This window comes from Chanos chanos, chromosome 1 (assembly GCF_902362185.1).
Source record: "Chanos chanos chromosome 1, fChaCha1.1, whole genome shotgun sequence".
NCBI lineage: Eukaryota > Metazoa > Chordata > Actinopteri > Gonorynchiformes > Chanidae > Chanos > Chanos chanos.
Window position 1 is genome coordinate 39,762,191 of NC_044495.1, and position 110,878 is coordinate 39,873,068.

The window sequence follows — 110,878 nt, forward strand, 5'->3', positions numbered from 1 at the left end:
TAATTTGCTCGAAATAAGTTCACGAGTTACGTAGGAGATTTCCTCCTCTCAAGGCAAGACAGCACTCAACACGGGTGGTCACACAGCCCAGTGATATTGCTTTTACAGCGCCACTGAAACAGATAAATAAACACAGCGAGGCCAATAAATAGATAAACACCGAGACAAAAGGACAGATGACGATCCAAAGATTTGCCATTACTTAGCGATAAGATGCCGCTATAACTGAATGAATGACAGCCAAACAGAGACCGATAACGATACTGTAACCGATTACGACTGACAACTTTTGTAGTTGTTCAGACAGATCAAAAGGCGCGTGATGCTGGTGGCGTTACAAATAACTACAATTTAGTTACTAATGCCTCTACTCAATTATTACATGATAACTAATATATTATCTTTCAGCTAAGCTGTAAACCTATGTAGATTTACATTTCCTAACATTTGTCGATTCAGAACAGAACAACGCAGTTTCTGGGGAATTTTGCTTTAGTAAAGCCAAAGTGGAAATCAACCCTCACCCACACTTGTAGACGGAGCATTACGTTAAAGATATGTAATATTGTTGTATTCCCGCGTCAAAATAATTTTTACAGTGGTCGAAAGTCCAGACGTGTGTGAGGAATTGATCCTACCAGGTCCCTTCAGTGCTGAAGTCCAAGCACACAGAGGGGTATACAGTATATTGTCAGCGCATACATCTGTCAGTGTCCAGTGATTCTACATGCAAACAAGTAGACATTCGTCTGGGCAAAGGCTCTCTGTAAGCTATCTACACTACACTATCTACACTAACATCAGTACTTTAACGCACAAAAAAAAGAAAAAAATGGGCCCAATTTGAAATAAAAATACTCTTTGATGGCGAATCTTTAATAACTATGGGACAAACAGTCATTTATAAGATGATGGCCAGCTCAAATGCAGCCCCAAGGAGGGCCAGGTTTGGGGAGCAAGTTCAAGGCCTCAGATCGGGTGCATAAACAGCTCCTGTCAAACGCAGTTGTTAGATAGGAGCGGCTCAGATGCTATGACGTCAAGGCTGCCGGCAGCAAAAGAGCGAAGGCACGGATGGACGTGGGGCGCTACTGCTGAGTCGGCACCTCGGTTCCCCCGGCCTCTGGGAACCCGAGCTGAAAGTCTGCCGCAGGCGATACGAGGAATGCGAGACATTTGGTGACACATTTCCTTCCCCCTTTCGTGAGTTCCCATGACTGTTGTGCTGAATAAACAGTGCCAGAGAACTGGAGACAGAATGAGAGGAAAAGCATCGCACCCCGGGAGCCAAATTTACAGTATTACGCTTTTAACGCACTAATACAGATTTACCAATGCTTCAGTACACTTTGCATTTGTTGTTTTCGTCTTTCACAAATTTTCACCTTTACTGATAGTAATAAAGTGGTGCAATATTTAGCCTGTTCTATTCTGTGATCTTTATTTTCTGTGTCCTTTTTGACATCTTAAATCCTGTTCGGGAGAAAAAAGTGAAAATACGCTTGTTGCGACTAAGATGTTTCTCACAAACTTTCAGTGCGCCTGAGTCATAGTTTATTTGAATACCGGAAACATGTGGGAGGTGTGGGAGAGTACTCTAAAGGAACAGATTTTACTTATCAGACCATTCTTGTTTTGGAAACCAGTTCTCTCTCTCTCTCTCTCTCTCTCTCTCTCTCTCTCTCTCTCTCTCTCGCTCAGACACTCGGGAAAGAATCATTAGGGAATGATGTAATCCAAAGGAGCCACGGCACTGTGGACAGACATTTTAATTAAAATGCCATTTTAGAATCCTCTAGAGACGTTATGAGTACAAGAGGTTCGTAACCTTCTAATGACGGTTAGGAACAGCTGTAGCAAGCGGAGTCGTTTCTGCTCCTTTAGGAAAGACAGCTAATCAAAACATAATCTGACCGTCAATCAATTTCATGTCATTTTAATGGTTTTTGGGATTAAAAGTGTGACCTAGCAAATGCACTGGGAGCGCAAATTTAAAAGGTTTGCTCAAGTTTTTTTTTTTTTTTTGATTGGTGATTAAACAGCACTGTGATCTAAACTAGTGCATATGTCCATTTCTAAATAAACTGCGTTTTAATTTTTCCATTTCAACATGACACATGATGTATGTCTATGATGCCAAAGGAAAGATGCAGGGTTTAACCCCATGGGCTGTATCTTCAAGTTGACACCAACAGTGAGTGAAATAAGAAACTGAGTCAGTTCAGTTGTTGATATGCGGTATATTTAAGCATTTAATGCAAACACATTTACATCCCCAGAAACTCTCATGCTACATTTTTTAACATGTTAGTCATTACAGATGATATTATTCCATAACAAACACACAATAAATCCCATTACAATTCAAAGATGTGTAAAATTAGATATTAGTAATATTTAGATTAGATTGGATTTGTTTTACATCATATTAGCAACCAAAATTCAAGTTGTCTTTCAAATTATTTTTCAAAGGTGAATAAACTTCCAGCTGAGCAGGTTAGCAACATTTTGCTGAGGTAATGTCTATTGCATATAAACACTGCTGAGGTAAACAACAAAATGCCAAATTCAGGAACTGAAAAAAAAAAGAGAAGAAAAGGGGCTCAGAATCTGTGCAGGCATTTGTAATAAATCCACACGTAACAGTGGATATTACAGTCAGACCAATTACAGTGCAGTTTTCCTGGAATTACTGACCAAGCTGTAAATCTTCACCCAGTATAAAAACACATGGTAAAATACTTATGCAAGTCAGAGGGTTGGCTGCATTTGCCATCCACAGCTCTGGATGCACCTGATTTTACCCTCAGTGGTGACACTGTCTTGGAACACTGCCATCTGGTGGTGGGAAGGCGGAGGGCCGTGTACAGCTGGCAGTGGTGATTGACTGCAATGCAGCAGTCACTCAGATCACCTCATATGTCATTAGCAAAAAGCAAAGAGCAGAGTGGTCAAATTCACAGTGACCGTTCACAGAATTAGTATGAGATGGACTCTGTCCCAAACTCACAAATTTGGGATATAACTAATCTTCCCTTTGTCAGTTACAAATTAAACCCAAATATTTCCCTTATTGTAACTTAGTAATAATCCATGTCCCTTCTGTTACTTTACTGCAACTGCCCAAAGCCTTGGCCCAGCACTATGAAATTAAGAACTTAATTACGGCAACAGGTGGAAGTGTTTTCCATTGTGTAGCAAGGTGGAATGTGATGAAGACTTGCGTAGAGGTTCGAGGAGGTGAGACACAGGTGGATGGGTCCGGTCCTTCAGCCTGCTGGTGGTGCTTGGGGGGGGGGGGGCATCACCGTTTGGATGTGAGGGTGAGCGTGGACGAGACGCGGAAGATCTGAGGCAGCATGTTGCTCAGCTGATAAAACATCTCCCCCGAGATACTCTGTCAATTAAACCCAACCAAAGACACACAGTGAGCTTTCCTCTTTTTTTTAACAGGTATGAATACTCTTTACGTCAACAATTATAAACACACACACAATGTACCTTACTGGCTGGCAGAAACAAATCCATTTTCTATTACCCCAGATCCTGCTGTGTGTGCCATATATCCTGTCTGGTTTGTTAGACTTAAACTAAGCACTCCTATGACTACACTAAGAGGATAAATATTTATATCACACGTGTATTTAACTGTAGCACCCTGGCTGGCATTAAGAGAATGCCATGTTTAGTGCTATTTTGAAAGGTGATGGAGTGTAAACCCGGCAGCTGGGAAGGCAAATACTTCTACCGTGTTTGTTTTATACCCTGTGCCTCTTAGTGTGTGTAATGGTGTGACACGTTAAGCCTGTGTGTAGGGAAAGACCAGCGCAAAGTTCCTGCCAAACGTATTACAGACATACAGATATCGGCTATAATACTGTGAAAGAAATGAATGAATTGTCTTTTTTTTTCATAAAGCTCTATGTTTAAGGCTAATTTTAATTCTAAAAATATCCCTTCCCTAACGTGATGTATGGGTTTAAGCGTTACATGGGATAGAGGTTTCTTTTCAGGGTGCTTTTACTGAGGATTTTCGATGTCAGAAAATAAAAACAAAAAAAAAATGAAAAAACAAAAAAACCATACAGAAAAACTCACTATGGGATATTTTCATATTCGGACTGAACAACCTTTCTTGAAAAGAGCAGAGGCTTTTTAAAGTCTATAGTGTTTTTATGGAATCACACATTTACAGATTTGGGGAGTGTGCTTTCAGAACCGCACGGTGACTTGCATCTTCGTCAGAGCGAGCCATTGTGAACTTCAGAATTCTGTGGCGGGCATTTGTTACTCGAGAGGTTCGTGTTTGAGTGACTTGGCATATTATGACAGCGGAGCTGGAAGGATTCGGCCAGCTTTGGCCTGCAGCGGGCCTTCATCGCTATAGCAACAATCTTCACATCTTTCAACAGAGCTACGCTTACTGCAATCATTCTCCACACAGTGTGTGGCTGTCCAACACACGAATCTTTGACACTTCAGCACTCACTCGTAACAGTACCAAAGAGATTACACTGAGAGATTCCTGGGATTACATATATACACAAATACATAGCATAAAAACTGCACCAATGCCGTGGTGGATCACATGGGAGCTGGTGAAACATGACCCTTCGATTTTACTGTTTTTAAAGTGGTGGAGAAGAGGTGGAACCTCTTACCTGTGATTTTACTGTTTTTAAAGTGGTGGAGAAGGGGTGGAACCTCTTACCTGTGGAACAAGGAACTGGACGGTCCTTGAAATTCCCCCATCCCACGAGGCCATTTCCATCATAAACCCTGCCAAGGATACAAACACACCAGGACATCACGTACAGCCCACAAGCACTGTTTTTCCTCAAAATACCACACGACATTCAGATTCTGTTTTTCATTTTTCACATTCTCTTCCAACCCGCCCGAATCGTTCACAGAAATCGTTCACAGAAAGGTTAGTGTTACTGTGATGGGCCATGGGCCTCAGAACATTCGAAACAGTTCCAAAGTTCTACAAACCCGATTCTTACGACAGAACAAAAGAAACACTGCTACTTTAAAGTCAGCGTTTTTCACATCGATTTTCAGGCTTGATTTCGGCCACTCACCTTTGACGCACTTAAAGACCAGCTCAGCACGCTTCAGACACCAGGGAATGGTCATCTCCTGCAGGGACACGTGTTTGACAGAATGTACTGTGTGATCGCTTCTTGAAAATTTAGAACAATAAGTGTGTTTAGAGGCAAAAAGTGAAGAGAATGAAAAGCTATTCCTCTGGAGAAAAGCAATTCCTGAAACCTAAGCCTTTTTGAACTCGAAGCATTCCAAAACACATTTTGTGGTCACAGAGGTTGAGACGAAAGGGTTTCAATTATCCCAGACCACTGCTGGTCCGTCGGCTGTCCCTGTGTCACGTCTAAATTAGAGGCCAAGCTCACAGAACATTCCAGAACAGATGTGGCACAAACGCAGTGTAAACTACACAGAGAGATGTTATGTAACAGTTAAAGACAAAATATGAACGCCAGTCAGACCTTTCAAAGAAATATTCCAGCGGTTTAAGAAAAAGAAACTCAAATAATATTTAAATAAAAAAACTGACTGGAGTATTCATTAGTTGAGCCAAAACACCATGAAAATGTACAGTATTTATTTAAGATATTGTTAATCTTAGTAGACAGACAGACAGATGGAGAAACAAACAAGAAAGATGGAGAGACAGATGGACAGAAAGACAGACGGACAGGCAGACTGACAGGCAGATAGATAGATAGATAGATAGACAGACAGACAGATAGACAGACTGACAGACAGACAGACAGGCTGGCAGGCAGATAGATAGATAGATAGATAGATAGATAGATAGATAGATAGATAGATAGATAGATAGATAGACAGACAGACAGACAGACAGACAGATAGACAGACTGACAGACAGACAGGCTGGCAGGCAGATAGGCAAATAGATGGATAGATGATTCTTCTATTCTGTTGCTATTCTGTCACTGTGATTCAGGTTAGGCACTGGTTTGTTTATGAACAGCAGGCCTCTGAGTGCTATCCACCCCTGAACGCAAGTGTCAGCGCTGTCCTGGCGTCTGCCCACTGTGCAATGTACACACAGAAAAACAAACACAGCTCGGCACATTCGACGCACCACCACTTGCACTTTCTGACATTTGCGATTCCCGCAAACCTGGATATGAGGGGAAAAAAAATACCTCACTCAGTAATGTGTGTGCATGTGTGTGTGTGTGTGTGTGTACGAAAGGGAGAGAATGGGACCCAGTCTGGAGGGTGAAAAAGAGAGAGTAACAGAGAGAGAGAGAGAGAGAGAGAGAGACAGACAGAGGGAGAGACAGACAGAGAGCAAGTAATAGAGAGAGAGAGAGAGAGAGAGAGGGAGGGAGAGACAGAGAGAGAGAGTAATAAAGAGAAAGAGAGAGAGACAGACAGACAGAGAGAGAGAGAGCTATAGAGAGAGAGAGTAATGGAGATAGAGAGAGAGATAGAGAGAGAGAGAGAGAGAGAGAGAGAGAGAGACAGACAGACAGTGTGAAAGTGTGGCAGGTTTGCGGAGGTCACAGTGACATCAGAAGCAGCAGGCACCGATGTTAATTCACCTGAACTGTTTCTTCTATCGTAAAGCAGTTATTTCGGTTTGTGTTCTGATACGTTCTTTGTTCTTACGCCCATTAATTACCCAAGCACAGAGGCGGAGGAGTGCTGGTCAGTGAGGTCATAAGAGTGTGAGGGAATAAATGGAACACCATGAGATTAAATATAACTGTGGATGATTGAACAATGCCCAGTCACAATGACACAGCAGTAATAACACAGCAGGTTTAACTGGGAAACACTGCATGGACCAATCAGAGAACAGGATGAAACATCAACCAAAGGATGGAGATATGAGTGGTATCGGCTGGTTTTACTCTGTTTCAGAGGGGTGTGTGTAAACTTATTAACCGACTGATTCCACCTGAATGATTCATTCATCCAGCTCAATTAGCTCTCCTCTAAAACTGGGGTTCTGAATGTTTTTTGCCAGCTGAACCGCTTCAACCCAAATAACTTTCCTCAGGTATCCCCTTGAGATTTTAATTCAGTGAATTCGATTTGACATTGACGTTTTCGTCACAATCCCACTAACCCTCCACAGTACTTCATGAATTCCTAGGAGTTCACAAACTCCCGATTGAATAACCCTTGCTCTAATACATCCAAGAACCCCCATTCAACCACTAAACCCACCAAAAATTCTCAGTCCATCCATCCATCCATCCCTCTCTTACCTCAGACATGTCGTGGACGAGCAGGAGTGGGATGGTGATGGTGGTGATGTCATGGCTACAGCAGACTTTCAGTATGTTCCTCAGTCCCATGATGGCCGGGTCCCGCGCCGTGATGTTTCCTGACCGCACGTTATCGTCCACACACAAGTGAAACACGACGTGCACCTCAGACAGGTTTGAATGGCGAGAGATGTAAAACTCACCTGCCACGGAGAGAGAGAGAGAGAGAGAAAGAATCAGAAGGAATCAGTACTCTAAGTGACGTTTGGGAAATGAGAGCAGAGACCATACCAGGTATGATGTTTGCTGGATTTCGCTCAAGGTTTTTATTCTTGTCCTCACTTCCTCCATTTCTGGTCATTTCTGCAGAAAGAAAATCAAAAACCTTAAATGGTAACAGAAGACTTCGATTTTATCTGGAAACCTTCACCCCAATTATGAAAAAAAAAAAACAGAAAAAACACAGAGGTAACATGGAGATGGAGAGACAAACACTTTCACACCGGTGTAAATGCCACTCAAACTGCTTCTGATACAGATCCTGGTCACAGACAGCAGGTTGCAGCGCTAAAAAGAGTCTTTTTTGTAAATCCAGATACCTGTTTACAAATATGTATTGACAGTGGACTCACTGTAAGTACCTTATTTGCCTTTTTGGAGTTACTCTCGATTCTGACCTCATAAAGGTTTGTCTAATTGCTTTTGGGGCACACCGTGTGCCTGAATGCTAGCCCTGTTTGTATAGTCACAAACCTCAGAAGGACACAGTGTACTTTCCTCTGTGGTGGGAAAATGCCTCTCTACATCACCAAAGGACTAGTGCAAAGCTATGGACACATTAAAGGAAATGATGCAATTTCTCATCGGCCCATTTACTCATAGAAACACCTGCACCGGAATTAATCCGAGATATATACGCTTTACTTTTAAGGGGGAAAAAAGTCTATTTAGATTCAACAAAGTCCATAGGATTTCTGGTCATGTCAGGGGGGTAGAGGAGAGCGGCATCCCATTTCATAGGCGCTAAGTTCTGCCAGCAAAACAGAGACACTTCTCTTTCAGCGGGGATGGGTGGGTGTCTGTTTCTCTCTGTGTGTATGTGTGTGTGTGTGTGTGTCTGTGTGTGTGAGAGAGTGAGCGTGTGTGTGTGTCTGTATTTGTCTGTCTGTTTGTGTGTGTGAGAGAGTGAGCGTGTGAGTGTGTGTGTGTGTGCGTGTGTGTGTGTGAGAGAGTGAGTGTGTGTGTGTGTGTGTGTGTCTGTATTTGTCTGTCTGTCTGTGTGTGTGAGAGAGTGAGCATGTGAGTGTGTGTGTGTGTGTGTGTGTCTGTGTGTGTGAGAGAGTGAGCGTGTGTGTGTGTGAGAGAGTGTGTGTGTGTGTGTGTGTTGGGGAGGCAGAGTCAGGAGGCAATGCAGAAATGTGGTTTTCTGGGAAGCAGCTTACATTGGAGATGGTTACGCTGAGGTGGGGGCTGCGTCTGTCACTCACCGTGTTGCTGTTGCTGCTGCTGTTCTCTCTGTTTACTGCTCCGCTGAGCCCGCGCATACAGCACCACCTGCTGCACCAGCTCCAACTGCTCATCCAACCGTGGGAAGTGGAAGTCCGTACACTCCTGACACACCGTGGCAAAGTCTGAGGGACAAAAAAAAAACAAAAAAAACAGACGGATAAGAATTATGGTATGTTTGATTTCCTGGAGCCTTTTCATTCCCAGCTGAGAAAACGTTGTGAAAGAATTCAAAGAGCAAATGCTCCAAATATTTCAAGCCCTGCTGATCAATCAAGCAGAGATTAAACAAACTCACATTTTGAAAAAATTATGTTTGCTATAGCTAATGATTATAAGAGCTTATAAATGGTCTACCTATCTTAAGATTCTTTCACATACAAAAACCCTTTCACAGTCGCAGTATTTACTGTAGTAAATAAACAGAGTAGGAAGGTACTACAGATAACTCTGAAACATCTACATTTCTGTGTTTAAATAGCTCCTGGCCTGAGTTCTCCTGTTCAGAAGCCGTTTTAGGCGCAGCACTGCAAACTGAAAAGTTTGAAGTCCGTTGTTTGACCTCGTTTGATGCCGCTGTAGGAGTTGACTCTGTTGTCCACGAGCAGAACCAGGCCGCACAGTGAGACGGAGTACAGGGAGAGGGCCGTCTGCAGCCTACGCAGCTTCACTCCGCTGCTGCCATGCCGACGGTGCTTACACAAGTCCAGCACGTTCGCCCGCACCAGCCGAAGGTTGTGCATGGTCTTCAGCTGTGCACCTGGGTTTGTTAAAACAAAAAAAGGGAAATGACCAAACTTTTGTTTCTATGCCTCAGTTACGGGACAACAGGACGGCGACATAAAATAAAACCTAAAAACGAGACGCTTTGACAGAAATGGAGGACAAGAGGATTTGGTGTTGAATGTGAAGTAAATGTGGCCATCTCAAAAGAAAAAAAATGGAAAACAACACAAACAAACAGAGAAACACATTGAAAATGCACTGGGGGGGGGGGGATGTTAATCAAGGCGACGGTAAGTATAAATCCATTTGGCGTGCGGTGTGTATTTTTATATGGAGCTTGTGAAAGTGTTGAGCGTTTCCTTGGAGACGCCATACCTAAGTGGATGGTGAAGCTCTCCTCCAGCTGTCGCTGCTCCTCGAAAAGTCTTTCCCCCGCCTCCACGGACTCCGTCAACTGACTGGACTGCACCTTAATCTCCTCACTGCCGTATTACAAAAACAAAAAAACCCACGCTGGCCTGGTTAAGAAAACAAGGCCACTTTCTACAGCCAAAGGTTTTAAAAACGCAGTGAATGCTCTCATAGTGATGAAAAGGTTATACCAATGGTGGCCACTAGATGGAGTAAAATATCTCAATGCTGAGTCAGGGGCTTATTCTCCTCATTTAAACACAGAGGTCGGACAGTGCCGAGTCATTGCATCAATATACAAACCACTCAGCATCAATATAGCATTTCTCAACTCTCAAATGAAAAGAACAGAACTTTGTTTTTGTAACTCTTGCAAAAGAGTTTTGTAACTCTCCAATTAATCTAACAAATCAGGCATTTTTTTTATTTTTACAATAGATATAGGTTTAAGGGAGAATCATCATGTGAGGAGCATGTGATAAGTCCACTGCATGAGGCCCGAATCCATCTCCAAGCAACCGCTCAAAGAATCCTTCCCGCATTTTCACTGCGTGCCAATCTAATCACATCGCAATGACAGCTTCCTCAATTAGATTTTTTTTTTTTGTCCCTTTCAGCACACACCCTACTGCTGTGTCTGCTGATTCATTTCTCTGCATCTGCAGCCTTCACTCTCTATCTGAGCTTTCAACCATCACACTCAATCAGTCTTTATCTTAATTAAAAGCAACTTCTTTTTCTTCCCTCAAAGTGTTTTTGGTGCCGTGAAAAAAAGAGGAAACGGCTGCTGAATCGCACACAATCTGCCTACATCCACACACAAAGACACACACACACTTACTTGATGGTACTATTGTTGGGATTCTTTAGGTCCTGGTGAAGTTTGATCACCCACTCCTGATATTCTTGTTTCTGGATCCCTGTTACCTGCTTTAGTTCACTGGCCCATTTGTTTTCCAGTACCTGAAAATACAGGCCAGAGACTTAGCATTAACAGACACTTCACAGAACATTTCACATTCTCTCACATCTGCTCTCTATTCAGGAGGATGAGCTGATTGTTACCGGTCCTCTATGAAACCAAAGCACAAGGGCCTTTGGGTATATGACGTAATAGAGACATCAGCAATGCACTGCGGACAGACACAGGTTTGTCTGGCTTTGAGCAGGGGAGTGTGGACAGTCAGAATAAATAGGTGTGAGACCAATTCAAAAAGAACCAGGGCGCATCTTCTCACCTGCTGAGCGTCGAAATGTTGTGCAGCCACCGTGTTTACATCCTGGTCACTCATCGTCTTTCCCAGCTCCTGCATGACCTTGTCCATTTCCACAGCCTGTCTGCACAAGACAAGCAGCTATATTAACAGAGGAGTACCCAGCACCAGACACAAACACAGATGTTCTCCTTTGAAGACATAAGGAAATGATAAGGCTCATTTTTCATAACAATATATGAGCAACAAATCATACTTATGCCCACTTTACTACTCACTGAGATAATGCTTTTACATATGGAGTTGATCACTACGGAACATTTTCCTGGAACATTACTTAAACCTGATCATAACTTACATTTCTGAGGCATGATGATGCAGTGTAATTTATCAACTGATTATTTATAATAATTAAAATGATCATTTGTTAACTGAGCTGTTTGAATCGAATTGCTCGAGGTGTCACTCATGCATTAGATGAATAAAAGATTTAAAGCTGAAGAGATGGAGAGATGTTGGAAGCTGACGGTCACCTCTCCTGCAGTTTCTTCAGCTCCATGTCTCTCTCGCTGATGAGTTCAGAGACACTGACGTAGTAACTGTGCTCCAGGTTGAGCAGCGTGTCTGAGGCAGGAGAGTGGATCAGCTCGTGGTACACGTCTGCAAAGTCCTCATCCCAACTGGGCTCCTCTGGTCTGGCATGTTCCAGTGTGGTCTGCTCACACACACACAGGCACATACATACGCGCACATGCACATGCACACGCGCGCACATGCACATGCACACGCGCGCACACGCACACGCACAAGGAGATAATGAAGTATGGGACAGGAAGTAACACTTCTGCTACACAGTGTTTAGAGAGATGAAAATGTAGAGCAAAAGACATGGTGAAAGAGTAAAAGGTGTGCGGTTTACACGTCAAAGACACGACAGCGTTTAACACTGAAGTATGACAGGCGGCAGGCCTTCCTCTATGCATTACGGTAAACCTCAAGCCATATGCTCTCAGAGTAAAAATCTGTCAGTCTAATTATACCTCTTAAAGCGAGTCCTAAAAAATTTGAATGGGACCCGACGGGACATTAAAAGATCTCCTTGACAGCCTTGAAACGAGCTGGAGATCATCCATGTGTATTTGTGTACGAGAGCAATTAAATGTTAATGATTATCCTGCGCGACCCTCCACCTCCCACTCCCCACTCCCCACAGCTGTGGGCCCAGATCACTTTATGGGAACAGGAAGGGGAGGGGGGGGGCTGACCGACTCCGCTTTCTTTTTATATAAGCGGCGAGGCAAGTGGCAGCAGAATTTAACCACCGATACTTCGAAGAGCAAAAGCAGCTGATCTGGATGACCTTCTTAAACATGGAAACAGGGAGGAGATTCTGTTTCAAAGGCATTTCTGACACGGGAACCGTCGGCTTTGATCGATTCGGAGATGGACGCTGCGACCGTCTCCACACAGCGTTTCTCTCAGATAAGCTCTCCTTACCCGTCTCTTAATTTGAGATTGATGGGCTATGACCTGAAAGGAACAGTAAAAGTCTCTGGCATGCATTGGTGGAGGGTACCCAAGTATTTTACCAAATGAAATGCTTAAAAGTGGAATGGCAAAAATACATAGCTTACATTTCTGACATTCATAAACAGACACAATATCTCTGCATTAGTTCCACAGATGTAGATTTATCGAAGAGCAAAACAGAAGGAGACACACACACACATTAGTGTCTGTCTCTGGAACCTGAATTAAAATCCCACTACATTCAACCTATTCCAGATAATGACAAAATGAATATCATTTCAATGTCAAATTAAACATGTGGACTAAATGTCTCAAGGTAAAAAAAAAACTGCCCTCACATACAATAAATAATTGTGTATGGTTAACCTGAAGAAGACCTTGAGCGTCCAACAAATTATCAAAGAAGTACTACAGCAAAGGAGTAACAAATGAGACCACAACCTGGTGAAAAAGATACCAACAACTCCAGTTTTTGGAATCTCTAAAGGGTTTGATTTATGACGTGTTACACATAATAACATGTTGTAAATGTAAATATATTATGAACATTTTCATCTGCCATAGAAACATATATATATATACACACACACCATATCTCAGCATGACATTTCACTGATATGTCAGGTCAGGTCAGCAGATGTTAAAACGCTATGTTGCTGCTGGTTTTCAGCTTAGTGTGCAAATCCGTTATTGCCGCTATTAACAAAGTTTGCGATCAAAAAGTTCATGAGGGTAATTAATTAAACAAAAGTGATCAAATATAAGAACCCAGTATAAGCTTTAGTTTCTACAATAGATGTACTACTTTAATTAACGTTTCCTCCTTTTATATTACACAATATAGGAAACCAATTTTGAAACATGTGCCATCCCATAAAATATCACCTATCGATGCGGACTGAAATACTGTATGAGCAGGCACTGAAATGTACTGTGGTCAAACCTCTGCCGGTTTTAGGGGATGCGCTCTTACCTCTGCGTACGCCTTTGCCCAGCAGTTTGTCAGTTTGTTTATATCCACTTCACCGCTTGTCAGCCTCTGCAAGGCAACCTCGGCATCGTTGTCATAATCTCGTATGGTTTCGCTCTCGATGAACGTGACAAGACTGTTTTTCAGATCTGAAATAAATCAGTTACCCTTTTTAGAATGGGCCCTTACATTTTATTGCACCACATGTCATTTAATCCGCAGATCAAACGGTTACTCACCGTTCTCAACAAAACAAGGGATATTATGAAGGAGCATCAGTCTCCCGTGTAGATCGCTAACATTTTCTTGAACAGGGAATTGTAAGGGCACTTTTAAAACACAGTGCTTTCTCCCTGCTTTGAATTCAAATACGAATTCCTTTTCTGTGGCATTGATTTTCCCTTTAGTTTTCCTCATTTTCCGTCCTGAAAGAAGCAAGAGTGACACAGAGTGAACGATCTTTATCAACATCATCCACAAGTTGTCATGAAGATGACTGACAGACTGATGTCAATCAAATCTCTCATTCACATACTCCCTGAGGCATCCGACTTTTGAGGTATCCAAGTGCTACTGTCGCTCCGACAATTTATTAATGCTATTGCTACTGATACTACTATTGCTACTGCTACTACAAATAATACTACTAATAATAATGACGAGCACCTTTACTTATTAAGCCATCCTACTCATACAGTTACGTGAACATGTATAGCTAGCCTACTTTGTCGCCACCGCGTTCTGCTACTGACTGTTTTTTGATTAGGTAAGGGTGTACTTTTCAGGAGAGATTCATTCTTTTCACTATTTAATGTTTCCAACCATAATGATTAGCATTTACTTACCACTTTAAAATTTAAGTGAAATTAGCCATCAAACGCTAAACGTTCTGCTCGATCAGGTGACTGAACGGAAGTACTATGACAATCTACAGCAGTTTCGACAAAAGTAGGTTATTTTACAAAAAATATTGTCACCTACCCAAGTAATAAAGTCTCGCTTAAACGTTTCAGTTTTTATTCCTTTTTATCTCAGAGTTTGCAAAATATATAAATATCTGACGCAGTGAGCTGAATCATAAGTTGTATATCTCGCCGCGAATATAAAGACGTCCCTTAACAAGATGCTCAACTATGAGGAAATAGAGTCACTCCTTATATCCGACGCAAAGCATTCTAGTTGCAAGAACACCCACAAATTTAGTAGCAGATAACATTTTCTCTACTTCCTTGGTCTTTAACTATGTAATATAACGAATATACAATTAAGGTGAATTATCCTCCTTTGCATGAACCTTATTCATAATGGAGCACTGAACCGTGTTGTAAATTTTTTAATCAATTTATTAATTTGTACCAATTCTTTTGTTCTGTTTTCCAAAGAGCTGTGATGTGAGTTGTCACTATATTGTAACAAGAGAAGCAAAGGAATGGTGAAAGCATTGTAACCATTTGGTTTTCCCCCATACCAGAAGGAACCTGAAAAACAGATGACTTTTATATTTACATGAATAAGTGGATTTAGGGGGAAATGGGAAAAAATCACTGATTCTTAACTTGCCTAAAAAGATTTCTCTCTCTCTCTCTCTCCCTCTCATAATGATTAGAATTGTGCACTAATCTATTACACAGTTACCTAAATTAAACCTGAAGTAGGGCTACACTGTAGTCTAGTGGAAGCAGTGTTAACACTGTAGCCTATTTGATTGCACCATTAAATGGAAGCCCCTCATTAAAGATGTATCACGTTATCAGTTACAGGGTTGTCCAACTTATTTGTTTTCTTTGTCCCCTGGTTGACCGATTCTTGGCTGAAACCCAGCTCACCAAGTGTTTCAGCACAACAAATCATTTCATTGAACAAGGTGAGATATGGTCTTTCGCTTTTGGGCAACACTGAGGCTACAGAGAAAAAAGGCAAACAACTTTTTGAAAACGAGGTTTCTAATCAGGGTCGCATTTTTGGCATCTGATAACGGTACTGATATCTTGTGAGTAAATATGTAATTTGATTGGTCCTGACACTCCCATAAGTACCCCAGCACACTGAGGCGCACCCAGGTTCTTGATACCAGAGGATTCAGCAAGGCATAATCCAACCTGAAAAACAAAAATATCCTACAGAAACGTATCCACATCTAAGCACCTATTCACCCGATGGGTTTGAACAGCAGATTGGTGGAACCGTCAACTACTGAATTTCATGGATAATAATTCAGACTTGAGTTGATTATAGTTTAAAATATGCCCATAAAACCTTGTGCATAATGCATGCATGCATGCATGCATCCATACATAAATACATACCTACATATATACATATACACATATGCACATACATACATACATATATACGTACATACAGTACATACATACATACATGCATGCATGCAAACAGACACACATCTGGCATACAAATGCATGCATACATACATTCATTAATTTGCATATCTATATATGCATGTGTTCTATATCAGAAAGTAGCTTGTAAAAAAAATGTTATTCGCAGAAACTGCGGTACGTGAAGTGTTGCACATATTGTGAGTCTGGAAATGTGAGTTGACGTATTATCAGGGGAAGGAGGGGAAAAGTTTGCATCACCCGAGGAACTTTTAGAGTTTACGGTGACAGAACAAATATATCGAAAGAATCGCGTTACTCTGACGTCATTTTGGTTGTTTGCGAAGTTCTAGTTATTTCCATGGTTACCTTGACCACTTAACTTGCTGGCTTGGAGCGTGGGAGGCTAGCCCGTCCTCACCGGTCTGCATCACTTGAGAGCATAGAACTGTTACCATGCTACCACTCTCAGCTCCACTTTAACGTGTTTCCATGCAAAAGACGAAGAAGCATGACTTCAGCTTGACTGCAATAACTGGGAAAATGAATCGGTCCATAGAGAAGAAGTGAGTAGGTTTATTAGAAATTATTCTGTGATTAAACCTCGTATGAAATTCTACCTGTAATTTTGTAGGTTGTTTCTTAAGAGACTGTCGTTCCGTTGTGTGTTGCTCATAAGTATATTCTTCTTTTGGATCATGTTCATAAACTTTGGTAAATTCAACTTGTTCATATTCTCAAGATTGCTTAAGACTATGACCATTGTGACGTATGTCTTTTATTCGACTGCTTTCTGAATTTATTCTGAGAGCTGTAATTTCGTGTCTTTTTCCTGCAGGGGTCACTAGTTGCCTGCAATTTCAGATCTATTCGTGTTGTAGCGCATGCACAGGCTATCTATGTTGGATGAGCGTCATTTTAAAGTATCGGCCCGAACCTAAACGCGAAATATGCTCAAGAAATATTGAAAACAGTACTTGGAACTGACACACATTTTAAAATGTAAATGTAAATGTAAATTCAAGGGAAAACAGAAATTCTTCCAAATATTAAAATATTAATATTAGATACAGTTTCATACTGTCCTGTCTCGATCTTGAACAGAAGAGCAATGAAGAAAAAACTGGAGAAATTTATGAAAGAGAAGAACGGTTCTCTTCCACTGCTGAAAAAGGTAGGGGACATTCAGACACACTCTCAATATGTTTATTTTGTATTATGGAGAGGACCAGTACTTGGAAGAGTAAATGACCATGCAGCATCCCTTCATTTGACAGTGCTTGTATAGTCCCACTTCTTAGTGTTACTCAGTATTATTACATTATATGTGATTCATGATGAATTCCTAACAGCTTAAGGTTAAACCAATAGTTAATGAAATGGTGTAAGTATTTCATGTGTAAAGAGATTCACTACACGACTTAAGCAACCTTTGAGGATAGTGTTAAATATGACGATGCGTGTTTGTGTTTTTTGAGGAGATTTTGATTGTGACAGAGAAATATATTGGGCACTGGTTGTTTTTTTTATTCTTTCTATTCTATTCTTTTTTTTTTTTTCGAGCAGCCTCTCAGGCATGCGTGGATTCAAGAGCGATTAATCAAAGGTTAAGAGCCATTGTGTGTGTGTTCAGCAGGGCTGATTTACAAAGGAACACATTCTTCCTCTGTCCCTTTGGATTCATGCCTCTTGTACCAGTCCTCTCTGAATCCTCTGTCAAAACGACCCTCTTACCACTCATTTAACAAGGAGCCCTGGCCTGGTTGGTTCTCATTATTTTAAGGTGGCATATTGGGGGTACGAATGTTCCTCCAAGGGCACAATGACCTGAACCAGGCCAGACTGACTGAGTCCAACGTAAAATTGGTCCCTTGCACCAGCTGTAACCTTAACGGTTAACCAACAGGTTCTACAGATATGTACCAGTTCTCAGTGGGCCTAATTATCCACAACTACATTCTGCTCAAGATGTTTCCTTATTACTGTACATTTCTTAATAGGTTTTTGCACACTGCACACCCCTACTTACTGCACCTCTGCCTTGCAGGGATGTGAAACAGATAGATGCAGAGTCCTATGAAATCAAGTGTTTGATGCTCATATTCAAACAAAAATAGGTTTGGTTAGCTGACACAGACAAAAACAGGCATTAGTTTAACCAATACATGATGAGTAATTTTAAACCTATCCCACAGAGGGACTCTGGAGTGTGAGCTGTTGGATGTCTGATGTGTCACTTGTAAAATGATTAATGTGTTCTGGAAAGCACCATCACACTCCTGCTTGAACTGTGCTCTCAGCTCCTAAAGTTGTTATGCAATCTGAATATAGCTCAACATTCAGACAGAGGTGTAAAAGTGACCCTCTAAAAGCAGTCATTTAAAAATCACTAACTGGAGCTGAAAGCTACCAGCAGGCCACGTTCTAAACACTGATCAGTGTACAGTTAGACAGGACATGGGGTCATAGTACAGTGATACAAAACTTGATCCATTGAGGTAAACAAACAGTTATGAAATTGATTTTCAGAGTGTTAGAGGCCTTGAAGTTCACTTGGTGTTTTGGTTGTTTTATTCTTTGGAGTAAAACTTTGAAGCAAAACCTTGTTAATTTTATGTTTTTGTCTTTTTTTATTTGTTGGATTAAATATAAATGCCATGTTTTGGTCAGAGCGTGCCTACGCAGCCTAAGCCAGGTCTTTTCTGGGAGATACTGCAGTGTATTGAAAAGGGCTTGAGGCATCTTGAGAGAAAACACTGTTATTTTCAAGCTCCATTGCCATGGAAACGATTGGCATTTTGTTTCGAAGACTTGGGTCTCTTTCATTTTCTTTTCTTCTTTTCTTTCTGTCTGTTTTTGAGAAGGACAGGATGAAGAAGAAAACAAAAAAGATGTATGTAAATTAATCTTAACTGAAGTATTAGTGCATAGGAAGTGGGCCTTAAAAAGGGACTCTGAGATGCCCTCTGGTCTCCCTAACTGTTTATTAGTGAATATACTTTACTGATATTCTTTACTGATATAGATATGAAGCAGTGTGAGTCAGAATGCAGTCAGACTGGACCTGAATGAGACCCTCAGTTATCTGGATTAACCTCTCACCTGATAAAGTGTCCCACAGAGGCTTTGTTCCCTGTTGACACTGGATATCAACTTAAATCCCACAGTTTAGCCACACCTCATCTCTTCTGTATTACAGAACCCTTTATTGTTTTAGAGAGCTCTCTCTCTCTCTCTCTCACACACACACACACACAGAGAGAGAGAGAGAGAGAGAGAGAGAGAGAGAGACTCTGACTGCTAATCAGTGATCTGTCTGCACTCATATACATGTTTGTGTGGTGTGTTACATCTCTGTTTCTGCTTAAAAATAGACACTTAAACTCCCACACATCCCTCAGCAACTTGACTCATTCTCTTACACAATACTAGTGTAAACAATACACTGGTTGACATCCATGCACGTTCTGTGGATTGGGTCAGTCAAGGTGTATCACCAGCAGTAGAAAGGTCAGTGAATTGGATGAGTTCAAATACTGCCCTACCTTCTGTCATTTTATTCCCTGAGGAACACAGATTGTCATGTACGTCTGTGTGACATGCTTAGCACAGAGGAGCGGCAGGTTGTCGCCTCGTCAGGCAGTGGTTATTTGGCCCATTGTTTATCCGAATTGGGACGAGGCCTCAGTTGCCATGACGCATAGGCGGCTGTGTGGTCATAGACAGCTGGGACGCTCCTTCATTCTAACAAGGCGTAATTGGATTTGCAGGATATGCTAATACAATGGCTCGAGGGGGCTTTTAATGAGAGTCTTAGTTTGTTTCAGTGAATGCCAGCGTATGTATATCAATAGCGAGCCTTAGCGAGGGAAAAAATAAACTCGCTGTGGATGCCTAGCCCGCTTCCACAACGTGAAGCGATGAAGAGCTGACAACCGCTAATGAGTGGTGCAGTGTCTAATTATTCGCGTGTAAAATGTTACATAAGAGACAGTCACGTTTCTTCGTATTCTCCCACATAAAAGATAAAGCAACAGCTTCTTTTTCAGTGAACATCGTTTCGATGTACGATGTCTGAACATATTTGACTGATCACATGAAATAATTAAGAACTCTCTGAGGACTTCGCCTTTGAACTTTGATGACGTTCAAAGTCTTTTTTTTTTTTTTTTTTTTTTTGACAGGACAATAGAGTAATATTTCGCTCATGAGAACTATCGGATAACTGAGCGATTTAATAATTGAGGCGGGGGGTAATCGTGATTGGACCTTTAACAGAATGTGTCGGTCCACGTGTTTTCTTTGTGACAGGGCATTTTAATGATGGACAGAGGGTTTTAACATGTGACGGGACGCATGCGATAGATTTAGGCTTTGTGGCCGATTGCGTGGATTATCTAAAGACTCATCAGCTCTTTTCACCTGGATTCAGTTTCTGTTATGATTTGATTGCTTCTTCTTTCCCATCAGGTATTACTGATCATTTTATTGCCACCAGGTTTTGTCATTGATGAGGTCAGTAGTTGAGTGGTGGAGGGATGCCTTAACCTTCAGGCAAAAGCTTTTTCTAATTCTGTAAACCGCTCTTAATTCTTGACAACACAACGACACTTGAGTAGTTGATGTCTTTACGCTGATGATAAATTTTCATCAAGGACAGCCGCAGTATTTTATTCTCATTGAAGCCTCTTTGCACAAGAGCAAGATGTAAGCAGAGTGTGTTTTCTACTGAGCACTGAACTGAAGACAAGTTACAGCAAATGAAACCTGGTCATGACATTTTCATTGTTCACATGTGACCCAAGACACTGACCACTGGCAGCAAAGTCACGTTTAGGCAAATCTATACTTGAGTTTAGGTCATTGTTATTGTCGTATTGCCTCACTGTCTTTGGAGACAGCTATTGTTTGCTGACAGAGGGGATCACCTTGCGTGGTTTGTTACTGAGTTGTGTCAGTGTTTGTGTCCATGTGTGGAGGCAGTGACATAACAACGCTCGTCTTACCGGGATGACTCATACCTCCTTCATTCGTCACCTCTCCAACACCACACAGGCTGCCCAGGAAACAGACAGTCCAGAGTTTGTCTTAGACCTGAAGACACTGTGTATTTCTGATATAGAGTACACCCCAAAAGTTAAGTCATCACAAAATCTTATTTATTGAGAATTACATTAATTCAATCAAGGTTTTTTTTTTTGTTGGTTTTTCTTTTTTTCCTGTTGTAATTTATTTAGTTCTTAAAATTGGTTCTCAAGCTCTGCCTTGTGGGTTAACGGTTTTAATAGACTCCTTTTAACCGTTTCCTCAGACATGAAGAGACATACATTGTATGCATTGTCCTCAGTGTGCCCGAGATAGGGCTCAGGAGGGCAGCTTCATCACTCACTGCCCCATCCTCAGGTTCCTGCCTCAGATGCCCTGTCTGGGCTAAACATGTCAACGCCAGCAGGCAAGGTTCACGCGGGCAGGAGTCTTTAATATCCAAAACCTCATGACAGCCCTGGGTACACATGGCCGGTCTCTGCACTCTGTCAGGGATATGAGGCACTCCTCTGGTTCTCCGGCAAACTCTGTAGGGCTTCCAATGGTGGGTGCAGGGTCAGAAGCCAGGGATGATGGAGACCCCCGGATTTTGGCTGGTAGGAAGAAGGTAAGGCTTGGAAAATAATGACACTTAGGATGACAGAGAGTGATTGGGGTAGACACAGTCCCCCACACAGAGATCTGTCAGTATTTTAATGGAATGCTCTTTAAGGTGAAATATGTGAAATGAGAATCAAAGGACACAGTGGTCTGCTGGACTTGATGAGTACAGTAACTGAAGATTTTATGGATTAAAAGTGTATTTGGAAAGAAATTACACAGCACCGCAGTCAAGTATTCCTCACTGTAATTTGGAATGAGAGTCGGTGTGTGCTTAAGTTTGTGTCCCAGGCAGGGAAATGCCTATTTAAAACTTCTGTGACCATTCCCAAAGAGTATGGTAGTCTTGTTGGCCTTGCTGCAAAGCGTGTGTTATTCATTTGGTAGCCGACCTACAAGTTTGTTTGTGCTGCATGACTGCATTTGTTACATCCATCAGACTCTGCTTTTTTGGCAAAATTGTTTTTTAAATTGGGTCAAACATGGTTTTTAGGGCAAAAGGTTCTGTTCAATTCAATATCGCTGATAAGAAAGAACCCTCTTTGTGCTGATTGCTGTGTGGTACTTTCCTCCTTAAATTATACAATCAGCTGAACCATTGAGTCCAGTGACCGCATCACTCCTGTAGCCATAATCCTATCATATTAATATCTTCACATGCATTTGCTTAATTGCCTTGAGCCAGTGTGAATTTTGTTCACACGCAAGCTGCTGAAGTTGCTGGGAAGGATTCTTGGAACGTGTGGAGATAATAACAGAAAACAAAACAGACATTAAAAAAAAATCTGAATGACCTTGCAGTGAATTATAGGAGCTGATTGGTTGTTACTTTGCTGCTACAGCTGTTCTCTTGGAAACAAGGACAGGTGTACAAGGCTTGGAGTACAGAACTGAGTTCTGTCAGTTCCTAGATCACCATTCAAGTCTAGCCAAAGCAGATTTAAAGGAACAGCTGTGAGACACATGCCCTCTATTCTCTGTTCCACAAAAAGAGAACTCCATGTGTCTTCTATATCCAGGTACTGCCTTTGTAAATGTCCTCAGTAGCAGGAAGTGCTAAGTCTTTGCTGGTTCTAGCATATGACCATGTGAGTTGTAGGATTATAAATATGGGTAGCTATGCTGTAGAGGTAGGGCTAGCTTCTGTTAAAAAGCATGTTGGTTCATAAATATGCCCCTGTGTTAGGCACTTAAGCCCAAGGTTTCTCTAGAGGTGCATAAGTTACTCTGGATAAGAGCATCAACTAAAGGCATGTAATTAAACATAAATGCAAGCAGTGAAAATCTGTCACGGTTCTTTTCATTAGACTACACCAGGCAAGGTTTCCCTATGGATCCTGTGTGCTCTTGTATTCTTAGCATTTGGCCAACACAAGGGTCAGATGGCTTTATGTTTGTGTGTCAAAGCCCAAAAAAAAACCCCACACACAAAAACAAAATAAAGCAAAAAAAAAAAAAAATAGGCTAATCCCAAATAACAACAGCTTGTCGTTCTGATTAGAAACAGACCAGACATAGTGGTCAGAATATTAAAAAAACATGACCGTTGCTGCTAGCTGCTTACATATGTGAGTGTGTGTGTGTGTGTGTGTGTGTGTGTGCGCGCGCATATGTAAGGGTGTCTGTGTCTGTGTGTGTGTGTGTGTGCGTGCGCGCATGTATGTATGAGCAGGTGTGTGTGTGTTTGTGTGTGTCGGTCTGTGTGAGCATATGTGTGTATGAACACACATGAAGGGATTATAAGGTTGTCCGTGTGTGACTCTCAGGCCCAGTCTGATGACCTGAATAGCTGCTGTTTCTCTACATGCTACAGTGACTGATTGGTGCAGTGTCATCCCGTCCGCCCACACGTTCACTCACTCACAGCAGGAAGCGCCCAGAATATCCACTGTATCAATGTCCTCAAAGTATTGATTTTCTACCCGAGAGAAGGGAACACGCTGGGAAAGGCAAAGGAGAAGAAGTTGTTGGAACCCATGCGTTTTGTTCCTTGGCATGCTTGCTGCTACTTAGCGACGTCGCGTTTTAGCCGTACTTCTTTTAGGCCATTGGACTCTTCTCAACTTTGATATTTGATGTCCACTGTCATGTAATATGCCACATCAGCCCTTGGTTTCTTTTAGAGCTCCTAACACAGCTCTGTCTTTGGCTAAATCTCCGACCCAAGCTCACTTATCTCTTAGCTCAGCATAACATTCTACGTGCTTAGCAGACTAAAATATCTCAACATCCCCTCTTAAGACCTCTCTATTACAGTCGCCTGCTGTTGAGAATTTTTTTGAGCGCGAATTCGGTTTGTGCAGTAACCATTCAGATAATTCATACAAAAGCAATTACGTGAAAAGAGTGTCTTTCTCATCCTCTTGTTAACATTTGGAACAGTTTTAACCCATTTAATTGGTTGCTCTGTAATCACTTAATTAAAACATCAACGTAAAAGTTAAAAAGGAACACCCAAGGCTTACAGGTTTTCGGTGGGATATAGTTCAGTACAGTACAAACAACTTTAAAAGCACACACTAACATCACCTCTCCACTTATCCTGCTGTGCACTGTGTCAAACTCCCATAATTCCACACTGTCGCGGTGCCAAACATTGACCTTGTCACCACCTGGGTGACCCATAGCTAATCTGCTGGGACATCTTGCCTTCCGGGGAGGGTGGGGGGCCGGTCGTAGTGTGTCTGCCAGGTGGGTCACTACCCTGCCATCCACATCATTTAGCAGGTGTCACCGATACCATCTGCCTGAGGCATTTGCCCTGTTCAGCACCTGCCTCTGATTGGTTGGGCAGAGCAGACTGCAGGTCAGACCCTCTAAAGGGACAACATCAGGCTTAACTAGCAGGAGTTTATCCTGGAGCCTGAGGTGACACACTGGTGTTAATTACTGTACATGTATGTATAGTGACTGCAAAGAGTCCACAACCCTGTATCAGCATCTCTATTTGTTCTTGGCGTATGACACAGAATGAAAATACACATTAAAAAAAAAACTACATTGTTTAGAAACAGAGATCAATGTAATAGCTGGAGTAGCTTGGTTGTGTTATTTGTGAGTATGATGGCATTGTGTTATACGGCTTTTCCTCATAGGATGATTGACATAGAAGTAGAAATGAACTGCAGAAAAAATACAAGAGAGAAGAAGAGTCATTAAGCAGAGGTTTCCTTGCTTTTTTCAAGAGAGAACAACTTTGGACAGATATTCGCCTTTCTGTATGCCATCTTTGCATAAAAACAAGATTGCAGCTTGGGAAGCCCAAATGTCTTATAGTGGCCTTGGCTTTAATTAGACTGAAACTCTGCAGCTTATGAAAGTGAAGACAAGCGACACATTCTGTACAGTTTGAATAGTTCTGTAAAGACAAATGGCCACATATCATCAAACCTGGCTCAGCAACCACAGTAGAGGCCCATCTCATCCCACCTGAATCATATTTGTCGTTGCTGTCAGAAGTAATTACTCCGGGTATTAACATCTGAGCTCCAAAGTCTCCTCCTTTTACTCTGTTTTAAAATACATGACTTACAAAAAAGCATGGTTTTGCTCAAGTCTAAATATTCTCTCTCTCTCTTTCTCTCTCTTTCTCCACACACACACACACACACACACACACATATAGCGCTGTATGTGCACATATGTAGTGGGTCATTTTTCTCCTATCTTTTCTTGTCTTTTTAAAGAAGATCAATCTCAACCAATAAAGCTTCAGTTACATGAGCCCTGCCCTGCTCTATTGGAGGAAGTGTCCTGTTAACCTCTTATCGACAGGTTTACATTGAAACGGAGACAACTGTTCCATGTTATAAGTGAAACATCCAGACTGCAGACATTACTCTGACCTTGTGACAACTTATATTTTCTGTTCTAACATCACAGTGTGGATCATTAAAGGTCATATGAAGCTGAAATTTGCATGTATGGCAAAAAAAACCCCAAAGGTTTATCCCACTCTCTTGATGGGGAGCCTGGTATAACTGTTTAGAGAACAGCAGGCTATGGACCATGTGCCTACAGAGATAAGATTTCACTTCTGCGGCTAAAAGCTGTTTGTCAGCATCCCAGAGGACCGCAAGCAGCGGAGGGGAGGAAACATGATGGCTCTAGTGGGTCCGTCTCCAGGAGACTGCCATGGGGACAAGAGATGGGAACCCGCGCCGCGGTCCCGGTCCAGAGCCTACCTGCCAGTCGCAGAACGTTCCGGTTTGTGTGCCTTACCCTCCCTTGATGCCTCCACAGACAGGAAGAGTAGGCGAGCCCTGGAGAGGTCCCCGCGGCTGGATCTCCGGCTCAGGATGGATCCCTCACTGAGACCCTGCCACACGTCAGCGTTACTCCCTGAGCAGAGACATCCGCCCGCACCTCCCCGCCCGCAGCACAAGCCTCCAGGAGTCCAGGAGAGAGGAGGACCCAACAAAGAGAATGAGATCTAATGCGGCTAATGAGAGAGGGATTCAGAGGAAGATTTGCCCACACGGTCTCCTGCTTCTGAGATGCCCATACTGTCTGTATCACTCACGAGACTGAAATGGATACTGAAAAAGAGGTCAAAGGATGTGGTTTAAAATGGAGGGCGCAGTCGTAGGGCATTGAGGGGGGGGAAGCAACGCCTGTATCTTGTTGTTTTGAAGTGGTCCCTTGGTCGGCTGGTGAGCTTAGGAGACTCTGTCAGTGGATGGGAAGTGCAGGGGGAACTGAGGGGAGTTAGCTGTGGGCCACAGCTACAGCATGGAGAAGCTTTGCCATGGGAGGAGACAGCATCTCACCAGCCTGCTGTGGCTTTGAGCTCCTCCAGAACTGTTGGGGGAGACAGGGGCGGAGGAACCGGAGAGTAAAGCCGGAGGTAAACAAAAACAAGGGTGCTCTTTTTTTAAAGCGTGTTGAATCTCTGGTGAATACCCTGAACTATCATCTGATTTAGAATCATCTCCGTGTGTCAATATATCAGGTAAAGGTTGCTAAAGTGCATCTTTGTTGCATCTTATATGGCTTTGGCTGTTTGTGACAATGAAACTAAATGCTTTAATTTCTTTGTTTTACTGTTCGTCTGTGACATCAGTGAATTATTCACCTGTATTCAACATGTTTTTCTTTCCAAATAGAAAACAAAATATTGAGTTTAAAGTGCTGACCAAGATGTGAGAAGTTTCCAGAGGCCGAGACAGAAAAAAATGCAGGTTTACAGTGTAACTTGCCAGTCCTGTGGGTGACATACAGTATATGACTGTTAAATGAGATAGCTGCAGAAAAATGCTACGGAGCCTTGCTACATGCTCTGCCAAGTCTGAGAACACCAACTGTTCCATTATTAACATAACCTGTTGATGATTAATTTAGCTGAGGGTGGGGGATGGGGGGATTAGGAAGAGCAGTGTTTGTGAAATCAGCTATAATGAGTTTTATTTTAAATCTAACAGTAAGTCTTAGGTTCAGATAACCTGTTCCTATCTTGCAGTGTAGTCGACCTAACAGGTCACCCACTTGTTCTTGCCATTGTTCTGACTCAAACATTACATTTGTTTTATTTATGATATCACCAGGTAACCAAAAATCTAGACCGAAATAGGAATGTGGGTTTCACAGCTTCTTGGCTTTTTCTTGTTTTAAATAACTAGCTTTGTCAGGAGTCTATGTGTCTTACTGAGATTGGCCTCCACACAGCTGTAGACCAACATATTAGAGGTGAATTTTAAAACCTGTTCAGAGATGATCTGTCTGAAGTGGCGGAGTCTTCCCTGTATTTCAGTGCTGAATCTGTGCTACAGTGGTGCAATGCATAGCAGATTGTTAGTGAAACAAAATCCCTCACTCAACATATCTGACTTCAAGTATGAGTATGTGTAATGTATAGCTGTATGTGACCCCTGTAACTACAGTGGCTGTTGCATAAAGACAGAGGCTGTTTTTCAGCAGGACCATTTTGGTTCAGGCATGTCCTGTCTGTCTTACATAAGCGCTGAAAAAAACTGATCAGGGCGTCCATAAGGGCGTCCTTTTCCAAAGCTTCGCTTTACAAAACTTAGTTCAATAGCTGGTATCACAATAAGTGTCAAAAACAGGGGAACCATGAGGGAGTTTGGTTGCCATTCTGGGAGCTGAGAATGGGGGGGCGGGACTTCAACCTCGGCACAACAGGGGTTGGTATGAGGGCACATGCTCTCCTCATTGAGCCTCGTTGTGCTGAAGGAGCACTCCATGGGGAACAGATCAACCTCCAAGCCTGGTCTGATTACTGGAGTGCCTGAGTGTTACGTAACAACAATTCTAATCATAATCACACAACCCCCCACCCCAACCCGCTTTTCTTTATTCATTGTGAGATTACACTCCCCTCAACATCCTCCATCTCTCTCTCTCTCTCTCTTCGTGTGTGTGTGTATATGTGCGTGTGTGTGTCTTTCTGTCTGTCTCTCTCTGGAGAGTGATTAGTCAGACCTGGTAGTTGCAACTGCGGAAAATATCTTGCATCACTAGCAATGAGCCGTGAAGGATGGGCAAATACAGCACCACTCAGAAATATGATTTTCACTTGTCTAATGACGTCCATATAGCGTTTTACATTTTAAAAAAAGCGTTAAAGTTTCTAAATTTAAAAACAACGGAAAATTAAATTGGCATGACAGCATTAAGTTAGGTATGGGTTTGATATATGGTTGTGCAATGTCTTTTCTCTTGCAAACCCAATTTGGATTATTGGCTATACTGTCAAGAAAATGTCCTAATAACTTTGTAAAAGAATTTAATTAGAGTGAAGGTGTTTCTCGCTATGCAGCAGTTTTCGGTGTGCTTGACCTCTGCATGTGGTGTGAGGGCAGTTTGTTCATAATTTGTAACTTGGTGCCAAAGCATCAAACAGAAGCACTCGAGCAACGTGTTTAAGACCCACTACCCATGGTAGACACGTAGATTTCAGGACGAATTCGGTAACAGGAGCAGTGAGGGGGGAAAAGAAAAGGAATCTTGCTATTTTGTTATTTATATCTTAAGGCTACGTGCAAATCACAGCGCCCTTAGGCTAGCGAGACCCGCGAAACAAGCCGCTCAATTTAAATTTCCAGTGAGTCAAATTTCACGTTTTCCTGAGACTCGCATGGTGTTCATAGTTAAGTTTCTCTCTATATCCAGTGTCTGAAATCTGCTATTCCTGAGGGGTGGTATATTTTACAGGCCTGGTTACCTGTAAGCGCTTTTCGTCTACTCCCATACAAAATTATATGGCAGACGACTTGTGTAGTAACACTGATATCGCGGAATATTGTAAAAGGATACTTGAGGTGACGACAGTACCACCCTCTCTCTCCTTGAACCGAAGCGCGGAAAAAAATGTTGTTGGACACTCGCACGAAGACACCACGCAGCTCATGTGGGGCCTTAGTATGCGGGACTTTCCTGGAATAGACTCGTTTTTTCTTGTTTCTCTACCTAACGACAGTGCGCCTTAAACGCATAACTTCCTTGCACAAGCTTGACGTGGGTGCAATGGCATAATTCATATGAGAGCGACGAGAGCGGGGGCTACATAGTGCTTACCCCTAGATGATCGGACGTAAACAAATCTATATACAGGGCTATCAGTCGTCGCTTGAAAAAATCTCGGCAGGTGGCATTTCTCAGGATATACGTCGAGGCAAACAGCCTAACAGCTTGCCTCTTTTTCTTAATCTCTTGCTGACGACAGCTGATCAGACCGCCTGTTCAGAGTTGAGTACAGCGCTGCATAAGAGCGTAAGTTTTTCATTTTAAACGTTGTTCGCATCCTATGAAGAGTTTCGGAGTTCAGAGGAGATAAAACAGGAATCTTTACAGGATGTATTTTTTCCAAGCAATCACCTGGATTTATTAGTGGTCTTAAGGAGTCGTTTTTGTGAACTCAGAAAACAGAATGTTTCCCGAAATTACAAACAAGGTAAAGTATCCCATTGTACCTAATAATCTGTATTGCATGGACATGTATGTATTTCTGTCTTGTTTTTAGATTAAACATCTGCGATTTCTTCTGGGATTAAACGTTTATCTGATCATTCTAAAACCAAACGATCGCCTGTCATTTTACTTTACTGCTGCTAGTACACAAATATTTAGAGGTCTGTCATTTATACATAATTCTCTTATTTTGTTTGGATTTACGTTTCTTTCCTTTTTGCATTCTCACCTGGTGCACATTTGACAAGCTTCAGTGGATTCTCTATACTGTGACAGTTTCGGGGTGTCTGCGTTTATGACCAATGTTCGACTACACGAACCACTTGAAGTCTGTTTGCCCAGTTCGTAACTTTGCTTTTTTATCAGTATCACTATAGCTAATCTAGTAGGTGAGATAATGACAGGTATTTGGTCAGCGTAGTCGTAAGTGTTTAACCCGTCAGCCAATGATTTCACACGTTGTCACCAAGGTGATCGACTACTTGTTTCTCAGCTTCTTAGATGGGGCTTTTTCCTTATTTTTTGGAAAAGCTGATTTACACTGCATGTCGCATATACTGCAAATATTTATATTTGGTTTCCCTGAATTTGATACCTGGATTCTGAATATTAGCCGTTGCGAAAGAGCAGTTTTTATCTTGTCCGGGTAAAGTGCTAATTTAGGAACGTATACTTCTGTTTAACTATATATACATTGGTCACTGTTGCTGTTTTGCAGCTTCTCCATATATGGAAGGGGTGACAAAAAGTAACAGCAAGCCCACAATCATGAATATGATGATTCATTAGGATGGTCAGAAACACGATGATAATGTTTTTTATGTGCATGTCTGGACATCCGTTCCGTTTCGCTGCTGTCAAGTTCACCAATGGACTCACTGACCTCTAACTATTCTTCACTGAAGCCATGGCCCCACGCGCTCGTGATAGAACACATGTGGAGACTGGAAATGAAAGCACACTGTCCACGGCTGTTTTTTCGTGGTGTACAATATACATTGGAACAAACTAATAATAGGAGAGCAGTAGCATGGTACATATGCGATTTATGCGTCATGAGTGTGACACGCTCTTCAGCTGTGTCATATTTCTAATCATTTGTAAAGGGACAGTGTTGACTTTTATTCAGTAACATACCACAAGCACATAAAAGAAGGAGAATGGACAGAATTAGTCTTATTAATGACTTAACACTCACACACACACACACACACACTCACAAGAATCTAACTCTCTTTGGTGTGTCTGCTCTATTGTGTGTTCATTTGAACTTGTTCCTCTAACAAATGAATATTTATGTACAGCCTGCTGCATATAAAACCCTGAGTCGTTCATCATCGTTTGTCTGACAACCGAGAACGAGGAAACGTTTTTATGCATTCACCTGTGTACGTGACCAGTGACCCACATTGCAGTGCTGAGCTCTGGTTCAGCAATGATTAAGTTACTGTAGACATGAAGCTAAAGGTGTTAATATTTGAATGAGTGTTTTGGTCCCATGGCTCAGGTTCCCCTGAGCAGTAGTGACCACTGATGGAAATGACCCACAGTAGCCATTTGACTTTAACTGTTAATGAGTCTGTATTTACAGTGTGCTTTATCTTTCTTCTCTGTACATGCATCTTTGGTTGTACTGGTCTAAGTTTCTCAGAACGGACTTAAGTTTACAATAATCGTAGATGTAATAAATCTATTTAGGCAAGGGACAGCTTAGTTATAAATGGTGCTTCTTACAATTGATCTTGTAGTGCTTATCAAAGCACGACATTGTGTTCACTGGTGCATTATAAAGTTATAAAAGAGTGTGGTACAAGTTAGCTATATTGGATTACAAACTATGTCAAAAGTATTTTCTACATTTTTGATTTGGCAAATAAGCCCACTCATAATGTCCTACAGCCAGACTGAATCCTCTCTCCGTTCACTCCCAGCCACACCCCTGCCCCCACACAGTGCTCTGGGGCAGTTCTAAGTCGAGCAAGGGCCCATCTGGACTGGAGCTTTTTAGCCTGCCCATATGCTGTCTGTCACCACTATTGACGCACCGTTTGCTGATTAAGACAAATGTGACGGCCAGCTCCCCTAAATGTGCCAAACCCTGTAACTGATAGAGCATTAGGAAGCTTCGCCAGCCGACACCTTGTCAACCCACCAGTCAGACACAGGGCAGATAAGGCTGCATATGCAGTTCTGCTGGTTTCAGACAAAGCCTGATTTGAGGGTGATGGTCATTGTGAGATCTGTATCTGTGTGAAGGGAAGATATAAGCAAATGCTGGGTCTGTTATATCCATACAGACTGTGTGGAACTTTCTGCTATGCTGGTTGTCGTGACGATTTAGTGCTGGCAGCGATGAACCACTTAAGACTTTTAGGCCATTGATCATGGCAGTGCTTTTAAAGGAGAAAAAAAAAGCTCAGAGCTCTCGAAATGTAAGACGATGATGATAATTGAGTATTTGATGTAGTGAGCATGAGTCATAAAGGATGTTGAATAATACCGAGTGTATTCTCGGCCGAGATGGATCCCACGCTGCGGTGGTGTCTTCGAACAGTTGAAGGAGACGGTGGGATGCGTGTGAGAGCTGTCTCCCTTAATGCTCGCTCATGACGTGTCTCTCTGCTCTCTCTCTTTCACAGTCTGGGAGAACTGAAGCTTTTCCACACCCACACAGAGCTCAGGCTGAAAGCACCCGACTGGGGTCCAACCTCTCCTGTTCACAGGTAAAACACCACCCACCCCCCACCCCCCTGTTCATTTTTCTTACACAAACTGGACTCACACAACACCAAATGCTTATAAACCAACAACAGAGCAGCGAGTCAAGCCCCAAACATCACCTTCTTCTCAGTCTGTACATAACTTTATCCCATGACAGTAAACTAAACTACAGATTATCCATCCAAAGCATGTGGAATATATATATAGAGAGAGAGAAAGAGAGAGAGAGAGATGGAGATAGATAGATAGATAGATAGATAGATAGATAGATAGATAGATAGATAGATAGATAGATAGATAGATAGATAGATAGATAGAGCGTTGAATGTTTAATGCTGTCTGTGACCAACAATGACTCTGGGAGGGCCTCCCTAACTGCTGTCATTGAGTAAAAGGCAATTCCCTACAGACTGTGCATAATGACACCTTTTAATGAAGTACCTAACTCTGTCACGTAACCACTCCCAAAGGTCGTCGTGTTTCAAAGCCTTTGCTGCGAGAATCCATTGACCTGATTGTGGCTTTAAACCAGAGATGGACTGTTTCATATGCATTAGGGCTCTTGTGCAAAGACATACAACTGTATTCACTTGCCCCGTGTTTTTTTTTCCCTGGCTCCGAACAGCTATATTTAGCCTCTGTCTCCATGCATCATCATAATCAACTTGACAGAACTCAGCGGCCGGAACTCTGACGATTAAATATCATATCTATCTACAGAGAAGGTGTTGCTTATTTTATAACAACACTAGTTTTGTTGACTTTGTCAATGTAAAGTAAGGGAAGCCAGTGGACTTGGTTCATTTCATTTCTCACTTAATGGGGACATCACGGGAAACAGGTATGGTTGAGTAGGCAGAGCAGCTCCTATTCAGCCCCCCCAATGGTGAAGATAGTGACAGCTTCTGTCAGGTCTTAACCTTCAGGCCTTTTGTTCATGCCTCAGTCTCACTCTATGTTGTAATTCCATCCTCTGTCCAGGGGTCGAGGTTACCAGGGACACTGACTATAGAACTTGGCAGAGAAATGGCATCCCGTCTTCTGCCTAGTCAGGCCGTCTAGGCCACTGTTTCTTTGTTTTTAGATGATGTGTTTTTTGTTCTAACTTAACTCCATTGTTTCTCGTGCATGTAGAAGATTGACTTGGGAGTCGACTCTTTGCCCCAGCTGGAGATACCAGTGAAGCAGGTGGTAGTAAACAATGGAATACTCAACTATCAGTCCGATGGCATCTTACCTAACATTGTCAAAAAAGGGGTCCAGTGTTTTCAGGCACATTTGGTAAGACAGCATTTTACAGTGATGGATATAACCAATACGTTCAGTCACTCTCTATCAACAAAATTGCCCATTGTGAAAAATTTACAAAGCCCCATAAGACTTATGCGCAATTCTCTTTACATGGCATGCAATGTCTCCAGAAGATATTTGGATCATTTTGATTGGATGTCCCTTTATAACAAACCCTCTTTGATTGTTTATTTGCAGATAGCTAATATAAGTTATGAAGTAAAGAAACCCATGATATGGACTGTAACATTTTGTGGGTTTTTTTGTTTTGTTTTGTTTTTTGTAGGAGGAGAGACAGAGGCCCTTCCCTACACGTTACAGTACCTCTGTGGAGAACCTTTCTGGATTCATAAACACTAAAAAGCTCATCAGCAAGTTTGAGAAAGAGAGAACTTTTGAGGGACTCAGGCTTCCCATGTCACCCACAGGTATGAGGGTAGCCCGAGAGATTTTTCGGGTCCCGCAACAGATTATAATACAATATAATAGCAAGGCTTACACATGTACTGGACGAAACAAATGTACATACTCTGTAGTTTCCAAATGGAGCTCAAAAATAAATACTGTGTCTTTGAAACACAGATGCTCTGAAGCATTTTCGGGACCAGCTCACAGAGTTTGAGCAGGAGGAGATCATGGATTACTCTGAGATCTGGTATCTGGGTTTGGAGACAAAAAAGATCGAGGGAACCCAAGGATCCCCACAGAACGCCGGTTACGACGACGAGCATGGCGGATACATAAAGGTGAGAAGTTTTTTTTCTTTTCTCGGTTACCAAATCATTTCTAAACTATCCCAAGATGTTTCACATTCGCAGTCAATCCAGTTTAACTAAGAATTTGCATTTGTTTATAAGCGGTGTGATCTGCTTAAGAAATGGTTAGGCACGTCTTTGGCACAGCTCTGTGGTCAGAAAGTTAAAACCTTCTACTTAAAGCGGGCTATTTGTAGCCTGAACAGTATGTGTTTTTGCCTGTTTGGTAAGTTATGAAGAAGCTATGGAGCTTGCTCAAGGAATTCAAGCAAAGTGTCTATACAATGTTGAAATGTTTACATTTTTCTTCGTCCTCTGAGCAAATGTAAGGGAATGGGCATGGGTTCAGATTACTGATAAAACTTACCTCATTCTCCCTCTGTGAATATGTCATGTTAAAATTGAATTACAGCACAAGCATCTGGTGGGGATCTGTAAGATTCTTATGTGAACTGAGCTGTTGTACTCCGTCCCCTTCTGTTCCACTCCGTCCTACTTTGTTCTACTCTGTCCTATTCTGTCTCACTCTGTCCTACTCTGTCCTCCATCAATATCCTTTTCTCATGGACCATGTCCTCACTGTGTTCATTGTTGTGAGGTTTAGTGCTTGCGTTTTTAGTCGTGGCAGCCCTTCAGGTCATGCAGAGGATCATAACTCTAGAGATACAAACAAACCACCTCGACACAACAGGGAAACGATATCGTTTCAGGTCATATCTAGACTAATCCCCCACCCGCATTAAACTTTCATTTGAACCTCCACCAATGACGCAGAGTTCCTCAGTTTCTCGATGACCGTGCTGCTCAGCTGTAAAATTTATTTTTGTCCTACTCTGAACAGCATGTACTACAGCAAAAGTGGACTACAATCCCACCAGCACCCTGTGAACATGTAATAAAACTGTCATACCTCTATCTTAAATGATCCTGTTTTTTTTTTCTGTCCAGGTCCTTCATGATCATATTGCTTACAGATTTGAGGTTCTGGAGGTGATTGGGAAAGGATCCTTTGGACAAGTCCTGAAATGCCTGGATCATAAAACAAATGAACTAGTAGCCCTCAAGATAATTCGGAACAAGAAAAGGTAATTCACGTCTTACTCTTTTCCCCATTTCTGTTGTCATTAACATTCAGTCCAGGACTTGGTGTGATGACTTGTTGCCATGTGGCGTGCAATAATTGGATCTACTAGATGGAAGACTTCATGGCTTTGTTAAAGTTTTTGGACCAAATGTAAATTTGGATAATACATTATCATATGATAGACTATGTATTTATCCATGTATTATAGTCACACAACACTTAGTCATACAATAGACTGAAAAAAAATAAACAAATGAAAATAAAATAGTGTCTCATCTCCCTATTTAGGAGGTCAACCATAGGTCATTGATGTGTTTTCTCAGAGCACAGGTCAGTGTTTTCCCCCATAGGCGTGTGAAAGGGCATCTACTGGTGTTGCGTTACTCGTCCTCGCTCAAATGATCCCAAGCTCCTCACCTTTGTCGTGACTTCTTTGACTGATGCAGGCGCTATTGGGCTTTTAACATCACGTCAATAATGCAGAAAACAAAATGAGAGCTTAGTGCCTTAAAGTTGATGCTTAAACTACAAAACTGTTTGCAAGAATTGCCCTCCCTTTACATGGCACCAGTGAGGGTTAACTCTGGCTCCTGAAACACTGTGATAAAGTGTTAAAACATACAAGATTGTCAGTGTATGTCAGTGTATGTATGTCATTTTTATGACAATATAGCACAAATGTGTTTCACAGTATTCAAATAAACACTTCTGTAGACCTGTCATGAATCATAACAATGAAACACACTCACCCCAAATGTGAAAATATTAGAGGGTTTCATATAAATCAGTGTTAATGTCTATTGAGATGTTGCACTCCAGTGTTAGACTGAAATAAGAACTTTTATGGGTCAGATGGGATTGGGAGAGGACTTAATAGCACAAGACTACATCACATTCCTGCTTAAAAGCTGAGGTGTGACCGCATGAATAATTTAGACTGGAGAGTTTTCTCGGCAGCAGAAGTGAAACGTTAACTGTTTATTTTTGGTCTGTAGGTTCCATCACCAGGCACTGGTGGAGCTGAAGATTCTTGACGCGGTACGGAGAAAAGACAGAGACAACTGTCACAACGTCATTCACATGAAAGAGTACTTCTACTTCCGTAACCATCTCTGCATCTCCTTCGAGCTGCTAGGGTGAGTAGACATTTCTGGACGCTTTTACCTCTGAATGTTCATATCAAGAACTGCTTATCAATTGTCTCTTCAATTTCCCGAAATTCATTCAGACATCTCGATTTTGACAGCATTTGAGAAAATCATCTGTATTACCTTTGGGGTATCTATAATATTAAAATGTTTCATGTTCCATTGTGGTTTCTGGATTCGTTTTTTTAATGTGAAATCTGCCTCACCCAGCTGACCCACAGCAATTTTTAGACAGACAGCGTGAATGGTAGTGAGAATATTCCTGCCAAAGGCCTTCAGGGGCGTGACCTTATTGATCGTTCAGGGTCATATTCAGAGGAAACACTGTTGTGTACATGCTGGGCGAGCTGACCTTTAGAAGATGTGGGATATTGCCACCTTGTCTAGCATTACAGTCACTGAATCCCATAGTTAAAGCCTTGATTAGATCCCTATCTCTTTCCCCGCCTGGTCATGGTATGAGGTCTCCAGTTACAGCGAGCCGCAGTGCTGTTCACAGCCGCTATTTCATGCCAGTTCAACGCCAGATATAATAATTCTTACACTGTCTTACTGGGGACGATTAGCAAGCGCATTAGCACGATATGAGCACGTCATTAAGGCTATCTTGTCAAGACTCTTTGTCCCTAATAATGTTAATGTTCTTGTCTTAAAACTTGCTTTTTTCCCTGTTTTATTTTCAGATTTTTAGAGTGTCGTTTAAACATAAATCTGGCAGAAGATTAAATGAGAGACCACAAATAGCTTTAGATTTATATCTCTCTCATAATCACGTCTGTTATGATTGATATTTGTTTACACACGTTGCCCGCGTCCCTGGATTAGTTTGGAAGTACTACTTTGCTGGCCTCAGGTGTGCAAGGGTTGGTATGAGGTTAATGCGTCCATACATACGCCCTCTAGAGGCTCAACAATGGATTGCATTTCATTTAAGGAGATCAGGGTGAATAGGTCAAAGTGAAATAGCTAACACAAACTTGAATGGGGCTTGAAACATCTATGCTTAGATAGTGGGTTGTAGATTATAGTAAGCCCAAAGAAAAAAGGGACCAGTTTTGACGAATTTGTTAAAAAAAAGAGAGAGAGAGAGAGAGAAAGAAAGAAAGAAAGAAAGAAAGAAAGAAAGAAAGAAAATAACCCTCTTTTACTCTGTTTCAAAAGGGCAAACCTGTATGAGCTTATCAAGAAGAACAACTTCCAGGGCTTTAGCCTGGCTCTCATACGACGCTTCGCACACTCTCTGCTCAAGTGTCTCCAGATGCTTCACAGAGAAAAAATCATTCACTGTGACCTCAAACCGGTAAACCTCACCAGCATCTCACTCTGATGAGCGAAAAAGGCTAGAGCTTAAATAACTTTAAATTTAAATAACTTATTTTTTATGTATTGGGTTTAACTATTTGATTTCAAATGACCAACATAAAATGAATGCTGAAAAATACACTGATGCTACTCTCATGTTCCTCGTCTGTTTTCCTGTTTTGTAGGAGAACATCCTCCTGTCGCAGAGGGGCCATGGGAATATCAAAGTGGTTGACTTTGGCTCCAGCTGTTACGAACAGCAGAGAGGTAGGCAAGCCACCGTTGCCATAGCAATGTAGTTGCTGTAGTCAGAGCAACTGAAATGCCAACAGCCATATGTATCTCAGCTGATATTTGTGACCCTCTGTCTCTCTCTTCCAACGCGTAATGTGATTAATAACATGAAGGTAACGTCTCTCCCACAGTGTACACGTACATTCAGAGCCGTTTTTACCGATCTCCAGAGGTGATCTTGGGTCACCCTTACAGCATGGCCATAGACATGTGGAGCCTCGGCTGTATCCTCGCAGAGCTTTACACCGGCTACCCCCTCTTCCCCGGGGAGAGCGAAGTTGAGCAGATTGCCTGCATTATGGAGGTCAGGAGCCTTACAAAAACCTCACTTTTGCTAATAATGACATATAAGCAGACCATTAATCCAAATGTTTCTCCACTCCAAGGTGCTGGGAATGCCTCCCAATGAATTTGTTCAGACTGCATCCAGAAGGAAGTTATTTTTTGGTAAGGACCTCAATTACATAAGGTGTTGACAACATATCACAATAATATTGTTTTCTTATGGTTACAGATAATTACTTCTTAGCCTGTAATGATACAGGCAAAATGGTTTTGCTTGTTCTGATAACCAATAGATGGTGGCGTAAGTGCTAACCTCAGACTAATTGATTTTTGATTAGTAACTGTTACGATGGTCCCTTTTTGTTAATGTGTAATTTGTCTTTTCGTCACAGATTCTAAGGGTAACCCCAGGAATATCACAAACAGCAAGGGGAAAAAACGGCGACCTAATTCAAAAGATCTCGCCACTGTACTAAAGACCAATGATGCTCTGTTTTTGGACTTCCTAAAGCGTTGTCTTACGTATGTGGGACTCCTTCAAGTTATCTCAAAAGCTGTTATTTCACTGCGTAATATTCAACACTGACAAACACACACTTATCGTTTTTCCCGTGTTTCTCCAGATGGGAACCCAATAAGCGCATGACACCAGATGAGGCCATGCAACACGAGTGGATCCAGGATACCCGTTTAAACAAGCTCAGACCCAAAACCCGACCCACAAGGAAACCTACAGAGGGTACTGCAGACAACAACTATGAGCCCAGTTACCGCAAATCAACCAGTAACAGGACTGGTAAGAGTTAACCAGTGTCAGAGGTGTGCCAGTAATGTTCTCAGAATTTCTTGTTTTTCTCTGATTTCTCTGATGCATTGTATGAAGAACTCATGGTCCACTCTAGAAGGATTATATGGTTAAGAAAATGTTTTGATCCTTGCTCGGAAAAAGCCACACTGATTTTCTATGCTTCCGCTTTTGATGGTTTATGTTGTTAACAAACGTCTCTGTGTTGTATCACAGCGGAGAAGTTGGGCCCAGAAGGTTGCGACAAAGTGAAGAGAGAGAACACGGCCAACGGAAGCAAAATGGTAACGGAGGAGCGTCTGCGTCCTATTGGGGCATCTGCTGAAGAAGAGACGTCTGAGAACAGTTCGGAGCCACAGACAGACAGCAAGCTGGATTCAGGAGAACAGAGACCGGTGCAGATTATTATAAAAGCGCAGATGGAACCACGGGCAGAGTCAGAGGGTCTGGACCCCCCCCAGTGCCTTCCCCCTATCGTCTAAGAGCTTGAGGAAAAGCTAGGATATGATTGGTGGGACAGCCATCCTTGGGCAGGACTTTCCATTTTTACTGCAGTTTATCTCCTCTGTATGTTTTTATACCATTATAAAGATGAAGATGTCAATGCAGTTTATTGATCTTGTTTTTTTCCGCGTGTGTGTGTGTGTGTGTGTGTGCGTGCGTGCGTGCGTGTGTGTGTATGTGTGTCTCATTTGTTTGTAGAGTTCTTTAATACCACCAAAAGAGAAAGTGAAGTAACAGAGTGATTCAAACGGAATATCCACAAAGTCTAGACAGTGACACTAGCCTCCTTTTTAAATGTTTTTAGCTTGTGTCTCAGCTGAAGTGTCATCCGTTCAGGTTCCCGTATACATTTCTAGAAAACTAATGCTTAGAGAAGCTCTGTAACTCCAAGAAAAATCCTAGCCGTACACAGAACTCTTCTCCTGTGATGTACATGTCTGGACTTTTAATATGCTGCTCTCTAATGAAACTATCAATAGCCAGATTCATACTTTTAATCTACTTTCAATTGAGTTCGAAATTTTTTTCACTGGAAGTTTTGCAACCAAAGCAGCTATAATGTGCAATATATTGTGCATGGTATAAAACAGTGTTTTTACTTTTTTTGTTTGTTTGTTTGTTTTACTTAGTGGTGTTTTTTTCTGTGAGATGAAAACATTATTAGTTTTGAGTCTGTGCAATATATATTGAGCCAAAGAGAATTTTGATGTTAGCTATTGTTGTTATAGTTTGTGCACATGTAGAGAGACGTTTAGTACATATTTGTATATTAGCTGAAGTTACCATTTTTTGACTTTACATACATGATTATGAAAGACATAATATTGATAATGATCAGGATGAGGACGTGACTGATAATGACAGTAGTGTTAATGATCAAAATTAGGACATGGAATGTTTTATACAATGTATTTTCTAACCTACTTTACTAAATTTTAATAGTTTTGATTTGTTTGATTTGTTGTTGACTTGTACATATGTGGATTACACATGTATGTACCCCTCCAAGTGACTGTTTAAAAAGAAGTTAATGTAAAAAAAAAAAAAAAAAATTAGACAAGGTTTTACTTGTTCATGTATCATTTATGTATTATGAATGGATGAAGACATTTTTAGTACTGTTCACTCTTTAATCTCTCTTTCTCTCTCTCTCCCTCTCTCATCTTTTTTTTTTAAGATGGCCAATCAAATTGTCCTTTATGTGGTAGTTTGTGCCTTCCAGAACTAGAATCTGCGACAATCTAGAATTTTCTGTTGTTCTAATAGACAGATAGATCACCTACTGAGATTGAAATGACTTCCCTCAGATGGCCTCTACAATCCTGTTTAAAGTATGTCGAGAATGCAGTTATTGTGTGCTATGACAGCATTGAAATGTAACAGCTAAAAAAATGCATGAATAGGTAACGTTTCCACATTTAATGTTATACTGCAGACTTATTGTCAGTCTGAAAGCTCAGTTAAATTACAGTGGAAAAACAAATAATTTTAGTGAATACTGTATCCTGAGCATAACAGAGAGCACACTTTTTTTTCTAAGAGATAACCTAGACCAGAGCACTGTATTTCATAGAAGTAATGTGTTTCTTACTTACATTTAGAGATCACTGAGATACTCACAGTGAGTACAGATTCTCAATAACATCTGTGTTTTGAATAGGATGAGTAGTATACGAACAAAATGCATTCCTTTTGTGCATAGAAAATAATAAATAAAGCAGATGAACAAGGTGCTCGATTGGCAGACCTAATACATTTTACAACTTGATAATATAGCTGTGGGTTTGTTACATGTCCTCTAATAAACTGGGTTCAGATTGAAAGCCTCTTTGGTATTACTTGTGGTGAATGGCATGTTGAGAAACCTTTGGGTAGAGCAGTGCTGTTTTAAGGTCAAACTGATTCGTTGTGGTTGCACCAAAAGTGTGTGGGAACTCTCTTGTGTTTTTATTGAGTTTATTTACTATTGTTCTGTTATAGCCTCCCATAAAACCGTCACTTAGTCTTGTGCACTGCTAGAGAGCTCTGCAAGTAAACCGAGAGTTTAATGTTCATGGATGGAAGGCTCTAGCGCTCCCAGCAGGCCAAAGTTTGACCACTTGTCTGAAAACCAAGGTCCTATACCTCTCACTCTCTCCAAAAAAGTGCCTGGAGAGTTCCCAAGACAACTTCATCTTGGATTCTGTCCATTTTTACATTTAGAAATCAAGAAACAGACTAATCCTGGAGAGTTCACTCAATGCTAACCAAGCCTGTATCAACACCAAGTCATATCTGTCAGTCTGGACCTATTTTCTAAGCATAGTAACTGACTAAGATGGAAACTGATGAACATATTGGCTAGAATTAATCTTTTTTATGTAATAAAAAATAAATAAATAAATAAATGCCAGATAATGACTGTTTTCAAGGATGCTTAGCTTGAAAACTCTGTGTGAAGTCACAGACTACCTGTGGTAATGTAAGTTGCTTAAATCAAATTTAAAAGCATGAACGACCCATGCTGCCAACACTCAGACACTGTGCACTGAAGCTGTAAGAACCAAGTGTAATTTCTGTACCAGATACTTCCTCTGGGCTTCTGTGTATTCCCTGCAACCTGAGCTGACTTATGATTATGACATTTCCTATCACTGGTGATCACCTCTTGGCCCCAATTTTCAGATACCATAGAGACCAGAAATCCTTCACAAAGAAATGAACAGATTCCTGCAAACACACAATAAGACACAGTGGTGTGCATGGATGACCTTGTCATCTATAGAACTACAGACTGTGACGACAAGCAGTGCTACCAATAAAAATGGAAGTCTGAGTTGAAGTTTAATAGTTAAACACTTGCACAAGTCTTAACTGCCTGGTCTCAAACCACATTTGAGTCAAGTGAAAGGTACCTCACCAATCCCCTTGCCAAGTTAACTCAAAATGTTGGAGATGGTCTTTCACTGTGCTAAATCACTGTCTGCCTGGTTTGTGATCAGAGCTCCATCCAGTGGTAAGGTTTTTGGAAGAAGGATGCTGACTGGCTGCCTGGAGAGCCCTAAGGACTAGCCTTCAACAAGGTGAAGGTCATTTTAGCTACAACCCCTGGCTCTAATGTGGTAAAGAGTAAGGGTGTCTGCACTGTTGTGACTGAGGCTCACACATTAAAAAAAGTGTGGTCACTGCACTTCAAATGCAGCTAACAACCTGACTAGACGTCAGTGTTCAGAGTACAAGTGATGACTGAATGTTTTTTTGTATGTTAGACCATTCTTAGTAAATCCAAACTACCGTCATGCAGGAAAAAGACCAGAAGCGTGGCCATTTCTAAGGTATTGGAACTGGTACACGTGACACCAATTATCACAACAGGCTCGAGATCCCTTCTCAAATACTGGCTATGCATTATTGATATATACATCTGAACATTTAAGCCCGTGACTTTGGTCGCCACACAGTCTCGCGAACACAGTTTGCTCTTAACTGACCCTTTTCGCTTACCGTAGGATGCTGACGGACTAGAAACATGGCGGCTGTCACTTTCATTAGCCGTCCTGTGTGTGTCCTTCCCCGACTGTCAAGTAAGTATGACCTATTTTGCCGATGCAGTAGCGAACAGAGACAGATAAAGATACTGTTGCATTTCGGAGGTATGCTTCACACATTGAAACGAAAGATACTTAGACGGGAAACATAGCATTTTAAGTGACCCCTCTGTTACGACCTAGCTTGTTAGCTAGGCGGCCATGAGTATTTAACGGCATTAAATATGTTAGTGACCGACAGTACCCTGTCTTTGGTCTTACTGGTATTTTTGTTGACTTTTTATATTAGTGTCAGTAGCTGTTCGTTGCTTCGGTAGTGTTTCGTCACTTGTGCTGATAGGAACTCAGTAACATAACCTAGCTCGTCAGCTAGCTGGTTTGCAAATGTAACGTTACACCTCAGTCTGTAGCTAAACAGTAGATAAACTCAAACCAGTTTAGTTTACTTGTTAGCTACTCACTGTCTCTACGTATAGTCAGTTGGCTAGGTTCCTCAGAAGTATGTTAGTTTGATATAATTATCCTAAAATTTGCAGTGTATTTTAGTTTTTCTGTCGTTGTTCCCTTCACGTAAGGAACGTTCCCTATCAAAGCTAATGTAACGTTACGGTTTGTCAACCTGCTACAGACAGGTAAGAACCAGCGTTTTAATTGTATTCTTTGCCTCGAACGCTATTTTTGTACTGCTACCTACGTGTGTTATTGTTAGTCAAACGAATGCTCTCCCTCCCTCTGTTACTCATACTGTGACTTCCTAGACCGTGCATTGATGGTTTCTTCATCGGATTTCTGAAAAATACCTTTTGTTTCCTTTTGAATGTTCAGTGCTATTCAGTAAAGCTTCATTGGCATGAGTATTTAAATATGTGTTGCAAGAACCACTTAGAATACATCTAGTCAAATACAAAAAAAAAGGATATACTCTTTGTGTCCCCACTGAGATGCAGAACTGTGTGGTTTTTGTGTGTGTGTGGTTTAGGCAGCTGTTCCCCTGCGGTACTGGCTGCAGCCCCTGTGTCGGTGCAGCACAGGAACGTCCATCATGCCGTAATACCTCGTGGCAAAGGGGGGCGCTCTTCCTCCAGCGGCATCGCTGCCACAGTGTTCGGGGCCACCGGGTTCCTCGGCAGATATGTGGTCAATCGCCTGGGTGAGTCCGTAAAGCACAGCCTGTAGGCTTCGTGACAGCGGTCACAGCTTATTGTGTAACTGTACTAATGTTCTCAGGTGACATACGTCGCGTTTGACGTTTTTGTGCGTAGTGTGTTGTTTAAGAAGGTTGCTGTGAATGATTGTTTACACTGTTTGTTATGTAATGTCCTACTGTGTTGTTATAGGTCGCATTGGCTCCCAGATCGTTATCCCACATCGATGTGACCAGTATGACATCATGTACCTTAGACCAATGGGAGATCTTGGCCAGATTATCTTCATGGTGACTATACAGCCGCATTAAGATTTCTATGAATTTGGAATATGCTAAACGTTATTACAGTAGATTGTAACTTGCAGCAGGACTGCAAGTGTTTTCTCTTTTTTCCATCAGTCCAGTTACATTCGACGATGTGTTTTTGCTTTGTTTCCAGGAATGGGATGCACGGGACATGGACTCCATCAGAAGGGCAATAGCTCACTCTAATGTGGTCATCAACCTGGTGGGACGTGAGTGGGAGACCAGGTACTGACCCAGTTGATGGCTGAAAAAGGTCCTTTCTTCTGGTTTGACTTAAATACGGAATAACGATGAGCTGACACATTAATCACTGTAACCATCTAAAGAAAAAAACAACAACATGATGATTAAACAACATCATGTATCCAGCCTTCAAATGAATAATTATATGTCATCATCATTTAGCTTACAGACAGCCTCTTTTGACTCATTTCATAGTCTGTAGCATCTACATTGTGATGAAGACTGAAGTATAAAGCTACAGATTGATTTCTTAATGTCTATAAATGCAGGTCCTATGAGATGCCCAAAATGAGATTTGGTAATGCTGGGCTAGAACTAAAATGTGCTGTGCAATGGTACCCCAAGACTGAAGGTTTAAAACTCTAACCTAAATATAAGTGGTACGAGTTACTGACCTGTATATTCAGATAAAATTGTGTAGACTGTAGGAATATGTATTTATATGTTTTTGTGTGTGTATGTGTGTTTTCTCTTCTAAAGGAACTATCGCTTTGAGGATGTTTTCGTGACCATTCCTCAACAGATTGCCAGGGCGACCCGTGAAGCTGGAATCACAAAGTTCATTCACGTGTCCCATTTAAACGCAGACATCCGCAGCCCTTCAAAATACCTTAGGAACAAGGTATCCCCTGCCTACACATGCACTTGCATTTACCACTCTAAATCTGTATAACGCATCTCATATATTTACGACATAGAAAAGACACAGTATCCTTCTGTCTGAAGTCATTTTTTGGGAATGTGGTTGATTTTCCGTGCTTTAGTCCTGACTGTGATGTGTTTTGTTTAGGCTGTGGGTGAGACAGCCGTGAGGGACGAATTTCCAGATGCCATCATTATGAAACCCTCCGAGTGCTTTGGGAGAGAGGATCGATTCTTCAACCACTTTGCCAGTATGATGTGTTTCCTTGGGTTTTTTTCTTGTTTGTATTGGTGACAAGGAAATATTAATACACAGTGACATGAAACTGCAAAATGTATACCTCAGATGACTGCTCTCCATTGCCGTTGTTGCCTTCAGGAAGCGTCACTAAATGAACAAATACGAACAAAAAAAGACTCTTAAAAAAATCGTTACGATCAGTAGACGTTTTGTTCTCAGGTATATGGAAAATGTACTCAGTGGGTTCAACTAATATAACTCCCCAAGCTCCTGGTTCTGAGTGAATCTTCCCTTTGCAAGTGAAACAATAGTGTCATTTAGCATTCAGTAAACCCTGTACCTGCGAAGAACTATTGAAATAATGGTGTATTTTTGAACATAAACCTTAGCTATGTGGCTTAATGCTTGGATTGATTTATTTAGCCTGTTTTGTTGATCTCTCTTTAGAGTGTGTGTCATTTTGGAAGTGACTAAATGCATTGTTGGCTCTGGGGAAATCAGAGAGTCCATGTTCTGAAGGTTACCTAGAGAGGGAGCTGTAAGCTAACTGGTCTGCTGACAATAACCATGTTTCCGGGCCCACAGCACTCCAGTGCCTTACCTGCTTACACTACACTCGTGTTATTAGTTTAATGTAGGTGTCATTTCTCAGTCGTTATGTGCAGCGGTCTAGCCCATGACAAAGTCATATCTTCATATAAAAAAAATAGAGGTTGAGGTTATTTATTTATTGTCTGAAGTTAAATGGTTTGTTTTAGCATCTGCTACTCTCCACTCCATTCCACGTGTCTGTACTTAAAGCAGAGGGCCAGCTGAATGAGTGTCTCTGTATTTACTCTGAAATCTCTGTTTCCCACCTTATATCTAGCCACCTTTTTTTTTTTTTAATATCACATTTTTGTAAGTCGTCTAAGATAGCAGTTTGCATTAAATGTGCCATTTAGCAGAGGAAAGCTTGCAGCGGTGGATTGATTTTCTAACGTTTAATGCGTTGACTTTGTGTGTGTGCACAGACATGCGCTGGTTTGGCAAAGCTGTTCCCCTCATTGCTATGGGCAAGAAAACGGTCAAGCAGCCCGTTCACGTAAGAGCACTGTTTTTGTTTTTACAGGCTCACTGTCCTGTTTACAGCACACGTTCCCCAGCTTCTTCTCTACGACACCATGTAAATGACTGCTCTCTTTCTCCCTCCTCAGGTGGTGGATGTGGCCAAGGCTATTGTCAATGCCATCAAAGATCCTGACGCCAATGGTAAAACATACGCACTAGTCGGGTAAGGCTAAACGGTGTTTAACTACAACAGTGCACGGTTTTGATTTGTCGTACAGTTGGCTCTGTCAAAGACTTCTCAATTTTCTTAGAAAATTAAAAGAAAAATTCTCCCTCAAAGTAAAATGACTGCCCCTGTTTGGATTTGAGTGAGGATTTGAGTCAAATATCAAGCCTGTCAGAATGGTATTTATCTGACAGTAGTAAGTGATTATTTATTTTTCCTCCCTCTTGTCCTTCTCTGAAGACCAGCCTGAAAAATAAACACCCATGTGTTTGCAGATTGTATTTATATTATTTATGTATTCCACTCTGCATTGTCTTTCTGTTTTAAGATGAACAGCCACTGACCTATATGCTGAATGACATTTATAGCTTTGAATGTTATCAGAAATCACTTATTAAAATGAATAAAAAACATATATATATGTGTGTGTGTGTGTGTGTGTATATATATATATATATATATATATATATATGTATGTGTATATGTATGTGTGTGTGTATGTGTATGTGTGTATATATATATATATATATATATATATATATATATATATATATATATATATATATAAAACAGTCAGAGTGTGAGGCAGAAGTCTAAGAGGACCCAAGTCTCCCTACAGTCAGTGTGTCTTGAGAACTGTATTTATTTATTTATTTTTCTGTAGGCATTGACAGTTATTGGTGTTAGCCAATCACAGAGTGATAGGATTGTATAGGATGTTGATGCACAATATAAACGATGCATGCAGACTGAAGTGTCTTATCTCATCCTCAGGCCGAACCGTTATCTCCTGCATGACCTGGTAGAATACGTGTATGCTGTCGCCCACAGGCCCTTTGTGGCGTACCCCATGCCTCGACCCATCTATCAGTGAGTGTCCAGCAGCCTCATTATGTGATAAAGTGATCTCTCATAGAGAGCTTGTGTACTCCTGTACCACGTTTCACCTCCTGTGTTTCCCTCTCGTAGTCTGATCGCTAGCATCTTTGAGATGAACCCTTTTGAGCCCTGGACAACTCGTGACAAAGTAGACCGGGTATGTACAGAAGAACACAATATCAGTTTGTTTCTAAGATCTTAGCGAGATTAATGTCGTGTATATGATTTACGGACATTGAAGTAGTGTATAAACACCCGTGGATCAGGAGATCAGGCTGCATGAATGAAAATAAAAATTTTCCCCACACTTACCTGTTGTGTACTCTGCCTTCAGAGTTTCTGTTGCTGTTTTTTTTTTTCCTTTTAAGAATGTGCATCATTGTATCCAGATAGATGTATATCCCATTGGGAAAGAGGAGTAAATAAAACAGAATCACGAGATAGCTAACTGTCACTTGGCATCCGCAGTATCACAAGATCCTCAGTGGTGTATTTCATAGACTGAAGTTAGACTTTTGAAGTTGACTGTTCTGTTTGAAACGGAGGATTCCAGTGACTGAGTCGAACCTTTTCTCTCTCCTGCAGTTCCACACCACAGATATGAAGTACCCTGGTCTGCCCGGCCTGGAGGACCTGGGCATCGTTCCATCGTCCGTGGAGCAGAGAGCCATCGAGGTCCTCCGCCGCCATCGCCGCTTCCGCTTCCTGGACGCTGACCTGGCGGAGACCAAGCCGGCCAAAACCGTTAACTATTGATCACCCTGGAGTCAGCGTCAGACCGCCGCAGCCGCCTGCTGCCCAACACACGCTGTGCTGTCTTATTTTACTAATATTCTGTATGTAAATAAAGGAAAGAAAATAAATCCACGCAAGGACTCTGTGGTTTTTTTTTTTGTTTTTTTCATTCTGGTCTTGAACCAGTACTTCTCTTAACACTAGGACTTCTATACTCAAATAATAAACTTATATTGTGAAACATGCTCACATTAGACAATTCTGCTCTGTCCCTGCTTCATATTTTTATGTATATTTCATGTATGTAAATATGTATACATGTATGTAGATATGGTTGTGTTCTGGCTGCATAGTTCCATCTTGACTTGAAAATAATGTGATTGCTGTAGTGAACTGTAGCTGCCTTTACTTATTTGTGGTTAAGTAAGTTTAATAAGTTAAGTGATTACACACACACTGTGAACAGCAAGCAGTGAATTTGTCCTCTGCATTTAACCCATCCAACACACCAGTAGTGAACACACACCAGATGTGGGAGCAGTGGGTAACCTCCTTGGTGAGTGCTCAGGGAGCATGGGGGTTAAGTGCCTTGCTCAAGGGCACACAGCCATGGATGTTGGGCCTGGGAATCAAACCGGCAACCCTCCAGTCACAAGCCCAGTTCTCTACCCTTTAGACCACAGCTGCCCAGTATAGCAGTGCTGTTTTTTTGTTGATATAGCAGTGCTGTTTTATCAACATTGTTGAGGATGAAAGATCAGCTGTTACATGGATAGCCACCAGAATCATGGCAGTGAAGTCTGCTGATCTTAAATGAGCGACATGAGTGAGCGCCGTTTTGGGCATTCCTGTAGGTTGTTTGCATTTATTGGCCTGGAGGCTTCATTTGGCCTGTAACACACATGCGGTTTGCTTGTAAAGAACAGGATGAGGGGTGACTCTTGATCATATGTCATCTCCCGACTGCCCAGTAGACAACTAGCCGTGTTCTTTGCACCATGTTGTTTACAAACATTCATTTTTAGGTGAAAGAAAGGGCTTCTACACTGCAACACCAACCATACTCACCTGTGAAATTCTGAATGGACTGTTGTTGGTGAAGCCACCTTCTCATAGTTTAACTGTGTATGTCCAGTCAACTCATTAAGAGTTGTTTGTTTTGCCTCACATCTCAGGTCAGTGCATGGACGTCATGGTTGACTACTTTTTGCTTTTTCCCACAGCTGACCCTAACAAATGATCTCTTTCCTTCTGACCTCTGTGGCAACATCAGCTCAGCCACTGTTCTGTGTGACACATCAGAGTATGGAGCAGTCTTCATCAGTGAACCTCCTGTCAAACATGGCCCAGAAATCCATGAGTCACTTTTCCTCTAGCCTCATTGGCCAAAATGATGAGTGACTGCGTTTGTCTCACATTTCTCACCATGACCCTATGCATGATGGGAACTGCCCAATTAACTCCAGAACCAACCTGAGTTGAAACATTCACTTTCATTATACATTGTGCATCTCATTTACCTACATTTTTTAATGTAAGTTGGCAGTTTATTGTACATTGCTTCAATTTGTAAGTCAAGTCACTGCCTTTATCAGTAGTAAGTACAAGGTCTAGCTTTTAGCATATGCAAAGTAGCCCCCCTCTTCACCTTATCACACTGTTTATTGCAGTAATCACTCTCTTGTAATCTGTACCCATGGAGAGCTGAACACACTCTAACACTGAGGGACTAGACTGAATGCGGGAGACGTCCGGACATTGGCTTGAGAATGAGGTTAACCGCACAGAGAGGAGTGGTGTTTCTGAGTACCATTGCACTGATTATATACATTTTAATTAACATGACATTTACTCAAAAGCAGGAAATTTTAAAGGAGAGAAAGCCACAAATGTCAAATGATCAGGATATTATGAGGAAACTGGACAGAATTGAGCAGTATGTCAAAAAGCTAGGTAAGCTTTTCTTTTTTTTCTTTTTTTTTTGCATTTGTCCTTATGTTCCACGTGTGTTTGTGTTGTGTTGCAAAAAAAAAAAGAATTCATATTTACTTTACCATTCCTTCAATGTACTTCAACTGTTTTGGAATTTCTCTTGTGCGTTTAATGTGATTTACATATGAATTTGTCCTCTCCTCGACTGAAGTAACTGAGTTAAGAAACAACAGGAGCGTAAACAGAGAGGTTCTTCGTGTAACGGCAAAAAATCCAGTTAAAAAACTGTACCCAGACTCCGCTCTATTCAACACCTGGGGCGCGGAGCTCAAAGCGGATGACCAGAAAGAAGCAGAGAGGCTATTTAAGATATATGGTTACAATGTCTTCTTGAGTGACAGACTGCCGCTAAACAGAACTCTTCCGGAAACACGACACCCCAGGTATTTGTAGGTTTCAACTGTCTTGAGTATGTCAAGTGTTAAACAACGTCTCACTGTTCTCTAATGATATTCATTCAAACATGCACAGGTGTCTGAAGAAAACATACCCAGAGAACCTTCCTACACTTAGCGTTGTTCTGATCTATCTGGACGAAGCTCTGTCTGTCATTAAGAGAGCCATCCGGAGCATAATTGACCGTACACCTGCTCACTTACTGAAGGAGATCATTCTCGTCGATGACAACAGTTCCACTGGTTTGTCACAAACCTGATTTCTCTTGGAACATATCCTGACAGATTACCAGTTTCACCAGTTTTAGTTAGTTAGTTAGTTTGAGCAACAGGTTTGCCGCTCTATAGGCTACATTTTGATAACCGTATGCCAGACTTATTCATAGAGACAGTTACTGACTTTCTTCCTGTAAAATAAACATGTCTAAACCCACTGTGTCCCTACTGTGTTGTACTTCAAAAGAGGACTTGAAGGGAAGCTTGGATAAATACGTCGACTTAATTCACCAGGAGCGGCCAGGTTTAGTGAAGCGAGTGAGGCACAAAGAAACAATGGGATTGACGCAGTCTCGGATCTCCGGATGGACTGCAGCCACTGGCCAAGCGGTGGCTATTTTGGATGCCCACATCGAAGTTCAAGTGAGATGGTGGGCACAGACTATCATAATAATAATTTTTCATGCATTTGCTTGTTTTTGTTTCTTCAGCAACATCATCACTTGCTGTCTGTGTTTATTCGTCCAGGGCAGAACCCATGCTGGCTAGGATCCAGGCAGACAGGACGGTAGTAGTGTCTCCAGTGTTTGATAAGGTGAACTTCGATGACTTACAGGTAGTTAAATACGACGCGTCTGCACAAGCTTTTGACTGGCAACTGTGGTGCATGTACGAAAGCTTCCGCCCTGAGTGGTACGAGAACGGTGCCTCTGAACCAGGAAAGTAAGTGCCTTTATGTCTCTTTTCCACTACGACGGTGCTGGTGCCCGTGCCCGTGCCGGTGCGGAGCCAGTGCTGCCTTGGTGCCTTTTGAGAACCGGCCCGCATTTCCACTGGTTTGGGAACCGAACGCTACATAGCGAAAGTTTGGGTAATTTCCGTGGGGAAAAAATAATGTCGGACAGAACGCATTGCTTGCTCTTTATAAATTTACTTTTACGCTAGGCTTCCACACAGCGAAACACCTCACGAATTTTGTCCCAGAACTTTTCTGAACTTTTTTTTGGGGGCAAAATTCATGAAAATAGTAAGTCTGTCACTTAGCTCAAAAGTTAAAACGAGTGTTTAAATGAAGGTCTGCATGAAGTGGTTTAATTGCACCAGCCAGAGCCGAGAGAGAGAGTGTCTTTTTCTACCACTCTGGGTCCGACTACGTTCATGTAACATGTAAACAACAGCCCGTATTGATGTAGACACAAATTGTTACTCATGCATCTTTTAATCATATACATATTTTCACGCTACAAATATCCTTTAGCCTACCGCTACTTGGTCAGACGTTTTTTGTAACTCCCGCCTCTCTAAAAAACGTCACGTATCAAACGCTGAACTGATTGGTTCTCGCGTGGTTTTTATTTGCATAGCCTCTGACGTCAGCGGTTCCAACTTTTGGGACCAGCATTTCTGTGGTGCCGTGCCGGTGCCAGTTTTCGGCTCCGGCACCAGTATTTTGTCAGTGGAAAAGCGCGGGTGCCGGTGCTCGATCGGGCACCGGCACCGGCACCGCGGCAGTGGAAAAGGGGTATTAGTAAGCCAGTATTCAGTTCACTGTAAAATATTTTCTTTTCATGACCCCAAGTATGCTGTCGATTATAGTTTATTCATTTAAACTGTTACTCGCTTCCTTCTCTGGCTTAATGAAGTGAGGATTATTTTAACTGCCGCTTTTGACAGAAGTCCCTCTGTCATGGGTATCTTTATGGCAGACCGTGAATTTTTGGGGGAGATTGGAACGCTGGATCCAGGCATGAAAACCTATGGCGGAGAGAACGTGGAGCTTGGGATACGCGTAAGTAATGTTGCCGTCATGATATTTCAAAATTTAATGAGATGCTCAGAAGCAAAAGGATATTACTACACAGGGAACAATTAGGATGTGCAGGCCATCGTATTGTGAAAAGTTACTTCAAGTTGTAGGTCGTCTGTCATTTTTGCCCATGTTAATAAAAAGATCTTCTTTCCCAAATGTAGGTATGGCTATGTGGTGGAAGCGTGGAGGTGGTGCCTTGCTCCAAAGTTGCTCACATAGAAAGAGCACACAAATCTTACGCGCCAGACTTAAGCGTTCATATGAAGAGAAATGCACTTAGGGTTGCAGAAATTTGGATGGACGAATATAAAACTAATGTCAACGTCGCCTGGAATATTCCTTTGGAGGTTAGCACCAAACAAGATTTGTGCATACAATCCAACTCAATCTGCATCACCAGTATTCCTAATTGTGAATTTTTTTCTTTTTGTCTGGGTCTTTCCAAACACTATGGAAACATTTGCAGGGTTTAAACTGGAACTGATAAAATAATTAACTACCTGGCTCCATTTATTGCTATAGAATGGTTAGAGGTCAGTGCAGCACCTGAAAAAGGAAAAAATTCTTACATTTACAGTAACAATTTGTTGCCTTTAATCTAAGGGTCACGGGATTGAAATTGGGGATATTTCGGAAAGACAGAAGCTCAAAGAAGAACTGAAATGTAAGCCCTTCAAATGGTACCTGGAGAATGTATATCCTGAGATGGATGCCTTTGAGGACCTGCTTGGATATGGAACAGTGAGTGCCAGACTTTATCATCTAACAAACCTCGTTTCAAACTTCCTTTACAAGCCTCCATATCTCAGAAACTTGAATGGTTTAGTCTGCACGGCATTTTTTGAATCAAGTTGTCATGGAGATGGATGTTAAATATGCTCCTGTAGATCCAACACCAACACCTCACTACTGTTGATTCAGATGAACTGCTTAGCAGCTTTTTGTAACAAAAGTTCTGCTCAGGTTCTTAGAAGGGTCTTCTGTTTTTTGTGGGTTTTTTTGTTTGTTTGGTTTTTGTTTTGTTTTGCTCCACCTTCCCTGAATCTGCACAGTCAGGCACATTTGAATTTAAGCAGTTAGTTTGGCATACACTAAGGAAATGTAAGAAAAAAAAGAGGATGTGTCAGAACTGTAACACCTCACCACAAGTTGTTCATCCTGGAAGATTCTACACTGTTGTCCTCCTGGCACTCATTCTTCCCACTAAAGTGCTTATCTGAGCCACATCTCCTTTCAGTTGCAGAACGATTTGTTAGACGATCACTGCATCGATCAGGGGGCTGTTCCTGGTAGTTTACCCATTATCTATGGATGCCATGGCTATGAGCCCCAGGTAAGTATACATATACTGCACTGCTATGGTGTTTATCTGGATGCTATTTCAGTCCCATTAAAATAAGCGTTTACCAACAGTAAAACATGGAATCATTCCATAAGAATAAACGAAATGTTACATTCCATGTTGATTAATTAAATGTTGCTTATGTTAATTTTTTTGGTATTTTACAGAATTATTCTGAATTTTATGCATTGCATTAAGTAAAGCGATATGAAGCAGCACAGAGGATCCTCATGTTACATCACTAAGAATTATTACCCCCAAGTGAGTTAGAGTGGAGATTGCTCAGTAACTATAGTGAAATTGTGTACATGGCTTGCTTGGAAATTTTTTAGAAATGTAATGTAAATATTGGCCTTTTAGTCAGCAAATGCTTAGTGCTTTTACTAGGGATTTACAGTTATTCTATCATGGTCAAAATGAATACCATTCATTTTGTGGTGTAGCAGTGTAATTTGCTGTTTGGCTGACATCGGCACATGGTTAATTGGAGAGAACCAATAAAATTCATGTAAATTTGTGGTATGGAAGGACAAGATGATCTATAACCAGCTCAGTGAGCATACAAACCATGCACATTTTATAAGAGTCAGCTCAGTTTTTCTACTCTGTAAGTATTATGAAAGGTGTGTCCTAGGTCCCATGGCACAAGAGTTCAATGGCACAAGAGTCCAGTATTCCAATAACGCACTTATTTATGAGTTACCATGCCCTGCCCTGACATATAGGAGTTGAGGGGCAATGAGTGAAGTATTCCCCCCAGTGGGAGGGGACTGGTAGCATATCTAAGTGGGTGGGGCAGAGAGATCAGTAAAACAGGAGCAGATATATTTCATGTCATTAAAAGTGGCATTCCTGAGAGCATTAAAGCCATGAAATAAAATATGTTGAAATGTGAAGGAGTTAGAAGATAAAGAAAGCAGTGGCAGACACAATAAATAAGTACCATATGTGCTTCAATGAAACACTGACAAATGTTACCTATTGTTAGAGTTGTAAATGTCATCTGTCTCCTATTTGTAGAAAATAATACTTTTCCCACGTTTTACAGTTGAAACTAATGTTACATTTACTAAATGTGCAAAAGCCTTTTAGACATGTAGATGTGAGGAAAAATGTTACATTTATTAAATGTTGAAAAATTCACACAACACCTGAACTGTGTAAAATTTTTCTGGTGTTTATTAGATGTCAAAATAACCACAGATTTATTAAATGGGGCTAAAAAATACACATTTATTACATGCAGACAATTTTACGCAGACTTATTAAATGTTGGAAAAATTTCAGACTTTTATTAAATGTCAAAAATTTCTCATACATTTATTAAATGTTTAAAGAAATCAGGTCTTAACTAAATGTCAGATAAAATACCTTCAATTTAGTCTTCCACTTCTCCTCTGCCCACTGAGATCACAGTCAATGCCAAACAACAAACTTAGGGATTAGTGAAAAAGAGAAAAGATACATGATATTACCGACTGGATCCAGGTTCACTGACAACCATTGCATCAAATTGGCTCGTATTCTGTCTTAAGAAAATGACGGTTATCTTATAGTGTAAATGACTAATGCATGAGTACTCAGCTGAGTTTAAATTCCATTTTGTTGCTCCTGAAACTCTAGAAACTATGAATACAGGAACTTAAAAATAGACTCTCCTCACAATTTCTTTTCTGCAGCTCTGTTACTACAACTCCAAAGGAGAGATTTACATTGGTGGCATAAAATCTCATAAGTACAACAGTAACCGTTGTCTGGTGGATACTGGGACGGGGAACTTTCCTGCACTGCATGCGTGTAAAGTGGCCAAGCAGAAAGAACTGCACATGTACTGGGAGTTCAAACAGGTAGATCAATGTGGCATCCATATAAATGTGACTGATACACATCAGAGTCTGTAATATGTTCCTTTATGACCCAAAAACACTGCAGGTATGCAAAGTAAGCATGCGCGTGTGCATGTGTGCATGCGTGCATGCGTGTATGTGAGCTTCTAAATTCTTTGTTTTCTGATAGTTACCAAAATGGCAGGTGGTCGCTCACTCATGCAATCTGAACCATAGAGTTGAAACAGAGTTGAAAAGTACACTACATTGCTTAGCAGTGCAAAGTCTACTGCACTGCAGCGTCTATATATATCTAACCACATTACCCACTCAGAGAAGTGGTAGGAGGACATTGTCACAATTTTAATAAAAGCAATTCTCAGAACTCTGTACCTGCATTTCAGTATTAATATTGTTTATTTATACTAAACAATGCTGATTTGGTTTCAGGGTCAAGCCATAAGGAACAAAGGCACAAGCAGATGTCTAGAAATTGCCCAGGGAGAGGACAGCTATTATCAGCTTGTTGTTCAGCAGTGCAGCGGACAACGCTGGAGAATACAAAACATTATCAAGGAGCTTTAAATCACAAGACGCCAATCAAGGTGAAAGATGAAGAGACAGTAAAAGGGCAGAGGGATAAGTACATGGAATATTTTTTTTTCAAAATGTGACTATCCATCACAACTGTCTATTAGGAATATGAGGAGGACAGTCTGCCAAAAAAAACAATGGAGAACAACTCACCCTAAGCACTGCGCTAAAAAAGTACACAGGTACTTTTCATTATTTAGCATAGGCTGCTGCAGTACTAAAGGAAAAAAAAACTCTATTATAATATCCCTGCTTGACATATATAACACATAGTGTTTTTAAAAATAGGTTGATAAGTGGTTTGTGTGTTAAATGTCCCTTTTATCTGATTTATTTTATGTGGTTTTACAGGGGCATATTACATGCCTCAAAGCCATGTTTCATGCATAAGCACACACTTGGAAATTTGCACATCACACCAGTGAATATCAGCGGTCTCTACAGACTCATCATGAAATGTCTTTGTGCCCTTACTTTAAACATGTGTTTTGGTTGTGAGACAGCATGGGCAGGAATGTGGTATTTGTGTGGTGTGTGTGCTAGCAGATGTTAATGTCCCCTTCTTCATCCCTAAATCAAGGATGTCTACCTGTCTTCCCAGCACTGTGCTGTGTCTCTCTCTTCAGTGACCTGGGGAGACCCTAAAAGTATTTGAGGCCCTGGGATCTCGCTGAAAGTTTTTGAATTTATAAGAATAAAATATTGATTACTGGCATGCAGAATTCTCGCAAGGGTGCATCATAAGTTGTGTAAGGTGACTAAGTGACTAACATGGGCAGGAATGTGGTATTTGTTGTGTTGTATCAAAAATGTCTTGTATAATCAGACAAAAGATAACTTGTATAATCAGACAAAAGATGACGTGACCATAATGACATTCGTCTAGTATTGATAAATAAAGCATTATGATATTTTTATTAAACAGAAATGTTGTAAGCCCTAGAATCAGTCTCCTATTTAGTGTTATCATTAGAAGGTATCCTTGTACTTTGGCACTGCCCAACAACTGCACTTTAAATCAGCCATCAAAACCACTTGGGCAATAAAATATCTTATCATGAGTTTCTGAGCTAACTTCACATCTATCTGGGGTGTGTAGTTTGCGTTTTGTCGCTCCCACTTTAAGATGGACGTCATTTACTAAGTCGGGATGTAAAATAGCAACTGAATGATGAAACTTAATATATGATTCAGTTACAGTAACTTCTATTTTGAAATAATATATTTAAAAGGAATTGGTACAGCGATATTTTAGGTTACCTTGCTTATTTTAGGTTACAGCGATATTTTAGGTTACCTTGAGATTGCCGTTTAAAATGGAGCACAGAAACCAACCAGCCTCCATGGATCGGTGGGAGACATGAGTACACACACACACACACAGAGTAAGGGATTTGTAGGGGGATGCCATCCCCCTTGTTAACCTGCCATCCCCCATATACTCTATAAAGTAGTGTCAGTGAGCACTGGGCCATCTCCCCCAGTCTCCAAATTGCCTACTACACACACACACACACACACACACACACCCAAGAAATAAAAGAGAGCTGTACTGATACCCACCACACTTGAACACAGGTTGCTTGTTAAAAGAGAGAACTGGCTCACCGCAAACGAGTCAGCGCGGTTGAATACACACCACTATGAGAGAAGTGAATCACTGCACACAATAAAAAGTCACGAGGAGGGCAACTGTTAGTACCAGCACTACTGAACTTGGGACGTGGTTTACAATCAAAGCCCCCAGTTCATTCCGAGATAAAAAAGAGAGTTAAAAACAAAACGATAAAAGCAAGCAGGAGCGGCGGATACGCACTTATTGAAGGCGTACTTAAAACATGGCACCACCCACAGTAGAAAGGTAAAGAAAACGCGGTTTGCTATCGTACGCAATAGTCAAGCATTATTAAATGGAGACACTGCGCTGTTATTCATTAAACTGCTGTGATATTTTATCAGTTTTCTGGGGTGGAGTTGTGTTTATTAAACTTTGACTACAACATTAAACACTAGGTAAAGCAGTAAATACATAGTAAATCTTTTTTACACAGATGTTTTTGGTGGTTGTTTGAATTTCTTAGATAGCTGTAAACCACTCCGAAATCCTTAAAAGTTATAACACTGAGCTTGTTTATTTAATCAAATAATGTTTTAATAGCGAATAATTATTTATAGCATATTCCACACTGTTTGTCATGTTAGTTAAATATTATATCCTCAAATACTCTTTAATTCAAACTATTCCTTACTATTCCTTAATTGTCGAAAACTGATTAAATTACCTAAAGAGGGCACAGTTTCTCTCTACTTCTCGTATCCTAGCAACGGTTATGTTTGTGGCCGTCCCCGGATGACCAGCAGACTGACAAAGTTGTTTGCCTGAAACTACAGATAATATATATCTCTTACTTTGATATAAGCTTCCGCGTTCCCACAAATGAACACCGTGGAGTTACTGTCAGATCGCTTAGAAGCTGCGAGAATAGAGAGAAGGAGAAATAGGGAGCTTCAGCGTCAAGACAGGATCTTCAATGCAAGAGTTCGAACAATCGGAGTAAGTGGAGGATGAGATGGTAGACTTAACACAACACATAGAAATTAACCCTCATTCAGATTAGTTCGTCCAATTGTGAATATTGTGGCTGACATTGTGGCTGAAGAGTGACTTACTCGGTCATATTATCCTGGTCTTTGGTCTTTGTAGATTGATAAGGATGCCCTTGATCATCAAGTTCAAGAACGAAAAGAGAAAGAAGAGGCTGAGAGCCTTACGTTGAAGGGATACGGTAAAATCAAGCACTTGAGTTAATTTGTCCTGAAGCTGGTCATGATCATGCACATGTGAAAGTTGTTTTGTGTGTTTACAGTGTGTAGGTATGTGGGTGAACCTTGGCGCAAAGCACTGAACATTGAGTCTTCTCAGACTGGATATCAAGCCCTTTAAGAAATTAATCTGAGACCCTGTCAAATTTGCTGTGTGAGCCTTAACTGGGCTGGTTTTTTTTGTTTGTTTGTTTTTTTGCCCCACCCCCACTCGCGTATAGCTGAGGATCTCTTACATGGAGACCGTGTTGCCTGTTTGCTCGATCACAGGCAGAGGAAAGATGAGCGTCTCTTGCAAAAAGCCATCATGGACTTCCGCCAGAATTTTCAGCAGCGCAGTAGCAGGCGGGAGTTTGACCTGAACGATCCAGATGCGTTGAAAAAGCAGGACAGCGTGCAGATGTTGCCAGGGCTGGTGGGCGAGGACCCAGGCAGCGTGGAAAGACGAAGGAGGCAACAGGAGCAATTAAGGAGTTGGTCCAGTCAACAGCAGCATGAGTTAGTAGAAGCACATCAACGAAAGAAACGTGAAGGTAACAAGCTAGTCAGTGACTTGTTGCTCACTTTAGATACTGTGAAGACTAAGCTGATCTTAGAAAGTGATGGTTTCCTCTGTTTGTATGAAATGCAGACTTGCAGTATGACCAGACCAGAATAGCATTGGACAACAGAGCTTTAGAGTTACAGAAAACAGAAGAGGAAAACAAGCGAGCCCTTGCCATTGCTACAAAAGACTTCAACCTGGCTCTGGTGAGTAACTATAACAGAACAGTTAGAGAGTTCACCTGACCATCACACTCTACAGATTATCTGTAATCCCACATCCATAAATCAGTGATTATAAAATGAATATATAAGCTGGCCTGTGGGTTCTGCCATCTTTCAAACAGATTCTCTCTCTCTCTCCACAGGCTGCTGAAACAGCAGGGCGGCGTCAGCGAGAGCGGTATGAAGAAGAGGAGAATAAAAAGATGGACATACTGAACCATCTGCAGGGAGAACTGTTGAGTAAGAGCCAGGACCAGAGCGCCAGTCTTCGGGGTTATTCACGCCTGCGCAGTGACTCCTACTTGGGCCTTAGTCTCCAGCAGCTGCAGCACTTTACTGACCTCCAGCTGCAGCAAGCCGAGGAGAAGAAGGTATAGAGTCGCCTGTCTGTGGCAGAGGGTCCAGATGATGGACTTCTGTTTTCTGGTTTACTTTTTGCCAAGCAATATATATACATACATACACACATACACACCAATAATATATACGTAGATTAAAAAAAAGAAAGAAAGAAAGAAAAATGAGTTTTAATGGTAGGCCAAGATTCAAAACTTTATTGTCCCTGAAAAGCTGTAACAAATAGTACAAGAAAAAGTACACACACATATACACATGTAATAATCAATAAACACACACATAAACACATGAAATAATCAATTAAAGGATTACTAAAGGCAGACGCTGTAAATAACAAAAAACGAGTTCTGGGATTTGCATGAAGTGCGACTGCTAAATGCTGAGTGTGTGTGTGTGTGTGTGTACCCTTCACGCAGAGGGCTCTCCTCGCTCAGAAGCAGGAGGAGCTGGAGCAAGACCGTGTGCGTGTGGAGTCTGCTCGTGCTGTCCTGCTCCTGGAGAGAAAGCAGGCTCGCATTAATAAGGAAATGCGACAAGCCATGGACAACGCCAATGCAAAACTGGCCCAGGAGCAACAAGCCAGGTCAGTTCAGCTAATGCAAAATCAACTAGCTCAGGATTTTATTGTCTTGTTTTTTTAAAGTCAAATAGTAACCACTGTTGCGTAGTGTCTGGTTGTTGTACACTTAGACGTTTATGATGATGGTGATAAACTCACTACACTACTAAAATATTAAACATGATAACGTTCATTGTGAGTCAGATGAAAAAATTATAGTCAAATTAAAAAATGATCCATAACAAAATATTACTTAAACCAGCATATTGTAAGTTTCTGTAAGTTTAAGCTGAGAAGTTTGGACATTTAAACCCAGATAACTATCCAAAAAAACCCCTCATAGTGATGCTCTTGAAATGACTGAAAGAGTCAATTCTGTCACCACTGACCGTGCCCTGTTTCTCTTTTCAGAAAGAAATACCTGGAGGAACAAGTCTACACCAATGTACCTGATGAAAGTTACTTCTCCCAGTTTAATACAAGCACTCGATAACTTTTCCGCTGATGGTCACACAGATTTTGCCATATGAGTGCAAAGAGGAAAAATAAAAAAAAAACAACAACAACAAAAATGTTCTACCAGCAAAAGGCAGATTGCTTCTTTTTTTTTTTTTACGTTAGGCACCTGTACATTTTTAAATAATTAAAAAAAAAACAACCTGTGAAACAAATCTTAATTTTGCCATGAGACCACACCAGCTACAGCTAGAAGTGCTGAAAATTCATTTTTTTCATATCTGCATTCTTTGATCAAATGAAACTCAAGATAGCTGGAATGTTTATCATACTACACAATGGGCAGCTGTAATGGTTAGAGAAGCAGGCTTGAAACCGGAAGGTCGCGGGTTCAATCCTGTGGTCGGACAGGATGACTGTGGGCTGGGGGCAACATCCACTGCTGAAGTGCCCTTGAGCAAGGCACTTAAACGCCAACTACTCCCTGGGCGCACTATGCCTGATGTGTGTGTTCAACACTAGGCGTATAGGATGGGTTAAATGCAGAAGTTAAATTCACTGCTCACAGTGTGTGTGCGATCACCGAGATTCTATTCTACTCTACTCTATTAATGGCATGGACAACATACAGAGTATTCCTCATGACATCATTTAACTAGACTTACAAAGTGCCCTCACAGTATACCCGTTTTAGAGCGCTTAAAACATTGTGACATTGTCTTGGATACTGCTACCAAGCTCCACACTTAATTTGTTTATCTTGTTTCACACAGGAAGCCAGCAAATTAGATCACAAGTCATAAGAAGCCTTCAGTTAAAGAACCCTATCTCAGTAAACAAGTTTGTAAACACAGAAGCGAGTCTATGTTTGAGTACTTAATTGACACATGCATGCACAGTTGTATGCATCTGATTCTATGCAGCAATCTAAAGTCAAGTATCTGAGGCCTCCATTTTGTTGTGGGCAGAGGAACAGACTTGACTGACACGGGGAGAGTTCAACTCACACCTTGTCCAGTAGAGGGCAGATTCCACACTTAAAATGGAGACATTGAGATGGGCATCTCTTTATAGCACTCTGTGAAGCCTTAGTAGTCCAAGCCCTTGCTAATAACAGTTGTGCCATATAATTAGTGCAGTCACCTTTGGCTACCTATACATTTAAACCAGTTTAGATTACTCAATGTGGTGCGTTTATCTTGTAGTCTGCTCTCTTCTCATCTTTTTATAAGCTTTCAGAGACAAACTTGTCCCATTTCTTCTGCCAAATAGCGAAGGCTTTCTCCTTCATCTCAGGGGACAAGGAGCTGTACCTATAATGAGAGAGAAGACAGTGTCAAAGGCAGTGTTTTTACTCCAAACACACACACATACATATATTACTACTTGATATAGTATAGTGATATAGCATATAATCAATGCATGCCATAAGTAATCACCTGATGGAGTTCATGGATAATTCCTTAAGCGTTCCTAAATGGGAGTTCATCCCACCAAAGGCCATAAATGCTTCATAAAAATCATAAGAGAGGCCAGAGGCCCCAAATATGGCCGGGTCATCAGAACTGATCACCAGCGGATGGCCCTCTGACATTAACACAGCTGCAGGATGGTTCCGCAGATCTGAGACCAGCTTCAGAACCTGAATGGATTTAAAACAGAGCTTTACAGCCGCAGCAGCCGGTAAACCAGCAGGAAGTCAAGAGAAAAACTAAAAACAGTTCTGATTGGTTCTAGAGAGAAAACAAACCCAAAACTCAGTCTAACTACAAAAAAGAGGAAAGCAAAACCTTAACATACATCTGTATGCAAAACTGCCCAGGAACAGCAAGTGGACTTACTCTTCATGTACAAGCTTATAGAAGCATTTTGATCTGTTTTTTATGACCTCTAGAGCACAGGAATGTTGCCTTACAACTTTTTGCAACAATGTCAGTCGTATTCTCCTTTACCTGGTTGGAAATGGGGCAAACCTCCACTGCCACATTCATCTTCCTGGACAGCTCCTTGGCCAGTGGGTGATGAACCATTGCGAAGCCATGTCCGATACGTGTAGTGTTGAACAGGAGAGCATCTAGCACATTCTGATCAACCTCGGTACCCTCATAATCTACAGAGTCAATGTACACTAGTCAGACACTGTAAGTTAATCATTTACGAATGGCGCTATACAACAGCAAAACATGCATGTTCTCATGATACAAAAATGTCCTGACAACTGTTTATTTTCATGACAGAGATTGTTAATAAATATAACTAATAAATGAATAAATATAAATAATTATTAGATTACAGGAAAATCTAGAATATCTCTTACTAGTTTCACCGGCATGAAAAAAGTACGGTAAGGTAACACCGCGTTCCTCCGGCAAAGACAGAGCCTCCCTGAAATACCACAGAGGTCTTCCTGCGTCCTCTCGACCCACCTGCCAGTCATGAGACGGACAGCAACAGGATTAATGTTTCTGAGAAACATGCTGGTGTTACAGAGAAAAGCAGCCACGGCAAAAAAAAAAAAAAAAAACCCAAAAAAACTCACAAAGTCAAAGCCTGCCATAATCTCTGGGAATTCTCTGTGTAGTTTCATAGCTTCCTCCACAGCCTTTATAGCCTCAGTATCATTTATCCCTCTGAAATGAACACACAGATGTCGAGATGGTTTTGCCACAAGTAATGACAGCTCCTTAATGACTTGATGTGTCTCCTGCCTGTCTTGGAAGTTGCTTTGGTTAAAAGCGTCTGCTAAATGAATACATGTAATGTAAAACATAGACAGATAGACGGATAGACAGATAGATAGATAGATAGATAGATCGATAGATAGATAGATAGATAGATAGATAGATAGATAGATAGATAGATAGATAGATAGATAGATAGATAGATAGATAGATAGATAGATAGACAGATAGATAGATGTTCTGTACGTAAAAGACCAGTTACTCTAAAAAAAAGTTTCTGCAAGATTTTCACCTGTGGACTGTGAAGATAATTCGAGCACCAAAGAAGTCTGCATGCTCTCTCATAAACTGTCTGAGAACATCTTGACAAGCCTGCAGACTCCAAGCCCTGTCATTTCTCCTGCCGTCTAGCTCGTACGTCTAAATCCGTTGTGAAACAACACAGATAAAACCTGAACAGTCAAATGAATCCTCAAGTTTAGGGCAGGTCAGGCATTTAGTGTCACATATGTAGTTCTCATACCTCTGGTAGTAATGCTCTCATTTCTATATACATGACGTTATCTGTGTAGAATTCTCTCAGAGCTTCATAGAAGTAATCTTTGAACACAGGAGCATAAGTGACCAGGCCATAGACCACCAGAAAGGCCTGTTCAAACTTCTTCCACACGATGTCTTGGTTTGGGTAGGCACTGTCTGGGTCTTTAGTGACAAGAGTGAGATTACGAATGAAACTAGAGATGAGAACAGATTAAAGAAAGAGAGAGAGAGAGAGGGAGAGAGAGAGAGAGAGCGAGAGAGAGAGAGAGATGGAGAGAGAGAGACAGAAAACAACGGGTGTGGGTCATGGCAGTAATCAAAGAGCAAGTCAACCTCCAGTAAACTTCTAAACTGACTGACAAAGACAACCTTTAACTAGACTACTTTTAATATCTCGTGCCATTGATTAAAACCAAGTAAATCTGAGACAGTGTCTCCCTTATTTCTTTTCAGATCAAGACAAATCGACTTTATTTCAAGTGGACAGTCGTCAAATAGATCTTATTTGTTATAAGCTCTCTGATCTTTTTTTTTTTAACCTGTTGTCCAGAGCTGTGCTGTTGGCTATCTTGCTCCTCAGCGTCTTAAGTAGTGACCACGAGGAGCAATGAGGGAGAGGTTTTGGCTGTCCAAAGGAGAAGAGAAACCGCACTGACTGGTCATCGGTGAAGCACACATAACAGTTTTCTCTGTAAGTCACGTTCTTCACCACCCACTCCATGTCCACCATGGAAAAATCATGGACATGCAGGGCTGCACCTGGAACAAATATGCAGAGAACATGATGTATGTGAGCATATTATAAAATAACATTACGACAAAAACATTTTATAATTATGCCAGCATCTGAAGATTCAGTGGGTTTTGAACTTGAAGGATGGCCTGAGCTTCCATTGGCATAGACAGCTGGATGGCTACCAAATTTCTCTTACCTAATCTGTGATTATAAAAGGCAAGGAGTACGTAATAGTGAAAATTGTGAAACTGCATGTTATCGTACCTTTGGGCATCCTCTTAAGCAGACTGAAAATGGGGCTGCGTTGGATAAAGGGCGTGGCTTTGAAGAAATGCATGGTGGGAGGAAACTCCGGTAGCACCATCTCCTGTGCCTTCAGTTTTTGCACTTTTGTATTGAGATCCAGCTCCTCCTGTGTTAAAAGCACTCCACCCCCCGTCCGCCGGAAAGCCTCCTCCCTCATCAGAGACTCCCGCTGACTGGGATCTGGCCTCCCACTGCAAAGTGGTATCCATCCCAGTACCACCAGTAACATAAAGACCACCACGCTGTTCCTCACCAGTGACCTCATAACCGTACGTGTGCCTCAGATCTGTACCATAACAATACAAAAAAAAGGTGGGGGGTGTGGAGAAGTGCTCAAAGGTTAAAGATAAAACCGATAAACTTGGTGGTGTTAATATTGAATCATGAGACTGAAACTATTCAGACCTGAAAGCAGAACTGAATGAATTCAAGGTGATTTTTCTTCTGATTGACCAAAAAGCAATGCAGCTGTTTACACTTCCCTATTCCTCCCTGTTCAGTAAGTTTCTGATTAAACCTGATAACAACAAAATCCATAATGATATTTGACTGTTGTATTACATGAAACAAACCGCTTATTAGGGGGAAAAAGACAACGTAAAGAGGTCACATTCTGGGTGCAAAGTACAATGAAATCAGATACTTCCTTATGGTTCTTGAATTAATTAAACATTAAACATTGGCACAGAAGTCTGAGAGAAAGACTTTAACCAGGGTAAATTGTGGTGATTGTCCATGACTGCTTTATTTTTATTTAATTTTTTTTAGAGATGCCCTTGAATCAAAACGAGAAATTAATTGATACGAACACAAACACTTCGGCTAAATTTCTCGTGTAAGAAAAGTTTCGCTTACCAGAAACTCATGACCTCAGTATAATCGAATAACAGGACTTATACATAGGCTACAAATGATAGGTCATAATATAGAAATTTTCTTCACGGGATACACGGGACATCGAGGGCTCAAAACCTTCGACACAAATCCTCCGTGTTGATTCTGAAATAACTAAACCAACTCACCCTCTTACAGGCGCGCTGTACATACGGCAATCCACGCTGGTATACTCCGTATGTCAAGCTAGTGCTAGCAGTAAAAACATCTGACTTCGCTTTAACACTTGCTTGGGAGACCTCTACTCACTTCCCAAAACAGTGAACGACGTCACATCCCCCTCGAAGCTAACTGGGTGAGTAGTGTGTTTACTGTTCAGAGGTAAACGCTCCAAGAACAAAGAACCTTCGGTGTAACATCACTCTGCAACGCTAGTGTGCGCCAGAGCGTTGGTGCCCATACATATATCTGTTAGGCTACACAGGGAGAACTTGAATTTAAGGGTTTTTTTTGTTTGTGGGTTATTTTGTTGTTTGTTTGTTTTTATCCATACTTAACATCTAAGTCAGTTTATGTTATGTAATTCCGCGACACACAACTCAGGCCAGACTTTAAATTCAAAACATTAAAACAGAGTATGGAGTACTTCTTTTAATGATAAAACATCTGAAACACACGCAAGACTGCAACAAAATTCATGAAAAGTTATTTATTCTAAGAAATGTACAGTATAGAAAATACTTCGGTCCATTTCCAAAATAATCTATGTCAGTCAGATAAGAACTTGTAAACTTCACATTAAGATTAAACAAACGGGGGTCCTTTTGATGCCGTCGCGCTACTGAGGTAAATGTCAACTGCTTTGAAAGAAACAAAACAAAAACAAAAATGAAAAAAAAAAAACAACAAAACACCCAAATGACACGTTTATATTAAAACAGGTAAAAAAATGTACAAAATGTAAAGAGCAAATAAATATGATTCACATTTAACCATTTCTAGCTGTTTTCACTAATGCAGACCGACTGAGTGACAGCAGACAGCGAAGGAGTGAAATGCAGGGCGGATACAAGACCCAGCTCTAAAATGGACTGTACATAAACATCTGTATACACCATCAGTGACAACCTCGCAGATCATTACATCTACGCTGTCCTTCATAATATAAACAGCCGTCCGATAGCAAAGACGTTTCCGCCATGAGAGTTTTTTTTTTAATCTATTGCTAAAATGAACGTTCCCTAATAATATTAACAACCATTAAAATAATTAAAAAAGAAAGAAGGAAAAGATTTGCACAATATAGTTGGACATCTAGTTTATCCCATAGCTGCTAGTATTTTCTTCTCTCGTCCCTCCTTTGAAAAAATACATTTGTAATGCGTTTACGTGTCTACTTACAATGTTCCACCGAGTTTATTAAGCGAAACTCACTGTTATACACTCTACACTAACACAGAACTGTGACAACGTGTCTAGTTTCACAAAACCTGTGTTAAGACAAAACTCTCTTCAGCCATGCCATAGAGAATAAGCCCTTTTTAACGACCAAATGTTCCACTAGTGCTAGAAGATCACCTTGTCGACAATAGTTCCCCCTATCAAGGACCAGTACATTTCCACATTTTAAAGTTCGCGTAATATTTTACATGCATTCTAAATTAGCGCCCCTGCCTAGCCTAGCGCACATGCTTTCCTAATGTTTATTCATCAAACATGGCACTGGTTAACAGATACTGACCAAATCGTTCGTTAGAAAAGTGGAAGCAGTTAAAGGCCTATGTATTGAGCGTTTGTCAGCCGAAGTGTAGATTCCAGTGTACAAAAAAAAAAAAAGGTTAGTGACGGTTTGTGTAAGGTGCGAGCAGAGGAGGGAATGCAAATAAACTCTTCTTCAATGAGGTAGATTCACCTGCTGCCATGTCTGTATCAACGAGTGTCCTGTTTTAGAATGCTCTTAGAGGCCTGTTTCCTAAAAGACGGATAAGGATGTGAGGTTTAAATGCCCTCCTGTTTTCGGCTTTCACGTGAATACACTAATCACGAGTTGCATTGTCACTTCATGGCAGCAACAACAAACAATACCCAAAAAACAAAAACAGAATAGAAAGAAATGCTGGGCAGTTCCATTTTAGAGCACTGCCTAAAAAAAGGAGGGAAAAAATACCCAAGGACAAGGACCAAACCCCAGACCAATACAAACAATTCCAGCTTGACAAAGCAATGCATCACACCTAACACTTATTTTATTTTCTTGGCAGCAAGTTAAACACTTGCCCTCTCAGTATAATGAGATTTTTTTTAAAAAAGTGTTAAGACATCAGTAAATGCCTTTTTAAATGAATTGAGGTTATTTAATTAAAAATCACAGTTCCAGTGATATTTCCTTATGAGTAATTTCCCCTTCGAAGAATTCATTTGAGAATACCCGTATTAAAAACCACAACATCCTGAGGATTTGTATATCTCACTTAAGTTAGAAGGAAGAAAACACGTACTTCAAAAAACAAAACAAAAACAACAATGATAAAAAAAACCCTACTTTTCCATCTCCGTGTACATGTATCAACATCACAACATTACGCACAACACATACACTAAAAAAAATGAGGCGCTACAGTTTCAAATGAAATTCCCAACACAAAAATGACAACAAGAGCAACAACAAAAAACAAGGACAAAATATAAAACAAAACAAACAAACAAAAAAAAACCTTGTGGAATGCAACGCTTCAAAAGAAAACTTATTGATCGAGAAAATGAGATAGAAACCTCCAGAAACCTCCGTGATGCATTTTTCATTATATGCATTTAAAAACAAGAGGGGACAATATCCATGCATCACAGCTCATAGACAGGGAGGGCGTTCAAAACAAGGACTCGTTAGATATATTCATATATATATATATATACATAATAACAAGCACTGACTAAAACCCAAGGCCACTAATTCCAGTATTTAAAGACTAAAAGATCTCTAGTGCATAAGAAATGGAGCAGCTGAGCTCCCCTGCAAGTCTACCAAATGAGAGACATTCTTATAGAGAAGGCAGCACTTGAAAGATGCATAAAAAATAACCACACCAAAACCTAACGACCTAGTGGAGTGACAGCGTCTCAGTTAAAGTTGACGTGGACGAGTTCGTCTGTATACGAGAACAATCCTGACCGGGTTAGTCTCAAGATGGGACTGATATTCCTCCTCTATGTCCTTATCCACACAGGACCTCCATCTCCCCACGACCCCCAGCTTGTGCTGTTCTACTTCTAAATCATTCACACATATACAATACATTCAACAACAACAGCAAAAAAAAAAAAAAAAAACCCAATGCAAAAAGGCAGCGAGAAGTCTTGCTGTGTCCTACTGGACTCCAGAAACCATCTTGAACAAGTTTTCAAAGTACCTTCTTTTATTTGTTTGTTTTTCTTTTCTCTTTTTTTTTTTCCTTTCTTGTTTTTTTGTTCACCTGAGTTAAACTTTGGAAAGGGACACCCAGTCAGTATAGGACCTCTCTCTGATTCTGGGCAGTGTCCATTAGCCTATTTATTCTTCTTTGCTGACCCTGCCAGTGAGTCTGGGTGTCGCCAACAAAAGGTAGTCGTTAACACAGAGTTTGACAACAGAGTAGGCAGTGTTTTAAAGTTTATGACAACCACACATAGCCACCATGGCACAACTACTTGGTCGACCAACAGCCATCAAAAGGAGACTTGGCTGGTACAGAGAGAGTAAACAGACATCTAGTCTTGACTGTGGTGCAGGGGTTTCAGTGAATTGGCTCAAAAAAAAAAAAAAAAAGAAAAAGACATTCATAAAACAGCATTCTATCAGTGAGGAGGACAAAAGATATTTCTCTTTTGTTCTGTGAGTCCTAGAGAAAAAATGAGTCTCCAGCCTATTAGAGCTCAGCTCTGACTCAGTGTACCCAGGTCCATCCACTGCTTTTGCCAAAGGGTGGCATCCAATCCATGGACAGAGAAGATCAGCGCCATCCACTGAGCAAACGTAAAACTCTGTGAACTCTTGGTTTCACCGTCATATTAACACAGCTGTAAGTCAACCATGCCAAGAAAAGGCAGATTTTTCTAATATGGAGACATAGGCAGGGCTTTGCTCATACTTGCTGGATTTTTTCTTTACCTGTAACACAGAGAAGCCCTGAGTAAGTCAAACAAATCAATTAAAACGTTTTTGTGAGAGGTGCAAATGGTTTTCTGAATTTCCACAATGAAAAGTCACTCACTCAGATTTCAGACCCCTTGCTTACTACTAGGACCACTAGGAGATGCTGTGCCCATCATCTGTTGCCTAATCAAACAAAAAAGAAAAAAAGTCACATAAGTGAAAAATGTTTAAAAAATCAACTGAGCTTTACAATGGAGAACATCTGATATCAGAAGGTAATGAGATCTAAAAATCAAGTTCACTAAAAGACCCATCATTTCAAGTATAGTCCATTTCCTATAGCCCCTGATGAAGAACAGTTTGGCAAATCAATGCTCATAGTCTGTCGGCTAATTTACAGACTGATTTTTTTCTTTGTTTAAAACAGGGCTTCTTATTACCACGACTTGCTCACTCTTTGAGGTAAATCTCAGCTGAGTGGAAATAATCCTGATGTCAAAACACTTGTGGCCAAGGGTATTTCATATTTTTATGCAACTGTGAACTAAATGGTGCACTAGAAACTAGGCTGAAGTGAGTAAACAAAGAAAAAAAAACACACACACACACACTTCGAAAAAAACTGTATAATGGAGAAGCTCACTCTTGACATTTTGGTGAACTTCCTGTTTAAGTTGCTCTTTAAAGGATTTTAGAGGTATAAATCAAGGGCAACAAACTAATTTGTCATGGCATGCATGAATAACTAGAAATAACTGAACATTGTATCCTAAACACACAGTTCTGAAACCATGTAAAGGAAAAACGTGTTTCAGACTGCACATTAGTCAAGAAGCCTTAAAGACATGCAAATAATCAAAAAGATACAAATTGCTTAAGGATCTAATGTTGAATAGTTTTGAGGCTTTGGTTTAAACATTTTGTTTTTTTGTCATCACTACACATCCACAGTATTTGACTAACTAGCCAACCATTTCTGAATCATACTGTTACATAATCACAAAATAAATGGAAGGCACACATTCTCTTACCCAGCAAGAAGTAAGTGTTCAGGAACAATGCCTCTCTGTGGGACCATCATTCCTTGGAAATGACCTCCAGTGTGGGGGTGACTGTACACTGCCATTCGCTTTTGACCTGGACTAAAGGGTAGATGCTGAGGCCGCTGCAAGGCCTCCATCAGGTGTGGGTGGGGATGGGGGCGCTGAGGGGCATAGTGTCCACTCGGATACTGGTGTGGGGAGTAAGGGCCGCGGGGCATCATGTGGGGTGGAGGAACACCACCCTGCTGCATGCCAGGATGCACTGCGCGAGGGTCATACAGGAAGTTATGTTGCTGCGGCGGTCGGGGTACACCTCGGTGTCGCGCTGCAGCGTTGTGGCTGTCCAAGTCCAGGATGTCTTTGGGGCTCTCCGGTCGCTCCGAGCTCTCCTCTGTTCTGGCATGCTTGGTTGGACTGCCCACTTCAAGATTTTCCACAGCACCGCTACGGGCTCCGTCAGGCAGTGGGCTTGGAGACATTATGCCACTGCCCGAGCCCTCGGATCCCACTGGAGACATAGCACTGTCTTTCTGTCGGCCGTTCACATTAGCACTTGATGATGGTGCGTAGGAAGCGGGTGGTATGGGATAAGGCTGGTACTGAGGTCTGGGCCACTCCTCTGGAGGGAAGCCAGGCCTGCTGCTTCCCTGTTGTTGTGGGTGGTAGTGTTGCTGCTGATATTGGGGGTACATGCTACCATGGCTTTGAGGATGCTGTGACGGCATGCGGTATGCGTACGGACCTTGCTGAGGGTAAGGAGGATAGTGAGCAGGATTCTGGTGTGTGCTCATAGTCTGAGGAGGAGCATGGTTTGGGTAATTCTGGCGATTCGAAGGAGGCATTGGTCTACCCATGTTTTGGCCATAGCTTGGATTTGTTGGGCCACTCATGCTGTACTGAACCATGTTGTTATTCTCATGAGCCTGAGAGTGAGCAGGTGGTGCTTGACCGTGGGGAGGCGCTGGTCCCTGTCTGTTCTGGCTACCAAGTTGTGTTTGCGGACCTGGGCTAAAGGGCTGCATTTTGTACAGGCTGTTAGACGAACTAGACTTTGTGCCAATATTGGCATTTTCTGAAGGTCCAGAGGCACCTCCAGATTCCTTCCTTTTTGTTGGTTCACTGGGCCTCTGATCTCCATGATCGGCTGGACTTGGCTGTGCGACCAGCTGGGATACAGGGTGGCTTGGAGGAAGGGCCGTAAGAGGGGCAGGCTGTTGAGCACCAGACTGGGCGCCCTGAAGTCCTATCTGTGGCATGCCATGTGAAGGACCTGGCTGTAAGCCTCGGTGAGAGGCACTGCGGGGCATCTGCAGTGCTCCATTCTGGGAGTACTGTGGGGATCCACCATGGGGTAACTGTTGAGGAACATTTTGAGTCATCTGGGGAGGGACACTCTGGGGCATTTGTTGGGGGACATTCTGAAGTGTTTGCTGTAAATTAGGAGGCATTTTTTGAGGTACATTTTGAGGTAACTGATGAACACCAAGGGTTGCTTGTTGAGGTGCAACCTGAGACTTTTGGTGGGCATTCGGAGGTGTTTGCTGAGGGGAAGTCTGGAGGAACTGTTCAGATACATTCGGAGAGTATTTTGGAGGGGAATTTTGAGACACATCCTGGATGGTGTTTTGGGCTGTTTTTTGATTGAGAGTTTGTCCAGCATTGTCTTCTGTCTGATTGCATCTCCCTGTGTTTGGCGAGTCCCTGGATCCCTTTGGCTGGTTGGGTTGTTCTGCTGGGTCAAGGTGCGGAGGACAATCTGACACAGCTGTGCCAGTTACTACCTGTGTTGTCTGTTTATTTGTTAATTTGGGCTCTGACATCATCCCTGCCAAGGAAAAAAATGTCACAAAAGAAGTGTGTCAGTTATGAAAACTGTAGAGTGACACTTTAACAATTCTGTCAAACAACTGACAAAAAGAACTTTTCCTCCTTTTCTCACAATCTGCACCCACAATCTTCTTACAGTGGTTGTAACACCAAAATTCATACGGCAAAATTTTCTGAGACATGTAAAAATGTTTAAAAAAGGTTCTACAGGGGCCTCTCTTACCTTTGTGAAGCAGTTCAGCAGGTTGCTGGGAGGCCTTTCCATCTGCTGCACTGTCTCTAGGAGGACACTGGACTTCAGTTGCAGAAGCCTGAGCGGGAGGATTGGCAGCACTCTGAGAAGTAGGCTGGAGATTGGTGCTATGCTGGCGAGAGGAGGCAGACAACTGCTGTAGGGCAATCATTTCTGGGCTGTCCAGCATGGATGACAGATGTGGGCGTGAATCTTGAGGCGGCACGGGTGGTCGGTTTCCAGCAGGTCCAGGAGAGCTGACTGAAGGAGCGGGCATCCTGTATTGGCCATTCACAGAGGGATACCCTGTGTGGTGTGTGGGACGCACCATGCTGTGGTTATATGAATGCAGGTTCCCCACATTCTGGTCTGGCATCATGGACCCACTGGGCTGGGGCTGGTTTGGATGGTTCATGCCTGACCACATGTTTGGCATCCTCATACCAGGAGGGCAGAAGGGAGTAAATGTGTTGTGCTGAGGTGGAACACAAGGCCCTGGGTATCTACTCCCCATACCATGGGTGGGCTGACCGCCAGGGCCTTGGCGGGAAGGATACATATTACCTTCCGCACCTGGTGGGGTGCAGAGGCCACCAGACTGCAGGGCCACAGGTCTTGGGCCCAGGGAAGGGCCATGAGTGGGCCCCATGTACGGATGCTGCTGATGCTGTGGTTGAAGCGGCCGAGACTCAGGTCCCATTGGGTATCTGGGGCCCAGATGCTGACCATCAATGTAAGGGCCCTGTTGGACAAAACGAGTTTAATGTCATTTGAAATACACAATATTTAGAACATGAAAAAAGAAGAGTCACTCCAAAAGACATGAAAAACATTACCTGCATGTTGAAATTAGGGTGCATGCGCTGAGGGCCATATTCCCCTGGGGGTCTTGGCATGAGTGGTCTCTGTCCGGGGTATGGAAATCGAGGATCCATCATCATTCTAGGTGGATACATGGGTGGACCAGGTTGGCCTACAGGCCGCTGGAGTATCAGATTAACAACAGGTTTATTGTACAAAGTAAGAACATGCACCAAGGACAATTACTGCAGATATTCAACATTAAAATGAAGGCTGGTGGCTTGCCTGTTGTGCAGAGTGATACAGGCCAGGTCGCATGTCTTTTCCAGGATGAGGCTGGCCTGAGTGGACATTCTGAGGGTGTGAAGGTCCGTTGGCCCAGTGTGAAGAGGGTGGTAGAGGCGCAGATTTGTACCTGTCTTCTTTGGGAGGGCTACTTCCATTACCAGTGTTTTGACTTTTGCGTTTCTGGACCTGCTCTGCTGCTCTGATCAGACTTTCAGGCCCCGACTGTTTGTAGTTCTTGCTTTTCTTCTTCTCCTTGCGCTCTCGGTCATCGCTCCTCACGTGAAATTCCTCGTCCGTGTCTCCGTCCTCGGAGGGGAAATGTTTCAAAAGCGCTCTGCTGAAGCAGCGCTCCAGGGATTCAGCCATTACTGTGTACTCTGAGGAAAGCAGAAAGAAAAGCAGCCCATTCTTGCAGACTGTCAAATATACAAATTTCATTTGCATGTCAGGCTCAGAAAAACACTCTCTAGGGCCAGAGCACCAACCAGACCACAGGGCCAGAGCTGACCTTCGATCTCACCCACCCCTCCCCGGGGAGAGCGCATTCCAACAGATGGATGGCTCCAGATAGGGGGGCTTGGGAGCTGGAATGTCTCTTCTGCCCTGCAGGATGTGGGACACTGGAGGGCAGCTCAATCACTCCCCATTAATCACTGTCAGACAGCCACAGCGTGGCCCTTGGCCCACAGACGTCTACCACAACCAGGGCCTGCTCTCTATTCACCATGCACTCTGACTCACCAGTACTACATGAACCAAGGCCAACTCACCATCTGCATAACTGTTAGACCCTTGCTCTATTTCACATGCAAGATTTGCAGTTTGGACCAAGGGTCCAAAGGGACTCAGTTGTGATCATAATCCCTCAGGCAGGTGTGCTGGCCATTGTTACTCTAATTGTCAGTCAGCAGCTCATGTAGATGTGTGTGGAGCAAATAGCAAGGCTGGAGAAGAGTGCTATGTTGATAATGCTATGCAATTTATAGACTGAAAAAGTGCTGTACTTGGCCTCATAGACATCAGAGGAAGCATCAGGCTTGCCTCAGTTTCCTTAACTTTTATTTGTGTCATGTGAGCTGCAAACTTACAAGATCAAAGGTAACTGGGTATTCCAGATTGTGGGGAGAAAAAAAAAATCATGAAAATCAAGAAGAAATTAAAGGTAAGTTTGTCTTGAATTAAGATTACTCCTGGTTTTTGAGGAACCTTTGATTTGTTTTTTTTTTAGCATATTAACAATCTTTGGATTTCACTGCAAAAAGTTTTGACTGATATATTTACCGCTTTCCTCTCCATTGTACTCAAGGCAGTTCTCAAACATGAGCTTCACATCTGCGATAAACTCGTCCTTGGCTAGGTATTCTCCATTGTTCAGCTTCCTCTCGATCGTGGATAGATCCATTGGAGTCTGGAAGAACCAACAGACACATTATTCTAAGTGAATCCAATCCAGTTCAATCCAATCAAAAATGTTTCGATGAACATGTTAATGTTAATCTGTAATGTTAAAAATATTAATGACACGTGACTCGTGTTGGACTTTCAGAGGGACTAACCTGGATGATCTCATGGTAATTAGGGGCATAGGACTCATCCACAGGCTCCATGAATGGCCAGGCATCTTTATGAGACTTGAGAGCTTCTAAGACTAAGGAGAGAGGCACTCATTTCAGAAAGATGGAAGACAACAATTTGGCTGATTAATGATAAAAAAAATTAAACCTTAAAAGAAAAGTAAACTGTATTTTTCAGTTATGATACTCATAGGAGTCTTTGCTCACCTTTGTACAAGGCAATGTAGTCATCATCAATTTCGTAGCTGAAACGAGAGCACTTTGGAGATCAGCACTTGTCTATTTGAATGCAGCAAGCATGAGTGCAGCGAGGATGACTTCGAATATGTAAAATCTCTAAAAACCACATCCTAGTACACATTTGTCAGAGGTCCGAACATGAGAGAGGAAGCACACTCACAACTCCTTGATCCTGCGGGCTCGTCGGATGGGTGAGTGGGGTTCCAGATGAAGCAACTCAGGGGGTAGGGCTTTCCCCTGGGAGAGTAACCAGGCCTTCTCCTCGCGCTGCTGCCTCCGTCGGGCACGCTCTGAGAAGCACGAACATAAACACACGCATGTAAATGAAAGATGAGAGTAGGGAAGGTTGGTCTTTTAAGCCTTTCATTACAGCTCTCAAGAGCACCTGTTACTGACTTGACCGCCTGCTGCTAGCTGCGTCAATAAGGAGTGGGGCAAAAAAAAAAAAAAAAGAGAGATTGAAAAAAGATGAGTCAAATGAGTGATTTCATCGACCAGCTTTTGGAAAGCACAGCTGATCAAAAGAGCACAGAGATAATAAAGCCCGCATTGCTTTACTGCGCTGACATTAAAGCTTCTGACTAGCACGTCCTGCTGTGAGGATTAAAGATGTTTGAGGAAGAATCCACTGGAGACCAATGCAGCCCAGATCTTCATTCATAATACATTAATGAGGTGCCATCAGCAAGGCACAATCAGAAGTTAATTAACCCTTGACAGATGACATCAGGGAGCGGAGTGATGAACAAGACTGAGAGTTACAAGTCCCCTCTTCCCCAGTCAGATCTTTGATAACTGCATTTGCCTCGAGTTAAAAAAATAAAAAGAAAAATGAAGTTTCCCCTTTCACACCTTCACATGCTGCAGAACAGATGCTTGAGTGCACATTTGATCTAGCTTGGGAGAGGCAGTGTTCTCCAGACAACACACCAGTCCAAAAGAGCCACTCACCCTCGACAGCTTTGACTCTCTCCAGCTCCTCGTGTTCGCGTTCCTCCTGGAGCATTCTCTCCTCTTCTTTACGTTGCTCCGCAAGCAGAGCCTGTCTGTCCTTCTCTTCATCCCTCTGTTTCTGTTTCTCCACCTCAGCGATGGCCTTCAGGGTCTCCTGATACACCCAACAAACATTACAGGCAAATCAAGGCTTGGTTCCATACCTTCTCCAGATAACACTGGCAAAGGTTATCTTGACTGCCTTCTCTTTGTGAACACGAGTATCAAACTCACCTCCTCCTCCTTGTTGTTTTGCTTCTCAGAGAGGCGGTGTGAACTGCGTACCGGAGGGTTCAACAGTTTCTGCCTCTGCTCTTTCTCCTGAGGAGAAAACATGGAACCAATTTACTCCCAAATGGTCCAGTCTCTCTCTGACACACACACACACACATACGAACACACACACACCCCCTTTCAGCTTCTCACTCAGTCATTACGTCACGATTCCACTTCAGACTTATGGGGTTGCAACTACGTCCATCAAACCAAACCAAACATAAATTGTGCATCTATCTGAATGTAAGAGAAATCAAGGCTGAATTTGCTGTGGTTATAGCAGATATTTCTACATACTCTCTGGTACTGAGTGCACGCATTCTTAGACATAGCATTATCTGCAGGAAGAGAACAATGCATCAATATGGTCCAGCATGGATTATCTAGCTCAGGCTTTGGGTTTTGTAGGTAGATGGGGCTCAGCCAGTAGAAATCAGGAGAAAGCCAAGTTTAGCCCTGTTGGAGTGACGGCTTCCGCTGCTTATAGTGACCAGGGCTTATCAAAGTTAACGTGATAAAACAGCCATGGCCCCCTTCCCCTGTTTCTGCTGTGGTGTATTCAGAGAGGCTCTTACGCTCGGTGCATTATCCACAACACTTAATCCCACACAAGAAGATGGACTGCCTCTGGTGTTGCCACTTAAGAGGTCACAAAACCCGCAGTGCCGCAGGCCGTCAATCAAGAGGCTCCAGCCTGCCTCAAGGTGAGAGCCTGCCTCCTGTCAGGGCTGGATGAATTGGCTGTGACAGGAGTGCTTGTGTGAGTGTATGGCTGCTGAAAGGAGGCCCAATCTGCATCACAAGCCATTGCATCAAGGTTGTGAATGAGAGCATGAGCTGGCCAGCTGAGACAAACAGGCGTTTCAGCTGTATATATATTACCCACATCAAGCCTAAAATAAGACAAGTGTATGGTGAAATGCAACGCTGGTAAGCAAATGGTAAGGAATAGATTAGCCTCTCAGTCTTCTTATAGAGAGACAGCACATTGAGACAAGCTCAGAGGGATGGGTCACTATGGAAACAGGACAGTCTAAGAGGTCTCAATTAGCCATAGGACCAGCCAATCAAACTCCCAACAATTACCTCCACCACCAAATAAATGATTCCTGGGCTTTCTATCGACACACTAAAGAAGTGACAAGTAATACGGAAAGTGATATGTACGATTTAACAACAATGACAACAACAACACCAACACCAACAACACCACACACACACACACACACACAACCACACCCACAAACAGTTTTTGTAACAGGCTTGGGGGAATGTTTCTCCTATGTGCTTTGACAACAACCACTCTCATCTCACAATCAGATCACCTGTTTAACCATAGCCTCCCACTGAATTAACATCAGATCACCTGTTTAACCATAGCCTCCCACTGAATTAACATCAGATCACCTGTTTAACCATAGCCTCCCACTGAATTAACAAGCAGCTGCTTCTGCTTATCGACCTCAGTTACACAACCATATATCATCTCCACTGGGTTTTTCTTTACAGGACCTACAGTGGAGTTTAATCTTAATTCCTTACATGCAAATTCCAACAATTAGTTGGAATGGTAACACGAAGAGATTTGCCTGAAAAGTCAGAGGCAAGAACAGTTTAGTCAGTCATAGTTTCAAGGTATCAGGCTAGGCATACTTAATCTAATCTTAAACGACAGATTAAAAGGAGTCTAATAGTTTCAGTAAGTCTGACAATGTCCATGGAAGTAGACCCTGTAGAGCCATAGGGCTCCCTCTGGGTACCAGGAGACTTAAATGTTCTAAACAAGTAGAGACCAGTTTGGCTCTTTACACCTACAGTTACTTAAAAAGGGAGGGGGGGGCAGGGATGACCTACAGCAGCTTTTTAAAACTAAAAATGGAAAATGCCAAACATAGGGGAATGAAACAAAAAAAGTGTTGCAATTACAGATAAAGCAGTGTTGCAAATACGAACAAATACACACATGAAAAAGAAAAGTTAAAATAATTCAAATATTTAGAGATATCTGAATTGTGGCTACAGTGCTAGTAAGAACTACAAGTCAATTGTCAAACTGACTGGTGGCCTGGGATGAAGAGTAGCGTGGTACGGATCATATTATAGTGAAGGACCCTAGTGTTAATTTCATGGTAAAGAAAAAAACAAAGCCAAAATGAACTTTGTTATGTCTGTAATCATGTTTGTAGTGTACGGTTCTGAGAATTGGACGATTTACAGCTTTAGGCCACTCATAATGACATCTACAGGGTGTATTTTTCAGAAACATGGAGACATAGAGAAACAGACAAACACGGAAAGTTTTAGAGAGAGAGAGAGAGAGAGAGAGAGAGAGAGAGAGTTAGAGTTTGAGTTTGAGACAGACAGAGAAAGGAGGAGAGAGAGAGCGAAAGTAAGAAAGAGAGTTCAAGAAAGAGAGACAGACAGAGAAAGAAAGTAAGTGAGAGAGAGAGAGTCATAGAGGCAGAGTTAGAAAGGGATCAAGACAGAGAGATAGAGTTAAAAACCGAGCGAAAGCGGGCATTCAGAGGGAGTGTCAGAGACAGAAGGTGAGAGAGATAAAGAGAGGGAGAGAAGCATAATGCAAGGATTCCTGACCTTGTGTTCGATCATGCTTCTGATCTCAGGCAGGAAGTTCTGGCTGATGATGCGGTAGAGGTGACGATCTTGCGGGGTGGTCTTGTCTTTAATGCTGTCGGCCAAGTTGGCCCACTGCTCCTCCGTGTCACAGACAAGTGACCAGGCCCCATGCTCTGGCCCTGATGGATCATGTTACAGAGAAACGTCAGCAAACAGCCCCAAACGCTTCACACATCAGTCACATTGCACTCATACCAAGGTCAATAAATCACACACTGTCCACAATGTAACCACTGCTAAAAGAACTGAACTTTTGGCTATAATACAACCACAACGATAAGATTAGTGTCAATACTGGGGCAACTTAGTGACAATAACCCAGTGTCATTAGTGAGGCCAGTTCTGAAGAGAGGACAAAGGTCAGGATGCTTACTTTTGATTGAGAGTTGGTCTTCTAACCCATTGTCTTCTGTTTTCATAGTCTCAGCCTCACTGGAGGAATCAAACAAACACACAATCGCTGTTCCATTAGCAAGCATACACAACCACAGAAAAGTACAGAAAATAAAACTCTATGACGGAGTCCTGCTTGAGAAATAAAGTATGTCAGGAGATATTTTACATTGGAACACTCAAATGTCATTGTTCAGAAAAGTCCGAAAAGTCTTACCTTGGTGGACTCTCATCCAGTTTCTTCTTTTTCGGTGGCCTCCCTCTCCTCCTTTTCTCAGGTACTTTACTCTCAGTGGTGTCACTAAACACGCAAATGCATACAGTCTATGAGTGTACACCATTTGTCCATTTTCTCATTACTGTAAATTAGCTGTGGCTGTCCCTGTGATTGGGTTCTGTAATCTGCTCTCTCATTCATACCTGACTTCTGTGGTCTTTTTCCTGATGGGCTCCTCCTTGTACATCCGCGTACCATAAAAGTACCAGTAAAGAGCTCCGTTCCCATCCTGCCCCAGCGGCTCCACCCGCAAACTATCGGCATCCAGTCCCTTAGATCAAAAATCAAAAATAAATAACTTTGTTAGACAAAAATACTAGAAATAAATATCAGCTTGGTTCCATTCCACAAGACTTGCTATCGACTGTTTTTTTTCACCTAAATGCTCAACAGCCTACCCTTTTTTTTCGTTTTAATTGTACTGCTTTTTACATGGAACCTGTCCAGTCACAATCCCAAACGCAACCCTCTTGCACAACACCCGTTTCCAGAAGCATGGGGGGCTAGCACAGACTTCCCCTGACACATGTAAAGTCGGCAACTGCCGTCCACGCTCTGACTTGAAGAGCGTCTTAACGTGATGACTCTACATCTGCTTCTCCTGCAAGTACACACCTGCCCGACTGACAGGAGAGAGGGGGAAAAGAAAAAAAACCAAAAATAAAAAACCTTGACTGCCACATCTGACGCTCACGCCAAGGGCAATGCACCTTATAGCAGCAGATGGGGTAGAGACCACATGGAGCTCTATTTTGGTTGGTTTGGGTTTGTTCAGCCATTTTGTTTTGTGTTATTGTTTTGTTTTTATTGTTGTTATTTTCTCCCTCTTGTCCTTGGGCACAGGAGGTTTCACCTGAAGTTCTTTTTTTTTTTTTGGTCTGAAGACTAGTGGCATGATGAGTTGTCTGAATCTAAGCTGTAGACCTCTCTTCAATCAGAATAAACTTTTTCCTGTCTCACAACCATTCTGCGTGTTTGACATCCACTACATGGCCCTAAACACCACCACTGCCTTAGGAGGACAATCTTTCACTTGGTATACGAACACAACCCCATAACCCAGCAAAGAAACATGGTGCTCTTTGTAACATAATTAAAAAAATCACATTGATATTATTAACAATAATGCATGGCGAGGTCAAAAAGGTTGCTATGACGACAGGAAAACTTCAGGTCTGAACAAACGTTGTCCTCAGACAGGATTACCTTGAGCAGGTCGAAGACGTCAGCTGCATCCAAACGATAGTCACACAGCCTGTGCAGGAGTTCCACTTGTGTGCGTGGAGGCAGCTCCTGGAAGGGGCCCTGGTGAAGAGGGTTGGGCTTGCCCTCCTCCAGCTCCCAGCGGTAATTGATGATGTCCTCCAGGTAGCTGCTGAAGGTCTGAGGCCTGGGAGGAGAAGGCACAGTCAGAAAGAAAATCTGAATGACCTAAATAACAGGAGTAGACAATCACTCTAAAAATTGAACAAACCTTCCACTGAAACAAAGCTCAGTGTTATTGCTTGGGACACATTATGGTGCAATGCAATGTAAGCACAACCGTTACCTCACAGTTACACATATGACTATGCCTCAGGTGTTCCTGTTTAAGATCTGATACTGTTTCATTCTACACTTAATAAAAACACACTGGTTCTGAGTAAGTCCAATTTGACTAATCTAACATTTGGAAGATCTGTTGGTTCCTGCTCAGATGAAAAGAAACACGGATTTAAAGCACAGAGGCAACAAGAGAGAAGAAAGGGAGGAATAAAAAAGGAGGGGAAATAAAAAGAACAGGCTTATCTTGAAAGAGCAGAATGCACTTTCACACAGCTGCAGGCCCTCCACTTCTCCATCTCTCTCTCTCTCTCTCCCCCCACCCCCGCCCTTCTCTGTGCCCCTCCTCCAAAAGGGCGTTTAACGCGCGTGGTTGAAAAGGGCAGTTCTGTGAAAGGCCAAAACCCCGTCACCGCCCCCGGGATGCCAGTGGCTGTCCAATCCAATAAAGTCCATCATCTTGTTGCTGCCCTCCCCGCCTGAGCGCAAAAACTCGTTCCGGTCACAGGGCTGACAGCTGCCCAGGATGGGGCAAAGAGAGAGAGAGAGAGAGAGAGAGAGAAGGAACTCCCCTACAGCCAGGGCCATTAAACTCTGAACTGAGTCAAACGTAAACACACACATCCCTTCGTAGGCAAAGCAGGCCTAGCTCCCCCCTATAGTATTAATAACCGCTGGCCTGACAACCCCCCCCCCCCCCCATCATCTCTGTGCCCAAAAAACTCCACCACTGGGAAACAGTCACTTGACAGTTAAGCCACACAAATCTACACTGAGTCAGAGGCAAGTCCAAACCACAGGCTTGAAGAACAGGTATGAGGTCTGAGAAACTAAAACAAGCCACTGAAACCCACACCTCTACTTGCAATAACCCAGAGTACTCAGATGGAGTAGTACACATTTGGAATGCGATGAGTTGTGCTGGTTACTGAGAACACTTACGTGATATCTCTGCGCTGGTAGCATCCCTGGAGTAAAGAGGAGAGTAGTTCCGCCAGGAAGTCACGGTCCTGTTTCAGTAGTGCTTGCTCCAACTCCTAACAAAGAGCAGGAAAAAAGGATCAACCATTTCAGCAGTATTGAATTTTACAAGAGACCGCTTTTACCAATTTATGAGAAAATATCAGCTTTAATGGCCAAGGTGAACTTTTTTTTTATAGGTATAATTCTGTACAGTTCAGCAAAAAGCTTAAACTGACAACTGCTACAAACCCCAGGATCCCTTGGTAGTATAAAAGATTTAGGGTCTTGTAGCACCAGTTTGACATCTTTAATGAACTATAACCTCCAGTAACAAAAATCCATTTACTGGGGTTGTAGAGGTAGATGAACGAACCACAGGGGGGAAGCGTACAAAGGTAGAATTAGCACTCAGCGTTACACACATGGGACAACAATCAAGGAGAACATTAGGGGAGGGGAGCTGGCATGTTTGTGGAGAAAAAAAAAGTGTTCCCAACACCTCTGCATTCACTGAGTGCTGTATAACTGTGTTGGTATTTCATCTATACAAAATAAAGTCTTGAGGAATGTGCGTTAGTCGTGTGTTTAAACAATAACAGACCACTCCAGTATCAGATAGTGTCTCTCGGGTCAGCGTACGGACATTCAGTCTAAACAGATATATCGTTCTTGGAGTTACCCGACCATTATCCACGCAACCTGAATGTTCTGAAATGACAGTACATTTAAAGAATTTACGCCAGATATGGCATGCAAAGACACCCATAAGGCAGAAAAATTCATCTTTTATCAGAGAGAATGTTACTGATCTTACTAAAAATGAAAACAATAATTCCAGACTTCCATGAACACCTGAACACCTCCCCCAACCTGTGGACTGGTGTTTAATGGATACCGCTAGGTACTTGGTACATGATATGTTACTACATGGCTCTTCAGAATTCAGAAGTATTCCCTGTAGTATCCATAATGTATTATTTTGCACTTCCTTGCAGATGTTCTTTACTGCCATTCTATTGTATGATGTGTACTTACTTAACACTCTATGACATATAGCCTACTTGGCACTCTATTGCAAAAATAACTTTTTTTTTTTTAAATTGTGCACTGAGAGCTTAGATAACTACTCTACTAATCACTGTTTGTAGCATCCCTGCTTTGTCGATTATAGTCAATTGTTTGCATTATAGCACCTTTGCTGAATATAGTTTAAGGCATCTCTAATTATTAGCAGTACTTCAACCCCACTTCTTGGGCAGTAGCCTCCTCTCTCACACTTGCTGTAAACTCCCCTGAGTAGTAGCACTACTTCAGGTCCCTGTATAGGCCTAACTGTAATGTTCTCTCATAATTCCTACAGCGCTCTCAAACTTGCATCTGGTACTACTGAAACTTAGCGCACTGAAGCACTTGTATCATACTCGACTCCAACAGCCATGTGCTTGGATTGTATTCTGTCTGACTAGTAGGTTGAGTATCAAGAACTGGCTCCAAGTTGGAACTGGTTCCAAATTTCCAAGAAGCGTGGCTTTGATAAGACACATGCACTTCGATTCTGTGCTTCGTTCCTAACTGTGCATATTTCATTTGTGCTCCTGAGTGAACTGCAGTGAGCATTTTAATTATCTGCCTGGACTTGCTACGTGGACCTAATGTCACGTCATTTGTTACGCAGTACGTCAACAAAGCATGTGAGAAGGACACTTCTGTTTATATCCTGGACCATCGCTGACCACAGCAAATGCTCAAAAGTTTGGCCTAGCTTCACTAAAAAAAGATAACGACACAGCAAAATGCAACACTTACAGCGAGGATATTTCGTGCGAGGGAGGAAGCACCTTAAATATGACGAAGCATTCACTTCAACACGGCATGAATCTGAAGGAATGCTTCGTGTTCAATGTGTTGCAGTCTCCCAGTCACAATAAAACCCCGCACCCCGATGATTTTTCTTCAGAAAGATTGTTGACTTTGTGTTGCAGACATCCACTCTCTTTTCCATTGTTGCTGCTTCCATAACAACTGTCTGTTAAATATTTTGTTACATTCTAATTTTCTTCCCCATTAATTATTTAAATAGTTTCGGTTTGTAATTGTTTTTGTTGATCATTCCTTATAAGAAAGGGTAATATTTATTTTTTTATAAATGAAGGGAAACATTTATGACAGTTTACTGATTATAGCCGAAGAATAAAGTTGGGCTAACTTTTGTTCTTGAAATATTTCTTCTTTTTTTCCCTCTCCAAAAAATGTTGGAACTGGAACCGAGATTCGATAAGAACCAAATTCGATAAGCAGAATTGGAATTGGAATCGATAAAACTGAAACAATATCCAACCCCACTGACTAGTAAACCACTTTGGACAAAAAAGCGCCTGCCAAATGAATAAATGTAAATGTTAACCTTGTTATTACAACAGTCAGACTTGGATGCAAGAAACCTAATTCACTAACCTTTTTTTTTTTTTTCAAACACCATATTTCTCTATATTCAGATCTCTTCCTCAAGAATCATATTCTAGAGAGAAAGAAAGAAAGAGAGAAAGAGAGAAAGAAAGAGAGAAAGAAAGAAAGAAAGAGAGAAAGAAAGAAAGAGAGAAAGAAAGAAAGAAAGAAAGCGCTTAAGGGGCTATGTATACCTGGGTGCATGGCATGTTTGAACGTACACATGCAGACAGATTTCAAAGGTTCTCAGTGGAGCTCTTTTTGGCAGAAAGGTAAAGATGAGGTTCAAGTTCAACCCCTGAGTCCTCTCCTGCTTGGCATTGTGTCCAGACCATTGAAGCTTTATGAAGCGTCAATAAATGGGAGAGTAAACTCCAGTGCTCTGAAAGAACAGCGTGAGAGAGGAGGCAGCAGCAGGAGCCCAAGGCCACAGCTAATGCCCGCCCCCTTTCCTCTGCTGACCGGCCCCGCCCTACCCAGCATGCACTGCTCGCCCCCCAGGATGCCCAATGGCCTTCAGGAAGAAGGTGGCTGTGGAGGAGGTGGATGGGGGGTGGGGGTGAGGGGGTGTACACAGGGAGAAAGGGCTAAGAGGGCAAAAATGCAAATGCATGTCCTCCTACACTCCTTTGTCGATTTTATTTGACCCTCTGCTCCATTACCATGGCAAGTCCTCAGAACCCCGGGCTGCCTGTTTTTGGCTAACACTTATTCTCATTTTAGAAACAAAAATCACTTTGAAATCAAGACAAAAAAGCGATTCCTCAATCCATTCCCCTTCCAGAGTGGGGTGACACTCCGAAATTAACTCGAGGGCGTGAGAGGCCCCGTCTCCGTTTCTTTGCAAGATTTCCTTGGGCTGCAGATAGCTATTTCTCTCAAGAGAAACTCTAGTGAGACCAAAGGTCACGGGGGGTCATTTTCCACTCCTCCTGGCTGTAGAGAGCACGGAAAACGGGACTCTGCCGATCAGCAGGATGAAAAACAGACAGAGGGAACTTGAAAAACAGGATGAGACACGTGTTGACATTCAATGCCAAAAAAGGACCAAAAAAACACATGCTTCTCAATACAGCAGGAACAAAGAAAATGTTAATGCGAGCTGTAGCTCAGTCAATCACAAAGTCAAGCCTATTATACTTCCTTCATGCATATAAATGACCAATTACAACAACTATTGATCAGTCTTCCCATAGCTGAAAACAGTCCACAGAAAAACGTAGCTAATAAGTTTATGCTCCAGCACCAGCTCAGAGATCAGTGCAATTGCACAAATCCCTCCAAAACACGCTCATTTCTATTAGAGACCCATAATGTAAGGATATCGCAGTGGACTGTTAGAGAATGCCCTGTCTAGGACAGCAGTGATATGTTGCTCCTGCCCTTCCATAGACCCCTTAGATCCCGTGTCACGCTCGCACAACTTCCTAGTCCCCTGACAGTTTTTCGGGCCTAAGAGCATCCATCCATCAGAGCAGCCTGCACTTTGATCACACTTCAAACCTGAAGCCGACTGAGGGTTTGGAAGGTGTGGGGTGTGTGTGTGTGTGTGCGCGCGTGTGCGGGGGATTACAGCCACACTACTTCTCCTTTGAAGTGCCACTCATTGGACTCAGGTGGCAGAGAAGGAGGAGAATTAATGTGGTGTGCGTGCCCTTTCTTCAGTTAAGCCAAGCCAAGCTCTCTCTCTCTCTCTCCAGCTCTTCCAAAACCTTGCCATGAATTCGCCCTGGCGTCATGTTCCCACACCCATATTACACAGGCAGTACACCTGATAGAGTCTCACAGCACACCCTGAGCCCTGCCACACCTGAGACACTCAAACACACCATGTTACAGTCACACACACGCACAATGCAAGCTACATTGGATAACTGGCTCTGCTCTTTCTCAACTTCCATCTTCAGTGGTTTAGTCAGTCTGTGGCTTACACAATTTCTAGCTCAAAAGATCAGCTCCCAGAACAGCTTATGAGTCAGACAAGCCTGAAACATGTGTGTGAGTCCTAGATCAGTCATAACATGCAGCGTCTTGATTCGAGAGGTTTCTGCGGCTGGCCATTGGGCCCACATATACAAAGTTCATTCCTGTCACTTCTTGGGGGAGAGTGTTCTGAGCACCTGGATTAAGGTGGTAAGGAGTGGAATTCTGCTCCACTGACTCACAGGAAATGCCTACTTACTCACGCTAACAGGAACACCACCGGATTCTGTATTTAACATATAGGAGTGGCTCTAAGTGTTGAAGATAACGACAGAGGATATAACCACGCGAGACAAAGTAAGAGAGGTTTTTCTTTAATTCCACAAAGACAGACCATGCTATCTTGTTTGCTGAGGTCGCACTTGTTTTTATAAAACGGCTCAAGGTTGGCTGAGCTGACTGATTGGCACAGTACTTAAACGCTGATGGGTTCTGAATAGATCCAGGTAGGGCAAACGGAAAGAGGGTCAGAGGTCACGGTGAGAGGTCAGCGACCTTGCCCTCCTCCTATGATGAAGTGCTCATCTGTCCACAAAGTGAGCAGCACTGAATAGAGAGACAAAACACACGCTCGCAGCAGGAGAAATCAGTCTGAGCCAAGGCCAATTCAGCAGCACCTTGGGAGGGCTTTACGCACTGATAGTGAAAACAAAAATGAAAAGGCACTGAGACAATACAAGTCTTCGAACGTCCCGTTACTTCTGTGCCAACGCTTTTCAGACAATCCAAGAGTGAGTGGCTTAAAGCCAGAATGCTTTGGCCAGATCAGCAGAAATCAGTTTGTTCCAGGTATGAAACCCTGAGGTACACCAGAGACTGCAGAGATGACAAGAGCTCTCTCTGATTAAGAGAACAGGAAGAAGGGGGAAGTGTCACAAAGACTGCTGTGTGAAGACTCTTTTATTTTTCCTTCAAACACCTCCCCCAACAAATCCCCTGAACTACATCCACCCACACAATGTGACATGTGGCAGAGCCAAATAAATGGATACATGCCAATGCCCACAAACGGCAGAGTAACAGGAGGATCCCAAAGGATTCTTATATTCAGCCTGAATTTAAGTTTAGACATTATAGTTCCCAATAAATATAGATTAACTGATTTCCCACGAGGTATGAAAACAAATCACTTGAATTGAGCCTGGCATCATAAATATGAATAAACGTCAAAACACATGAAATAAAGTAATGGAGCTAAAAAGCGGTGAATGTACTTTTTTCCTTATCTTGTTTTCTGAATGTTTCAAACAGAGCAGTGTGTTACCCCACATTTTGAACAACGCCTTTGTAAACCCTCTTAGACTGACTGATTCTATGCTTTCTGCATTGGCACCTTGAGATTAATTATCTGCAGAGAGCCTTTTACCAGCACTGAGGAACATCTGATCTGAATTCCAAAATGAAGCATTTTCACAAAGCTAATTCACTGAAATAATGGAAATGTTTAGCTAATACTTCAGAAAATACTAGTAGTGACAGTACTAGATATGAAATAGTCGAACAGAGCAATAATAGAAAAGTTACAACTTCATTGACTATGACAAACTAGACTGTTTAATAAGAGATGACATAAACCTGCCGACTGTTTGCGTAAAGGCCATTTTACAACGTTACACATGCTCAACAAATCAAGGCTTTTTTCCCCCTGTTATATCTGAATAAATCCCTGCACAATTTTCTTTCCTTCTTAGCAAAAACTTAAGACGTCAGAAAAACCACTGAAAAAAAAAAAAAAAAAAAGAAAAATCACTGACCTAGCTTTCCTGACTACTACTCATGACCACAAAATCCTCTTGAGAAATTCATCATCCACACAGAAGTTCTGCTGTATCTTCCCATATGTTCTCATGCATTAATGACATCTAAAAATCCTTTAGTCCTGTCAAGAGACAACTACCATCCCAAGTGAAGGCAAGGCTCCAAAGCCAAGCTAAAACAAAGACATGACTTAAACTCCATACAGCTAAGATGTTGTCGTCAGTTATAGTTGTCAAACACTGATGAAGTACACAAAAGTTTCTCTTCATCTCTTCTGTTTGAGCCTTGTCTTCTTCAAACTCGGTGTTCATTTTTCCTCATTGATCACAGTAGCATCTGAGAGATGCATTAGCATTGTTGTGATTGGCAGTTGTGTGTTGCCCCATATTCCGGACTACGCCGCTGTAATCCCTCTTAGATCGTAAAGTCATTTTTAGTATTTACCAATTACCATGACAAGAAAAAGAAAATACAATGATGGGCCATTACCACAAATACCATGAAATATCATGAGAGGGCTGCAATGTTGGTTTTGATACATTTTTGATGTAGCATTCAGCTCTGCTCCAAACTCCACACAAAAAGCATCACTGGGGAAAAGCTGTGTTCCCATCATGGGTGAGGCAATGCAATCTGCACACCCGCATGTGAACATGGTTTCTTTGACAACGTTGAAAATGGACTCCATTGACAAACAGACAGTGATCTAAAATGGATCTTAAAAACCACTGAATCTGAGTCCAACCGTGGAAGTTTCTGCCTCAAAATCACTGGTTTCCTCCTGAAACACTGAAGCCAAAACCTTCTCTTCGCTATTCCTCAATCATGTCTAAGCAGACAGCCTTAAGGAACAGATGAATAACCTTTAAAACATTCCTCTGGAAATCTTTTCATTTCTGACCTTTATACCAGAGGGGAGACCATGAGTGGAGGAGAAAGCCAAGATCTCATAGGATCTATCTTCCCTGTATAACCATGAAACAGAAGACCGAGACATTTCATGAAGTGGGCGCGACTCATGACGTCCTGTCCTATGTAACTTCTGCAAACGTCACCTGTGACTGAGTTGGACTATAGGGTACAGAGGAGACAGAGCATGTCCACAGTGAGCCAGAACAGTCTCGCCTTCTGGTTCGGGGGGGGGGGGGGGGGGGAACTGACATCCCCCTGGCCTCTGGTTGTAGATCATTCACTTCAGGTAAAGGAGGCTTGTCAGATCACGGTCGACATAGGTAATTAACACGTCATCCTCTTCCTGACACCAGAGCGTCTGGCCTCGCCACCAGCCTGGTGATCTTGTTCCACATCTTAGATAACAAAGGGGCGGGGGGGCAAAGTAGATGCTCCAACTCCTCTAACACGCACCAAGAGGTTACACACTTTGTGAGAGAAAATGACCAAAATCTCAAAAACAGAACTGATGCTGAAACTGAGGACGAGAAGTTGTTGATGGACACACAACCAGCACATTCATTTAATTTACTCTCAATAAACAGCTATATTCTCAAAGCATGTTCTCTTCCCCAATGCTGTCAATAACCTGTTGTGGAGAGAAGGCAAAAGAACGAAACAATGACTGATAAGCACTGTTAGAGTGACATTATCACAGGCACAGTAGCCTGCCAACTAATGCCTCTCTAGAAACAACTGTTTCCAGGGACAGATGAGTGATTCTAACTGGGCTTTTGTTCCAAACTGCTGTTAGCCCCTCTTCACACATAGGCACATCTTGACACCTCCCACTCACCCCCCCTCTCTCTCACACACACACACTCACACCTCTCACCTCCTCCTGCTCCCTGAGCTCAGGCTCCCTCTCAACTCCCCAATGTGTGCCTCCAGCTCAAACTAACACACACACACACACACACACACACACACACACCCCTCCTCTTCTCAGAGGCTCTGAGGTGACATTCCCATTGGTTACTGCCTCTCCTTTCTCATCCAACTCAGCTGTCCGAAGGGAATTAATGCCGCAATCCAGCACGACACACAGAACACAACACCTCACATCCAGCTCTTACCTGCTCCTGGCACCATCTTGCATCATGTCACTCTGGGCGATAGACGCAACCAGCTCTGCAGCATACCAGACCATTGGCTTTAAAGAGGGTGTCACCTCCAGCCCCGTAAAAGTGGAAAAGACAGTAGGAGTTTAATAATGCTTAACAGTGCTCCACCCTGAATTTCAGTGCAGAGGCTTTAAAAAAAGAAAGAAAGTAAGAAAGAAAGTAAGAAAGAAAGAAAAGAAAGAAAGACAGAAAGAAAGACAGAAAGACAGAAAGAAAGACAGAAAGAAAGAAAGAAAGAAAGAAAGAAAGAAAGAAAGAAAGAAAGAAAGAAAGAAAGAAAGAAAGAAAGAAAGAAAACGGGCAGAGACCTTGACGGAGCAGTGTGGGGAGATGCAGCCCTGGAAGGGGAGACAGACACTGAGAGCCATGGGGAGCTTCAACAATGGAGACAGCTGAAACAAACCCCACTGAGTATGTGCCTCAAACACACACACACACACACACACACCCACCCAAGTTCCCCGTGTGAAACCATCTGATGCATGTGTTGCTGCCCTGACCTGTCAGTCATGCCTGGGGGAGGGGAGACAGATCCTTACAATGTGTATGGATATGGTTGTTAGACAGAGTTAGTGTATCTATAGAAGTATGAATATGTATGCATGTATGTTTGCATGCTGTGAATATTCATATTGTGCAGCTCAGTTTTTCCCCTCTGTGAGGTAATTGTGGTTTGTGGGTACGCCTGAATGAGTTTCTAAGAGCAGATGGGTATGTAAGAGTTTGTTGTACTAGCAAGACCTGGAAAGCAGAGGCTACAACAAGATAAAACAACAACAACAACAACAACAACAACAACGAAGAAAGGCTTTTTTGTTGTGAGCGTGTGGGGGTCTTTTCTTCTTTTTGGAGCTGACAACAGAGGCGAGTAGGCTTGGGTTAAAAGGTAAAGATATGCAGGATGGAAGCAGCCAAGGCTGATCCTTTTCAAGAGGCAGCATTTGGAAGCTGAGACATGGCCTTACTGACCCATCACTTATTGATGGTGCAAATCCCAGAGCTACGGCTGACTTCCTCCTCCAAGCCACAGGATCCTGTGCTGAGAGCTAGCCTCTCTGAAACATCAAAGCCCTCTAATTCAACACAGACTCCACACTCTTGGCTTTTTTCTTTTTGCAACAGCCATGTCCGACAATGATCTGTTCCGAAAACGCTATGCAATCTATTGGACCTGCTGTGCATCTTTATTATTTGTTTTTGTCTCTTCCTTGTATTCTATTTAACTTTTTGTTTTAAACAAGAGCTCGTCATCAATTCCCACAAACTCCCACAACATCCGAAGACCAAAGACCAAATCTTTCTTAACAAATGGTCTGGAGGAAGACTGTGTGTGTGTGTGTGTGTGTGTGTGTGTGTGTGAAAGAAAGAGAAAAAGCCCAGACAGGCTGCAGCAACCAGTCAGGAGCACCTCCACCCTCAAGGGGGGAACCAAAGAAAGAGCCACCATCTGTGATTTAGTTATGGTGATGCCAGAGCCGGGGCTGGAACAGCAGTGCACTAGAAGCATGATGAATAATGCCTATTCAGTGTTGGTAAAGCAGGCTGCCCAGGTTGGGCCAGCGTGGGGGGGCGGCGGGGGGGGGGAGAGACAAAGAATAAGAGCCGGTAACGACGGGGACAGGAGTCGTGAATCTGACGATTGGGGTTGGGCGATAAAGTCAACGTGAATAATGCGAGGGCCTTGAGGCCGAACACTAAATTGATTGAATCGATGCAAACAGAGGACTGCAAATAGGCAAATGGGAGGGTTAAAATAGTAATTAGTAGCTAGTGAAGAATAAAGAACATCACAGTTACATGAATAACATTTAACTGAAGAAGACAGTGTCTTCAATGGAGTGTGCTAAGCAAGGTTTCCTATCTAGAGATTAGTCTACTAACCTTTCAGACTGACGAAAACACTTCTTTCCTGCCAAAGAGAGGCGAAAACTCTCCTTTAACAGAAACTTGTGGCTGTAAACTGCTCTTGACCAAAACAGTTTTTTTATTTTTCCAACAGGTAAGTTAGAAGCCCATATTTCCAACAACAAACTTCTGAAAAACACCTGCCTGCCTCAGGCTTCCTGCTAGATGTACCTAAAGCCAAATAAAAACAAACTAAGAGCAGAGCAGCACCATGACACCATCTCCACATGAGGGAGACAGGCAAGGCCTCTGTTTGTGAAGGGTATGTCTTGTGGGATTGTAGGTCTCCGGGCTTCATGAAGCCTTGGGAATTCAGGGCTCATTTCACAACCACACTGTCAGGAAATCAAGCGTGTTCCACAGAGACAAAGAAGTTAGAGACAGCAACGGTGAGCAGGGCCTCTTCCTGCCGAGTCTCTCTCTCTCTCTTTTTCCTCTGGTAGAGGAGTCAAGAGAGCGACAAGCAAAGCGAAACCGGAGAACAATGATCAAGAAGCTGTTTTGTGAGCCTGCCATGGAGGAAAAAAAAAATTCTCCATTATCAGCCACTGGAACCAAGGCCCCATATAAAAGGGAGCCAGCCCACCATTCCACCTTTAATCACAGAGTTTGAGATATCAAGGTAATGAAGTTTCACAAAGGTACAAAAAGGTAGGGTTTAAGGAGATAGATTCAGGATATAAATATCGACCATGTTACTCGTCTTTGACTACTTTGACCACTTTATTCACCACTTTGCTTCCCTTGCTGTCCATCTCTGTGGTCTTCTGACCAATACTTCTGAACACTTCAGAGACAAGACACAATCACATCTACACAATGATAATGTGGGTCACACTGTGCTTTGACATTCAGGTGCTCTTCAGCCTACACAGGGCCGTCACTAAAGCCAACAAATACAGACACAGTTCCTGAGTGGACCTGTTCATCATCTCCTCCTCATAAACCAGAGTGGACTGGACATGAACCAGTGAGGCGCATTTGGACACTGGAGACTGACCGTTCAAATACTTTAGAGATGATTTACCCACTTCCATTTAAAAGGCAGACATCACCATGGCAATGGAACCTTATTACTGAGAGTGCGGGTGGTAAACCGGGGCCAGAGGATACTTTTTACAGATGGTGTCAGGTGTAGACAGTGCCGAACTAATAGCCTGCTGTGGAACCTTGACAGTGGTGGTTTAAATCCATCCACCCCAGAGTTTAATACCAGAGGGAGGGCCTTTATATCAGGAGGATGACAGACATTTCCTGCCTGTCTGGTCCACATCTTCTCTGTCCTCGAGTCTGCACTAACTCAGATTCACTACACTTAGGCTACCATTCTCTGTCACACACACACACACACACACACACACACACCTGCAAAAACACAAGCCCTCATAGGGAAAAAGAAACCTGGGACAAAATATGAAAATATTACATTTGAAAACACAGGATATGTTTACATGTAAAATATTTCATCAGTCCGACAGAATTTGTTCGGATTCCAAATGAACTGTGTGCACGCTAAACAGGTGATCTAATTAGTCAATTCATAATATAAAATAGACTACTGTATAACCTAAATAAAATGGTGTCTGACATGTGTCAAAAAGAACACATGGTGTAGACAAGGTAAATGGACATGAACTTTTGAATGAGAGGAAATCAAATGATTCAAATGTTTTTATGACAATGAATTGCCAACATCCACCCACTCAACAGATTATTCACGGCCGTCACTTTCATACTGAATGAAAATTCATTTCTGTTGATCTTGCTTAGATCACTTTAATCCAGTTTGGTTGTTCATATGAGTGTGTATTATTCTAAACAAGCTATTACAATATTTATTACTGTAGTACGAAACTTCATTTAAATGTACACACAGACGCTAAAATAAAAAAATCAAGATGAAAGATAGCTTTCCCTTTGTAAGACCAGACATTTATAAAGCAAAGGCCTTGATCTGAAGACGACCATGTTTTACAGAAAACACTGAAGAGACCCAACTACAACTCAAGACTTGTCTGACTAAACTGTAACGCAAAACCTTTCTAACAAAAAAAGAAAGAAAAAAACACAGCGAAAACCAACTAACGATCTGATTATTCACCATGAATAAAGACATTTTCCTATAGTCTAGGGGTGAATAGAGGAGTCTGTCAAGCCAGCGTGGCTTTTCTATTGGACGAAAGTCATCTGATCAATGACATGCATACAATCATATGACTGCCTTCCAAGCTAGGCTTACCCACAGCCAGAGACACTAGATCCTCTTACACATGGATTTGTGAACTATTTACTGAGGCAACCACCTGCCTTTTCCAACATAACTGTGTGGGAAGCAAACGTATGGCGGCTTTGAACGACATAAATCATGTCTAGGCGTAGAAAATGTCAACCCAAAGTGTTATGTTAGCAGTAACAGAGCTCCGCTCTCAGGTAGAGTCAAACACACAGTCCCAAACGAATTGGGAGATTTGGCCACTTAACTGCTGATAATTTACTCTGTGTTATTTTTAAAAAAGGAGAAAATGTCAGCTGAAAGCTTAAAGCGAAAGACTGACGGTGGTGATCATAGTAAACACAGTAAGAACCAGTAGACCCATTCTTTTAATCAGACATCCTGAAACAGTTACAGTAGCCTTTTGGCTCTGATCACAACGAGTAAAAGGATGAAACAAACTACTCGTGCTTTGGGGGACACTAAACTTTGTTGCACGTAATTACACAAGTGAACATGAGGATGTCGCTCCCTAAAACTGACAACACTGATCATTTTTTGCTTTTCCGTTGACACAAAGGACACAAAGGAGCACCAACAGGTGACTGTTTTCTCAGCTCCTCCTCAGTGTTTAATGAAATGGAATGAACGAATTGCTCTCACAGAAATGAAACAATTGGCTGTTCAACATCATGTATCACCAGAAACTGCAGCTGGGGGACCACTGGTACAGTTAAAACACCTCTGTAAAAATGAATCAGTGTTGCAGCTTTATCATCTGAGGGAGTTAACCCATGCTGCCATAGAAATGCCAAGCTCTACACAACAAAAGACATTTCTTGAACAAAATTAAGACAACTTGAAAAGCAATGGCAAAAACTCGTTTTGCAAAAAAAAAAAAAAAAGTTAAAAGCATACTAGGTACAGCCTATATCTTGTATTGTTTTTCATTTGCAGTAGTTAGTCTCTGCTCATGAACGTATGAAGCAGAATCCAGTTCTATCCACTTGAGAACAGTTTTTTTAAACTGCACACATCTCCTTTTCTTATTTACTTAATGAGAAATTAGCAAATCTAGATCTCAAAAACAGTGTTAGATGTGAGTGTTTCAGCTCTCTTACAATAATACTAAAGCAATCTATTCAACACCAGGTTACAACACTGGATCATATTGTGTAACCTCCCCATGCCAAAATGCAAAACAAAATATGAACAAAATCAAACTGGACAGTAATACCTGGCCACTAAACATCTGGCTGGCTAATTAATGCTTCAAACTGACAGATAATTTCCAAATTCGTTAAGAAGAATGACACTGTCACTTTTCAAACTCTACACAACTAATTATGCACATGATTACACTGCTGTAGCCTGTGTCACCAGTAAAAGATCTAATATTTACTAAAACACATATGGTCACAAACTCATTTTTTTCTAATCTGCACAACTGCTCCGGTTAAGCCCTAAACTCTACCGGTTACTGAAGAAGAATCGGTAAAATTAAGCAAGTTTGGTCAAGAATTATGACGTACGGTTGTTGTGGATGACTAGTATTATGCGCCAAATAAACGCCCAAAGAATTAAGTATTGAAAGAAGTTTTAGCAATTTAAAATACCATAATTTAATATTTGCACCTAGTGCAGTGTGTTTATTGGTAATTCGTGCACATTAAAGCAATCTAAACAAGTCGTCCCACCGTGGTGCTCTCAGTGACCTTGGACATGGTGCATTTTCTTCAAGACGTCAAAACCGTAAAAACGATCATAGCACTTCGTGTGGTCCTCGCGTGTTTATCTGTGCTCCGTAAACAGGTAATATCTAAATGTCGGACAAGTTTCTGTCCCGTGATCTTAACGGGCACTTTCGGATGTATGTATGTATGAAGATGATTACAATCACATTTGTACTGTATTTGGAAATACCTTCGATGGATATCGAACCTATGTTCTGACTGGTGCGGTCACAGACAGATATCCTTTCCTCACTAAGACAGCAAGACGCATTTAAACATCAAAGAACAAGACTCTTCAGCGCAACACTAGACCCTTGACTGCTGCATTTAAAAATACAAATAATGCCACATTCTTCGGCGATTAGTTTTATTACAGTATCACACACAGCAAAAGTCTATACCAAAGCCGACGAAATGGTCTTTTTTTTATTCAAACAAGCCAAAACTTTCCTGAAACCAGCATGTGGTACTCTCCATCCAAAACCCCTTTCGCAATAACAAAGCGATGCCTAGTGTGTGTAACACCCCTTGGAGGAGTGGGGGTTGAAAAGGAATTAAGGTTGTTGATGCGTGTTGTTGACCTTACTTATATCTCTTCCATTTCAAGAATCATGTAGATCTCACAGTAACGACTTAATCCGACAGATATGGCATAATCATTCAGTGTCCCAACTTAAGTAACATTTTTCGCAATATTACAGAGATGCTTAACTTGGGCACTAGAGGAGGGGCCACAATACCGAGGCGTTGAATTTAACAAATAACCTAAACAGCGGATTCAAGTCAAGTCAGTGGCAGTACCGTGGTCTTATATGTGAGAAGCATTCGCAGCATCATATACCGTAAACGGAGGTATGGTTTATCGTCAGCGAATAAGCAATTCTTACCAAATGGAACAATGACAAAACAGAGGCCAGCTTGCGGGCTAACAATAACCTCTTAATTCACAGCGAGTCATGAACTTGACATTAGATTTTATTTAAAAGTCAAGACCAAAAGCGACCATTGCATATGTAACTTTATGTTGCTGCGATGTTGCAAACAAGTAATCGCAAATTACACAGTTAAAGAGCAAAGTGACAAACAAAAAGACATTGCGAACGGTGATAATGCTAGATACAGGATCCAACAATAAAACTTTTCTTTTCTTTTCTTTAAAGAACAGCAACATCGGAGTCATGGAGCAAGTCAAAACCAAAGCATTAAAGATGACAAAGATTGTGCAATGGGAAAGGGGGTTGATATGGAGTATTTGGACAAACGCAATGACTGATTCATAGGAACACAGAAATTGTGAACAGTTGAAAGAAAGTTACCATGGTCGGCTCAGGGGCTAACAGGCTAACGCTTTGGGCTAGTCTGGCAAGATATTTAAAAACAATCCGGACGGAACCGCATGGCATTTCTTCAAAACGTGATCAAAATACGCCTCTAGGTTAAATTTGAACCATAAAAGTTTCGCTATCCTCAGCAACTCAGGAAACTGTGACCACACAACGTGCGCTATCGTAACTATCAATTTACATTATGGATAGAAATAAACCTGAGATAGCTAGTCTGCTAGCCCACTGAGAATAATAAATTCGTTCGCTTGAGAGCAGCTAGTTAGCTAACGTTAGTTAGTAGCGTAGTTAAGATTTTAGCCAAGTTAGCTAGCTTACACACAAGTTCTTGCTGATTTGCCAGGTGACAAACGAGAGGTTTCATTAATTTGAATGAGAAGTTAAAGATAGGCAAATAATAAACCTACATACTAGCAAAATAAAAATCAATTAACCGTATATTTACCTCAATTTCAAAGTCCGGTAAGTTGAATGCCGTCCTAAAGAGTGAACAGAAGTGGGCTATGGCGGGGACTTCCCACCAAGACTGGATCTCCTCCACAGAAATTGTACATCCCTGGGACATTTTCAGTCGGAAAAGGGTATACGTTGACCGTGTTTCTCACATTAGAAATAGTGCTGCGCTTAATATCTTCGATTTCCTGCTGATAAGTAACTTCTTCAACTAAACAGTAAAAGTTGTTTTTCAGTTCGTTCTGTTGCCATTGCAACCCGCAGAGTACTACAATCTGTTTCAATCAGAATTTCACAAGAGGTGAACAGATGGGGTGGCGATACCACTTCCACACAAAGAGGGGTGCGTGGTCACCTAAACAAAACAAAACCGATTTAATCGCACGATGAGATATATTCTGCATAATTAATTCAGACAAATTAATTAAAATTCCGACTTTTGAATGTAGTAAATGTACGTAATGAAACATTTAAATTGGCATAATGTAGTGTATGTTGTTAAGTTCCACACCTCTACCTGGAGGACCAAGTCCCATTTAAAGGGAATGCTCGTAATATTTGAATTGTCTTGAAAGAGCGCTTTTTTCTACATTATGACAACAACTGTCCTGATCTGACTGGTCCTCGCGAGTCATGAAGAGTGCCGGCACGTCCAGTCTCATTTTTATTTGTTCCTCCGATTTCTCCATGGGTCATCCCTTTTTAGAAACTTGATTGCAGGTGTTAAATGTGCTTTCCCCTGTGCAGATTTATCCAAAGAAAGATACATTGTCGTTCTCCGTGTATATCAATTGTTTAATAGTTTCGCTATCTTGTACAAAACCGGACATCGCGCGCCAGCTGTGAATATTTGATATTTCAGTTACATTCTGGACCATACTTTCGAGTATTCAGTTACTCAGCATTATGCAACAATTCAGAGACGAAACCTTACCTACAAATGTCAGCAAACTGACTCACTATCATAAGAAACACATCACTGGAGTTCCTCGTACTATTAGGTAATATTGGCGAAAACCTCTTCATTTGAAAATGATTTAGCTCCCCCTGTTGCCTAGCTGGATCACATAAAAGAGATCTGTGAGGCCCATAGGAAAATTCTCATTCCATCAAAACCATTAATTATTTTAATATGGTGACTGCCGAGTATTTATTCAGTATTATATCACCCGCAATTTACATTGTTTTCACTTTGAAAACACACATTGCCATAATTAGTTGATTGCTAGGGTGACTAACACGTTTACAGGAGCACGTGCACGGGTTGATTTCGGTAACAGCAGCCCTGGTCGTGGATAGCCATCGCAGAGCACGCGATTGACGAGAACCGCAGTCCTATCCCTCTAGCGATGTTGCTAGGAGACTGGAAGCTGTGGTAATGACCAGTGTGACTGACGTGCATACGCATACTCTTTTGCAAAGGTTATCACTGGTGTAATATCGATAGACTACGTATGTTACTGTTACCATTATGGTACTACATTGTGGAAACATTCTTTGAAAATTATATATTTTTTTCCGTTTATCATCATCCCTGTTATTAGAACTTATGTTCTTTACCTTACCTTACCTTAGCTTACCTTACCTTATGTTCTATACTTCATATAACTGATAATTTTATGTTAGATATATTTGTCATTATATTTAGTCTCAACACACAGTTTTTCTTCAGTACTACAGAATCTTTCAAGCATTCCATTGCTCCATTAACTATAAATGAAATATAACATGACATCCAACTAGTTTAATTATTAGTGTAATACAATAAATATGGAAAGATTTCCAATGTTCTGCTCAAGTTATCCAGTTTGTCTGGTGAAGACTGTAATTTGACACCATGTGGTTTAGGGGTTCACTTGGCTCACATTGCGTGTGATGAGCAGGCTGTACCCAGCTTTCCCATTGGTTTGTCTTGTGGGGCTTGGCAGCTAACTGGGAAAGCTCTCCTACTTAAGAGACTGTGTCCCAAAAATCCTCCACAATAGCTGCATTAGAGACCTGTCACAGTAGAGAACATTTTGGTATAGCGTTTTAATGAAAGAGAGAGAGAGAGAGAGAGAGGGAGAGTGAGTGTCTTTGTCACTCTCTGTCTCTCTCTGTCTCTCTCTCTCTCTCTCTCTCTCTCTCTCTCTCTCTCTCTCTGTGCGTGTGTGTGTGTGTGTGTGTGTTGATCCTGTAAGTGACAGCAGCTGAAAGTTTCTGGATACCTTTTTATCTCACACTACGATGTCCTTGATATTGGTTCTCATCACAAAATGATTAAGCCTGCACACTTGGCATGGTCTTAGTGTTACTCACATGCCTCAACACTACCTTATACTTAACCTCGTGTAAGGGACTGAACAGCTAACCTAATTATGCTGGTAATCAGGACTTACAAAGCAACAAATAAAGCTGTTTCTAGACACATTTTGTCTCTTGACAATCTTTATTTGTGGAAATACTAACAATGTTATCAGTGTTATTAATTAGTGTTGTTCTGTCCCACAAAACATAAATCAATAGAGAAATCAATTCTCATGAATCTGACACAGCACGTGAGACCTGTTCTTGTGGAGACAATATAACAAATCATAGATGGTGTAATTTTTTTTTATATGCTTGTTTATAAGCAGGTTCACACATGGTTCACAACACAGAAGAGTAAAGAGCTCCTGAATTAGTATTGCCTATGCTCTTATAGTGTAGAATTCTCTAACCTCTTTGATACACTATCATACTGCTTTGTGTTTTTGTGACAGCGTGTTAGTTGTGCTTTTGTAAATTTGTAAAAAAATTGGATTTGTGTGTGCACACGTGTGTCTGTCTGTGCGTATGCGTGTCTGTGCGTGTAGTGTAGTGCAGTGTGTATGTTGTATTAGTCGAGAGCTGTGTGTTACTGGAGCTGCCTGTGTCACAGGGAATCACCACAAGGGGGTGGGACTTAGGCACTGGGACAATGATAGTGTTTGTGCAACGGCCCCTGAGTGGCGGCTAGCTCTGTTGGGAGGCTTTCGCTTGACTACGGTTGCTGCACACATTGTTGGAGAGAAAGGAGAGTAGACAGCTTTATCCAGCCCACGGGATGCATTCACAAAGGTAAGAACATGATAATCATCTTTTCAAAAAAAAAAAAGAAAAGAAAAAGAAAAAAAAGACTACAAAGCTCAAAGCGAGAAAGGCAGTCACTGGATTTGCTGTGAAGGGAGTACGCTGGTATGGTGTAACAAAGTTGGAGCAAGGGAGTTTGAGGATGTCGGTACGGCGCAGCCGCTCTGTGGTCTGTGTTTTGGCAGTGGATGAGTGTGAAAGAAATGAGGCTGAAAGAGAGTTTCACAGGGGAGGCTCAGTGAAAGGCATGCTCAGAATGTGACCGGAGACCACAAAGACAGAGAGAGAGAGAGAGAGAGGAAGAGAGAGGGACAGGGAGAAACAGAGGAATGAAGTTGTGGAGAAGAAGAGAGAGAAGGTGGGAAACTGTTGGAGTGGTACCCTGATGAAGGTGAGTTTGGTAGAGAGAAACTTAAAGTGAAAGGGAGAAATGTTTTTAGAGGTAAAATTCGAAATGAAGGAACAGAAGATTTACGATGGAGATTAATTAGGGTGAGCAGCGTCAAAGAATAAAGTCCTAAAAAGGGAGAAAAGTGAAGGGAAAGAAAAGATTTCAGTCAATATATCACAAATATGAAAACCTAGTCCTCATATCAGAAACTGTTTTTTTTTCCTACACATTCTGTTGATTCCAGGCATAAAGGTGAAGTGAGGTAAAATGGAATATAGATATTGCTGTGTCTGTTCTAGTTCAGCCAACTGTGTCTCTCAGGCACAGGAAACAGAGCTGGTAAGCCTTTCATCGTTTAGCTGTCCCAATGGTAATTCAGGAGGTCATAACCCTTTTAGCTAGCAGATTAAAGAGACTTTAGACGCTAGGATGTTCTCTCTCAGTCTCTGTTTGCCAATCGCTGTAACTTTATCATTCAGAAACACCAATCGTTATGTTGTTTATCATTTTTAATGCAGAGAGTGAAAGACAATATTGACTTTCATGTGTCACGCATTGCTTAAATGAACTCTTAATATGAGATGTAGAACCACCGGATGAATTTTAACCACCAGATGAATTTTAGTTCTTCACTGGTCAGATGTGCAATGCATAACATATGTAGAATGATCTTATCTTACATTTCTTAATGAATGACTTACAGCTAGAAAATCAGGAGTGTTTGCTGGGTGACACAGAAGCACCTGCAAACAGCCATTGTAGTCAGAGAGAGAGCTGTGAGGGCCAAAGCCATTCTGGAAGCCAGTGTGGGGAGTGCACCTGACACCCCAGCAGGTACAGTGTCGTGAGAGGGGGGGAAAGAAGAATAGAAAAACAAAAGAGTGCTGGAGAGGAGGGAGAGGCTTGTGCCCTGCCTGTGCCAAAATGGCTGAGCAGAAAGTTAGGTAACTATTCATATCTTCTTTCCTTGTTTAATCTCTCTCTCTCTCTCTCTCTCTCTCTCTTTTCATGTGGTTAGAGCTGTTCATATGGGAGTAACCCTTTAAACTCTATGTTATTCACGGTGATTTTTTTGTTGTTGTTTACTTGTGTGCTTGCCCGTGGATGTGCGTGTGGCCGTCTATGCATCTGTTTGTGTTTCCCACTCAGCCTTCCTGCTAAGCTGATTAATGGGGGCGTGGCAGGCTTGGTGGGCGTCACTTGTGTTTTTCCTATCGATCTGGCCAAGACCCGCCTTCAAAACCAGCAGGGTGCACGAGTTTATAGCGGAATGTGAGTGTCATCTTTTCACCTTTGAAGACTGAGAGCAATATCTGAGTTTCAACATGTTATGTATTATGAAATACATTTTAATAATTTTATAATCATATTTTAATTATTGGGTGTAGATTTTATATAGCCCATTCTGACAAAAGTTATTGTGAACTTTTCAAGTAACATTTGTTCTATTTGAGAACTTTGAGTATAACTTTTACAATTCATACCATCTGGAGCACAAACTGGGTGGAGACATTGGTGGTCAAAGCCCAGTAAAGCCATTTTCCTCTATGAGTCAGAAGGTGGGAAACAGAGGGTGGAAAGACTGAATCCTTAGTTTAATTTTATTCACTATCCCTAACGCAGTCTGCACTGCTGACCAATCCATTACAGACTTTCTACATGCATCTCATCTGAGTCTTTTACTCTGGTGCTTTCCTGTTAGTACCATTGACAGTTGGCAGGGTGTTGGCATCTCCTCTAGTCTCTGTTTACTGGCTGAGGAAACACACTGAATACAAAAGCATGGATGTAAATAAAAGGCAAGGGGCCAGCTACTCTCATCCAAATCTTCTCCTCAAGCCTCCTGCCTTCTAGGAACCCTTAGTTTAAAAAAAAAAAGTTTGTAAGTACATTTTTGAAAATTTTAGAGTGATGTTATCGTTGTGTTTTTTTCATCGATGCTCATGGTAATTCTCAGTATCAATGCAAACTTGGCTTTAAAACAAAAGTTCACAAACTGGCACTCTTTGCACCAAGTAAAGTAAACGATACCAACAAGCTTCTACAGGAATTGATGGGTTTTTATTTTGACTGCAACATTCAATGTGAAACCAGTCTCTAGGCCTCTAGGGGTGTGTGATAGTCTGATATTGGTGTTCAATTATCATGTCTGGTTTTGTGTTAAAATGTTGGTCTTGTCCTGAAGGCTCGACTGCTTGGCAAAGACTGTTCGGACTGAGGGGTACTTTGGAATGTATCGAGGTAAAGTTCACTTTATCAGGGTCATGTGGACATGTGGGCGATAAATCCCGCTGCTCTATTTCTAATCAAGCATATCCCTTTAAACTCACTCAGGTGATTTTATAAATAAATATGAAACCCGATATCATTTTCTGTCCACATGCTTTTTTTATGGGAGCAGTGACAGGCTCACTAAGCCCTCTGGCCTGTGAAAAGTTGTCCCCTTTTATTCCCTGGCAGAATTAAAAGTAAATGGAAACTGCGGATCGTGTTTACCTTTGTGTTGTACTTCTTTGTATTGTTCTCTTCCTTTTTAATGTTTAATACAATTTAATACAAAGAGTAAAAACAATGCACACTTTGTACTTGGCATTCCCAGTAAATCTGGGGTACTGGTTGTATATGGGCTTAATCAAGAGCTAGTTTAAAGTGGGTGTGCACTATTGTGGTGTCTGAGCATATGTGGTACGATTCTCACAACTAACTGATGAGCCAAAAGACACTGAGTAAATCTCTCACTGTTCTGTTATCAGTCTAGATTCAGAGGACAGTTCTATTTGATGTGGTTCAGTCACTAGTACACTGCCCCCTACCCTTCCCATTCATTCATCATTTTAATTGGTTGTTCCTGTTTTCCCAGGTGCAGCTGTGAACCTCACACTGGTCACTCCGGAGAAAGCCATCAAACTGGCAGCCAATGACATCTTCAGACAGCAGCTGTCCTATGACGGGTAGCTTTGCCTTTCACTTCATCCAAAAGCGCAATTACGCTGTCATTCCATTTACACTAATAACAAACCATCACCATGAATTAACCATCAAATCCATCAAGTTCATCAGCAGAATGAACCCAGTCATTTGTAGGGATGGTCGGTTAAATAACTGCCTTCAGTAGATCGATACAACAATGGCTTTTTCCTTTTTTGTTGTCGTTGATGTTTGCTGCTGCTGTAGCCGTGACAAACCTCTCCTCTCCTTTCCGACCTATAGAAAATTGCCCCTTTGGGGGGAGATTCTTGCAGGATGTGGGGCAGGAACCTGTCAGGTGGTGGTCACCACACCCATGGAGATGCTAAAGATACAGCTACAAGATGCCGGCAGACTGGGTGAGCTGTGTGATGACTCTGAACATTGGCTTTCATTAGAAGTTTATGGATTTCCAATATAAGGTAGCGGCGGTTTTATGATACTTGTGGTACGGTGCATGATGGAGCGTGGTCTGTATTTGTATTTGTATTTGCTTGTTTATCTGTCCCAGCTGCACAAAGGCCTGTTTCGGCATCTGCTGCTGCTCCTGGTCCAGCACCCTCCCTGGTGGCCCCCCGGGTGGCTCAGCCTGGCACTGCACCCCGGCCCTCTGCCACCAGGATCACCCTGCAGCTCCTGAAGACCCGTGGACTGGCTGGCCTATACCGAGGTGCAGGAGCCACACTGCTCAGGTTAGACACAATCTCTTCAGCAGAGAGAATTGATCACTTATATACACCTGTTCTTGCAGTAAGTGTCTCTTTTACATACACTTTCTCTCTCTCTCTCTCTCTCTCTCTCTCTCACTCAAACACGCACACACACACACACAAAGACACATATAGATGCAGGTAAACCTCTCTTGTACACCATGTAAACCTTGCAGGTGTACATGTCAAAACACTTGTATCCACACCATTCCGCCCACAAAAGGAAACACATGTTGTCACAAACAGGAAAAACCATATATAGGGTTACAAACATCCACTCACAAAGTTTAAGCCCATGCATGTAAACTCATTCACCTTCCTGAGCACCTCCCACACACACACACACACACACATCCCAACACTCAGACACATTGTTCAAATCTGTGATGTAATCTGGGTCTGAACTGATACAACCTCATGGACTGTCAGGGCTGATCTGTCATTCATAGCTGGTGATTAGTTGAGGGCAAGCAGCTGCTCTTTGGCACAGGAAAGAACGCCTCGCTTAACTTGTTATCATAGTGTTGTTATAGCTAAACCATCCTCCAGTCCTTTAGCTCTCTTTAACTTTAACTTGAAAAATGTTCCTAAAAACCTTATATAACCTATTTTTAAATGTTGCAAGAGAGAGAGAGAGAGAGAGAGAGAGAGAGAGAGAGAGACAGTGCACAGTCACACACTGTACAAATCAATAGAGTTCTGTAGCTGTGTCTAACTGCGTTCTAGCCTGACCTAAACCATGTATACTTTTTTGTCCTCTCTGCTCAGGGACGTACCATTCTCAATGATCTACTTCCCGCTGTTCGCCAACCTGAACGCGCTGGGCCGAAGCGAGCAGGGTTGTCAAGGCAACGTGCAAGAGAGGGCCCCCTTCCTGCAGTCCTTCCTGGCAGGCTGCACCGCGGGATCAGTCGCTGCTGTGGCCGTCACCCCTCTGGATGGTGAGACTGAGGCAAGACAGGAGCAGAGGAAACTGGGCTATTTGTCCTGACGAGACATGTTTACAATACATAGACAAAACACGCAGATGTTCTATTGGCGTACTCAAGCCCTGCTCTTAAAGCCTTCGGTCTTCAACATGTTGTAACTGCGACAGACTGGACTAGCAATGTTATGACCAGACTATTTGAAAAAAGAACATTTTGAGTGAATTACTCCATTAGTGTATACCTTTATGTCAACAAACAGAAGAGGGCTGGAAAACAGATTAGTGTTTGCATGAGATAAATGAGTAGGACCTGTAAATAGAGTTGAGGGACAGATACTTTTGAATGAGTCACTGAAGCACTCTGATGCTTTAAATGACTTGGGATGTGCTAAACAAACAGACCATACCCACCTGTGGGAAAGGTTCTGTGCTTGAGTAATGCGATCCTATTACAAACTGCACTTGCTGTTGCGTTTTATTGTGTTATTTAGAGACTCATGGCCTGCTCTTTTTGAATATAACTTTAAAACCTTATCTGTTCAGAGACAGAGTGAATTGTCTGAAGTTGTCAACTCTTCATTCTTCACAGTCATATAAATTGATGTATACTTTTAAATGAATATGATTTTTACATTGTTAATTTACACTTTTAAAATGCAACAAAAATCTTTTTCTTCATATTTATCTTTTTGTGTGAGTGAGAAACAGATGATAAATGAATAAGGATACATAGCCCCAAATGTCCTTGTTTCCAGAGAACAACTTTGAGGTCTTAAAACAATTCATAACTATTTAGAAAATATATTGAAATTTCACAGCATCTGACCTTTGGCTTTAAGTTTTTATGCATGTGTTATGTATGTAAATACACAACCATATTTTTAAAACAGCCCTTTCACTTTAAAAGGGGAACATCACCCTAAAGGATTACAAATAACCCGTATCTCAGAGAAGAGGAATCTCAATGTTAAAGCTGAGAAATAAATTACGGAGACATACGACAATATAGTTGTAGTCTTTGGTATGAAACAAGAATCAAGAGATGAATTCAGATCTGTGTTTGTGCTGTTTGCAGTCATAAAGACCCGACTCCAGACCTTGCAGAAGGGCGAAGGAGAAGACTCATACAGAGGCATTGCTGACTGTACACGGTGAGAGCTTCGGACGAGGCGGGTCGCGAATATCAGATTTATGGTTGTATGCATTTACAATAATACATTAGTAAATCTGAGATGATTAATATACCTTAATCGGCCAAGTAATTATCATGTATAGAGACAGTGGTGATTCAAAAGTTATAGCCTCCAATAGCCCTCACCTCTGTGTGCCTCCCTACACGCTTGATGCAGTTGTATACGTTACTTTTTTATGACAGGTACGACTGCATTATTTTGTTCCCCTTCTTTGCCCCCTCACAGACGCATTTTGAAACGAGAGGGACCGATGGCATTTCTAAAAGGAGCGACGTGTCGAGCATTGGTCATCGCCCCTCTCTTCGGCATCGCCCAGGGCGTCTATTTCCTGGGCGTCGGAGAGCAGGTGTTAGCGCTACTGGGCTAGCGACGGGCGAAGGCTCTTCACGGTTAAGACACGCACAGAGCACTGTTTGAACATGTGGTGAAAGAAAAGAGAGGAGATGCAAGAGGGGCCCACAATATGTCAGATGAGGGGTGTCCACTTGCCCTAACCAAAGGAGAAGGGACAACAATGGAACGTGAGGAAAAAAAGAGGGAGAGGAAGAGCTAATATTGCACCTATGTTATTCATTATTCATGTCTCTTTAGATATTTACATGCTGTAAACAGGGTTTCATAGGCAAAACAGGGTCCTATATTTAGGAGGAAATCTAAAGGTGCCTATGTATTAGTTACTTAACTTTCTTTGGGGGTGGGGGAGAGGGGGGTGGCTTTTGAAATCTTTTAAAAGGCTTTGGGGGGAAAAAGAACTACCAGTATTGTAACAGTCATTCCAAACAATTTGAATGAAGTTCAGAACAAATTGATAATATTTTTTTTACTTTCTTTCTCTCTCTCTTTTTTTTTTTTAAATTTTGCGGCCTAGTGGCATTTTTGCGCAACTCTGTGCAGATGCGAACTGAAACAAACACTAAACTCGAAATCAAAAAAAGCCCCTGTCCTGTCGCTGTAATGGCCTGGTTCCTATCTGTTGAATCCAACCACCCCCTCTGTGTCTGCTGGTCTTTCTCACAATCTGGCTTGTAAAACCTGAGCATTCAGTGTGAAGGACTACTGGTGTTATTGCACAGAGCTCACTCCCTTAATCTGTCTGTAATACTTTAATCCCAGTCACTTGTGCTGTAATCTTACTCCTCTTCCTCAGTGCAAACCGTTAGGGCCCCCTGATTCTGAGGCCTTCTCTTCCTGTCGTATTTTCTTTTGATGGGACAGGGTAAAAACCCAGAACTGAGGAACTGGCAGTTGTACCAATGTGAGCTTAAATGTGAAAAAAAGATGCAATAAAGCCTTATCTGAGTCTTTTGTCCCAAACTGTATACAAACATTTGTTTTTGACACTCTCAATGGTAAAACGGATTCATTATTCCAGTGGTCTGAACAGAACCCGCTCACCGCGCTTTCCTTGTGAGTGGAACAGAACAGTGAGTTGATCAGCACTACAGGGTGACAGAATGAAGGCGTTTGTGTCAAATGTTTTTTTTTCCCTTTTCAAATCTGTAGAAAAGCTGAGGAGAAT

General features: G+C 41.9%; 8 protein-coding genes across 9 annotated transcripts; 5 read left to right on the forward strand and 3 right to left on the reverse strand.

Annotated features, from left to right (window-relative positions):
* Positions 1-2,318: 2,318 nt before the first annotated feature.
* Positions 2,319-14,519, reverse strand: ferry3 (FERRY endosomal RAB5 effector complex subunit 3). The gene is made up of 14 exons (XM_030773342.1): positions 14,474-14,519; positions 13,868-14,053; positions 13,632-13,777; positions 11,662-11,843; positions 11,153-11,252; positions 10,756-10,877; positions 9,879-9,985; positions 9,340-9,537; positions 8,759-8,902; positions 7,563-7,634; positions 7,272-7,474; positions 5,085-5,142; positions 4,712-4,779; positions 2,319-3,397 (listed from the first exon to the last, which is right to left on the reverse strand). Exons 2-14 carry the CDS (start codon positions 14,043-14,045, stop codon positions 3,305-3,307), a joined length of 1,671 nt encoding a protein of 556 aa, XP_030629202.1. The 5' UTR covers positions 14,046-14,053; positions 14,474-14,519; the 3' UTR covers positions 2,319-3,304.
* An 11,841-nt stretch (positions 14,520-26,360) lies between these two features.
* On the forward strand, positions 26,361-39,705 carry dyrk4 (dual-specificity tyrosine-(Y)-phosphorylation regulated kinase 4). Its single transcript, XM_030789541.1, has 14 exons — positions 26,361-26,459; positions 32,179-32,262; positions 33,395-33,541; positions 33,837-33,978; positions 34,133-34,296; positions 35,254-35,390; positions 36,385-36,525; positions 37,699-37,837; positions 38,025-38,106; positions 38,265-38,437; positions 38,520-38,580; positions 38,811-38,940; positions 39,042-39,214; positions 39,440-39,705. The coding sequence occupies exons 1-14, from the start codon at positions 26,361-26,363 to the stop codon at positions 39,703-39,705; spliced, it is 1,938 nt and encodes a 645-aa protein (XP_030645401.1).
* Positions 39,706-43,209: 3,504 nt separating this feature from the next.
* ndufa9a (NADH:ubiquinone oxidoreductase subunit A9a) lies at positions 43,210-48,855 on the forward strand. Of its 2 annotated transcripts, none has more exons than XM_030771764.1 (11): positions 43,210-43,290; positions 44,234-44,404; positions 44,592-44,689; positions 44,841-44,932; positions 45,431-45,572; positions 45,741-45,843; positions 46,847-46,917; positions 47,030-47,106; positions 47,884-47,979; positions 48,079-48,145; positions 48,574-48,855. In XM_030771764.1, the coding sequence occupies exons 1-11, from the start codon at positions 43,236-43,238 to the stop codon at positions 48,742-48,744; spliced, it is 1,143 nt and encodes a 380-aa protein (XP_030627624.1). In that variant the 5' UTR covers positions 43,210-43,235; the 3' UTR covers positions 48,745-48,855. The 2 variants fall into 2 exon arrangements, with proteins under 2 accessions (XP_030627624.1, XP_030627633.1); XM_030771773.1 differs by having other exon boundaries at positions 43,232-43,294; positions 44,238-44,404.
* Positions 48,856-50,612: 1,757 nt separating this feature from the next.
* LOC115825821 (probable polypeptide N-acetylgalactosaminyltransferase 8) lies at positions 50,613-56,889 on the forward strand. Its single transcript, XM_030789600.1, is given in 12 exon segments — positions 50,613-50,676; positions 50,875-50,932; positions 50,934-51,098; positions 51,187-51,353; positions 51,574-51,757; positions 51,855-52,049; positions 53,001-53,115; positions 53,298-53,483; positions 53,740-53,877; positions 54,374-54,469; positions 56,158-56,325; positions 56,755-56,889. Coding segments are annotated over 12 exon segments (1,671 nt in total).
* A 2,446-nt stretch (positions 56,890-59,335) lies between these two features.
* Positions 59,336-61,898, forward strand: ribc2 (RIB43A domain with coiled-coils 2). The gene is made up of 7 exons (XM_030787042.1): positions 59,336-59,452; positions 59,603-59,684; positions 59,943-60,254; positions 60,353-60,471; positions 60,633-60,860; positions 61,263-61,429; positions 61,817-61,898. The coding sequence occupies exons 1-7, from the start codon at positions 59,336-59,338 to the stop codon at positions 61,896-61,898; spliced, it is 1,107 nt and encodes a 368-aa protein (XP_030642902.1).
* Positions 61,899-62,683: 785 nt separating this feature from the next.
* On the reverse strand, positions 62,684-67,207 carry ada2a (adenosine deaminase 2a). The gene is made up of 10 exons (XM_030777596.1): positions 67,147-67,207; positions 66,083-66,410; positions 65,622-65,841; positions 65,066-65,276; positions 64,835-64,962; positions 64,401-64,491; positions 64,179-64,287; positions 63,814-63,971; positions 63,301-63,503; positions 62,684-63,174 (listed from the first exon to the last, which is right to left on the reverse strand). Exons 2-10 carry the CDS (start codon positions 66,387-66,389, stop codon positions 63,087-63,089), a joined length of 1,515 nt encoding a protein of 504 aa, XP_030633456.1. The 5' UTR covers positions 66,390-66,410; positions 67,147-67,207; the 3' UTR covers positions 62,684-63,086.
* A 3,815-nt stretch (positions 67,208-71,022) lies between these two features.
* cecr2 (CECR2 histone acetyl-lysine reader) lies at positions 71,023-100,192 on the reverse strand. Its single transcript, XM_030789674.1, has 19 exons — positions 100,073-100,192; positions 84,153-84,247; positions 82,875-83,058; positions 81,812-81,939; positions 81,609-81,692; positions 81,372-81,430; positions 80,957-81,117; positions 78,320-78,406; positions 78,044-78,197; positions 77,253-77,382; positions 77,060-77,097; positions 76,835-76,926; positions 76,560-76,686; positions 75,276-75,655; positions 75,026-75,172; positions 74,181-74,931; positions 72,119-73,955; positions 71,206-71,270; positions 71,023-71,102 (listed from the first exon to the last, which is right to left on the reverse strand). Exons 1-18 carry the CDS (start codon positions 100,190-100,192, stop codon positions 71,213-71,215), a joined length of 4,632 nt encoding a protein of 1,543 aa, XP_030645534.1. The 3' UTR covers positions 71,023-71,102; positions 71,206-71,212.
* A 4,293-nt stretch (positions 100,193-104,485) lies between these two features.
* On the forward strand, positions 104,486-109,726 carry slc25a18 (solute carrier family 25 member 18). The gene is made up of 9 exons (XM_030769494.1): positions 104,486-104,505; positions 104,711-104,833; positions 105,747-105,802; positions 106,422-106,512; positions 106,772-106,887; positions 107,040-107,220; positions 108,007-108,179; positions 109,242-109,317; positions 109,585-109,726. Exons 1-9 carry the CDS (start codon positions 104,486-104,488, stop codon positions 109,724-109,726), a joined length of 978 nt encoding a protein of 325 aa, XP_030625354.1.
* Positions 109,727-110,878: the final 1,152 nt, after the last annotated feature.

Excerpts from the sequence above, each read along its gene's own strand:
- dyrk4 (XM_030789541.1), top strand. The coding sequence starts at position 26,361 with ATGGGAGGAGACAGCATCTCACCAGCCTGCTGTGGCTTTGAGCTCCTC. Across the intron at positions 34,297-35,253 it reads AGCATGGCGGATACATAAAG|GTCCTTCATGATCATATTGC; the intron begins GTGAGAAGTTTT and ends TTTTCTGTCCAG. Across the intron at positions 38,107-38,264 it reads CTGTTACGAACAGCAGAGAG|TGTACACGTACATTCAGAGC; the intron begins GTAGGCAAGCCA and ends TCTCTCCCACAG.
- cecr2 (XM_030789674.1), bottom strand. The coding sequence starts at position 100,192 with ATGTCCCAGGGATGTACAATTTCTGTGGAGGAGATCCAGTCTTGGTGG. Across the intron at positions 84,248-100,072 it reads TACCGGACTTTGAAATTGAG|GAGTTGGAGCAAGCACTACT; the intron begins GTAAATATACGG and ends GCTCTTTGTTAG. Across the intron at positions 81,693-81,811 it reads AAAAAGACCACAGAAGTCAG|TGACACCACTGAGAGTAAAG; the intron begins GTATGAATGAGA and ends TTGCGTGTTTAG.
- ndufa9a (XM_030771764.1), top strand. The coding sequence starts at position 43,236 with ATGGCGGCTGTCACTTTCATTAGCCGTCCTGTGTGTGTCCTTCCCCGA. Across the intron at positions 46,918-47,029 it reads CGGTCAAGCAGCCCGTTCAC|GTGGTGGATGTGGCCAAGGC; the intron begins GTAAGAGCACTG and ends CTCCCTCCTCAG. Across the intron at positions 47,107-47,883 it reads AAAACATACGCACTAGTCGG|GCCGAACCGTTATCTCCTGC; the intron begins GTAAGGCTAAAC and ends TCTCATCCTCAG.
- ada2a (XM_030777596.1), bottom strand. The coding sequence starts at position 66,389 with ATGAGGTCACTGGTGAGGAACAGCGTGGTGGTCTTTATGTTACTGGTG. Across the intron at positions 64,492-64,834 it reads ATTATCTTCACAGTCCACAG|AGGGATAAATGATACTGAGG; the intron begins GTGAAAATCTTG and ends TGTTCATTTCAG. Across the intron at positions 63,175-63,300 it reads TTATCCATGAACTCCATCAG|GTACAGCTCCTTGTCCCCTG; the intron begins GTGATTACTTAT and ends CTCTCATTATAG.
- slc25a18 (XM_030769494.1), top strand. The coding sequence starts at position 104,486 with ATGGCTGAGCAGAAAGTTAG. Across the intron at positions 104,506-104,710 it reads ATGGCTGAGCAGAAAGTTAG|CCTTCCTGCTAAGCTGATTA; the intron begins GTAACTATTCAT and ends TTTCCCACTCAG. Across the intron at positions 105,803-106,421 it reads GTACTTTGGAATGTATCGAG|GTGCAGCTGTGAACCTCACA; the intron begins GTAAAGTTCACT and ends CTGTTTTCCCAG.
- ribc2 (XM_030787042.1), top strand. The coding sequence starts at position 59,336 with ATGAACACCGTGGAGTTACTGTCAGATCGCTTAGAAGCTGCGAGAATA. Across the intron at positions 59,685-59,942 it reads CCTTACGTTGAAGGGATACG|CTGAGGATCTCTTACATGGA; the intron begins GTAAAATCAAGC and ends ACTCGCGTATAG. Across the intron at positions 60,255-60,352 it reads TCAACGAAAGAAACGTGAAG|ACTTGCAGTATGACCAGACC; the intron begins GTAACAAGCTAG and ends TATGAAATGCAG.
- ferry3 (XM_030773342.1), bottom strand. The coding sequence starts at position 14,045 with ATGAGGAAAACTAAAGGGAAAATCAATGCCACAGAAAAGGAATTCGTA. Across the intron at positions 13,778-13,867 it reads CCCTTGTTTTGTTGAGAACG|ATCTGAAAAACAGTCTTGTC; the intron begins GTGAGTAACCGT and ends GATTTATTTCAG. Across the intron at positions 5,143-7,271 it reads TCGTCCACGACATGTCTGAG|GAGATGACCATTCCCTGGTG; the intron begins GTAAGAGAGGGA and ends GTGTCCCTGCAG.